General features: G+C 46.0%; 4 protein-coding genes across 7 annotated transcripts; 3 read left to right on the plus strand and 1 right to left on the minus strand.

Annotated features, from left to right (window-relative positions):
• Positions 1 to 19,325: 19,325 nt before the first annotated feature.
• LOC112562413 (potassium channel subfamily K member 18-like) lies at positions 19,326 to 68,355 on the plus strand. Its single transcript, XM_025235670.1, has 2 exons — positions 19,326 to 19,548; positions 62,376 to 68,355. Exons 1-2 carry the CDS (start codon positions 19,347 to 19,349, stop codon positions 62,984 to 62,986), a joined length of 813 nt encoding a protein of 270 aa, XP_025091455.1. The 5' UTR covers positions 19,326 to 19,346; the 3' UTR covers positions 62,987 to 68,355.
• A 15,172-nt stretch (positions 68,356 to 83,527) lies between these two features.
• LOC112563150 lies at positions 83,528 to 93,545 on the plus strand. Its single transcript, XM_025236911.1, has 4 exons — positions 83,528 to 83,912; positions 89,126 to 89,720; positions 90,027 to 90,237; positions 90,543 to 93,545. Exons 2-4 carry the CDS (start codon positions 89,196 to 89,198, stop codon positions 91,625 to 91,627), a joined length of 1,821 nt encoding a protein of 606 aa, XP_025092696.1. The 5' UTR covers positions 83,528 to 83,912; positions 89,126 to 89,195; the 3' UTR covers positions 91,628 to 93,545.
• Positions 93,546 to 97,011: 3,466 nt separating this feature from the next.
• On the minus strand, positions 97,012 to 103,583 carry LOC112563055 (protein unc-93 homolog A-like). 4 transcript variants are annotated; one of them, XM_025236759.1, is made up of 7 exons: positions 103,278 to 103,583; positions 102,902 to 103,052; positions 102,625 to 102,808; positions 102,057 to 102,160; positions 99,454 to 100,350; positions 98,938 to 99,205; positions 97,012 to 97,706 (listed from the first exon to the last, which is right to left on the minus strand). In XM_025236759.1, exons 5-7 carry the CDS (start codon positions 100,327 to 100,329, stop codon positions 97,330 to 97,332), a joined length of 1,521 nt encoding a protein of 506 aa, XP_025092544.1. In that variant the 5' UTR covers positions 100,330 to 100,350; positions 102,057 to 102,160; positions 102,625 to 102,808; positions 102,902 to 103,052; positions 103,278 to 103,583; the 3' UTR covers positions 97,012 to 97,329. The 4 variants fall into 4 exon arrangements, with proteins under 4 accessions (XP_025092544.1, XP_025092543.1, XP_025092541.1 ...); XM_025236758.1 differs by having other exon boundaries at positions 102,053 to 102,160; XM_025236756.1 differs by lacking the exons at positions 102,057 to 102,160; positions 102,625 to 102,808; positions 102,902 to 103,052; positions 103,278 to 103,583 and adding an exon at positions 101,351 to 101,426.
• Positions 103,584 to 107,033: 3,450 nt separating this feature from the next.
• Positions 107,034 to 110,209, plus strand: LOC112561427 (ankyrin-3-like). Its single transcript, XM_025233923.1, has 4 exons — positions 107,034 to 107,128; positions 108,376 to 108,446; positions 108,949 to 109,550; positions 109,883 to 110,209. The coding sequence occupies exons 1-4, from the start codon at positions 107,034 to 107,036 to the stop codon at positions 110,207 to 110,209; spliced, it is 1,095 nt and encodes a 364-aa protein (XP_025089708.1).
• Positions 110,210 to 110,719: the final 510 nt, after the last annotated feature.

Genomic DNA, 110,719 nt, shown 5'->3' on the forward strand with positions numbered 1-110,719 from the left:
CACACGAACACACCCTCACACACACTGATGCACGCTCATATAAGGGGAGGAAACTGGATCTTCTACCCGACAGGTGGAGCCCGAGGAGCACGAGGGAGACATGGCGGAGGCGCCTGACTTACGACTGGAGGAGCACGTGCTGTTGCCATCCCACGGGAGGCTGAGGAGGGAGGAGGATACAATCTGACGACCGGAGTACATTCCACGGCTCAACGCTCCAACCGTTTGCACGTGCCGTACAAGACATCACGTGAATAAAGGACCATTATGCAAATGAACCATCGTGCTGCAAGAAGGGCTTCGGTGCTAATTAGAGTCGACAGGTCTCACCTGGCTCACACTCAGCACGTGTAGTCTGCTCTTGTGCATGCAGTGACCTGTCGTGAGAAGGAGGGAGGGAAAAAGGAAAAATCGGGAAGTGTAATGTGTAACACGGGTTAGCATAGAGAAGAGAATGTCACAAGTAATGTGTGTGAGAGAGAGAGGAGAGAGAAGAGAGTGCAGTGCGCGTTTGTCTAATGCACGTGCGAGTAATACAGGTGAGTATCACACAGGTGAACACAATGCAGATGGGATTACCAGGTAACTGCAATGCGTGTTTGTGTAGCCGAGGTGAGTGTAACATAAGTCAGTGCAATGCACGAGCAGGTAATACGGCCAGCATCCTGGGCTTGATTATCTCTTATCGGACAGGTCCTTCTCGTGCCAACATCAACGTGTGCACGCGCGCGCACACACACATGAACACAGATAAACATACACACATGGACAGAAAGAAAGATACTTAGATACATAAATACTCTCACACATATCCCCTCCCCCATACACGTGCTTGTGGACACACACACACAGAAGCAAACACAGAAGCGCATCTAACACAGACACACAAACACATTAAAAGCATTCGATTCCCTTCCTTTCCTCTCTTTCTTTCTCCATCTCTCTCTCAAAACACTTCTAACAGCGCAGGTAAATGTTACACAAAGACTGACAGTAGAAGGAAGACTTCCAGACCATCCACCCACCCCACTCCACCCGACATATTTCTCGCCTGCGCAGCGCAACATGACGGGTCACGTGACTGCACGTTCCACGCGCATGTCCAACCTGCTACACCCCGTTGCAATCGCCGAGAATCTCGTTCCTCTCGGAAACGTGTCGATGCGATAAGCTGTATTCTACAAGGGCACCCGACGGCGTGCTGGGGTGGAGAGGTTGTGGGAGGAGGGAAGCAGGATGCCCTAGTGGGGGGAGCGGGCACGTGAGTAGCACGCAGTGAATGTCACCAGCCCGTCGGCGTCATCAGCAGGTGAGCGAGGGAAGAATGGCAAATATCACAAAGAAATATTTTTTATAAATCTGAGAAAAAAAAAAACAAACAACTGAATGTGGTGAGTTTTGAGAGAAGAAGGCCTAGTGCATAGTGCATAGTTTATTGTGCTTCGTTTCGGATGTGAAATCCTCAGCCAATGGGAACGCTGGGAAGATATTGTGACGTCACGATTTGTACGCGGGTATCTCGAGAACAGAATAGGGGTGCTCACCCACGTTTGTAAAAACATTTTGCACTGATATTTATTCGATCATTAGAAAACATGTTCACCCCACTTCGCCTTTCCAAGTCACACAGCATCGTTCCAACATGGCGGTTGTGAGGCTCTGCTGATGTCTAAAAGAAGATAATTTACACTTTCTCACAATTTCTAACATTTTCGTCTGTTTTACTAACAAGCAGGCTCCATAGCGATATACCTATATATCTATCATCAGGATAAATTGAGGATTTGTTTCTTGTAAGTTTAGAAAGAGCGACACGTGTTCTCCAAGTGTGATATTGTGTCTTAGTGTATGACCTTTCGTCTGACCTCAGCATAAGCCTCGTGCTCCAATGAAAACAAACGTTATATTCACACTCGCTCTACCCAGATTATAACATATTAAATTATTTAAATTATTTAAAATATTCCTGCCTGATATTAGTATTTGGAATCCGAGTAAGCATCCAAATCTTTGATATAAAATTCAGAAAAGATACTTCTCCACTTGTGAACCAATCAGCTACTAGCTGCTTGACAGTGAGTTTGCCACTTTTTGCTCTTACTGATATAAGTCTATTTTTAATCTCTGTAATAACAAGCTTTCATCACCAACATCCTAATTAACCCCTGCAATCCCAAACCTGATCTGAATGTCTTTCATCTTGGAAACGTTAAAGGTTTGGCCCTGACTTCTTGTCCTGTGAGCGTTGGGTATGTCTGACCCCTGTCCTGAGGCTGGTTATGGTCTTACTTCATCCTGCATCCAACACATTCGACAGAAACACAGCAAAATATTGGATACAGCCTGACATCTTGTCATCTTGGGGACTCCGAAGTGTGATTAAAGGGCTAAAGTAAGGGTTCACGTTTACTGACTTACATCACAGACATTGTTCGGACGTATGTCGGGTGTGTCAGAACAGGTTTGATATGTAAATCACAGAAAAAATGTCAGAACAGTTTGATATGTGCTTCACATAGAATCAAAAATATATTCCGGTCAAAAGAGAAAAGGACAGATAGGAAGGGAAAGAGAAGGGGAGAGAGAGTGAGAAATGAGAGAAGAGAAGAAGGGAGGGGCGTGTCAGGAAATACACACATACACATAATGTTATACCGAGAAAGAGATGAGAGAAAGAAAAATGATATATATATATCGAGAGAGAGAGATAAGATTTATATATATCGAGAGAGATAAGACTTGTCTGATCCTCACCAAACCAGCCAGAAATAGCCCTGTCCTCTATTGTTAGGCGATGGACTTCGGGTGGTTCGCGTGCAAAGCCCAGAGCATGTTTATTCTTCTTGTTATTTTCTTGATTCTGAGATGTTGCTGGTGGCTCCACCTGATAAACTTCTACGCAGAAAGTTCCATACACGCCTGCTACACAGATTTGAATAACGTACTTTGAGAGAGAAACATATAAGATAAAGAGAGGGAGGAGGAGGAAGAGGTAAGGGCAAGCGAGGGAGTAGATGGCGGCTGGCACCACCCCACTTTGTATCTCCCCCTTCCCTTGAAACTCCGGTTACCGAGCATATGTCCTCTGTCAAGTTGGGACACAGACACGGAGAGTACAAACATTTCACTATTTACCTACACCCGCGGTACCCATACATAAGCCTGACTCTAATTAAAGATTAAGCAATGGATAATATAAAATCACATCTGAAAGAGTTGGAGAAATCCACCCGGGAGGAAGCCGAGTACATCGGGTAGTATAAATGGAGCCAGAGAGTGGGACGTTGAGAGAGGGCCAGGTAGGTGAAGGAGGGCAAGAAGGAGATAGATGAAGGGGAGGGGGATCTCACTACACCTTGCGCAGGTGCGTGGGCTCACGGCAGCAGGTCGCTGATAAGGCTTTATTTTCCTTGAGTCTGAGTAGAGACCTCACCTCCGATAGAAGCCACGGAGGCTGGCAGGTGTCCCGACAGGGGCCGCCTATCTGCCAGAATCACGGCGAGGCTGACGCCAAAGGTCAGTTTGCAACACCATATCTACAGTCTCTACCTCCAAGGCCCGGGAGTCGTCTCCAGGGAGGGCAGCTTGTATTTTTGGTGATGCCAGCTGCGGCAGTGGCCGTGTGCAGCCCCCACAATGGAGGGGCAGACCGTGGGGCGAGTGAGGGCCGGCCACGATGCTTGTTACATTTAGTCGAGGTAGAGGAGTTGTTTGGGTGGAGTCACGCTTGCTTCTTCTTCAAGAAATATTTTTTAAATTCATGAGATGCTCTAATTCTTTATACAGCAACGTGACACCCGTCCATTTACAGCCAAGAGAAATCAGTTAAGTTTAATGGATACAAAGTTTGTTGGAATCTTAAAAAAAAAATGCTGCAGAAAAAGTTCAACATAAAACAGAGCTGGAATGCAGAAAGTACTGGAAGGACAGGAGGTGGTAGAGGAATAATCAACACTAAAAGACAGAGCGAGGGAGAAGACTGAAGCATCATCAATCTTCAGCCAACACTCAGTCCAAACACAGCCTCGTCTTACAATAAACCAAAATACGAAAGGTCACAATAAGGTTCCTCTTGTCATACTGTTTATTAGGTCTTTGTTTATAGCTGACTCATGCACAGACATAAACACACACACAGGGGAGCGCGAGACAGAGAGAGAGAGAGAGAGGGGGAAGAGAGTGAGAAAGAGAGAGAGAATGGGAAGAAGAGAGAGAATGTAGCGATGACGGCGATGTGAGGGAGGAGCAGACACCTGTACACACTGACAGTGGTCACGAAATTCTTTACCATCAGGAGGAAAAGTTACAGAACCGCACATCCGGGCAGTCAAGGTAAGTGGTTCATCGTGTGCAAAGCACGGCACGCTTCTGTGTGGGGAACGATGCTCTCAATCCGCCACCATGATACCTCTTTAAAGCGTCAAGTACCCGTTTCTCCTGAGCGGTCCTCGAACCGACAACCTTCACTGTGCAGCCTCATACCCACAGGTATGTGTGAAACTAGACAGGGTAGCCACCCGGACACCCGGACACAGACTTGCTGTCCACCCAGAAAACACTGAAGCTGCCTACAGGGGTTTCCATGGTGAGCTGTGAGCAAGCATCAGGAGCCGCGGTGTGACCGTGCACCCGAGCACCCACACTCGGATTGTGCACCCGCCGCGTGCAGCCGTTGACCACAGGTGCACCTGGCGTGTACGGGACTTTGTTTAATCACACCTGTGATTAACAGACGATCGCATCCCTCCCCCTGCTTCAAGCGGCGCCTGGCTGGGTGTGGGGTGGCTGATGTATGACCAAGCGGTGACGCACAAGCACGGGTAGGTTTGGGGGAGGGTTGAACACGGGGACTCGGGCTTTAACATCTGAAGCTGGCGTTTTATCCAACTCATTGCTCATGATGTCCCGTCTGTCTGATTTCTGAACGTGACGTAGTAAACGTTAGAAGAGACTGTAGAGGCAGGCAACGGCTGTAAAGGCAGACAGAAGTGTATGTAGAGAAAACAAGCGAAAGTAGATGAAAAGTACAGAAAAAAGTGACCACAAAATGCTAATGGAAGCGGTGAGGCAAAGTTTCTCATCAGTGACACCGAGATGGGAGAAGACACACCTGTGACGGCAGGTGTGGTCAGGCGAGAAATGATGTTGCTGTATCAGTGGTTGGAATGTACAGGTGAGGACAGGTAATGCACTTTCGTGACAGAATGTGACTAAACCATGTGGTGACATCGTGTTATACATCCTGTCTCTGTAGCCCACGTGACTGAAGTCTTAAGGACAGTTGGAGCGCCACAAAAAATATGCTCACCGCGCGGCGATACGATTTCCCCAAGCGCAGCCAGGCATGAAATGACTTTCGAGATGTGGAACTAAAAAACTGGGGATAGTCCCGACTGTTCTACTTTTCTCCTCTAAATACTTGTCATGTGATACACTCAGGGCGGCAGCGCAGTTATAAAACTCGTTCTTTATCTCTGCAGTGAGGATTCTAGTTTCTGGTTCACATCTCACGTCGGGCTTTAACTCTGACGCATCGCTCTTTTTTCTTTTTCACGGTGCTCAGCTTACAAGAACTGCGGACGAACCTCCCCATCCTCCAGCCAGTGGAAGCCGCCACAGCAAGCGCACGCGCCCACCTGTGGAAGGTGTGTGGAGAGGCCCGACAACCAGCACCGAGCTGTGAGCGAAGTGAACGCAGTGAGTGACGTCGTCTAAACACTCGGCAGCTGGCGGCCCTCACCTGGCGGCACGCGCGCGGCAACACTCCGCAGATCAAAAGGTGCCATGCTTGTTGTATCAGCAACCTTCGCCCTCCATACCCGCTATCTCGGCCGCAGAGTGGGTCTGTGCAGCCAACCGCCCAGCGACGACGTCATCGAATTTACGTCATAAGCATTAGTCATTACACGCGCACGGGCGCGCGCTCTCTGCACGCGCGTGAGTGTATTTTGAGTTCGTAACACATACACGCGCTTTTTTCTTTTCTTTTTGCTGTTGGAGAGGCAGACGGATGCACCGCCGTCAGTTAAAAATGTGACAAGGCGTCGTCTTTGTTATCGCCATTCATCTTTTTCATCGTTTGCTTCAGTCTCGACTGTAACATCATCATTGTGAAGCAGCGATCACCAGGGTTGAGGCTGCAGCCAAGGTATCCTCCACCGACTCCAGACACGGCATCGCCAGCGCTGTTGGCTGCAACAACCGAGCGGACTATTTTTTTAGCTCCGCTACTGCAGGCGGATAAATCTTTGGGTAAAGGAGAACTATTTCTGCTCCGACGATGGAAGACGTTTTACGAACTTTTTTGTTTTGCACATGTTGTGGAGTACATCGCGCGTGATTGCCTAGGACAATACAACAGTTAAAACCAACACAAACAAACAGGAAAAAAAAGAATAAAACCGAGTTTTTGGTAGAAATGTCCTGAAATAGTTGTTTCTCCACCTTGAAGTTAGAAAGAAGGTTTAAAGCAAGGAAGACTTATCTCAGCAGTTATGTTTACCGACACAAGGTTTTAACGGCTCTAAAGCTGATTCTTTAGTATTAAAACACACCGAGTTCAAACAAATCAAACTTTATTGTCTGTCCGAGGAAGTCCAAGACACAAATTTTATTTTGCTCACGAACCCAACAACATATACAAACATAGTATGAGCATCAGGGCAGGAGGGGCAGGCAGGGCATCACAGACCTAATAGGGTCAAGCAAGGGGTCAGCTCAAGTCTTCGCAGGTTGACAGCCTCACTGTGAAACCCTCTTGTCACATCACAGTCCTCTGTGTGCACCTGTGCGACACCGGGTAGCACTGGATACCTTGTGTAAAAACCACTGAGCTGCACTCAGCATGCCACAGAAGTAAACGGATTTCACTTTCTATTGTCTCCACCATCCCCACCACCACAAACGCTCGCATCAATCAAGTGCAGTGGCGATTTCTGCCCGTGATATTTTAAAGGGAGGGAATAAACTGATTTTGCTGGATTATTGGAGGGACTGGATGACTCAGGCTGTAAATGAGTAATTTCGCTAAACGCACCTCGCGCGAGTGAACCGTTATGAGCTTTTCATCCGCCTTTCCTCAATTCAAAAAATATTTTCTCTTTCAACACGAAGAGAGAAGTGGAGAGCAGAGCACAGCGCCCTTACCTGCTCATGTTCGCCTCCCCTGCTGAGTCCCTCTCCTCCTCCTCCCCCCGAAATAGCCGTTAGACATAAATAAGATGGCGGCGCTGCTGTCACAGAGCTAAACCTGCAACATGCAAGTGATAGACAGAATGCACATGCGCTTGGATCATTTTTCAAAGCCCTCGGAAATTCATTTGGCGTAAGTGCCATCAATCGCAGTCACACTCCATCCAGCACTTTCCCCCAGAGTTACTTCCCTTGCCTCTGACGTCACGACAGCGCTTTAACTTAATGGAGGGAAGCTTTAAAAGCCGACATAAAGAGCCGTTCGGGGGCAAAAAAATCGTTTTCAGACGGAAACTTCTGCCAAAGTGAAAATTATCTTTCTTTCCTTTAATTGAAAACTTTGTTACCTTGTGGACCGCTTGAGTTTCTCTCAGATAATGAGAAAGGTAAGTCCGAGAATAGAGTGAGCAGACTGCAGACAATTTAAAAACAAACATGACACCTCTTGCAATTTTAATTCTATTTTAAGACATTCAGCTACAGCAGTGGAGCTCGTAGGAAATACGTTCTTGAAATGAAATGGTAAATATAATTGCGAAATTGTCTTCGCTGAGTGTTTAAACAACACGAGGGCGAGCATAAAGACTGGAAATATTCCACCCTGGAGGAAAAGTTATTTTTGAGCACAAAATACATCAAACATCGGGAGGGACGACAAATCTGTATTTTGCTCGATGTTATCTTAATCTCGAATGTTCTTTATTCATGGTGGCTTTTCAACTTTCCTGAAAACATGTCTGTCTGTGACGCAACTGGCATGGAGGGAGATCAAGGTGGTCTACAGCAGGTAAGAAAAAATCCACCCGGGGTTTATCAGTAATTTATTGTTGGACCCTACCTCTGACGTAAGCAGTCATCGTCTGCTAACTGTGATGTACAACGACATCGTTTGCGACTACAAATCACGTGATCCTATGTCACCTCGTCACTCCCCATTGACCAGTCGTGAGTTACTCTCTGTTACAGTGTAACACTCGTTTCTTCTTTCGTCTGTTCCCATGCACGGTGCAGGGGAAATATAAAACACGGGGCATCCCATCATCAACACAAAGATCAGCTCACCAACATGTTCACAAGGATTTAGGTGTAGAGATGACCACCACCTCCCTACAAGCGATGAACTTTGTGGAAGCTCCCACCCCTGTAGACGCGGTGTGTGAACACCCACTCACCCCTCCCACCCTGTAATGAGTCACGTGATGCAGGCGGCATGGACTGACGACTGACACCAAAGGTCACAGGGTGGTCTGCAATCAGTCGCAGTATCGGCGGAGGGACTTGAAAGGTGTATGAAGAGATTAACTGCACCCTACACGTGCCACCCAGATAGCCTCCCCTTAGGCTGCAGGTGGCGCTACTAGCTATAAATAATCAAGTTTTGCCCTCGTGACTTAACATGCTTAATTATTTGACTTATTAACCCGAACATAAACTAGAATTTTGAAGACAATAAAAATTCGGAATTTGCCAAATCCCATCATCCCATCGTTTGTACGTCCAGGAAACTTGCTTATTTGCTTTTTGATGACTGAACGACGAAACCGAGGCCAGACAAACCGAGGCAAGGCTGTAAACTGTTTAGTACAGCGAGTACACACCTTCCTCTTGTTGAAGTACTTGTTTAAGCTCAGTCTCCACAAAGCCAGCGGCAGCGACTGCTATTGTTTCGCCTTATTTACAGCATCCTGCTCACGACACTTAGACCCTCGGTCACGTGCAAGCCAGAGCAAAGGTCGTCCTGTGAGTGACGTCATGCTAGTACGTCTGCACGCGCATGCTCGTGTCTCACCTACGGCGGGCGGAGGTAGGGTTTGATGAAAACCTTTAGATGAAGCGAACATCGGCGACAGATGCAACAGCGAATAGAGTTGAAAGAGTAAGTAGGCGGTGGTGGCGGTGGTAGTGGTGGCTGTGGTGTGGTGGTGGCGGTGGTGGCGGTGGTGGAGATGGTGGCGGAGGAAGATTCAGTCGCTCACTTGGCTCAGCCTCAACCAGACGCTGGCTTGTGACGCATGTGTTGAGTGGTAAAACAAAACAGTTCGACGGAAACGTCAGCAGCTGATTGGTTTGTTTTCAAATGAGGTGTGGAGCCGAAACGACAGCTTCCGTTTCTCAATGCCTTCAACACGTTTCACAGTCAACACCTCCGAAACGTTTGTTCTCTCATAAGAAGAACTAAGATGGATCACGTGACACACGGAGAACTACATAGTCATGTCGGGTGAAGAACTCTAGGGGCTGATGTGAGATGTACAGGGGCTGAACAGGGTCACATGACATGGAGGACAACGACCACATGTCAGGTGAGGACGACTGCGGCGGTTGGTGTAAGCTTGAGACAGACTACAGAGACTTGTAATGGACTACAAAGGTTCATATCAGTGACGGACTACTTATCACCGGCAGAGGAAACATTTGTAAGATCATCAAAAGAAACATCCTAACATTGACCCTTACATCTTTGACAAACTCGTCCTCCCTCGCTCTCGGTTTCTCTGTTTATGTAATCTCTAGTACAACTTTGTGATATTTTTCTAAGCCTAACGGAACTGACAGATGCTACACGTTTAACGGTTACCACGAAGATGCTGATATATATATATAGAGAGAGATTGAAGATAAAATGTTTGCTGATATCCGCGCCTGTAAAAACTTCATGCTAGAGAACGACTCAGCAGGAAACATTCTCAACTTTCATCAAGTCCGTGTAAAAACACTGTAATGTCCAGAAAATTATGGGTAAAGGCGAGGCTCTGAGATCCTGTGCCAGAGAGGCAGCAATGAGAGAAAGGCAAACAAGAAGGACGACAAAAATGAGTGAATCAACTTCCCCTACAGCAGGGAACCACCCCGATTCTACCCCTAAAATTTGACATAAAATCTTGGCAGTCCTCGGTGCTCCTCCTCCACCAAACTTTCAAACATTTCTCACGTGATGTTTGAGGTTTGGGACTGCCGTTGCCCAACTTTCGCTCCGACTGTTCATCGCCAAGACCACAATAAGCGTTGACTACCCTCGGGTTAACGGCTTCTTCCCGATGGTTGCTTGGCAACCGTGTAGCTTTCCCCAGATAATAAACGCATATTTTTGTCATAACAGCGATAAACGACCGCAAGGAATTCTGCGAGAGGTTTTATCCCTGGAATAAACAGCAATAAACTGCCACATAAACCGGCACTGAGACGATCCGCCTCACTCTCGTGGTGAGAAACTCCCGACTGGCCCTGCGTGTGACGTCACGGGCTCACTGTGTCCGCCATGCTTGACTGCGCAAGGTCACAGGGTGTGTTAAAGGGTGGCATAGCAACTGGGTGGAACTACAGAATGCTCTTGGAATCCTGATTGTTACCTGCCGTCCAATCATACAGCAGCCCGGACATGACGTCAGAGTAGGTGTCTCAAGCTTGTCCCGCTTGGTGGCTCTGCCTGGGTGTACATACGTGTAAAATATCCATGAGTAAATGCGTTTATAAATTATTTATTTATAATTTATTATTTAAGTTATTTACAAATATAAAAAGGAAAACATTTTTCAATTTTTAAATTATAAAGACTTTTAAAAATAAACATTTGATTGCTCCCCACAGACAGCTCTTGTCTCCCCTGTCTTTTGTACTCGGAGCAGGTCTTTACATACCCGGCCTTTACTTACAACACGAAAAACTTCCTGAAGTCTTGTTTGTACCATGGTGCGATCTTCCAGAACTACTGAAACAAGTTTACAGCAATAAACATAGTCATAAACACACAACAACACGAATATCGACAGTAAGAACAATATGATCAACACCGGTTCATAAAACTCTATGTCATATTTTAAAAATAAACCCAGAATGCACTAGAGTTCTGAGGTGAGATCCTCTGACGGCTGTTGCCAAGGCAATAGCAATAGCGGAGAGTTCCAATCACAAAATGCAAATTGGCAGAAAATTCTCGCCAGCAGTTTGGAAACAGATGGCCGGCAACATGTACCCGAGCTTAGGTGCGAGCAGACACAAAGTTTCAATGGTTGATGCAGACACGAGTTGTCGGGCAGTCACGTGTCTGAGAGCAGCAGCAATATAGTCCGTGGACAATTATTAAAATTATTTACTTAATTAATTCTTGTGACAGTAGCACGCGATCTGCCGGACCACCAGTCCTGTTGGCATGGAGATGGTGATAAGAGTTGATACAACAGTCGACTGGACTGAACTGTAACATGGGGTCCTCGCAGGTTACAATACCTTAGGTGTTAAAATATTTCAGGAATTTATTTTCAAACGAGTATTGACGGACGCCATGTTGACTGCTTGTGTAGGTGTGGATGTACTTGTATAGCAGACATTTCACATACACATCGCCTAGTATCGGGTGCTTGGTTCTCTCCTCTAGCATCAGTTAATGCTCATTTTGCATCTCTTACCTGAGCGACAACCTCCCCTGTTTTTTAAAACAAGAAAAAGCCCAGCCTCTTAGAGAAAAGAATCCTTCCCAGCAGGCAGCTCACCTCAATGTACCTCAGAACAAGCCAGGTATCCCGCAGTCGCACAAGATGAAGGGCTGATGCGAGTGTTTCTGGTGGTGCAGGGAGGGACAGTCGCAAGTGACACAAGAGAGAGAGAAGGAGGAATTTCCAGACCAGATGAAGGGAGAGGCCGGGAGGGAGGGCAGGGAACTGGTTACAGATGAGCAGGGGAGGTAAATCATTCTGGATTCTTGGCAGTAAGTGGGTGGGTAGGGAGGTGAGGGTCTAGAAAGATGCCGAAAGCCGTTCATGAGCACAACTGGTAGGACATGGGGAGGAGCTAGGAGCCAGAGTGCAGAACCAGGATGTAGGAGGATGCTCCACACTCCTGGCACCGGATACTGGATCATACACTGGTCAGTAGAGACTAGGATCCGTCTGTTGCAATAGTCGCAAGCTAGGATCCTTATGATCCTGGATAACAGTTTATTAGCAGTAGAATATTACTGTAGTCAGTAGAATATTCCAGCCAAGAGGATCGTCTGTGATTACACTGTGTAGCTAGCTTTCACATTCACACGGCCTGTCACACTAACACACCTGTGACCAGCTAACATACACACCTACAGGTTGACTGTATACAGACTACATCAAACATGAACTCATCTTGCAGTACAGAATGCGATTTACAACCGGGGGAGAGAGGCAGAAGGTAGGTTACACACCTAACCCTCCCATGATTTACAGACAGTTGCAGACTCCGACTGAGAGCACATGCCAGAGAGTCCAAGACCGGGGATGGAGGCGACAAAACGAGGTGAGCAGGAGGAAGGAGGGAAGAGCAGACTGGGAGGAGGTGGCCACCAGATACAGGACAGTCTATCCGCTCAACATTCATTTCTGCTAAACAAACACAAAGACTGACGCACGGACCCGATCATCCTCGGGTATTTACGAGCATTTTAATGTGTGGAAACATTTTCTGCTCCAGGAAGCTGATCACAAGGCTGTTATGGCTTCAGTTGAACAAAGTGGGAGAGCGTTTATAAATATGTCCTGTGCAAGCTACCTGTGCACGGCACACACGGAACAGGTGTTAAACAAATGCATAAATAACCGACCCCGCCAAACCTCCACCTGAGACTCGAACTGGAGCGACACTGAACACAAACTGAACACAAGCGTGGATACTGAGAGATTGTGAATGTAGGAGGGACACACAAACAGCAAACACTAAGGCTAAAGCTTACACGGTTAGCATATTGATAGATAAACAACCAGCAGAATTAACTGACTTTGAACTTTATGGAATGTGTAAAAAACTTAACAATAAATTGGATTCCATTAGAAGAAAAAAAAACCAACAGATGCCGGCATCCATTGGACACAAGAACTCAACTTTATGATTCCTTTATTAGGAGACAGATCGTAAAATACAAGGTGTGTAACTTAAATGGGAGACGAAAACCGTCGGGGACTAAAGAATTCAATTGAAATAGTTCGAAAAACAATAAAAACAACACACAACAACAATAATTTGAGCTAAAAATGAACTGTGGACTGCTGGCCAGTGCTGAGGATCAAGAGTTCGGAGGCTGGACAAATTTTGGTCGTCAAGCTTTGTCGGACATAATTTAATCATGTAACCTAACCTACTCCATCACTTAAACACGGGTAGTCATGGAGACTAGATGGTACCCTGCGTGGGTAATCAAGAAATACAACAAAAAGACAAAAATGTGACAATGACACGCCCCCGCCCCCACAGGACGTGAAGACCAATAAACAAAGGACACTGGAGGGACGTACCCGGGGTATGACAAGTGCCACAAGTCGCTATGGTAAGTACTGGCATCACTAACATCTTTTTTTCGCAGTTTGTGTTTGTGGTGTGCAGGGGGAAGTGTGAGGGAGACTGGTGAGCGTGCAGTCAGTTATTTTTGGCAGCGGCTGGTGAGCTTGCTACCTGAGTGCTCACGGGGCGTGCGAGACGATGGAACTGGGAGAGAGAGAGAGAGGGAGAGAGGGGAAAGAGGAAGATAGAGACGAGAGACGCGGTCTGCTCTCCTTTCCTGTCTTACCTTTGCTGGCGGCGGCGCCAGAGTCGCGAGTGCAGCGCGAGGGCTGTAGCGGTACCTGCCTCTCACGTCTTACCTGGAGGCCACAGTGGGGCTGGCGGCAGACGCGGGGAGGAGAATGTACGACACGAAGGCCAGCAGATGAAAGAAAGAACATGCGTGTGGCACAACGGAGCGAGGACGACGACGACGCCACCTAGAGAAGAAACGACGTAACTCTACGTGATGCCCGGTGGTGCCGTAGTTTTCACGTAGCGATTGATGTAGTTCACGGATTATTCCCCCCTTTACCGTCTGATAGTAACTATGTGCGGTCGTCACAGATAACATGGACCGTATTCTGCAGGTAAGGATGTGTTGGTTGTGACCTCCAGTCCTGGGAGAGGTACTGTGTGTGTTTGTGTGTGCGACACCCCGACAGTCGGCGTTCGTTTCTCCGAGTGGACTAACACGTGTCAGGTATCTGTGCCAACCGCTGGGATTTAAAGTGATTTAAAGTGATTTAAAGTGATTTAAAGTGATTGGATACTTTCAAGACACCGATGATAACCCGTCATTGATTGTTGTCCAAGGGTGTCACTCGTTCAGGGGTAGCCTACCACCTGTCGGGTTCTTCCTTCGTACAGAATATTCCAGAAAGAAGCGTGTGCACCGAAGAATAAATGTACTGTTCCAGTCCACTTCCCATCATCCTCCAGGTAATTCCAGCAGCTTTCATTATCTTTATTGTCTGCGTGTGCTGTGGTGTAAGGGCGGACATCATCATCAGTGTTTGAGCCACACTTGGTGCAAGTGATTCGCTTCTGTCCTCAAACATTTTGTTCGTTGGAGAAAGGTGTTTGGAGTCTACCCGAGTCTACCCGAGTGCGCGTGTGGATGGCTTATCGTTGGCAGACTGGTGTGAAGATGCCCCAGATTGTGCTGCTCTAGAGCGATTTCCCACCTTCAGGAGTGAAAAGGTGACCATTGTGAGGTTTGTAAATGAGTTCCCACACCATGTGTAAAGCCGCAACATGTTGAGATTTGAAAGCGACTGACCGTTTGAGAGAAATAACTGACTGACCGACTTAATTACCAGTTTGAATGTATTTGTCAGTTTACCCCTTTGAGACAAGTTTGAGGTTAGACGTTGGGAGTCCAATCAAAGGAACCGACTCCAAACACGAGGGTCAGTGAACTGTGACCTCTGGGGCCGTACCTAGTGGATTGAAATACTTTTGGTAAATTTCAACAGTTATTTTCAGGAAAATTTTCACATTAAATAGCACAAAAGCTCCAAGTGGGGTTAGCAAGAAAAAAGCTTTTTGACAAAAAGGTTTAATGCAAAAAAATCTTCGTTGTTGATCAGGTTGGTTTGTGACAACATAAGAAAAATAAATTTTTTTTTTGTCAGGCGATGTGACAGAGAGGAAAAATTTGCTCGTGATTGTATTCTTAAAAAAGGTCAGTGTACCTTCTTCATAGTCGCCAATCCTACAACCTGTTCATTCGCCTTTTTTTTTTTAATCCGCAATTTTTATCGGATACCGATCTTCAAATTAGAAACACTATTCTGGAAAAAGCTGGCTGTACTACAGGATCCGAGATGATTAATTGATGGAGCACGAGGTAGGATGTGAGAGTGTCTTTATTTTAGTTAATGTTTGTCTCGCATGTGAAATTGTGAAATAACAAGCGACTAATAAAACTGACGAAGTGTGAAAACTTTGTAAGCTGCACAGTTTCATGGGAGATCGGCTGTAAAAAGTTTTGATGTAAACTAAGGTTTTCCCAGAACTTGGTGATTTGAAGGAATATGTGCGCTGCGCTGTCTACAAGAGGATCTCGTGCATGTCGTGATTACACGAGATCGCAGTGGTCTCCAGTGTCCATCTCGTTATGACGAGGCTTCGTAACTCCAGTTCTTTTGCCGAGCGAGGACAGGAAGGTTTATTACCGTTAGACTTCTGAAGCAAGTGACGTCATGGAAAGAAATACCAACGTCACTTCCGGAACTGCCGTTCCATCAGAAGGTCCTTCTGAACGAGATCGAAACCCGAGGAAAGGAGGGAGGTTTGCCAAAAAGAAAGAGAAAAGCAAGAATAAGGAAAAAAATAAATCGAAGAACGCGAAGAAGAATGAGTCGACGCCGGGTGCCGACGATGGAACGCCCGCGGCTGTTGTCAACAGTCGTGAGTATCCGGACGGTGACTTTCGTGGCGCCATTGCCTTGCCAGGGGGCGCTTCAGAGCCGCGAACTGACACAGAGGCTCGCAGGGACAGTGGGATCGAAGACGACCCCAGCCGATCGACGGGGTCAACCCCAGGCGTGGAAGAAACCGTCGACGGCGGAAGTGAGGGCGCAAAGGCGGGACTCTCCTGACCCAGAGGAACCCTCGTCAACCATTCCGCGGTCCAAGTCTCGCTCAAGGAGCGGATCGAGAAAGCGGTTCTCCTCCCTCTTCAGACGGCGAGGTCGCTCCAACCGTAGCAAGTCAGAGACGGACATCAGCAAGGTGGAGCGGCGGGATGGTGCACGCCGGCACGAGAGCGCTGATGACGTCAAGGGTCGAAGGTCGGAGGAGGAGAATCAGGTCAACCGCTTGCGGCAGTCGGCGTCGCTGGATCGCGACGCTTACCGCCGCTACCATCCGGCCAAACAGCCGCGCGACCGCCTGATGCACATGACGGTGAAGGACGTCATCATCGAGGACCGGCGACGACGCGACGTGTCGCTGAGCACGCTGGCCTCGTTACGGCGCGACACGGCGCTGCAGCGGCCAGGCCTGTCCTCCTCCGTACCCGATGTCTCCAACGCCCCCGCCACCGCCTCGCCGACCACCGGGGCATCGCCAGCACCGCTCTGGACGGCGATGTCTTTGAGGACGCGGTAGACGAAAGACTTCTAGTGAAAGCTGGGGCGACGCTACCTCGACATAGTCGTCCAGGAGCAGGTGCGATGCCCCCTTTGAACCGCGTCCACCCGGAACAGTCTGGCAGCGCGGGTACACCCGACGCTCACTCCACTCAGTGCGGGAATACAGCACAAGCTGAAGGTCCAGGTGATGGTTCAGTCAAACACGTGCTCACAGACGCAGAAGAGACAAAAGAAAGAAAGTCAGTTGTGAACAGTTCCAGTCCACCAAACTGTGATAAACCTAACTCTACTTTCCAGTCGTCAGGTGGCCGCCGGCGTTCTCGAAATTTCGACAACTCCGGACTGGTCATCTTCATAAACCCGAAAGACATTATTAAGGCCGCGGCTCCAGTCGAGGTGCCGGTGTCTGACACGGAGCAAGCTGTGAACTGGACAGAAAACGGTTCTCCTTCATCTCAGCAGGATGACCAGCATCAGAGAAGGATGAATACCTTGTCTCAGTTCCTGGAGCTGAGCAAGACGATGCCAGCCTTTTCAAACTCGTCCATAGCGCGCGAGCGACGGATCGGCCACCCAGGTGACACTGGGGTCAAATCCCCTGATTTGTCTCCAGCACCGAAGTCTTCTCGTGATTCGTCGCCTATAAACATTCCATCTGTAGGGGCACGTGACCAGACTGAGAATTTTTCAGCAAGCGAAGGAAGTTCCCCATCTTGCCCTCTTAGTTCTCCGGAAATCGCTGTCAGCCTCCTGCCCTGCAAAGAACCCATTCCCCAAGACATGCTTTCCAGCTTTGCAAGTTCCAAACGGAGCTCCGACCAAGGATTCTTCTCTGAACCTAAGAGCAGTGACACCGAGAGTGAGGAGGAGACATCAGGATTCTCTACGCCTCCGGAAGAACCGGAAGGGACGCCAAAGGTCAAACCTTCTGCCTTGTCTCCAGCGACCCTGGTGGCAGAAGTTAAAAACCGTTTAGAAGTACCTGGAACCTCAGGCGTCCACAAGTCTGCCAGCAGCTTAACGGTTGGCGAAATCACAAGTCATCGCCTCCTGCACCAACAAGTGCCAGCAAACACGAGCCCTCGGGCGACAGTCGTGAAGCTTCTCTCCCCAAGTCCCGCTGTTTCACGATCTGTCACGAGAACCGTGGAACCAGAGAGAGCAGAGAGGACAGCAGGCATGACAAGCGACCCAAGTCTGCTGACGATGTGGGAAAGCCATGCCTAGAGAAAGTGGACAGACGGCCATGTCTGCAGACAGACAGCAGAAGGCTGTATCTGAACGAAGTGAACAGAAGACCATGCCTGCGATGGGGACGAGCGTGCAACAGAAATACCGGCGGACCTTCCAGAGATGCACGAACAAGGAGCCGGTGAAGGAAAACAAATTAGAACTCCCTCACGAGGGGCCGCAGGAAAGGACTTGTCTGTCTCGTAGCCCTTCGCCAATCAGCATCATCGTACAGGAAGCAGAAACCAACTCCATAGTTGAGGAGCCGCATCCCGATGGTCCACTTGAGGACCTCGTCAAGAGAGGGCGGGATTCACAGCGAAGACGAGGCTACGTGAGCATCAGGTCCTTCCGAAAGAAAAAAGAACAGGAAATAAAAGAAGACACAAAGGCAGAAGTGAAAGAGGACACAAAGGTGGAAGTGAAAGAAGAAAAGACGGTAGAGAAAAAAAACACAAAGATGAAAGTAAAAGAAGTCACTAAGGTCGACGTGAAGGAAGAATCAAACCTGAAGAAGAAGGAGGACCATAAGCCACCTCAGTCTGCACAGAAACAACAGAAGGAAGCAGAGAATAGTGAGGAAGAACTGAGACACAGACTGGCTTTCCTTGACAAGTCCACCCAAACATCGGAGACTCTTCTCTATGAACTGCTCAAGACCACCAAGGCCAAACGCAAGGGAGGACTGTTTTCCTCCACGGCAAAAAGGTCTAAGAATGCGCAGGAACCGGAAATGCACCTTCCTCCCCCTCCCCAGTACGAGGAAGAGCGAAAAGCAGCCCAGGCTCACGATGAAGAAGACAAATTTGTTGATGCCAGAAGCCGTCCTCCAACACCAACTAAAGAAATCCAAGCTGCACCTTCTGGCGAGGGCGAAGATGCAGACCTGCACCGTGCAATGATGGCGAGACGAGCACAACAGTAAGACTGAAAACGAGGTTCACAAAGCAGCCAAACCGAGGCGACTACCTTTGAGGTCAATCGTTCTGCTGAAGCAGAAGTTGGGGAAAAATCGGAAAAAGCGGAGACAAAGCAAGCCGAACTGCAATAATCAAGAAGACGAGACAGAAAAGCAGGAGGACAGTCTGGCCAGCGACACCCTCTTCACCATCGAGAACGAAATCAACCTCAGCAAGCTGGCCGAGATCAAAGAGACCGACATTTTGGACGACGAGATCATCGGGCCCGACTTCGGGCCCGCTCTGCCCAAGAAGCAGCTGAGGTTCGAACCCATCGCATCGGACGAGCCTATTCAGGGGGAGGAACCCTTGCCCCCGTTGCCACCTCGCGACGCCTCACCACCCGGAGGAACAGCACGCGAGCCAGGGAACGGCGGAAGAAGTGTCTGCACTGCTGCAAGAAGTTCATCGCCTTTCTCTTCTCTCACATCGGACTCTGCTCACTCGTCGTCGGCTACACCATCCTGGGTGGTTTCGTTTTCCAGGCTCTCGAGGCCCCCAACGAGAAGAAAATCAAGAACGACATCACGCTGGAGAGAGTGAAGGTGGTGAACCGCATCGAGAGCCTGGCCACGGGCTTCACATGAACGAGTTGGGGCGCGAGAACCTGACGGAGGCCATCCAGCGCGAGCTGATCGCGTACCAAAAGTTCATTCACACGGAGACCAAAGACAGGGGCTGGGACGGCAAGGAGATAGATAACAGCAAGCAGGACGGCGACGAGGACAGCCAGTGGTCGTTCGCCAGCGCATTGCTGTACGCCATCACCGTCATGACGACGATCGGTGAGTCCGTGCAAACCATCGCGCGCCAGCGCGTGCACACACTTACACACACACTGACACACACACTTACACACACACAGATGAGAGATGAGAGAGAAGCACAGTGTGAAAGCGGGTGTAAGAATATAAGATGATTATAAGATGATTACACGAAGTTTTTTGTAAACCTTGATGTTGAGTAGACAAACATATGTAACACGTATACGAATACCATAATTTCTCTTTATTGTGATCCTTTGACCTCTGGCCTCCGTGCGGGTCATGTGGATTGTAGTCGGGGTCGCGATTGTCATGCTTGAAGTTGCGGATTGTTTGGTTTCTGTGCACGACACACCTCGCGAGTGTCTCCATCCTGTTTTGGTTTTCCGTAGTTTGGCGAGATGGTCACATGACTGTATACACGGAATATTTGTTTGTTGTTACAGCCTGTCTGCATCCCATAATGCTCCGTGTTTCGTCTGGTGTAGATCTTTATCTCACCTGGGAAAGGCAGTAGTAATAGTTTTATGTCGGGTGTGTGTTTCTGTATGTCTTTACCACAGCTGGAGAGGACAGTGGCTGGAGAGCTGACAGGTTGGGTATATGCCTCTAACGTGTAGTAGCTCCATTGGGCAGGTTGGTGGAGGACGTCTTCATGGCCTCGTCTACAATCTCAAGCAAACACTTGAACGGACACTTTTGATTGGCTGATGTCGGTTGTAATGGCGAGCACTAAAAATACTAAAAAGCGTGTTGCGGATAATATAACTGCGATGTCTAGTTGAGGGCGCTGATGAGGATTCGTCATCCTTCACATGACACACTACAGACGGTTTGTTGTTTATGTGTTTATGCTAATTATTTAGCGGCTGTTTCTCCTCTTCTTTGGCACTTTACCTTGTGTCGTCTTCACTGACAGTTCCTGTTGACCTCGTGAGGTGTCCTAGACATCTACTTTGCTTATAAGGTGTACTAGACAGTTAGTTTCCTCAAAGTACGTTTATCTCACAACTCACACCTTTACCCGAGTTTTAAAGTCTTCGCGCTCGATTTTTAATTTTTCAGCCGTCGACAACCCAGTTCGACAGAATGAATCTCGCCATAGCCAGCAAAACAAAAATCAAGCAAAAAAAAAAAAAAAAAAAAAACAAACAAAAAAACAACAACAGCAACAAAACAACAACAACAAACAAACAAAAAAGCAAAACAAAACAAAACAAAAACAAAAAAAGTAACTAAACCAACACAATAAGCAAAACAATTCAAATAAAAAGCAAAAAATAAAAAAATGACAAAAGACTCAAAATCAAGCAACAAAGAAGGATGAAAGGATGCGAGAGGACAAGCTCAATCAGTTTCCTTTCAAGCGGTGATGAGGTCAAGAGGTTGTTGTGTCTCGAGCCTCCTGGCCTTCAGTTTGTGTTTGGTTGATTGTTTGCGTTTGAGGAATTCTGTCATTTGCAATTAGCCATCGGCTGAGATCAGGAACACGTCAGTGGGTGATTGAGCTCTGCCGGAGGCTCACCCTGGCATGACTGAGAGAGAGACAGAGAGAGGGAAATACACATTTCACTTCATACTATTAAATAAAGTGCTTGGATGTGGAAGTCCTGCTCTAGCTCCATCCACTGCTTGCGACAAGCTTTGCTCAGCGAGACGACAACTACACCCGACCTCAGCCATCTTGTGTCACGTGACAGTTCCCTCAAGGCAGGGGTGTCCACAGGATGTTTGTGGACAGGTTGAGAGACTCGACAGAACAACAACAATTTCCGTTAAGTCCACCGTCTGGTGGCAGCCGACGGGTACTCAATATGTTTGTCAATACGTCTCGGCCGTTACCTGACTTGCTTATCTTCCTAAACTGATTCCAAGACAGAGAAAAAATAGTTTTATCAGCGGAGGAAACTGTGGAGTTAAATTGCCAGTCAAGATAGCTGAGGATGCTAATTCATCACAGAATGCGAGCTGTGCACGCACGTTTACACAGGGCGGGAGGGTTCAGGGGAGGGAGAGTGAAGGGGGAGGGACAGAGGGATGTTGGCAGGTACCGCTGGCAGCGGAATTAAACACCCAAGCATCCATAATAACAAACAACGACGACGACTGGGTGCTGTTTGTAAACAATTACTACGCCTCTGTGTGGGTACTAACTCAAGTGAGAGCAGAACTTGATGAGGCAACAGTGAGCCACTTCCGCATCTTCCACACAAGCTGATTGGATGGAAAGTCCTGACAGGACAGTTGGCGGAGGAAGATAAGGACACGAGGGTTTGTTTGTAGCTTGTTCTGGTTTCACATCGTCAGCAGCTAGACATCACAAGGACAGAGATAAAGTCAGAAAGAAAGAGAAAAAGAGGGAAGGTAGAATCTTTGCTGATGCAGATACTAGTTTCCTAAAAAAGTAAATGGCTGAAAGTTGTTATGTAATGTTTATATCCAGTGTACAATAATGTATGGATGCATGCATGTCTGATATAACTGCCAACATACCAATGTATACCTTTGTCCGTTGAAGTACAGTCAGCACTCGTCAATCGTAGGAGTAGTCTTAGCATTTCTGCTGACAGACCGATCAGTATGATGTTTATCAACGAACTTTAAGTCAGGCGCCATTATACTCGAGCATCGGTTGTTTCGAGGACTGCTTGACCGACAAACCCAACAACAACAACATTAATTAGTAGTCTTGACCAACATCGATAATAATCCCAGTGAAAACTCGCAAAACGAACCAAGACACATCCAAAAGTAGTCCACCAAGAGAAGAGTCTGCCACACCATCTGTTTCAATGATCTAAAAGTTTATCAAAACTCTTTTCCAATTCGTATGAACAAGTAGTTAGAGGCTTACATCAGACGTTGTCATTGTGATACATGTACAAACATTAATATTATGTCGACACCAAACTGTTCGTTAAAACGTTTTTAGCCTCTAGACAGGCTCCTACGCGAGCTCTTGCCGTTGACCGCCGACGTCTGTCGTTACGGATGCGACTACGCGAGCGCTACGAACTCCGCCTAGATCGTTCTCTTAAGCGTTGTCGTTCGGAAATAACTGCAGTTCCGTTAGTTTTAGTCACAACGTCCGTCAGGAACATCTTCAGCTTCCGCAATCAAATCATAAACAGGAATCGAAGTTTTTATTTTCTCTCCTGGCTACAAGCAGGGGGAGAGAACTTTGTTTGAACACGGCGCACAGCGGCATGGCGACACGCAAACATCGTACAGTTGTTGTCGTCATCGGTCAGCTGACTGCGCGTGCGTGTTTACATCTGTGCACACGGCGAGCATTTCGTGCAGGAGCCAGGCTGATGCTGAGATACTCCCCATCCCACCCGCCACCCTCGCCACACCCTCCCGCCGCAATCCACCCGGCGCTATCCACCCGCCACCCTCCCCGTCTATCCACCCCATCGTACGCCGGCCGTGGAGCAGTCGTGGCTCGCTACTATCACATCCAAAGGCCGACATTATTTATAGGCCACACCAACAGCTCCGCGTGTTGCTCCCCTTTGCGTCATGACGTCATTTCCTTTCCTTCTGGAAGCTCGGTTCGTTCAGAAGGAGGCTGGAGCTGATAGGATTCATACACAACAGCAGATTGAAGGTCTTCTGTGTATCAGAGGGTTTCTCCTATTTCCTAGAGCAGTCTGCAGTCCACAGAGATAAATTAAAATTGATGAACAACAACAACAACAACAACAGCAGCAGCAGCAGCAGCAACAACAACACAGAACCAAGAACACTGACGAGGGTAGTGAAAAGCCCACAATCAGCGGTCTCCATCCTGCAGTACAGAGAACCCCAGTCTAGAACTTTCCGCCAGCTGCGGCTGAGTCATCGCCCAGCCCAGGCCCAGTGGGAGGGGGGAGAGCGGCCGATCGTCTGCTTAATGTTTGTTGCAAACGACACAGAGAGATAGACAAATTACGTAAGCAGAATGAGTAAAAAGTTGTTAGGTCAGTAGGTCAAGAACTACCTTACCCCCCCGACTCCTCCGTTTGCACTGGCTGCCATGTCTTGAGGACTGCGATAGGCTGTTTTGTCTGGATGGGTAGTTTTTGCCCTGTTTGTTTGTAAATCTCCTCGTTTTTGAGGGTAATATCTCTTTTCCCTTCGAGCCTCACCTCTTCCCACTTCACATGTTTTTGTCGTTGTTTCCAGGACTTTTATTGTCGCCATCTTGTGTTTTTTTGTACTGACTCGAATTTGAGAGACTGGCTTGTTCCTGCGATGGTAATCAAATCCTGAAAACGAATTTTAAAGTAAACCAATGTCTGATGCTTCACATTATTTTCTGATGTTTGTGGTTTGGTCAGTGGTAAGGTCTTTACTTTTGACTCCTTAGTTGCTGCCATTGATATTTGTGATATTATTCGTTGAAACAATTTTAAATTTCTCTGTTTGTTGATGTGTCCGAGTGGTTACATTAATTTCTAGTGTTCTCTAAACTTCGAATTCTGTGATTGATGATGTCTGATGCCAGTAATTCTGACGTGCCCCTTGGTCCACTTATTTTCCTCGAACGTCTGACGTCCCAGTTGTGATTCCATTGATGTCTGATTTCCTTCTTGTAATGACAGGTCATCCATCATTTCATGTCGGGGAAAGAAAATATCATAATCCGAGCACTTGCCCCTGAAACTCCTCCAACATCAATTAGTTAAAACAGATTATTTACATCATAGATGTTTTACAAGTGGTACAAAGTTCACGCGATGTTTACGCCGACAATATTGACAGGCCATCATTACAATTGACAATAAACATGTTTACAGTTTACAGTGTTTACAGCTCCAGTCAAATTTGCAGTCGGTTTTAGCGAATCAAGGAAGAAAAAAAAACCACTTTCAGAGAAGTAGTAAGCGAAGTCGAACCTTGGCGAGCATTTTGTCGTATTTTGCGACCTCTGACCTCCGCCATTGTCGCTAAGTGCCGCATGTTGGAGGGCAGGTGCGGAATGTCATGGCGGAACTTGCACACCCGACACAGTGTCAGAGGGTGCAAGACGGGGTGCAGCTGACGCCAGACGTGCAGCAACTGCATGCAGCTCCAAGGATCGTCCTCTGCTACATCTTCATCGTCTTCATGTGCTGCATGCAGCAAGCGCCGTGCTGTAGGAGGCCGCGCGCAGCACGCACCTGCCAGGTGTCTTCTCGGCGGCTTGTCGGAGTTACAGAGCTGAGACGAGGCTAAGAAGTCTCCTTTGTTGTGGAGGGCCTGGGAGATGGGGGGCCTGTCGCAGGGAGAGAGCTTATCGTCGGAACAGCTCCTGGCGAGGGATGCATCAACACCGCGGAGCTGCAGATGGTGGGAGGGTGGTGGTGGTGGTGGTGGGAGGCTACAGATGCTATCGGAGATTATGGGCCTTTGTCGTCGTGAAAGAAAGCATTTTTTGAAATAAAAAAAGGAGATACAAAGTGGAGTGGCGAATGATGGGATCGTGAAATCTGGTAACATGGAAACAAACTGTCGGCGATAAGGACTCAGCGTGCGCGCGATCTCAGTGACAAGGTTCGTAGCGGTCGGCTGATGGCGAGCTCTGACAAATTAATCGCGCAATCGCTGGAGTGAAAGAGATTGTGAGAGAGAGAGAGTAAAAAAGAGAAGAAAAGAAAGGCTGAGTGAAAGAGACAAGACGACACACGAGAAAGTAAGTCTGAATCATCACATTTTTCTCTCCCCTCCAAATGAGTACAGCGGATTAATTTCTCTTAAGCGAGGAAAAAATGTGGAGAAAAAATCTTTGGATGACGTCATTCGACAAAAGAAAAGTCTGGATGACGCTGACCAAAAAAATCTTTGGATGATGTCATTTGACAGGAATATGTCATTCGGCAGACAACAGTAATAACATTGACGTCATCAGGCTGGTTTTGTTCTTCAGGCTTTGACTTGAATATTATTTTACACGCTTAAATATGAAAAATCCCAAGGATTGAATGACTGCAGGTTGTGACCCTGTCCTGAATCCTGAAACATTTATTTAAAAGTCGACTACGCTAGCGAGGGGATAAAATAATGTTCGCCCCCTGGTGGTCAGGAGAAAGCTTGCCAGCACTTGAGCAACTGAGACCTACTGAGATAAATTAGTTCCACAAATGTTTTTACCGCCGTCTTCGTGCTGCGGAAGTTTTATCAGATTTCTAGAAAGTCGAGCTGCGATCTGTTTCTTTTTTCTCTGAGAAAACGCGAATTATTTCTAGCCGCGAAGATGGCGAAGCACTCAAGAAATGCAGACTTCATCTCGGGATGCCAGACGTCGCCATCTTGCGGCGTGATTGATGGCGTGACGTCGTCTCGGTGCGCTCTGGTCACGTGACTGCAATGAGCGAGTGTCAGTCTCTGGTAATGACTCTTCATCTCACACTCACTAGCGCAGCACGCGACCCAGTTCCACGGCAAGAATCTGGGTCAACTTCTTTCTGACAAAGTGCAAAGGTGAAGGTTCATGGTTGTGTAACGTGACTGCTAGAGTAGCCTGTCTTGACAGAGTTGAAATAAATTAGTGTTGTATCAATATTATAAAGCTTAAAATTAACATCTGCCGTAAGTACTACGTCGAGAATAAAATAACACATGCGATTAATAATTATTAGTGATGCTTCATAATAATTTTAAATATTAATAATGTCTGTTTTGTGGAGTTAGGTGCCGTTTATTACCGTTATTGTCGTTGTGTACTAATTTCTTGCAAAAAATAAATTATAAATATGTACACAAATTAAAATAAAATAAACAATTGTTTATACCCACATAAGATTTAGTACCCATTCCGTTCTCTCATTCTGTTTATTTCCCGTATTTCAGCGCCACGTGTATTCTACTGTACCGCTTGTTTATCAAAGAATAATTTAACATTACCAGAATTTTCTGTTTTTGCATATAATTTTATTGCCTAAACGCCACACCATTTTAAATATCAGTATGTGTTCTAAGGTGTTGGAAAAAGCCATGACATATACTAAACACAAATACAGTGGTACCTTCCCTAAGACGAAAACCTCCCTACATCGAATTAATTGTTAGTTGCCGGCCAAATACCTAGCTGTGCCTTTACGACATTCTCCCTCACTCGAAAACTCTGTAAGTCTAATGTTTTTCGGGTCCCTTTGAGTTCGACTTATCGAGGTGCGACTGTATGTCACACATTTGTATATACTCAAGTGTCACACACTTATTTAAATTTGGACCACTATGTGTTAGTATTCAACCATACTTCCACATTTTAAAACTTAAATCACGGCATGAAAAAGGTTTAGAAAGGGGATCTGTTGTGGTAGACTGAAAATTCAAGGAGAGGAGCACTCCTGGACGGGCTAAGTCTACCTGCTTATCTTCTTAACGTCATGTGACTTCAATCTTTCGTCAGAGCTTGAATTGGTGGTTTACTGAAGTAGACATATTGGTGATTTAGACTGACTGGTAGAACTAAGCCATGGAGAAGACTTGTTGGTGAGACAGATTTATTATTAAGGTAGGCCGAAGGTGACCTGTCGGTGAGCTAGATTTACTGACATCTTCGGTAAGATGGACATCTGTAAACGTATTGAATAAGCCGGACTCACTGGTACATTGAATATATTTGGTAAGTGAGATTCACTGGAGCCATGGATGTATTTGTAAGTTATACTCTTTACAGTCCAAAATTACCGCAAAACATTATCGGGACAAAGGGTTGCTACAAAGGGAATTGTCATTGCACTGTCTAGAGAACTAGACACACGTAGTGAGGAAGACTTGCTGGAGAAACGAGAGGACCCACGTAGGGCTGACGGCACTCAGACCAAATATTCACCCGGGGTAAGTATGCGAAAACAACAACACATCGCCATCGAAACACTTTCCAGAACCAAGGTAGGTCCCAGGACCCGCGTGCGCGAGGAATTACAGCATTGGGATTCCATTTCCCTCACTGTGGGTAGTCGTTCTTTGCGCCACAAAAAGCTGTTTGTCTGCTTGGCATTGTCTCCTCTTGGAACGGTAACACCAAGCACTCGGTGCACAGGACGGCGATGTTTTCACACAAACTGTCAGATGCCGGTGCCTCGGGACAACAACACCACCAGCAGGGCATGCGACAGCCGATGCTGCTTTTCACCGAGACATGCAGCAAAACAAGATGACTGGCACTAATGGCGCCTCCCGCATCCCCCAACCCTTCCATCCGACACCCGCACGGCAACGAAACAATAGCGTGGCAGTCACGTGCCGGCCTTGGAATGTTCCAGAAGATGTGATGGACAGCATGGCGAGTGAAGAGCTGAGACAGATGATGCAAACCCTGGAGGTGGGATGTTGAGGTATGAGTCCGTCTCCTGTCAGTGCCACGCCGGCCTCAACAACAGATCGTAGCTGCAGCCCAGCACGTCACGCCAGAACGTCACTGGAGCGCAACGTCACTACACGACTATGGCGTATTGTTATTACAATGTAACGTTATTACAGCATATCGTTGCATTTTAACGTCATTACAGTATATATTCCTTGCAATGTTACGTCATTATGTCATATTCCTTGCACTGTAACGTCATCATGACGTATAATTACAACGCGACCTCCACTGCAGTTCGTATCTGATCTTATTTGGCGGTGAGTGGGGGATACGACAAGTCTCACGCCGGACCAGCCAGGGGACCATGAACAAAATGTCGGTGGCTTTCAGCGAGTGTTGTCTTTGTCGGGAACACTCCTGGTCTGTGGAATTCCGGAATTCCATCTCGTGCCAAACAGAGCAGAAAGCCACAGGACCGCACGCAGTCACAGCAACTCCTGCAGGATGTCGCGGTTCAGCGCTGGAAGTGATACAGGGTCTGAGAGCGTTGCTAATGAACGAGACCCTTACCTCCGGGAATAGCTTCTTCTTCCTCTCTCTCTCCCTGTCTGGATGTGATGAGCTGGGGGCTTAGAGAGTGGGGGGAGAGGAGAGGGAGGGTATAGACTATAGCTGATTACATAACTGTAACTGATACGTCACAATCTACATGCCTCCGACACACATGGAGGGAGAAAATAAAAGAGAAAATCTCGCACTTGACGGTCCGACAGTTGTGTGGCGTCAGCTGTTGGCGAGCGTCTGACAGACATGTTATCGAACTCTTGTCAGAGTTCATTTTTTTTTCCTAGTTTTCGCCCGAACCCACCTTCCAATTCTCAGGAGCTTAAGCTGATGACGGTTTTTGAACAGTTAACCAGTGCGAGCTCCTGCTGAGATGCGGGCATCGTTGAAGCGTGGCCATGTTGAAGGTGAACCGGAGGTGAGTAGGCAAGGGAAGTAAGCGGGTGGAGGAAGCGAGATAAAAACGGAGAGAGAGCGAGCATCTGTTTTCGCTACATTCTTTGCTGTACAGGTAAAAAAATCTGTATTTGAAAAGAGGAATAACAGTGGGAGAAAGAAAGCAAGCGGAATAAAGAAAAAAGCACGACCTGAGGAGAAAAGCAGGGCAACGACTAACGACACCTATCGTCTGGTTGGCCCGGGTGAGCGTAGCAGCAAGCAGCCGCGTGGTCACGTGACTTCACCCGGGGCCTCTGGGCATTCATTCAAGTCTGTGCATACCTGCCATGCCGCCCTCCTCGGCGGGTGGCGGCTAGGAATCCCGGGTGGTGGAGCATCTTCCTGAGAGGTTGTCATACGAGGATTACGGCGGGACGCTTCCAACGCCAGCAGTAGCCTGTGGTCACGGGTCGATTCCCCGCCAGTCCGTAGCTTCCTGAAAATGAGTCGACAGCGTACGCATCGGTGCCTTCCACCGATAAATACAAAGGTAACGCATTACCACAGAGGACGAACGTCACGTGGCATTACTGAAACATTACCACAGAGAACATACGTCACTGGCCTTTCTAGAACGTCACTACGGTTGCCGCGGAGGCTGACGTCATGGGCACCACTGACAACTAGCGTTACTAGTCTCATCTACGTCAATGGCACCACAGCGCGCGGATGTGCGTCACACCCTTCAGCGAGAAGGTCAACTTGTCAGTCAGATAAAACAATATCCAAACAATACAACGCGCCGCCGCCTGGCCAGCTTGCCGGCAGATTCTCAGCCCCGCCAAACAGACACAGGGCATGCTGGGATCTTGCGCGCATGCGTCACTTCCCCGCCCCTCCTTCATCCCTCCTCCACCCCTTTCTCCACCCGCTTTTCCATCCCCTCCACCCCAAAAAACGTCCGTAAAGACAAACGCCCCGCTTGATAAACGCTGTCTGATCTTCAGCCACGGAACCTGATGTCAACGGGTGCAGGTTCGTCACGTGACTGCCTGTTGGAATGTAATCGTAACCGTCAAGTGTAGAGCGTTGTAATGTTAGTGACAGTCATGGCAGGGACAGCGCGGTCACGTGACAACTCTAGTGACAGCAAGTGCTCGGATAGCGTGACGTTAGTAACAGTTAGTAAACGTCACTGACAACGTCACGTTCACGTGACAACGAGGACCGAACTGAAGATCGTATTTGTCCTGTTGTCCAGAAAGTAGGTACCTGACAGGTAACATTACGTTTCGTGTAACAACAGATTTTTATGCAATGTGCTGACATTCATGATCATGTCTGATTTTTACAAACATTTCTCGCGATGTGCGCATTGGGACAAATCCTGTCTCACGCATGTGTGACATGGAGACCAGGTCAACTAGTGCTGCGGGGTTTAGAGGTCACGTGATCACTGAAGGTATTAAGAAAGTAAAGATGACAGCAGAGTAACAAAGGTGACAAGCTATTAAAGTCTTTTTTCTGTAAGATTTTTTATGAATGTTTGTGTATCGTCCAACTCGTCTGTGTGATCAATCTTTTCCGTGAACACGAGGAGCCTTTAGGGCAAAAAGAAACCTACAGTAACAGGTATGTATATACAGTCAGTGTGTATAGATTCATATTTTGGTCACACTAGTGACAACCAATCAGTCCTGTCTGTGCCGTGTGCCACGTGAGGTGACACCAAGGACCTCCATCTGGTTGTCTACTGTTGTGGGTGCTGCCTCTACTCTTGAGGTCCTTCTCCAAGGTTTGCCTCCATGTCTCTTTGGGCCGACCTCTGTTCCTCTTTCTCTGGGTGAACATCGCAGGGCTGTTCTGGTGATGGAACCTGGAGACATGGGGCACGTGACCTCGCCATCCCTAGCGCCGCAGACTGCTTCAGCCAAGGTTCGCATCCTGCCATGTCTCGCAGCTCTTTGTTCGAGATGGTGTTGGGCCAGGAGATCTTTTGTACGCCACAGACACTTCGTTTGGAACACTTTCAGCTTTTTCTCAACGGAGGCGGTGGTCTTGCAGCACTCTGACCCATACAGGAGGACACCAAGGATTGTCATTGAAGATCCTGAAATTTTAAAACTGTCCCACTAAAAGAAATAATTTTCCCACCCCTGGTCTCCATCCTCCAAGACTGTGGTTAGAGTCCAGTGTAGTCCAGAGTGTCGACTTCCCGGGACAATAAACAACGAGAAAACTCTTCAGTTCTACTATGAACATGGTTTGACAATCAAGCAAAGACTTTTGAGAAAGAAGAATACATTCTAAACACAGTCTGCGACTTCTCAACACACATTACTAGACAATGGAGGTTAGTTCATCTGTGTACTAGTGATTGCGATGTTTAGAGTTTACACATATCAACAAAGTGTGACACTAATGAGCTGTGCCAGTCTGGCTGAACCAATTATCGACACTTGATTGAAGTCTGGACACGAATCCTTCTGTAGTTCCTCCCATCCTCCATTCCACAGGCTCAACTAAAGCCCGGTGTACACTGCGCGAGATGAGAGGAAATACTCAATTTATTCTGTCAGACTTGTGATGTAAGTACAACACCTCCCACCATCTCACCCACACCTGTGTTTGGCAGCAGGTAATAAGTCATAACAGCCTGTAATGAAGACGGGTAATGGATGTGCGCGAGTGTCTTGTCAGAAAAAGCAACAGAAAATAATAAGTAAACATGAAAGTAAGAAAGGAAGTTAAAGGAAGAAAGAAAATGTCTGAGAGAGAGAAAAGCAGGAGAAAGAGAGAGAAAAAAGAAACCAAGAAGGAAGAAAGAAAGAAGGAAGGAGTGTGTGAGGTCTTGAAGGGCCAGTGAGGCAGACGATCATTTTTCCATCTTCAGCTGAAATTGCCGGGACTATTTTTTGCCGACATTATCAACATGTGCAAGCAAGATTGCAGGCTGTGCACCGCCAGCACATCGGCAGCTGTGATGAAAAGTGATAATGAAAGTCTGTCAGGGAGGCTGCCAGAACCTTCGCCTCTCCCCCAGCACCTCAGCCCCTGGTGGATTCTCCACACAGTGTTTTTGGCGGATGAACGCGCGGAACAATAACTTGTCACTCACTTGTATTGCAGTTTGTATGAAACAACCGTTACTGACAGGTGCCTCGGTGTTGGGTTTGTGTGAATATATACAGGCCTTTACTGACAGGTGCCTCGGTGTTGAGCTTGTGTGAATATATACAGGCCTTTACTGACAGGTGCCTCGGTGTTGAGTTTGTGTGAATATGTATATATACAAGTTTACATTCACACGGCAAGGCAATATTCAACTTACTGCAGAACTGAACGAAACTCACAAAACGCGGATTGGTAAATTAAAAAAAAAAATAGTCCAAGGAGTGAGTGAGTGTGGAATAGAGAGTATGTGATGAGAAGATGAGAGGAGTGTAAGAAAGAGGTGAGAGTGACTGAGTGGAGAAAAAATAGATATAAAAGCTATATAAAATGGACATAAAAATGACTGAGCGCACAATCCGGGTATCAGAGCATAACTACAGGGTGCCTCCATCATCAGATGAAAGTGCCACATGCCGGGCACCTCTAGGGTATGCCCTTGATGTTGTCCTCATTAACAGTTGAGAGATGAAGCAGAAATTATCCGAGCATCACAAAGCATTCCTGACATGCGTGTACACAGGGCCGAGATAGGTTTATCAACTGCACAGAATGTTTATGTATCATGTACGAGGTTTATCAGGGTATCTGGAAAAAAATTGTGTTTGAGACTTTGTTTTTACTTGATGTTGCACAGTTAACACTTCTCTTTCTCTCCTGTCATTGTTCCTGTCCTGAAAATATTTGTGGAGTTAGAAGCTCGTAGGACCTCTTGCAGAAGTATGTTCATCGACATTTCTTATCCCATCGTCTACTCCATCGACATTTCTTATCCTCTTGTACTACATTGACATTCCTTATCCTCTTGTACTACATCGACATTTCTTATCCTCTTGTACTACATCGACATTCCTTATCCTCTTGTACTACATCGACATTCCTTATCCTCTTGTACTACATCGACATTCCTTATCCCATCGGCTACTTGCCACGTTTCCTCCCTTCCTCTACTAGAGGAATCCCCAGTCCTCTGTTTCCAGGGAAACTCATGGACGTCCACTCATGTCCGCAGACAGAATAAAGGAAAAACAGATGTGCCGTGTGCTTCTCTTTTAACATCGAGACATCATGTGCTTTAGAAAGCAAGAAAGTTTATATTTATATATTCATATTTTGGTTACATTTAAAAGTCTAGCTTTACATTTGAATAAATCAGCGGGTACTTGCCTGACAAACATCGTGTACCCATCATCCCAACACTACATTCTGGTTCAGCCGACACAATTGTGTTTACTTGCGTGTATTTAAAACATTTCATTAAAAAATATAGTTTCCTCAATAGTCTCTAATTTTACTGTATATTCCAATGTGCATTCATGTTGGTCTTCGAACCGCCAAGTCCTCCATCTCATCGCGATCACCTTCATCGTCAATCGTTGTCAGTTCGCTGTCACAAATGAAACGACAGTCGTTGATAATTATGTGAATATTAAACTTTACATGCTCAGAAATAATAATCTTCATCTCGAAAAAACAATTTCACGTTTGACAGACACCACGTGGCACCACACCATAGATCCTCACAGAATATATCTGTATACAGAGTATATTTGTACAAGATAATACACAGGCAATGTATTTATACAACTACAAATACTGAACTGTAAGTAATAATGATGGCGGCTTGTGGTCCTCCAGTGGCGGTTGTATTAATTTTAATGTTTCTACACTCGGTGCCTCCCTACATTCCTGTGAAGTCTGATTGCTGCTGCCATGGTGACGCCAATGAAAGACTGGTTCCTAGTGCTTCTGGCATGCACAGAGAGAGAGAGAGAGAAAAAAGAAAAGATACGATATTCTTTATTAATGTACGCTCCTGGCACATAATCAAAGAACAGGTGGAGGAGTAAAAACTGTGGGTACAGAATTGACAGCTTTTGAAGACTCATTCAGCAGGGTACATAAAACATAACGGGTATGCTGCTGGTATTAATAATTAAAAAATACCCGTACACACAGGGACAACCATCACCAGGTTATACTGAATTCTTGGAGGGACACAACCCTTTAGTCGTCCATCGGATCAACAAGAGATAGAAGAGAATGTGTGTGTGTGTGTGAGAGAGAGAGAGAGAGAGAGTGTGCACGTGCATAAAATATTGCCTCATACAAAATAAGAGTGCATATTATCGTTTCTAATAATAATCAGGTTGTAATCAGGGTGACAACTGATGCTAACGCCGGCTCCAGACGAGGTGGTCATCATCTCCATGGTGATGAAGACGACCACAACAACATGTCGCCGTGATAACACGTGACTCGCACATTCCATCCCAGTGAACACAGCTCACGGGAGGATACAGTGCCACCCTTTGTGCCGGTCCTCCCTGCCCGCAGGTCACGTGGTGCTGGCTGCCGACACCAGAGCGGAGAGGAAGTTATCTGGGAACACAAGCGCCTCTTACACTCGCTTGAAAAAACAACAAAAACAAAACAAAAGCACCTTTGCCAGAGAGTCTGCGTTTTGTCTCTCCTTCTTGTAGCTTACACAAATATACAACAGACACACACACACAGACACACACACAGACACACTCACAGACACACACACACACACAGACACAAACACACGACTCGATATGCTTTCATTTGTAGGTGAGATGGGAGGGTCATGGGAGGAAAGCAGGTGGGTTAAGGCGTGGGAAGAGTAGTTGCCGAGAATATCTTGACAGTGAAGCGTTTCATCAGATGAGAGCATCTACCCTCGCCGCGGCTTTCAACGTCTGTCAGTCCGACAGGTAATGACCGGCACCTCGCAGATGCTCCTTCGCTCCCACATCACCTGCAGCAGCGCTGCGCATGCGCGCGGGGTCGACAGATGGAGCTGACATGACAGATGAAGTGGCTGACGTGGCAGATGAAGAGACAGGCGAAGCGCGGTAATTTAACTGATGGAGAAATATATTAAAGAAACAAATTTAAAACCCGTTGACGCCAAAAACAGGGGGAGGCTACTCTGTCCAACATCCTTCTCAACATTTTACGGTATTTACGTCTGGAAATGACGGTTGAAGTTTAGACACAGATGCATGAACGTATGAAAAATTACCCTTCATACTTTTTTTTCTTCCCACTCTCTCGCACACACAGACACAGACACATACACACAGATACAGACTCACGTTCGCAGGGTTCCCCGTGTCCATGTCGGGTAGCTTCATCTCCAGATGCTGGTGAACGACAGATGGAGGCAGCATGATGGCCGGAGAGAAGACGACAGCGATGAAAGGTCATCTTTCCGCCTCGCGTCCGCCGGCGCCCGTGACGTAACAATGCGCGCGCCATCTGTCGGTCTGCGTGCTCGGTTTCTGTCTCTCCATCAGCGCCACGTGACATCGGGTACGAGCTCACAATACGATAAACACGACACGTGCACCCGACTAAACACGCAGCACCTGCATCCACCCGAAGCACGGACCGGACACACCCAGTGACACAGACATTGTTTGCAGGTGCGCGGCAGGCGTTACACCTGCCACAGGTGTGGTGAGCAGATCAGTAGCAGAGTGGCAGATGCCGCGTTTTGTTTCGTCCCCAGACTGGGGTTTCTTGTTGTTCAGTTCGGTCTTCTGTTTTCTTGTTTATATTTATGTTGATCTTCGTGGTTTTCAACATTTGCTTGTTTCCCGAGGCAATGGAGGATTTTTGTTGACGAAATTAAAGAAATGAGGATTTCAAGTAATTCATTTCTCTTTGCTCCGCTGATGACATGATATGGTTGGACATCTTGACTGTTATCATTAATATATATATCACTAATCCCAACTAATAACAGACCGCCGATCGCTTGAGTTCAAATCCTAACAACGACCGACACTTCCTGTCCCTCGCTGACGTCACACAGCCTGTGCTCTACCTGTAAACATGGCAGACAGGTAAACAAGGCGAAGTGAAAGGTATTTAAAATCAAAATAAAACATCAGGGTGCACGTTTACTACCCGTGTTAATTTTTCAGATATGTCCATCTTCTATTGCAAGCGACCTTCTGTGGTGTCAGTGCACTGCGCATCCAGTCTGCGTCTCCATCCACCCAGCGTTTGGTCATTTAAACTTGCGGTAAATGAATCCACAGCCACAACCACAACTGCCATCTAAATCCATCATTCCGCACATCAGCGGCGTTTATCTCAGAGCTAAGATGTCGCCCTCGCCGTGTGTGAAATCCTCGACTGAATGGACATAAACAACAACAACAACAGTTTAACTGGATTACAAAGTCCCGCGGGATGTGCAGCTTGTAAGATGTGGTTGTGTGGCTGAAGTGTTCTGATGACCGGAGCTCACATTTCAAAACATGTTTACCCACCCAGCCACCTACCCTATCCGTCGGGTAGATCGCCTCCCACCCTGGGTACAATGTTATCGTGGTCATAAACCGGTTTAGTTCAACTGAAGTGACACTGAATTTTTCTAGATAAGAAAAGTGGACAGAAAAAAATTTTTTTTTCCTCTAATACTTTCTCGGAAAAAACATCATTTGGCGAGAACAAATAAATTCAGCCTCTGTAGCTTGTTTTTGTGTGCTTTACTGTAATTTCATGCCTCGCCCTCAGAAGCCAAGATGCACGTGCGATGGAGAAAAATAAAAACTTTTCTCGGTTATCGTCGCTGTGGCGATCGGTGAGGCAACTTTTTCTGTGGCTTATCAATCGGCAGTTTTTTACCTGTTGGGGTAGCTTTTACCACTTGGCTGTTCACCCATAAACGGGTAATTCTACCCTCCTCATCATGTTTTAGCTGATGTTTTCATACAACATCTATCACGGACACTGCCGCCTCTCTCCTGATGTTGGTTTGTCAGACTGTCATGTTTCGACATGTGCTGTTACCGTTTGTTGTTATTTAACCTGACTTTAACATCTGATACAAACTTACAGCAAACAAGTTTTCTCTGTCACAGTCTGTAGCAAAGTATTTTTGTGCTACAAACACTCGCCCGACAGACGACGGGTTCGGAATGTCAGCAGCAAAAGACAAAAACTCATTCATCTACAGCGAATGCAGAAACGTGCCAAATGACTTCCCCCTCCACACTTCCTCCATCTCAACTTCATCATCTCACAAAAAAAAAAAAAGAAAACCACTGTAGGAAAAGTGCAGACTTTGCAGTTTAGCGTTCTCACCTGTCTACGTCACGGTCGAGGGCTTTGGCACGGTTCACTGCACACAGCTCGAGGTCTCAATCCTCCAATGTCCTTCTTTCTGTCTTTCTTGCCTTCTGTCTTTTACCTCTGACTCTAGTCTCTAGATATCTGTCTCTGTCTCTCTGTATATGTCGGTCTGAGATGTCAGGTAGGTTCTAAAGCTGTTTAGCACGAGAGAAGCATCTTGATATTTTAAAGCACGACATCAGACAGGTGAACACACATGTGAAAGTAGGAGTAGGAGAGATAAATAGGCAAAGGAACCGTTTGGTAGAATCAGTTGCTGATTACTGTCTCTACTGCCAAGGTATGACAGGGTGAAGTGCAGGTGTTATGTATATCTCCTGGATACACAAATCTGAGACAAAATATTGGAAGACATTGAAGGAAGGATGTTATTTTCTCATTCTCATACAGATTCTTTGGTACTACTACTTGACTCCTACCCACCCTCCACCACAGTTACTATCCTCCATTTCCTCCAACGTCAGGTAACTGTTCTCCTGACTGCAGCTACTTGCTGGCTGCGCGGCCCCGGCGCCCTACGTCGTCATCACGTGACACGGACGCACGTGCACGGCAGTTGCGGAGTGTCGGCCACTTCATCATTCTCGCCTCACTCGCAGCCTGGTGAGCCATCAACAGCTTGAGTTACATCACTGGCGCTGCAGTTGTGCCTTGTACTCACCTAACTCAACAGGTCACGTAGTCACGTGGTCACACGAAACGTAGCAACTGACGCCGTGAACACGTGACTGTGTTGGTATTCATGCGCGCCTGTTCTCTGTGGTGGGTTTATCAGCTACCCGAAGACAGAAACAAAAACTCAGTTTACGTAGCTTTTTCTCTCGCCTTTCCCATTAACAAGGTTTGTCATCAGTTGAAGTTTGTCCTCTTCACCTTTTGACCCGCCCGGCCCCAGCTTCTCCCCTCGAATTCCGACGTAGAGGTAGAAACATAAATAACAGATGCACAAACATACAGACATACACTAAGACAGGTAGACACACACACACAGACACAAGTCAAGACACAGATTCTCATCAACGTGCCTAGACACACAGACACACCGACAACCACAAACACAGACACACAGAAGCACAGACATACAGACACACAGACAGCCAGAAACACACACTCCAGTGCACACAGACACGTGCACACCATTTCCGTTAATGAGGAGCGGCTGATTGTAGCCAAAGTAATGAGAAATTCCTGAAGGAGACATTCTCATCTAGATGTTTCATCACTCGCTACCTCGCTAGTGTCGTCAGGCTGCCAAGTCTCGCAGCATTGCCGAGCAACTCTCGTGTCTGTTCTCGTTTCGCGAGACACGTGATGCAGGTCGTTGGTTCACTCACCTCGTGAGATCCTCCGTCTAGAGTGCGACTCACCTGTTTGTTTTCAGATCACGAAGACAACAAGAGAACTTTATTTTGCCCCAGGGGGCTAGAGTAGTGTAGAGGCAACACTCGGGGTAGGAATCAGAGGGTTTAAAAGTAACATCAGGTGTGGGAGACTCAAGAAACAGAAACCAAAGACAAGTTGGTTTCATTAGTGGTAACCACCCACACACACACAGACACAAACAAACAAAGTACAGTACAGTTTGAAGTTGTAGTTGTTGCTGTTGTTCATGTCGTTCCGAGGATGTAAATGTAAATGGTGGCGGAGGTCAAGACTGTTGGTTAGACTGAAATCTTTAGATACTAACAAACATCGGCATCATGTGATACAACTAACAATGAGCGGAGCTCGTGGTTGTGGTTGCTGTCGCCACGTGTTTACGGCTGTCGAGCTCATCACAACATTCTCAGTTCCTTCAAGAATAAAAGAGGAAGACAAGTAACACGCACAACAGACGTGGCAGGTGCTTGAGCAATCTAATTAGCAAAAAATCTTAAACTCAGAAGGCGTTGAAGTAGTCGGATAAACATCCACATCAACAACCTGCAGCGATCGTCACCGGCGATAAGAAGGAAAAAACTCACTCATCACTAAGACCACCCAGTGATAATTTTTTACCACAAGTAACTGAATTTTCTCCGACACAACTACAAGTACAAAATGCACAATTATAAATGAAACAGTGAAGTATTCATGCCACATCAATAACATCCTCATGTTGCTAAGGTTACAGCCAATGGCAAAGCTGCAAGTGTTTGCTAGTCAAACATCGCCATGTCCTCGTCATTAATATTCAAAATGAAATAAAGAGCTTTATTGGAGTTGGTCCACAAGTAAAAGGAACAGTTTCAGGACTCAGCCATCCGACTTCACGCCTGATTGCATCCTGCTAGTCCTGCAGAAACATTTGAGGTCAGTGACCTCCCCTTGCATGATAACTGCTCACGCGCTCAGCTGTTCGTTTTCTCTACACTCACTTCTTTCACACAGAAAATGGCCAACAAACAGAGATGGGAGATGAAGTGTAAGTACAACAAACCCTTTCATACCCGTGTTCTACTGAGCTCCAGTCACAAACACCGGTCTGATGGCTGGCCCTGTCCAAGGCCGCGCATGCGTAACTGGGTTTCGGATGTACGAGAAAGCTCTTCTTCATGGCGAGCAAAAGTTGCTCGACACAAAAATAGAAAAAAACCCAAAACACAGGAAATGACGCATGATGGCCGTCTACGAAAGACCTTTGAGAACAGAAGCAAGAAAGTTCCTGCTTGTGAAATATCGAGAACTTTCCTAGTGTCGGAAGTTACGTGATGTCACGTCACGTCTTGTCCCCTGGTCACGTGCGTGTTTTCGGCACGTGACGTAACACACGTGAGCGCCGTCTCTCCTATACGTGGTTACACTGTAATCAATTCTTCTTGACAGTCAGCTTGTACCTTAATTAAACAATTAACTAATTAACGCGGTTTTCTGTGACTCTAATCTTCCATCAGTCACCGGCCCCGTGCTCTCGTGTGGCGTCAACGTGTCACGTGACCTGAACTTGCCTCCCCCCCCCCTCCATTGTCCCGAGACGGTTTCGTCTGCCAAGCCAATGAACAGGTGAGGAAAGGTGTTCTAAGTAAAATGATTTGCCAGGTGATGGCGGCCAGGCGCTCAGTCTGCAATGAACGGAGAGAAGATGAAAGGCACATCCGGGGCTCTAGCTGCTCGCCCTGCCTCGCTCTCAACACAGGTTTGCTGTCTCGCTCCAATGTTAGACAACAGGGCTACGAGTGTACAAGCAACACGGTTGGCATCCTTTGAGTTACTTCAGATAAAGAGGTTTCGAAAGAGAAATCGAGGGAGATCCACACTTACTCTGCCTCAGTCTTGGTCCTCCTGCTCCCCACGTTACATTAGTAGCTTTGAAAAGAAAGAAGATAAAGACAAAAAAGACGAAAGGGGGAATTCTTAAAGAAAAAAATGTGAGAGATAATAAAAACGGAGAGAGAGAGAGAGAGAAACGCAAAGGAAGGAAAAAAATATGTTAAGAAGGAAAGAAACGAAGACACAGAAAAGAAAATGGAGAAAAAAAAAACCAAATAATGAAGAAGGAAAGGGAAGGTTTAAAAAATTAAGGAAAAAAAAAAGACGAAAGTTAAAGTAAAGAAAGAAAAAAATAAAGAGCGATAAAAAATAGAGAGAAAGAAAGGACAAATAGAAGAAAGAAATAAAGAAGTGAAGAATAAGTCCGACAGAACAGAAGGATGAAGAGAGAGAGAGGTGGAGACAGTAGGGAGGTAGGGAAGGGAAGAAATAAGAGACACAAAGAAAGAACTGTAGGAAGCAAAAGAAGAAGAAAGAGAATGATCCCCACCGTCTCGCTCTGTCTTTAGCCAGAAGGCGAGGGCGTGGAAGCTGCGCAACAGCCGCCATCCCTCCTCCCAAATGTCGGGCAAAGGTCACGCTGCCAAAGGTAAAAAACGACAGCAGCGCCAGGCCAGGAATGTTGCGAAATGACCTGGTGTACATAGCAAACACACATAATGATGTTTACCTTCAGGGAACACCTTTAAATATGTGGAAATTCATTGAAGGTATATTTTGAAATCTGTTTCATCTACCCGGGTAAACTGTGGGTAAACGTTATGAACGCCTCGGGTACCTGGGGACTGGATTACAGCAACAAGGGTGCCAAGCTGGGAGTCAGCGAGAGGGCAGGCAGACAGGAGGGTGGCAGTCGTCTGCTGGGGGGTGGCGGAGGTGGGGCTGTGAAGTCTCATTGCAGAACTCACAGTTTTTTTGATAAAATCTCTTAAAACACAAAACTTGCTCCCGGGTTCGGTTCTAGGGCTGGTCCCACCTTGTACCCGCTCAGTCCCGCCCGAGCTCCTTCGATCCTGTTTGTTTTTCAAGCAACACATGAAGAGAGCTGATGCATACTCCTGTGTTTTATCAAAAAGCAATCGTTACCTTATGGCCATGTTGTGTTTGGGCCTGCCCGAGCCAAGTTTTGGCTAGCCTGCTGGAAGACAAGACGCACCTTGAGCTTAAGCAAGCTAATAGCTTTCACGGCCTGAAATAGAAATAGGTGTGTCACTCTAAGCAGGTACACTCTGGCCATTTTGGGCCACTCTGTGATCCCGTTGTGGACCATTGTGGACCATTGTGTGTCACGTGGCAAAGTACGTTGTGAAGACTACAAACTAATCCATGAGATAAATATTTATTGACGAAGTAAATTACATTTTATTAATTTATTCACATTAATTATTTAAATTTCATTTCGACTTTGCCAGATGAAGAGAGCGATGCTAATACGCTCACTCACTGTGCACGATGACGTCACTAGCGCTCACTCCATGACGTCATCAAGCAGCGCGGCGCACGAGCGACACCACGTGTTTGATGTCAAAGGCGAAGCTCACCGGCAGAGGGCGCGCATGGCGTGCAGACAGGAGGCGCACAACGTAGTTACTGCACCTGTCGGCCCCAGGTGAGCGCCGCTTGATGGCGCTGAGCGGCGGCTTTCATGTTCAGTCATCCGACAGGTAAAAGCACAAGTGAGGCTGAGCGGAAGTGCTGCACTCTGCGAGCGGCCACAGTCAAAACCGGAACTTGAGGGAGTGGGGAAGCGGTTGTTCGATCTGGTGTTGAGAAGATTGTCGGTTTGGTGTAGACACGTCAAACAATCTGTTGAGTTTATCTTGTTGTAGTTGTGATGCTCGCTGCGCTTGATTGCTTCTTTCTCCTTCTCTCTCTCTGTCTGCTCGCTTGTAGGCCTGCTTGTTGGCCTGGCTAACCACTGGTTAGCGACTGGGTAAACCGTTGACGGCCATAACTACCCGCCGGTAAGATGCTGGACCACATAGACGGAGTGATGTGCAGTTATCTCATAAAAGTGTCACGTGGTGTGACATCAAGCTATAAATATCCTGTAATCACACCAACAGCATGGCCTGAATTTAATTATGATGAAATGTGAGCAGGAGACAACAACTCTACTGCCGTCTGCGCCACCAATCACAAAGGGCGATAAGCATGAGAACGGTTCTCCCGTAAACTTCTGAAATAAATGCGAACTTTCCTTCCACATCTAGATGAATCACAGTTTCTCAGCGGGTCGCGCTCTCTACTTTTACATCAACTTGATACCAAAAAAAAAAACATAACATTCACTCACTCATACTGCGCATGCGCAGTACAATGGGTGGCCCTCGCGCATGCGCAGTACAATGGGTGGCCCTCGCGCATGCGCAGTACAATGGGTGGCCCTAGAATGTGAAGGGGACACAACCTGTAAAGAGGAAACATCACAACACGAATCCATCCTCCGCACCGCTCGGCCCTCCTCACAGCTGTAGCGAGGGTCTTGGCAATGTCGCGGTGCAGTCTGGGTGAAAAAAGTCGACTACAGCTAACTCCTGAAATAATTGCTTTTACCTGCAAAGATTTATCACCTGCCTGTCGCTAATGGACTGACGACTTTTTACTGTGGTTGCCAATCCTCGCTGCAGTTTTCCAGCAATATTGTTACACAGGTTAAATAAGAAAAAAAAACAACAACTTAGGATGTACAGATGGAGGAATACAACTTGAGGCCATAGCTATGACTCGGAGTTTCTTGATCCTTACCCACAGGGTCACTACACAAGAGGTTATAGGTAAAGTATGTGACGCGCTGTGTGACGTCAGCGAGGGACAGGAAGTGTCGGTCATTGTTAGGATTTGAACTCAAGTGATCGGTGGTGAGTGGTTAGTTGGATTAGTGTGTGTCCCTCAGGCAACTCTATGATGCTGCCTACTTTCAGAAAGTTTTGGTCCGTTCGGTCCACACCCTTGTGCCTCACCCCGTCCACCCGTATTCTGTTACACCCGTCTGTCTACATTTCTGTTACAGCAATCGTTGGTAGCATCGCTGGCCTCAACCTTTTGGTATTTCTGTGGTATTTATGGATTTCCCTCCACAGTTCGTACAGTTTATTTGCCTTGAAGATTGTCTGCTGCTGGTAGATCAACTCAAGACAACACTTTGCTTGACAGGACCTTGTGCCAGGCCCTCGGCAAACTTCTCAGTCGTTTACACATCAGTTAGAGAGAGAATGTATGTGTGTGTATATATATATGTGCGTGTGTGTGTGTGTGTGTGTGTGTCTATGTATGTGTATGTGTGTGAGTGTATGTGTGTGTGTAAAAGACAGCGAGACAGAGAGGCCTGGCAAACATAACGATCTACCCTAGACAAGGACAGACCCAGGTATAGAGATGATCCTATCTTTGTTTCTCCTCACAGACCTCGTCCAGTCTCTCTCTCTCTCTCTCACACACCCGACATTTTACAGTCAAAGCGCAGTCCTCTCCTTGGCTACCCACTGAGTGTTTTAATTAAATCCCATTTCGCTCCTGAAGGTAAGCATAGAACATGCAAGATGGCATTTTCCTGTGTTTTTCAAATTTACCCTTTGAACCCTGAAATATTATTAAATTCCTTCAAAAATGTTCGACTAAAGGAGCACGGGTCATCCATCTCTGTAGAAATTTAAACTAAGAGGTCGTTAAACAGTCGTCCAAACATTTAAACCCTTATGATAATATTTAGTGTTTTTATAGTAAATTGAAAAACTCAGAAACTACTAGTCGGCAAGCGAAATGCTAACCCTGTTGTATCCACTGGATTGTTCAGTCACGTGACAGCCTCTACCTCACACGACCATCACTACCTCACTTCCAGCCACCAAAGGACACGTGGCAGTCGTTTCTGGCAGCCAGACACCGGAGGTTTGTGGTTTCCGAGGGAAGAGTGAAGTCTGTCCGAGTGTTGATGTGGTGTGGAGGACTTTGATGTCAGCGCCGGCCCTCAGGTGTGCAGTGTTCACAGGTGTTCACTGTCGAGACGACTAGGGCTGAGGGTGAGTCACGGGTCACGTGTGAGACATGAACTGCCCCCAGGTGTGGAGTCTGCCACCAAACACTCTCAATGGGAATCAGAGCCTCAGTAAAAAGACTTTTGCCAGGGTGAGCAGTGACTGTGGAACTACTTTACAGAATTCATCCGCTTCTAACTGACAGCCGCGCGCTGCCTGACAGGACAAGACGAGGGCTCAGTGACAATCGGTGGAAGTGGAGCGAAAAATATCATAAAAACCTATTCCGGTGGTATCTTGTAACGAAGATGCTCGTGAAATATTGCATAAATGTTTTTTTCGTACTCACACCGGGATTGGTCGAGACAACAGGAAGTGATGAAAAGGTCGTGTTTCTAAAAATAGCCTCGTGTGCATGAGGCGAATAGGAAGAGGAAGGATGCCATCGTCGGTAAAGAAAACACACGAGGACACGATGTGCTGCTGCTGGATGTTCTCTTCCACACTCGGAGTTAGTTTGCACTCAGTCAGGAAATCCTGAAGACACTGACTACACACGCCAGCCGCCATCAGCAGCATCATCATCATCAGCATCAGCAGCACTCACTATAAAATAACACTGTAGCCATCAATGCTGGAAATTAACTATCTATTAAAAAAATTACAGAAGTTTATCTTACCCAAATGCATATTACAAATATTTTATTAACAATAAACACATGAAAAAATAAGTCCAATGCACCCGCTTAGTACAGACAACCATTAATAACACAAGGTGGACTCAAAGTCTGTGATTGTTGCTCATTACATGTTCAGCTTGAGAAGATATATTTACCAGTCTGCCGAGTGAATTCAGTTTAGACCTTTTATTTTTTTTAACTTCGGGCGAATCTTCTAAATAAAGCAAACTGTGTAGGGCTGCATTACAAAGTCAGCGTTTCATTTCGTGGTCAAAATTAGTGGCGGGTGAGAAAGCCGGTCTTTAAAGATTTAAATCTTAAAAATTAAACATAATTATGTACTCCTAGTTTTTGGAATTATTATTTAAAAACGAACTTAACCTAATATGAATAGAATGATACACAGGTTGAGTGATTCAGCAAAAGATAATTACTTATGGTGCCTGAGTACAAATGGAGACTGATGATTGACGCTTGGTTCATGTTCCACCCGTTACAACAGTCAGTCTACCCGTCTACTTGAGGTCTGCATTAGAAGGTTTTTCTAAGGACTGGGGTGAGCTGAGTGCTCAATAACAATTCCTCAGCTGTGAGTAAATAACTAATTCTCATCCTCGTCTCTACACACAAGCTCACTGATGCCTGGCGAAGTCTCGCGGAAACTTGCGATAACAATAAATGTCAGTTAGGGTTAGAGAAGGGTTAGAAACAGAAAACCACAGCATTTTTTCACAATTTTCACAGCTTCACCGAACTTACTTACATCCCAGCTCGCCCTTAACCGTAAGAAAGCAACACAGTACACATCTTCATACAAATTTGCGATGTCATCCGTGGTGTGAGTGTAATTGTCTGTAAAGAGACACGTGTTCACCTGCAGATGGCTTCTTCATCACGTGACCTGTCAACGTGTCACCAGTCGTGTATACCTCCCTGTGGTTTCATGTCCACCTCTTGGTGCACTGTCGTACCTCCGGGTGTAAATGATCTATTGCCTCTCATCCTGCCCGTTACCTTGGTGATGTGTCACGGTGAACTGCACACCTCCCTCTCCCCCCGCCATCATCTCATTCTCGGCTGATGCTCACCTGTGCACATCTGTAAATCCTGCGTGCAGGTGTATTGCTGCTGAGGGCCAGTGCACACCCGCTTGTCTGCACGCCCATGTACCTACATACCCACCTACCTACATTCACCCGCTTGTTTGCCTACATGCCAGCCTCCTGTTGATGCGACCTTCACTCTGTCACGTGAGCTCATGCACGTGGGCACCACAGCAAGAAAAAAATGTTTTCTTGCGTAACATAGAGCTCGTGCTTAGGTCATCATCATCATCATCATCATCATCATCTGACAATCTGTTAATTAACTGGTTCAAGGTGTGACATCAGCAGTTCGTTGGCGTTTTGACTTCCAAGCTGGCGGCACCTGCTAGAGAATCGAACCCTCGAGTAAAGAAAATCTCTCCCTTCTGCGTTCGAAACCCAAGGTGGGAATGTGCCAGAAGATATTTCACCATATTTACACCAGCTGACTGGTTGGGGCGACGGAGAACTTGATTCCATGTGCTGACCGCGGTGTGTCACCAACCATTTGTACCTCGGGTGTATACCTTGTGGCCGATGACAGGTAGTTGAGGTCCACCTGTCGGTGAAAGGTTCCCCCTTCCTATTTGGACAGTTCCTTGATGGATCCTCTACACGCCACCCCACACTTTCCTACCCGACAGGTGGCCACGACACGTGTGTGTGTGTTAGTGCGAGTGTGTGTGCGTGTGTGTGTGTGTGCGTGTTTTTGTGGGGGAAGGTGGTGATGGAGTTGGACGGGTGAGTGGGTGAAGTATGAGGCCCCGCCCTCTCCTGTGTGATGCTTGGCAGCCGTTGACGACATCATCAACATCAGTTGTCCGCTGGACGTCGGGGTGTGTGCTTACACCCAACACAACATCCTCCTCGCACCTTCACCGACACCAGGCGGCGTGCTTTGATGGAGGCTTGCAGCAAACAGCCGCAGGTGCTGACGTCATTATTAGCCCTCGCCCCCTGCAAGTCTCGACCTACCCGCGGGGAAACAGCTGGCAGGGTGCAGAGGGCAAGGGGCAAAGGGTAAGGGCTCGGAAAAGCATGTACGAGCTCCATGGGAGCGTTTCGTGAGAAACCTCGTTAACAAAAATAAACCGTTCTTATAAGGCGATGTTCTAGTCGAAAAACCAAGTCTACAAAATATAAATACAAAATGTACATAGCAGAGATACATATCGAGCAACGCATCTCAAAATACGAATACGCATAAAGCACATCTTGCTATGTACTCAGTTATATATATAGATATATATATATTTTTGTGTACTTGACGACTGGACTGACCATGACACATGATAATATTCATCTGACCATGACAAGCTCCATAGTGACTGATTCCAGTTTGTTTGTGGAGAGAAACCATAAACAAACAAGTTCCTTTCATCCTCGGCTCCCGACTTCTGGCAGCGAAGCAGTTGCTGCTGTTATTGAAAGAAGCCATTGTTGGGAGGGTTCCTGGGTCTGAGCAACATAATGGAGGTTATCACAGTGTTATCGCAGCTTTGACAATGAGCATCCTCTACCTGAGTGGAACAAAGACCTCCGATAAAGTTGTTTACTGTGTAATCGGAAATCTACATGGTCATCTTCGGTAAACATCTTGCACGCACACACAGACACACACACAGACAGACACACACACAGACACACACACAGACAGACACACACACACAGACAGACAGACACGTCAGTAGCTGGTCTGTACCTTTATTCTTTGTCTTCTTTTTTCTTTCATATTTCATCGTCTGTCAGTGATTCAAAGGGAAATAACCATCATTGAAGAATCATCAGTATCTTAGCAACAGAGTCTTTGAAGCATTAAATTCCCTTCACCATGAGAAAGTAGCTTGTAACCTGTAACAACTTCAAATATGATTCGGTAGGTTTTTAAAAAAACATCTTTAGCTGAAGTGACAGTCATCAGAGACGAGCACACTGACCACACAACCGACACGAGTTCAAAAGAGTGCATAGAATGGTTCAAAGTTCGGGAAAGGTCAGTAGGTCAAAACGTCAGAGAAAAGACCTCAGCACGTTAACATGGTTTTGTAAGAGAACGCACGTGTTTGTATTCATGCGCGCATACAGACGTGCCGGCGTTAGGTCTTGGTGACGTCAGCAGATGATGTGTACACGTGTACGAGTAGATGGCGCTGCTGACGTAAGTGAAATGACGTCACGCCCTGCCAGCAGCACGTGCAGCTGTGTCTTCCCTGCGGCACAGGCTCAGCGTCCAATGAAAACATCCCTTGCTTCAGGCATGCGCCGAGCGAGAGGGAGAACGTGTCACAGGTGGTGTGACGAAGACGGGAACAGAGAACGAAGGAAGGTTTTTTTGGTCTTGAAAATGTGGCGAGAAAAATAAAGATTATCAAAGACTCCGTATTCTCCATTATCCGCGCCATCTTGTTGCCAGGTCGATAGAAGCAACGAACGTTGATGTCATCCCCATCCCATGGCTTCTCCCTTCACTCCAGTTCCTCTGGATGGTCACGTGGTGTCGGTCTTCAGAGTTTAATCATACCTACAGGGTGTTTGAGGTGTGGTGTGACACAGCCCTCGCCTGGGCAGGTAATCAGAGCTGAACACAGGTAACATCCAGTCCAGAAGCTTGGAGCATTTGACTCACGTTGACATCAGAGCAGCATGAGGTCACGTGTGTAGAGTAGCCTGTAGAACTCACGGGCTGCGAGTAGAGGAGCGAGTGCACTAAGACTCTTTACAACATGTGTTTACATTACAACACCAAGACACGTGCAGACCACGTGTCGTATTGTACCAAACCAAAACACTTCCTCCCGGCTACAGCAACACAACACGTGAAGTCGTTTTTGAGAAAATAAACCCGCAGCAACCCAAGGGGACTGAACCGCTTTGTGTTTCGCACACGACAGCAGCCTGACATTTGCAGAACCATGGCTTGGCACGGCGAGCCACTCTGACACGGCGCCTCATTCAGCCACTCACTTCGAGAACGAGGCTGGGAGAGCAGGCTGCCGGCTGCTGGCACTGTCACAGGTCATAGGTCACAGGTCACCGGTGTGTCCGACACTGAGGTGGCGAGTGTCACTGGCGGCGAGATGAAAGCCTGGCAGCGAGTATTTCCAGCATCAAGGTGTTTGCGATGCGCAGGTGAGAATCACTGCCGACGAGGCTTGGCGAGTCCGGAGGGCGATGGAGAAAGCGAATTTGTGTGTCGGTACCCTTGGGGTCTGGGTGATGCTGTTTTCTTTCCTGGCCTGGCAGGTCCTGCGCTTGGCAAACATGAGCGGCGCTCACAGCTCGGCCTTCCAAAAACTTGGGCGAAGTATTGAAGGTATCTGTGTTCTCGTCTCTCACTCCTACCAACATACGCGCGCGTGTACACACACATACATATATATATATACACACATACACACATATACACACATACACCGCGGGAGTTTAGGATGAGTCACAGGCGGTCACGTGCTCAACCAGAAGGTATGACCCATAGCAGTCGAGCATGACAGTGTGATGAAGCGTGACCAGAGACCAAGACAGTGTCGGTTGTGCAGTGACATCACATGACAAACAGCAGCTCGTGACGTAACGAGGACCCATCGTGCCATCCGCTATTTAACAAAACGATTTGGAGTCTAGTGACGTAAGCAGAGAACTGGTTGGGTTGGCCAATGGGCAGCGGGTGGCTAGATAATTTGTTTATATATACAGATGTCCACAGGACTTTCCCTCCTGCCTTTCTTTCGACTTTACACTCCGTACACAAACGCATGCAATCCATCCTCTTTCTTTTGTTTTTATTTCTGAATTATTCCGTCAGACACTCCACATAACCAAGTGTCTTCCTCACTCAGCGCATCCCCCAGAATACACTCGTGCAAAGAGCTTTCATGGCAAAAACCGGACATGCGCACACGTGGTCGCGAACTTACCACCCGGGGTCAACGAGTGTTTATGTCGTTTTCCGACAGTGACGTATACGGGAGTTAAAAAAAGAAGACAAGTCATACTGTCAGACTGTAAGTGATGTGTTTCTACCCTCCCTTGTCTCCCCTGGTGTTGTAGAATTTCCCTAGGAGTGACTGGCTGGCGTTGTTTACACTCGGAGGTCGGTAAGCTGGCAGCTGTGACGTCAACACTGACAGCTGCCACGAGAAAAACTGTCCAAGATGCTGGCCTCGGGTATCTAAAGGGTGGAGGGACACTACCCTGCCCCTCCCCCTCACTTTCTGACATTTTACATCTCCTCACCAACCTGCTGCCAAGGGTTTAAAAATCTCAGTCTGGGGCCAGTCGCACGACACACTTCCAACTTTTAGCCTTAAATCAGTTTTATACAAATGGCGGAGGAGCGATTTTTGATGAAAGTATTTTTAAATTCGTCTCTTTAAAACAGTTTTAAGTTTTAAGTCTGTTGTGCAACAAGTCTCTGATCTCTAAACACAAGTTTATCGTTCCTCGCAATCAGTGTGCCATAAAAATATGTTGTTTATGGGGGGACGAGGAGAAGTCATGAAATCCCCCAAAAGGCAAACAACAAAATTAGAAAACTCGAAGCAACACCCACGTCCTCACCCTCCACAATGTACACACTTCTCGCCAGGCAAAAATGGAAGTATAGAAAGAAAAGAAAATTGAGTGAGACATCAAAACGCTGACAAACAGCAGGAAACATTTGTTTATTTCCAATTCGTTGAGAGAATTCTCATTTCAAAGTCGGCTTGAGAGATAATAACCTCGGGTGTGGGGAAACGACTTCCTCTTCCACAGGTACACCTGCACTACAGGTGAGAAAAGTAGGACAGATTGCACCTACAGCGATGAGATTTCAAAAACCTGAGGTATATTCTAAATAAAAGTATTTGGAGATAAACAAGCAACAAAAGTGAGACAAGTCCGAGCCACTTCTGGGTTTTCGTTTGAACCAAGATGGCATGTTTATAAACACATATTTCAGGTGGGGTCCTGCAGAGGGTGAGCACCGCTTCACCGATTAAAACAGAATCGTACGAAATATAGTCTCTTGTATTCGGCTTTGTAAACCAGTTTGGAGTGGCTATAAAAGAACTCAGATTATCGTGATGGAGGAGAAGACGCCAGCATCCAGAGGAAGCCGAGGCGGTCCTGTCGAAATCTCGCCATCGGGAAGTCGCATCCACAGCTTCGGATGCTGTCCATTAGTGTGTGGAATGGAATGAAAATGTCGGTGGATGTTTTTACAGACCTTTTGCACCAGATTTGTACTAAATATTTGTAAACAAAAGTAAGGAGACTCAAAGAGAGTATGGCTGGGTGGACATTTCCTTTTAGAACTGAATTATTTGTATCGGATGATGCTTTTCGTTCTGTCATCGCCGGGACTCCAGCCACTTGTTCAGGAGAAGCCGCTGACACTGCACGTGCGACCTTTCTTTGCACACGTGACGTATTTAAAATGCAAACTAATGGCATTGCCTTATGACCTGTGACTAAGACTGTTATTTGTAAACTTCCTTCTGACCACAAGCGTCACTTACTCTCCTCCGTCTTTCAGCAGACGATCGGAAGACCCGCACACCCACACTCAGATGTCTCCACTTGAGAGAAAGAAATGCTAACGAGAAGCAGATAACAAAATAACCTGTACTCGTCGTCAGGATGCGGTCTGACATTTATCTCACTCGCCAGAGCTCAAGCACTCGACTTGCATTTAAAATCTTTGTAGCAGATATTTTTTTTGGGGGATTTAAAGTATAGCAGCACCGGATTCAATTAACCAGAAATGTCTTCTCTAGAAATCGCAATGATTAAATGACAAATGGGAGAAAGACGAGAAGCTATTGACGGCAAAACTTCATTATTTTCTGCCATCTTCGACGGAAGCACCATACACACCCGATACACACCACCCGGCTTCCTGTCCTTCCTGTTGCTGATAACAAAGAGGAAGATGAGTAAAACATGGAGAATAAAGTAGTGTGTGCAAATATTAAAGTAGTCATTGTGTTAAGAGTGGTTATTAGCTGTGGAGAATAAAGGTGAAACATTGAGAATGAAGTATTTACACCTGACCGGACAGGTGTGCAAACTGACTGCAATACCTTGGGTATCATTGTACTATCTCTGTAGTGTGTGTGAGACAGAGAGTGAGACCATTTTCAATTCTTTCATCTCCACGGCCTGTAGCCACTCAGTGGCAGTCCCCTACCCTGCACCCGTAGCACCTGTGCACGCACCTGTCGGATTGAGTCCAACATCAGGTGCAGGTCAAGATGGCGTCCACCAGCCTCAACACCGACATTGTAAAGAACAAAACGATGATTGTGGCGAAGATCTCGTCGTTAATGTAGAGGATGTTTATGTCCCTCTCTGTCTGAGAGCGCGTCAGCAGAGCGGAATTTGACAGCACTTCCGGTAGCTGGGTCTGCGCGCATGCGCAATGCTACCTACACCTTATTTCCACCCTCATGTCCCGCCCCCTCCCACACTTTAACCTACTTTAACGAGCGTAGGAGGGCGAGTAGGAGGGAAAGGCCTGCCTCGCCATCAGCAGCTATTTCTCCATGATCAGTGTCAAACCTGTGAGAGGATGGAAGTTGTTAACTATTCTCTGCCTGAGCAAACGCAGGCTCGCAGCTTCGCCATAAACTAATTATTTCGGATAATTACGACCACAGTGAACTTGTACTTACCTGCCAAAGGCTTTGGGAATAAACTCACAAGCTCCTTCCACAAGTTCTCCTCGGTTCCCAGGGTTCACCTCGTTACCTCCATTCTTCTTTGTTTGCCTTACAGTCATTCACTCGCAGGCTTTTTCCCACACAAACTCTTATTTAACATTAAAATATACTTGAACCCAGTTTGTGAAAGAACAGCTACCTGTGTGCATCAGCTGTGTGCAGTCAATGCTGTTCATTCTGCAGTTTTTTATTATTAAGGAGGCTGGTTCAGGTACAAAGACCTCCTTGCGCGAGTTAAAATAAAATAAATGTCCGCCATGTCGGTGTTGAGAACCTACAGGGATAGAGAGAAAAGTGCATCAAGGGTCAAATTTATTCGCAAATAACAACAAAGTTAAATATTCAAACAGACCTGAGTGAATTAGCACTGGTTTAATTGTCAGATAAGGTTTTTAATGAATTTGATATAATCTATATATATTTTTCATATATCTAAAATTAACTTCTCTGCCAATTAAATTCCAGCGGACAAGATGGAGCCACTATACCTTCACCTTCACACATACATAGATAAACATAAACCATCGTTTTTACACAGTAAATAGGATTATTATTATTATTATTATTATTATTATTATTATTATTATTATTAAAAAACAGAGTTCTGACTGCAATGGTTATGAAAGAAAAGTGTCGAATCAGCAGAAATGAACTGCTGCCCTCAAAGCAGACAGTGCGCCGTTAAAGTAGAGAGAAGATGGAGGGATGGTGGAGGTGTGGTCTGACCGTGTTTACATTCATCTCTCACCAGTTCTCTGAGCTGCTTTGTCTTATCGTCAGACAGGATTATCTGTCTGTCACAGTTGCTTGCAGCGCTGGCTTATCGCTAGCATCGTGTTTGAGTCTGTGGATGATGTTCACAGTCGTCTTTACTCACCAGACCCTCTCCTCCCAGCTGATTATTTCAGTTCTCATCCTCCAAACACTTGTCGTTCATCTGCCGTTATTTTAAATACAAAACAACTTATTAATCCCTGAGGGCAGTTACAGGTAAGAGTTGTAGGTGTCCAATGGCCAATGGCATCAAGTGGAGGAACGTTGTGGTGACCTTTGACTCTGTAGACTGACATAGTGAAAGCTCACGTGGCAAGACATGATCAGACAGCGAAGACACTGGATGCCTTCTGAATGATTTGCTGGACTTCTCCCAAATGATTTACTGATTGCTAAGACAGCTCAGTCCTTTGCTGGGGTCTGGTGATCTTGGAACAGATGTTAACAAGGGAGACAAGCCTGTTCTTGTTGCCAGGGAGAGGTTGTGAAACCTGAAATAAAACATGAAGAGATTTAAATGAAGGATGACAGAACCAGTGAGGATGACAGCTGACTGACAAAATCTGAGTTTCTGTCGGAGATACACAGGTTGTTGGCTCTGACATCATGTCGGTGTTGATGTCCCATGTTAGCTGGTTGTTGAAGATGATGTCTAGATATTTGTGAGTTGACTAGTTTGATGGACTCGCCATAAATAGCGCGGTGACGACATCAACGTGTTCATCCTCAAGTCAAATATAATCTCCTTCGAAGCTTTCGTCAATGAAATGATCGTCACACCAGACTAAGCATGTTCACTATCATACAATATTCAAAACGAGGCAGGAGACTACAAAGCTCATGCTACTTCAAAGTTTCCGGTTTAGTCACGGTCTTTGTTGAGGCTCGCCGAGACTAACAGCGGCAAGAGGCTAAGCGTTGGTCTCGGCAGACAGACAGCAGTCCACCTACACACGTCCACGCTCCATGTCAAGAAACACACAGAGTACAGTCGTCTAAGGCTAGAGATGTGCACAACAGCATTATTGATATTTGTATAATTATTTATGTGATCATTAATGATCAATATATTTATGTTTATTTCACTATTCATCTGATGACTCGCGTGGTGCTGGCTGTTGACCGCTCGCCCACTTTCCCCAGAAGGATGGAAGAACAGGTAACAAGGACGGGCAGTCATCTCACAGAAAAAGCTGGCTTTGAGATAACCGAGGGCTCGAACACCCCACTTACCTACGACCGGCAGGTCACGTGACGACCTCTGCCTATTTTTAACCTCTATGGGCCGTGGATGACGTATATCCGGCGCGGGTTTCGCTTCACATCCAGGTCTTCTACAAAAGTATTCCAGAGAGATGAGAATTAAAAAAAAAAAAAAAGCCTAAGTAAAAAGGAAGAGGAGAAGGAAGAATAGGAAATCCCTCTGAGCCCTCCGAGTTCAAGCCGCCCTCCAACCCCCCCAACTCGAACTGTGGCGCGTGAGGAGGCAGTCAAACCCACTTTCACAGCAAAGCACTTACTTTGTTGTGATGAGTGTTTCCGGACTCTCGAGCTGCTCGCTGATCTCCAAACACAAACAAAGGATTTTCACTGGAAACAATGGTTTTGCCATGAATGGGCGGCGCGCACGATGGAGTCTCAGATTTCCCTTTATTGCTTTCCAAGACACAGCGTGCCCTTTGACCCGCCCACGTCTACCTGTCGGCAAAAGCCCCAAACCTGTGTCTGCAGGAAGTTGCAGGTGAATCACCAAGAATCAGTCATCAGATATTCTTCCCGAACAAGAGGTTGGTCTGTCTGTCTTCCCTGACCCTCGGCTGTTCTGGCTCTGGTGACGTCAGCGTTACCGTTGGGCACAAACTCACACCTGATGCTACCGGAAGCTGCCCTCTGACCTCGACCAACCGGCAGCTTCTCTCCCTCTCTCCATTCACGAGAAGAGAGTAGCAGTGTGAACGGCTACAACACAGAACTGAACACAGTCTCACTTGATCGTGAATGAAAAGCTTTTGTGAGAATAAACACCGAGGGGGAGATAACTTACTGTAGGTGGCGCTGTCACGTGAGTAATGCCTGCCCCTCACCTCTGTCTACTGGTTTGCTTACTGGATGTTTCTTGTGATGTTTGGTGACATGGCGGCCAAATATTTGCTGCTATGAATAACATTTTGGTATATCTAGTATACGTCTAGTCAATGTCTAGGAAACATGATGGCGACCACAGGTAACATCACTGGTGATTTATCTCAATATATATATATGTAGAGAGAAACTTACACAATCTCAGATGAGAGACAAAAAAGATCGTTAGCTGTAAACTGTCCTGAAGTTAAAACAAATATCAAAGACAAATTATTCATTTATTCCGTACTTTTTCCTTCTCTTGTTCTACCGTGGTTCTGAGTTATTATGAGTACAAACTATATATATTTTATTTTTATTTCGAGACGAAACTGTTTTATTTCGGGAGGAAACTGTCAGACACAATACAACTTGGACATGAATATTATTTTTGTGTGAGTTGATGGAGCTCACACTTGCTGTAGGTGGACACCATGTCGGGTACAATCAGACTAACAACGGAGGCGAGCAGCAGACAGGAGGGAAAATGCCGACCACCGAGGAGGAAAAGCAAGTCGTCCCTGTGTAAATTATTGTCTTGTTCCTCCACCTACACACCTGTCTTCTTGTTAATATGCTTCTAGTCTGTCTAGCAGCCTTATCATCGTATTTCTCACAGCATCGATGAACAGATTGAAGTCTGACAGCACACAGCGCATCCTTTGAAGACGGTGTGGAAGAATAAACATAAAGAAATGAGTTTTACAGAGGGACAAATATTTTTGTCAGTTTTCCCACTTTGTTAACACCGGGTCGGTCGACGGTTAAATTGAAAGTTCTGGAATACGCGCTAGGAACATTCTGTGTCCAGGTATAGATATACAGGTGTGCTACGCCAACTGCATCCTCGAGGAGAGAGAGAGAAAAAAAAAGAAACAAAAAAAGTTAATGAGAGTAAAAATTGTAAGACGGTGTTCTAAGAAAAAATACACCCCCCAAAAAACCCACCCCGCTGCTAACATTTAACGGTTTTCCGCTGCTCTTGAGACGGACAGCTTGGAGCGGGTCCGTACGCGCATGCGTGATGAGAAACGTGCATTTCCTTTGTAGCTGCAAACAGTAATTGACCTCAGATGTAAATTAGCGGCAGCGAGGCAGCGCGTGCTCTGCGCATGCTCAGATGCTATGCAGTCGACGCGCATGCGTTAGTGATAAGGGAGGACGTCACGTGGCGTACAGCGGCCAGGTAACACGTGTCTAGTGTACCCGAGTAACACATGTCATGTACCCGAGTAGCCTGCGCACCTACAGTACACAGCACACCCCGGGTATTTACACCTGTGAGATGGCGCTACCTGGCGGTTCGTTAGTAGACTGCGATACATAGGTGACGAACGCGTGACGAGCACGTGACGGCCTGCTAGACGTCACACGCTGTGCGCGTGCTGATGCCGCCCTGGTGAGGTGATGACGTCAGTGCTCACACAGCCCGTTGCCCACGTTTCCCCGCATCAGCAGCGTCTGTAGGTCTCTGTGCCTCGCGCACGACCTTACCCAACCTGCACCATTTCGGGTGGAGTATATCCCTTCCTCCCTCTCCCCCTACCCCTACCTCCCCTGCGCCTTTTCCATGCCACCCCGTATTGTCTTGTTGACCCGGAAGAGCACATCGATGTTTTTCTTAATGTCAGCTCGGAGTTCGTTTTTATTTTGGCGAGTGAGTCATGATAGCAGGTGAGAGAGAGAGGGAGGGAGAGAGAGGGTGGGGAGAGAAAGTGGGGTCGTCAGTGATGATATCTTCTAAGAGAAGAGCAAGGAAAGCACAGACGTACCCTTGTCTCAGGCAGTGAATTGCTTTCACGCCCCGCAGGGCGGTTGGTGTGCGGGCCACAGACTTCAAAAACATTTTTGTCTTTCACTCCGGGCTCGCTGGCTCGTCAGGTGTGTTGGTCTTGTGAGGGTAGAGTATCCAGAATACCCACAAGCTGGCGATACAAAGCTCACCCATGTACCCGACTTACCAATCAATTCATCGTGTACACAGACACACCCGAGGAAGTGTTGCAGCTCAGAAATCAAATTCACTCCATCGATGAAGATGAAAAAAAAAAGAAGAAAGGAAAGGATGTGACGAGACTATCTACCCACCATTGAGTTGATGGGTGAGTGATTCAGCAGTCGCTACCCTGGAGGTAGATGTAGGGGAGCATACAGGTGCTAGGGGCAGACTCCAGTCTCAACTGTACACTTAAACTGCTGAGCTGTACTCACCTCAACAGTTTTTTCTTTCTCTCTCTCTGTGGATAGAAACACAGAAAGAGTTGCTTGCGTGAAGGCGGTTACCGGGTGTAACGACCCCGTGCGTGGAGCCAGGAGGCTGGCAGCAAAGGATGCTGGGAAGAAGCTCATCAGACTGTCAAGAGGCGAAGCTCTCCGACACAAGTGGCGGCACGTGCACAGTTCCACTTCCGGTGAACGTTCATCACAAACGTTGTCCACAGGCAGTTCCTAGGGTGGCCATGTCCAGCAACTCGGTCCTCGCTAATTGTCGGCACTGCTTTACGGGTGTTTGTTCTTCATTTTGCTTCATTCACACCTGCGGTCACCAATTCACTGAGTAGTGTTCTGTCAATCAGTTAACTGGCGAGTGTGCGACTAATTGGGGGTTTAATTAGCCTCCACAGGGAGCAGAGCAAGGCTCTCCTCGTTTTCACCTTTCTGTAACTGTGGTTCTAAACCCAAGCAGGGTGGATGGACTGGCAAGTAGCACAAAAACTGGTTGGGTAAGGATTTGGGGCAAAATTTTTAAAAATTCATGCAGTTCAGGCTACAGTCGACTATGTTGCCAGTCATCTGACTTTTCTCGTGTACAGTTCTGTGTTTTTAATGTGAAGTCCTACTGGGAGTTCAAACCTCGTGCTCCGTGTCTAAGCTTCTTGTATTCTGAGTCACAAGTCCTCGTTTTGTGAGTGTACAGCCGACATTTAGAGGGAACTCGACAGGAACATCAACAACACTTCGTCAACAGACATTTCAGAGAAGAACTCAGAGGTTACCTGCTGGTTTCCACCTGTCGCCATTTCCAAGTCTGATGAGTTTTTGTCCCGACAGCTCTCTAGCTGTTTAAAATTTGTGTGACATCTGAACATCTATGTCCAGTACCTGCAGGTATTAACTGGGAATTAACTGGATAAATTTCCGGAAAAGGAGCAACTTTGATGTTTTGAAAAACCAATCAAGAAATGAGATGACAAGAATTTTCCACCTGGCCGTTAAACCACCACAAGGCCTCCGTCTCTCTTGCTTCTCCCTCCGAGCATCAAAGGTCTCAGACTCCTGTCTGTCAAGTTTTTCCCGCTCTCGCTTCATCAGACTTGGTTTTCTTTCCTCGTTGTGCGTTGTCATGGTAACTGTAGTACACACCCTCTCTCTCTTGCATATCTCCTTCCGCTCTCTCTTTCTCCTGCGCGCGCAAACAAATATCTACACAACACACCTACAGATACAGTTTATAGTTTGTCCAGCTCAGACACACTCTCAGTCTCGTTCACACACACAGACACACACACACAGACACACACACACAGACACACACACACGCACAGTGTTCAGTTGCCAAGTTCTATCACTCAGTCCCTGTATCAAGCTGTAGCCAGGTAATCTCAGGTAAGAAAGAGCGCTGAAATGGTTTTGGAGATGAATAATAGGCGAGGGCACCAGACAGGTTTCTCGACATTTTTTTTGTGTGCGTTTACATCTAAATATTGCAATAATGAAAAAATATTGACAAAGCATAATTATTCCAACCAATCAATCATTCAATCAATCAATCAATCACACGTATGACGAGCCAGAGATGGAGAAGACAATTCGAGAGGTCAGCGACCTTTGAGATTGCAGATGACCAGACCTCAACAAACATGATCAGCCCTGACAGCAGCATCACCACTGACACTGACAGCGAGGCTGAGGCGGCGACAAACAACGAAAAGCAGAGGAGGAGCGAGAGGTCAGGGGTCGACACAGGGCGGGGTTGTGTGTAAGGTGGGTCACGAGACAACATTCCCCCCAACGTGGCGCTGCAGCGACACGAGCTCCCCCCACACCCGCCCTGCGCAAGTGTTTACTGGCTTGTGGAGCAGGGGGAGGCCACTTCTCTCGCAATATTTACGTGTACCTGCCAGGCGCGCGCTTACCTCCCCTTTCATGCACATCCTGCGCGGGAGAGATTATAGTGTTGTCTGTCTGGACGTTGTTTGTTCCTCGAACCCTCCGACGGTTGGAGGGAAGGGGGGCCACAGATGAGCATTCAGTGCAGTCACACTCCGACAGTCGGGGCCGCTCAGCTCCCTGCTAGGGGTCTGCTCCTTCTGTGTAAACCGTCTGGACCACGTGGGTGATTTACTGTGGGATCTGACGTAATCTGACGTAATTGTCTGCGTAAACCCTGAAGACAATGTAGGTGATTTACATGTGGGATCTGACGTAGTCGTCTGTGTAAACCTTCTGGGCGAAGTGGAGGATTTACATGTGGGAGCTGACGTAATCTGACGTGATTGTGTGTGTAAACCTCCATAACCAAGCGGGGGATTCACGAGGGCGGGTGACGGGATATCTACGTCCTACACTCCTACTGTACGTCCAACTGTACAACCGTCGTTCGCGGTACAACCCCGCTTTGAGCTACCCGTATATGAGATTGAAATTTTAGGGTGGAATAGTTTTTAAGGTGGTAGTTATACCTTCCTGCTCCTTTTCTTTTTTCCGCTTTGATGTATTCGTCTCCATTTATTTTTCCCTTCTGACATTTTCTTTGATAGCGCTTGTGGCTTTTCCCTGGAAATTAATTTGTTCTTCACTTTGCGAACCTTTGTGCGCGTGCTTTCTACTGTTTGAGCGCGCATGACTACACTTCCCCAACGTTTTTAAATGAAAGTCTAACAGTCTGTCCCAAGACCACACAAATAGGAAATGGTTGAACTAAGTGTAAAGTTATCTCTGAGTGTCAGACACAAACAAGTTGAATGACTTACCAGTTAACGATTCATCCTCAGACATGAAGGTTATCATGATGACAGGCTTTTGTTGGTTAGACACAAAGTAGAAAATAAACTAATTTATATCGTTAAATGCTATGACCTCTGACCTATATTGTCAGTTTTTGTTGGTGTTAAGCCAGAGCTGCTACACTCGTACATCGAGTGAGAACTGTACACAGCATTCTTGTACCGGGACAGTTCATGGATGATGTCATCGGTGGACTTTCATCATTTGTAAATGTTTGGATGACTTTCGTCAGCTTGTCTAGGTTTGCACACTGATGGATTCGTTTCCTGCTGAAGCATGTGTCTGGTTAAAAAATAGTTTGATGAGGATGCTGTGGTGTCTTGTTGAAGACAGTTCCGCTTTGAGGAACAAGTGATTGTGTAATCTGGCTTGTGAGTCATCTGTTTACCTCAGTTGTAGTCAATAACTTTTAAAATTAATTTACAAAGTTTGCTAGATAGAAGCATTAACAGCTTCATTGAAACTCTGGGCTATCCTTCGTAATTTTATCTCTTGTTTCCAGTTCGTTGGACTTTACAGCATCGCCCCCTGTAATCACTGCTCGCGAGGAAGGTTTAGTGATGTCACCTGACCACACAACATGGCGGACTACTCGAACTGTGGTTTAGATGCGAGTAAACGAGAGAGATGAGAGTTTTGCAACTAGAAACTTGTATCAGACATGATTCAGACATCAGAGTCTCTCCTTTAAGCCTGTTTGAACTCCGACTTGAACTTTCCTTTAAATTTGTGACGACTCCTCCCGATCTGTTTAACGTGTACAAACCACTCGTGGCCGAGATATGTAGAGAACAAGATTCACGACAAGGGCAGTAATCACAGGCACGATGCCAGCTTGGTTGTTGCTGACTGGCACCGTTGCATCCCCCGTCAATAACAGTCGCGAGTCTCATTTGTCTGACGCACGTTAGGCGTGACGTAGGCGTTGTACCGCGCCGTCAACTGCGGCATGTCGGGAAGTGGCATGACAAGTTGTCTCCCCCGCTGAGAGTCTTTACACTTTTTGTTTCCGCAACGGGCACTGGAAAATTCTCTGGATTCCAGCTTCCATCTTATCGTGGAAATCTCCATTGGTGAACTAATAATATCTTAGCGGGGAGGCACGTTAGGACTGCGAGACATTGGCCGTTGTGGTCATGACAACATGACTTGGCTGTGGATGATGTATCTTCCTGTGGCTGGCACTTAAGTGATGCTCTGTTCCATAATGAACCTTCCTTTACTGGCGCAGGTCTTTTCAGAGGTGTAAGAGTATATATATTATGAACGCCACTTACCTCAGTAAGTTTTATTGACAATGCTCTATAATTGAAAGTTTTGAAGCAAATTCTTTGTGGTTCATTCTCTGTTCGATGTAGACTTTGTAGGCTTTGCACGGACAATGTGTATTCATCTGTTCATGTCTCAGTAATTCTCAAGTTGGTGTGCATGCGCATTCACGGCTTAGCGAGGTTACAGGTGAGACACGACGCTGTTCTTACCTGGTGACGGAATTCATACACGATGACATCCTCCTCATTCCCCAAACTGACATTTTCATGATTGTAGAGCATGTTAGTGATGCCAGCAAATAGTTACCTCTGTCTTGCTCTCACACACGCACACACACACACGCACTCACGCACGCAAAATGACAAGAAACATCGAATGTCTTCGTTCACTGAATGCTTTCCCTTTCTTTCTTTCTGCAGGCTACGGTCACGTGGCTCCCAAGACGTCCTCGGGGCGGATAGTGACCATCGGGTACGCCGTGCTGGGGATACCCTTGACCCTGCTGTGCCTGACCAACATCGGTGACGTCATGGCCACCGGCTTCCGGCTGCTGTACGGCAAAGTCTGCTGCGGTCTGTGCTGCAAGCTCTTCAAGCCCAGCCGCCGGCGCCGCCGCGTTCCCGACGCCGAGAAAGGAATGGCGCGACAAGTGATGACGTCAGAGGAACCGGAAGTGGACAAGCCGAAGGAAGTGATCCAGGTGCCGACGTCGCTGTGTTTGCTGCTCATCGCCGGATACATCTTCGCCGGCGCTTTGCTCTTTTCGCTGTGGGAGCAGTGGGACTACTTGACTGGCTCTTATTTCTGCTTCATCACCCTCTCCACCATCGGTTTCGGGGACATTGTACCCGGGATGGACATCAACGCCTGGTCCAAGGAGGAGAAGCTGGTCCTGAGCGCCCTCTATCTCATCTTCGGCCTGTCTCTCATCGCCATGTGCTTCAACCTCGTGCAGGAGGACGTGAAGGCCAAGTGTCGCTGGCTGGGGATGAAGATCGGCATCATCGACAAACCCGAGCCACCCGTATAGCGACACCCGAGCTTTTACCTGTTGGTGCCATTCGGTCAAATCTGTCGACTCAGCAACATTGTGAGAAGCTGAGCCACGACCTGCATCCGGGCAGCAGGGGACGTCACTTCATGTCCCAATATCCACTAAGGAAAGGTAATTTTGCCAGTAAACATGGAAGAAGTAGTTTGGGCAAGTCACCCAGGACAGGTGGGTGACACAAAGAGGTCACTTTACGTAGGTCAAGGACGAGTCCAAAGCTCCGCCGCTGATAGGCTGTCCGTGGTGGGCGGGGCTACAGGAGGACTCTGCAGGTGCTTGTCTCACAGTGACAGGTGACGCAACCTGAGTGAAGGATGCAAACCCCAGAGGGCTCCAGACTGCCCAGACTTCCCTCCCCTGCCGCCTTTTACCTGACGTTAAATAACCCTTGACCTGCCCTCTCTTCGGGCCAAGGTCACTTAAGCTAGCCAACCTTGAAGTAAGCCGACGGAGGTCAAGGGCATTCCGAGAAAAACAAAAATTCTGGAATGTGATGACCGTGTGAGAGGTCAAAGTGCAGAAAACGCTGCCTTGACGATTTCACACCGACTATTGCTTGTAGCCACAAACATGTTTATACAGTACAGGACACGAGAAGAAATTTAGGATTAATGACAGAGAGAAGAAGGAAAGGAAACGGGTTCCCGAGGTGGAGCAGCGTGTACCATCCGGGAACGTGGAGAGGAGAAGTCGGGAAAAAAATGGCGACAAAACAACCCGACAACATAGAATCCACTAGTGACAGAGGTGACACAGACTAGCCTGCTAGTGCCTGAGGTGACACAGCATAGCCTACTAGTGCCAGAGGTGACACAGAATAGCCTACTAGTACCAGAGGTGACACAGCATAGCCTACTAGTGACAGAGGTGACACAGCATAGCCTACTAGTGCCAGAGGTGACACAGCATAGCCTACTAGTGCCAGAGGTGACAGAATAGCCTACTAGTGACAGAGGTGACACAGCATAGCCTACTAGTGCCAGAGGTGACACAGCATAGCCTACTAGTGCCAGAGGTGACACACAATAGCCTGCTAGTGCCAGAGGGTGGACTACCATTGGTGCACGAGCAGACACCACAGAGGGAGATGACGACTGGTGTCTCCGAGGCACTGAAACTGGAGTGAAATGACTGTTACGTGGATGTCAACAGAAGGTACACTGACTGTTTATCAGTAGATGACAGTGAGCTAACAGTAACTCATCAACTCGACAACAACTACGGTGATAAACTGATTTACCTGCAATCGGCGGAGGACATGACAGTCGCAATCAGTCTTTTGTTTCTTTACGCAGTGAGGATGTTTTGTTTTCTTCTTTTATTTACCTGTTTCTAAATAAATAAGGGAGCTTAATTACAGCTTAAAATGAATGATGATCGTTTTCAAGATGACCCGAGGTCAGCTAGCGCCAATCAGTTAAACTACTTTAAGTGTTTCCGTGTCACATGACGTGTCACGTGACTGCTTGTTGTGTTTGTCTCGATGACAACCTTGCTCTGTTAGCTGCCAACTGTTTGTTTGACCACGTGTTCACCTGGGTAGTCACTGAAAGATTTCAAACCCTCCTTTTCTTGAGCAGAAGATATCATTACATTTATAATTATCTTGTCTGTTGAAGATTATAAGCAGGTCACCCAGTCGGTAATGATGTAAACAAAGTCGTCAACACTTGTACTTGTGTGTATGTGTACTTGTCTACCTGTCAGGCGAAGAGCTCAAGTATAGAAGCATCTTTGTTTTGTTGCTAGTCTCCACGAGCGCCCGAGTTTAACAAATGTCCCACAATAAGACGAAGAACATACACAGTTGGAAAAACTTTCTACAACGGAAATGTTGGAGAAGTCACGTGATGATGTTATGTCTGACAGCCACTGAGACCTTCAGCTGGACACGCGCTGCATGGAACCGTGGAGAAGCTCTGAGACAAAATGAAAAAAAAGAAACATTATTGTGGGGTCAGTTTAGACTTAGAGGAAGAAAACAAATACAGAACAATTGTAACAAAACTGTAAACATTTCACAGATCACACTGGTGTTTGTGAAATGAACCGAGTGACATGTGGACATCGCCATTGTCTTCTTCCCGTCGTCTTCAATGTTATTTATGCTTTGAATTCTTGTGCATTTTGTCCGCATGTATTATTTTATTTTGATTTGTACTTCTGTCAAAGCCCATTTCTGCATTTAGGGTATCATACAGGTACTTCACTCACGGCCTACTGTCTACATTTTACTTAGCATATATCAAAGTTCACACATGATTTCTTTCAGCCCGCTCTCTGAGTAATACTCATTAGTAACAGCAAGCACGTGTTCAGTAAGACATCAAAGCGAGGCCATCTGTCATCCTCCATGAGACATCAGTTCCCCAGTCCTCCGTCTGTAGTTTCCGTTGCTATCCAAGCAAATTGTACACAGACATCAACACAGACATCAACAACTCTTAGGGACAGAGTTGTGAACGACCGTTACCCGTCACAGTCGTCATACAGAAATACTGACAACCATGGACATTGCAATGAGAGCTTTAATCTCATGTTCACTTCTATAACATGGCTTCCACTCTCTCCTTATCGCCGCTCAACGAGCCTGTTACCAGTACAGAGAGGAGTAGTTGTCCTGGGTTCAGATCTCGCCTTGGGCACACTCTTATTTTCTCTGCATGTTACATATATTTACAAGTCCGTGTTTACGTGATTTCACCTTGGTTACTGGCTCCTTGTGTAACACCAACTGCCAGATTCTCCAAAAGTATGTAGCACTCAAACAAACAAAACAAAGTTCGCCCGCACACACATACAGCAAGATGGTGGAGATGAGGGTAAAGATAGCCGGCGTTTGTCGGTCAAGTGTAGTCGCCTCTTTATCAAAAGTTTCAGGCGTCCCACTTGTCACATTCTTTAACCTTTAACCCTTTGCCTCATTGTCACATCATTGGCTTTCTCCTCCAGACAGATCACATTCCTCACACCACATCCGGTCACACCAGCCAATCACAAAGTGATGCCACAGCAACTTCCGCTCCTCCCTGCGCATGGCTGCCCCACCGTCACCTTGGTTACAATTATTCCCACATTCCTCTAATGAAGGAGTGAACGAAACAGCGCGAGCGCCGAGGATGTACAAACAAATTAATTAGACAAGATTTCTGACAGAATTTCTCGTCTCCGAGTGCAGTCACGTGGTGCGTGCTGCGGGAGCTGTTTGGAAGTCTGGCGAAAGCTTGCAGTTGTTGATGATAAACACATCAAAACAGGACAAAGCCAGACATTCCCAGCTTGCCTTGCTTCCCAACCTCGAGCTGCGAGAAACTTGTTATCTCACGAAACCATTTCCTTCCTCCACCCGAGCGAAGTGAGGAGAATGTTTGTTTTCAAATGTCTACAGAGGGAATCTCTGTCTTTGTACTTCCGACATCAACACAGCAAGATGGCGGCTCGCTCTCCGTTGTACTTTCAAGTTTCCGGCAATGGAATCTCAGAACTGAACGATAACTGATTTATCAGAGACTTCAACGGCATGAAGGAACTTTCCTGAATAATTGACTTATTTCTTGATACATGGATATTCAGTGGGGAAAATAGGTGGAGGGAGAAAGGGAAGAAAGCGCGTGTGGTTGCCATGGAAACACAAGTTCAGTGATGCTAGAGGTTGATTCAAACAAAATATAATGGAAGAAAAAGGTTGTAGTCAGTGGACCATCCACACTGACAAAGAACTGTTGACACACAACCACGAGTATACTCTGTACTCGTGTAAGAACAACAACAACAACAACAACAACAACAACAACAACAACAACAGTTGCTATGGAAATAAATGAAGCAGAACTTGCAAGTCCCATGACGTCAGCACATGAACTCCACACGCATCTCCGCAGCCGTCTGTTAGAAGCAAACACCTGTCAACAATCAACAATACCTGTTGACATCAGACATCAGGCATGTTTATTCATTTGCTCACCCAGGATGTGACATGTGACACCCAGGGTCCTCCGATAGTCGTCCCTCTTCCCCATCCACCCTTGCCATCTCTCCATCCGTCTTTCGTTGTCGTCAGCAGCTCTACATCACGTGGACACGTGGACATGTTCACTTCATCCATTGTTTATGTCTGCATCGATGTTGACAACACAATTGGAGATTCAAACGAAATAGCGACCCCCACTGACTGGCAGACACGATGACAAGTCAACTGAAAGTCACAAACCCTCGATGACAGTCCAAACAAGAATTCGATGATAAAGGAAGGAAGAGAGGGAATAAATGATATTTGTGTTACTTATCGCCATTTCTGGCTTAGATAGATAATGTCTGTGACTGTCTCACAACATCTGCCATCTGCCGAGCTGTCGCCTCCGTTATTTACACACTCTCGACCAACAGTCATCGCCTCATACACACGCGTCAGACAGTCTGTACCCGGGACTGGAGTCCGAGGTACAAAACCACCCCGTCTGTCCCTAGACATAACCATGGGTACATAGTCTCATTTCGGGTATTGTCTAGCTTCCCGTGGTCCTTCTCGAAAGTGACGTGAGTGAGTGAGTGAGTGAGTGAGTGAGTGAGTGAGTGAGTGAGTGAGTGAGTGAGTGAGTGAGTGAGTGAGTGAGTGAGTGAGTGAGTGAGTGAGTGAGTGTGTGTGCGCGCGTGCACGACATTTTGTGGACACACCCGTATGTACCTGTAAGCGCGGTTATCCTCCATTGCTGTATACCCCATTAACATGTGATGTCATATGTTAAATGCTCTATTTATTCGCAATGTGAGTTTTGTGATTACAGTTAGGAGCGACTAATCACCCAGTAATTACTATTTATAGTAGAGACTCTCAACTGTACAAACAGTAATTATAAATAATAATAATTTACATTAAGCGACAGCAATGCAAAGTGCAATTAGTTTAAGGTTGTGTTTTCTACGATGACATTTGAAACAGGAGAGTGAGAGAAAGGGAAAGAATGAATGATTGGAATCTTTACCAGAAGCTAATTAATTAACTAAGATCCTGTCGACAGGACAGGAGAACATATCATGAGTCAGTGCGATCCTGTGTGGAGGCGTGAGTAGTCATCACCATCACTGTATGCGCGTGGACTGTGTGACACGTGGTTCACCTTACAAAATGCTGTCCCCACCCCACCAGTAGAGGATTATGTTGATGTTGATGTTGACAAAGACTCATCACGGACGACGTTGTTATCAACGACAGCTGACGTCATCAGCGGTTTACCTGTTGTGCGTGTGTTGTAACGAGAACCTCAACGAACCCTCCGCGCGTCGTGCGACACCTGTCGTTTGTCTTGTACTGAATGTGACTGCTGGAACAATATACAATTCGACTACTAGGGTGTTTATTTATTTATTTATTGTCACTGAGCACGTGGCTGAGTAGATGATGAGTGACTGTTGATGTGTGCAGTGGGCGAGGGTGGAAAGATTCCTTCACACGTGTCCTTGTGCGACATGAAAAAATAATTACCAAAAAATAAACCAAACAAACAAATCCTACAAAAACCAATGATGTAAAAACAAAACACAACAAAATAAAAACAAAGCAACCTCCAAAACATTAAAGCAAAGTTAAAAACAAAGTAATCAAAACAACAAAATAAAAACTACAAAAAAAAACCCAACAAAATTAATGAACCAAAACAAAAATCCAACAAAACAAAAACAAACTCAAGTAAAGCAAAATAAAACAAAAAATAAAAGGAAGGACTAACAAAATTAGTTTAGCACACAAATATCAAGGATGCCGTGATGCCAGCTGAGAGATTTTCCACGGTCGTCACAGCTGCCAGGTCGGTGTAACGAGTCTGCAATGGCGCCCTGCTGCTGCCGACTTTATGAACCACGTGCACCACAACTTCAAAGTCAAAAACACTCAAGTGATTCCACAGTCTGACAAATATTTACACACACACACACACACAGGCACACACACACACACACACAAAATGCTGTTGAGTGACAGGAGACATTTTCTAACGCCCTCGTCTCTCAATCAAGTCTGTAAACTAATCTGTTGTTGTCAGCTGTTGTCTACCTGCTGTTGTTGTCAGGTTACTGATGTAGCTTCACCTGCACTCGACTATTTCTTCACATTCTTTACAAATCCATCAAAAGAAAATACATTTTAAATCTTCTGCGATAAAATGATCGACATAATCTACCTTTTCCCTACCCAGATAAATCTCACAATCACAAGTATTGAACTATTTAAAATCATACAAATTACACCTGTGAGTGTAAACACACCTGTGAGTGTAAACACACCTGTAAGTGTAAACACACCTGTAAGTGTAAACACACCTGTAAGTGTAAACACACCAACACAGGTTCAGTCGCCTTTGTCCGTTTTTGCGTGAACAGCTAATAGCTAATGAAGGTGCCAGATACCCCGGGTGCACATCTGTGTACCTGTGTGAGTGAGACTACGTGAGGTGAACTAGCGTCCCGCCATCGGTCCGCCCGCTGTGCAGCTGAAGGGAAGGCAGCCGGTCGCACGGTAATTGGCTGGCACCTCCGCCAGGCGGCGCGCAGGTAGAAATGTCAGCAAGTCATGGTAGGCCAGGTGAGCCCCGCCTCTCGTAGATAAGGCAGACTGTGGGTATCACAGGTACCCGAGCATGGAACTGCCCCTTGTTGCTGCTTTGGCAAGTCGCACCCGACAGGAAGCGGGTACTGAGCTGGAAGTCGACACGTGGTGCTGGAGGGTTCGGGGGGCGTGTGGGAGGTGGGGGCAGGTCTGCTAGTAGTGATCTGACACATCGTCTGTGGATAGGATGGTTGTAGAGGGTTTGATCGGTTTGATTCTCAAAGTTGTGAACATCAAGTCGTTTATTACTGAATGTAGGATCTTTCCCCACCCCACCGTCTTTCCCCCCAGACTCCACGTCCCAAGCTTCTGCTTATCAGAGTGACTTGGGTGTCCCTCCCACAAAGTCCGCCTCTCGTTAAAGCTCATTCATGCCACTCCTCCAAGCTTCTCTTTGATGATCAAATCTTCCAATCGCCGGTCGGGAACAGTTGATGATCACTTCAGCAGGCAGCGATGTGAAACAGTTCACCATCACCCATACTTCACCAGTGCCTCTGACATTGCGATCATAGACCGAAATGAATCCCTTCTGTCCATCTCACAAATAAGTCAGTGGGTGTCGTCAGTCCTTGTCTCTGAGTTCATCAGTCGATGTGTCTATCAGGATTTCATCAGATAACATGAACTCCATAACTTCGTCAGTTTATATGACCTGATGTACCCTGATGTTGTTGAAGACATTGACTGATGTTGTTAGATGAAGATTACACCTTGTCCTCTGCAGCTGATGCTTTTCAACATAAGTATCAAGGTCTCCTGTCTAACGACCTTACTCTTATTCCGTTGCCAACAACAACAACAACTTGCCACACCACAAAAACGAATTCGGTTGAAGTCTTCTCGCGAACACGGCTCTTGGGAGAGATTAGAATTCTGGCCACCCGAACTCCTCCTCTTCACCCGCCGACACGTTCTCTCAAAGCGAAACACCCGAGTGGTGAGGATGATGGGTGTGCACCGAGTTAGCAACAACGACATCTGGAAGCGCTTGCTGTAAACCACAACCACCATCAGCAACAGGCGCAGCAGACAAAACCAAGCAAAGCACTAATTACCACAGCTCGTTTCCTGTCTGGCATCTTAAGTTGTGCGCCATGCACCCGGCCTCGGCCCGCCAGCCGCCAGCAGCAGCCGCCATTGTGGTCCGTCATGCAGCGCGCCACCTGCCGACACGAGTGGTTCAACCTGCCTACTGCCCTTCGATGAGCGGCGGTGATCAAAGTGAGTCACCTGCAACCCCCGTCGGAGGGTTTTTTTAGCTTCTTTTTCGCTCGCGCCTGACTTCCGTTGGCGAACAGGTGATTTAGGAAACAAAGGATGTGTTTGCACCCGACTGATTGCCCCGCTGGCAAAGCGGCAGAGATAGGCATCAGGGACAAACCGAGACACTTGAAGGTGGCGCTGACTTGGAGTGGTGGCGAGAATGTGATGGAGGGAAGAGAAATGGTGGGAGGAGGAAGGATGGTGGATGAAAGAGAAAATGATTTTTGAAGTGTTCCGGAGTGATACGCTCCCAGAATTTATCTATCACCTGCTTTTTGCAGTGCCAGCTATTTGCCTTCCATCACGGGCCACATGCATCCGGAATATTTACTGAGCCGTGAGGTGTGATCGTGTTTCTTTTTTTTTTTTTTCTTTTTTTGGCTACTCGAGATCTTGCTGGTCTGCCCTGCCTGCCTTGCTTTTATATAACAAAAAAAAAAAAAACCCAAACTTTTAATGACAATCCAAAGGGATGCCGTTGAAACCAGAAACTTGTGAACTGGTGTCCCACAGCGGCACCGCTTCAATATTTGTTCATATTAATTCATCGCATTCTTGTTTATCATTCCCTCCTTCATACTTTTTTTTTCTTCTGTTTCTGCTATGTTGTCCATGTCTTGTTCGGGTTACGAGCTTTCTTTACGAGTGTGAGCATGCGCTACACAAATCTTGCTTTAATAATATTACTATTAATGCCAGCAAGAGAGGATTTATTGTTCACTAGGATACAACGCTCCTGACAAAGAGAGAATGAATGGGGGAGACTGGGTCATTGTGGGGAGCACTGTTGAGTTTTTATTACTTTCTGATGGCTTCTTAGGAATAAAAGATGTAAGCAGCACGGTATGGAGGCTGTGAGAAAAATAAAAGACCAAAATCTTAGCAGAGCGTCCGTGAGCAAGCTCAGGTTGCAGTCATGGGAGGTCCCTGTGCTGACCTCTGACCCCTGGACACAAATGCTGGATGGAGGAACGGATGTGTACATAACGATCACAGAAGTTCTGGCGGTTACCTAGTAACTGTGTACTGTGCACAGGAAAGCAGGCTGAAGATGCTGAGTGTCGATGACTGTGGATGGAGGATGCGTAGGGCATTCAAAGAAAGACAACTCTACTTTCTCTCGTCCTTATGTCTCGCTAGGATTAGCTCCCTTGATTTATGTGCTCTTCCTATTTAGGGGACCGACAGTTTGTTTGTGGCGGCGGGGGAAGGGTAGGGAATGAAGCAAGCAAGCATATTTTTCTCCTATCCATTAGTTTCATATCAGTAATCTCACAAGATTTGCTGGCACAACAAAAATGCTGGCCACACAATAAAAAAAAGTATTGTGACAAAGAAAATGTCTCCATGAAGCGTGCCTGTGAAGTAAAAAAGTTTCGGCGGCGCAGTGGATTAAACGCGATATCACCAGGACGGTAAGAATTGGATTCGTGGGTTCGGATCTCGGATCCGACACACATTTCTTTACAGACTTTGATGCCTTCGTCTATATTCATATATAAATATTAAGCGCTTTGAGTCAAACTTTAGTGGCTGTAAAGGAGCTTTATACAAATTATTGTTATTATAATAATTATTATCAATAGATCCTTAATCGCTGGCTTGGCTTCAAAACCTCTTTCTCTCCCCTCCCCCTCTTCTTCAGCATCCCCCATCCCGTCCTCGTGCCAGCACTTCGATGTTGTGGAGTGTACGTGTCGCTAGAGAGGAACATCAGACATCACATCCACTCATTGAATGCTATTATTCATGTAGGTGACACTCCCCCTCCCACCACTCTGTTTATTGTTTCCAAAATCAGAAAAATTAGGACATGCAAAATTAATATTTGATTATTGCTTTTATTATTCCTTGTTTCTGGTGCGAGGGGGAAGAATAAATCACCCGCCTACAGTGTGGGCGCCACCTCTGGGTATCGCAGGCTAGACAGGGTAGCGCCACCTGACAACGCTGGCAGGGAGGTCACTCATAAATTAAATAACTAGTTTCAGGACTTGCGAGGGTCATCAATGTTGTATCATCTGTCCCACCAAATGGCTGAAGCATCTCGCCAGTCACGTGCTCTGCCAGTCTTTGCATGTGTCACGTGCAGTTTGCCCGGCGGCCCCGGGGTAGAAATGAAGCACTTGCCATGCACATGCAAACAAATGTTGGGTAATGGGTAAGATTATCTGACGAGTCCTAAAGTGAGTTTAAAAGTGTATAGTTGATCAAAGCCGCGAGCTAATGGCAAAGTTTGGTATTGTATCCCCCAGAGTCACTCTGGGAATGTGTCGTCCATGTTTGCCCCGATGTTCTCCGCCGCTGCTTCTTATTTTGTCTGCCATTCCATGTCTTCACACCCAAACCTTTCCGTGCAAACTCGTGGATTTTATGGTCCCCCGGGGTACTTGTAGGTTCCCTTTAATTAGTCCAACTCCAGATGACTTCGATTGTCGCCACACTGTGGATGTGCGCCCTCGGTGGTGTAAGAAATGTCTGAGTCTTGTAAGGTGGATGTGTATTTGTCAGTTGAAGATGTTTAGACACCTGGAGCTAACAGTGGGTGGTGGAGTGAGTGATAGTCACCCAGAGACACCCACAACTCACTGGGTGTATTCTGGGTGTAGTACCCGGTACTTTAGTTGTGATATCCGTCGGTTGAGGGTTCAGGTCTTCCACATCACTTCTTTCCCACTATTTACACTTGTTGTGATGGAGCAACACTATGATTTTGATGAATTTACGATGAACTCATATCTTGGTTTTCCACAATTAATAAAACATTTACATTCTGGTTTGCACTCAGAATGTGGACACTTTCCATCCTTTTATTAAAAATAAAATTAATGTATATATTCCTTCTTCAAACTATATACTTAATTATATCTTTCCAACAAAAATGTTTCATTCACGATGCTACAATAATGTTTAGGACCAAAACGTTTCTGTTCTTGAAATAAAAATAAATGTCTACTGAGAAGTGTTTCCCAGATTCTCATGAAACTTTTCCTCTCTCTGATCAGATTGATATGGAAATCCTGTATATAGGATAGATTATCCACTCATTCAGAAGTACAGTCCTTTTCTTCGAGTACACAATTAGCCACTAGTCCGATTGAAAGGACAAATTACTTTTCCATGTTAACACCAGGAGCCATATTGATCTGCTGAAAGCTGGAAAGTAGGAGACGGAGACATAAAGCCATGTCCTCAAGTCGCCTCACATCATTCCAGTCGGTAACCTCACCGCCAAACACAGATTTATTGTTTAGTAACCTTTGTTTATTCTTGTTTTCTCCCCACTTCAGTGATTTCTTGATTACCACCTCTTGGTACTGAACATTGAAGACTGCCATCTTCTGTGTGCATACTTTACATTTTCTTCTTACTTTCTTTCTGGTTACCCTGTTGTTTTCATGATTATTGTTCGCCATGGTATTGTTGATTGCCACTTGATTGTTGTCATTGTGTATGCTGGATTCCCAGTTTGGTTATCACAGTAGCCTGATGTTTACTCTCTTGTCCTGACTGCCAGTCCCTTGTTGTTTGTGTCTTTACCACACCAACACTCACATAAAGCTCTGTACACAGTCTGTTTATCTGTTTACGTTTGTCGCCATTGCAGACACGCACCTTGGGGTTTGAGGATCAATACAGGTGTTACAAAGACAAGGTGTTACTGCCTGGCTGTTTTTATTGTTATGTCTTTCAAGCCATCAACATTTATTGTCAGGTTTTATGTGAAACCATTTCTGTACTTGCTACAGGCCAGGAGCCATCCACACACAGAACTGTTAAATTCAAGTTTTGTGTGAACTCAGTTCATCCTAACCGTTCTCTCTCTCTCGCTGACTTCATTAAGTGTCAACCAAACAATTAGCTGTGACAAGACTCAAATGTCACAGACGGCAGTTGTCCTGTGGAGCGTTGGCGGCGTCCACAATGTAGTCGTGTCCCTAACGATGTCCACCTGACTTTAACGCCCATGACTATCGTCTGGACACCTTTGGAGTCCGATTTCTGGTGTGTGGCTTGGCGATTGTGTTTCTGTGTGACAACCATGACAACGAGGTGTGAAGCCTGCACGTCTCGCCTCGCTGGGCAGTTTATGGTCCGTGCTCCCCGCCGGGTGCAACAACGACAGAGAAGCAACGGCGTCCATGTCCACTGCGGGTGCAGCTATCGGGTGGCCGATGTGTCGACAGAAATCGACTGGTTGGAGCAGCTCCCTGGCCTGACTGCAACACAGAAGACTGTAAAGAAATAGAAGACCGTGTCTTACACTGGAGGGCTATCTGGACCACATTCAAGCTGTGTAGTAGAGTAGACTTATCTACAAAGTATAAACTTTCCAAGTACTCACACTTTCCAAACACTCATGGAGATTGTTGCCTGTGAGGTAGATTGTGTACAGAAGTGCTAAATACTAGCTAAAGACCTTGTGGGAGAGAGGGAGCAAAGCCACCCAAGGCCCCACACTACTTGTATCCCGAAGTTTCGACTCCATGATGTGACGTGGAGGTCAAAGTGCAATTTGTTGTGGAGGACAGATCCTGGACCCTTGAAGTACCCGCTGCCAACAGTCAGGTCTCATCATAAGCAAGTGTTTAGCCTGGTAATCTGACACTGTCTTTCGCCTTTCCTCTGCAGGAAGGACAACAGGTAAACAAGATTCCCAGGCATCAACAGGTAGGTGGCTGCCATTGCTACACTTTGTAATCAAATGACAAACACACGTGGCGCGGGTTGTCAATAGAAAGAAGACCTACTCTGGATGGATTACATTTGCGTTGCAGGAAGAAGAGGATAAGCTTCACATTTTCCTAGATACGATGAGTTTATTAATGTTTCTAGAGTCAGTAAACAATGAACTCTCTAACTTATTCTAATTAAGGCAAATATCATTTCAAACACTTGTTGTTTTATTTCTACATCGCCTAGTTTCCCGATTGATAATCTAGTCAAGCTTTTTTTAAATTTTAGTGTAAAAGGAAAGATTATAAATTTTTGATTGGTGACAACAGTTGATTTTATTTGTCTGAGTGCTTTGGCGACACACACAGCAACTGCAGTGCATCAGTCTCAAATACACTGTCGACGGTCTCTCAGGAACATAGCAAAAGGAAATGTCGAAATGAAGGATTTTCTTCGTGAAGAACGGGACTTGAGGCAAAAAACATGAATTGTCTCTACAAGTCACCTGCCACAAGCATGTCAGGCATGCACACATGTTATAGATAGTCCCTGATAGTAGTGTGCCTCTTCTGGCAGTATCATGTGTATGTAGGTCTCATGTCGGTTTCTGGCAGTATTGGATATATCCGTCTGTCGCTGACGTATCCGTTGTACTGCCGTCTTTCTCGTTTTACACGAAGAAGAGCACTTCATTGACCCCGACTGACTGACCTACTCAAATGTCGTCTAATTATCCGGAAGGTCAGCTGTCGCACCGGAAGCTGTAATAGCAGGCTTGATGGGAAAGACCTTTTTCTATCCTGATATTTATCTCAGAGACGACTATGAAATTCACGGCAGTTGGTGGGAAGATGGGGGGCGAGTGTAGCCGGGAGGAGCAGTGGATGGTCCTGTGAGGACGTGTGGTCTGGGGCTGTACACTTTCATTGTGAAGTCTTCTGTTTAATGAAGAGTTTGATTGCGTTCAAGGAAGAAGTTGATCACAATATACAAACGGCACGATAGCAAAAAAAAAAATAAATAAAAAAATAAAAAAAACAACAACAACAACAAACAAACAAACAAACAAACAAAACAACAAACCCCCCCAAAAAAAAACAAACCAATGAAATAAATGTTTACACTTAGTTGATACTCGCTCAGTAAGTCGCGGGACAACTGTGTTGAGAGACTAAAGACTTACTTTGGTCACAGCTTTCACTGGAGGGAAAGTTGTTTACACCTTTACACTCAACACTTACAGAACTACGATAAGCTATTCAACAAAATAATGCACGGTCAATACACATTAACTTAACTAAGCCAGCAAATTCAGTTATTCTTTCCAGAATGTGAGAAAGTTCCTGAATATCAGTAGCAGGCTGGAACTGGCGAGAAATGCAATAAACGATATTATATACTAGAACACAACAATGAAACAGATAGAGAATAAACAGTTTTGAGAGAAATGGAGGGAACAGTCGCAGTTCTCAAGCGGGATTTGACCTTTGCGGGTTTGGCGTGCGGCTGAATGTCAGCCTTTGTCCAGCGGCGGTGGCGCCCTCGCTGGGATTGCCTCCAGATTACCGCCGCCGCCACCAGGAAGACAGAAAAACTGGATAAAATGCATGAAACCCTCTCGGATATGATGTGGTGGCTTTCAATCAAATATTTTCCCGCAGAAATTGCAAAAGAGCAAAATTGAGTGCATTCGAGCGTTTACCGTCCCCGGAAACGGGTAGGTGTTAGGGTGGGGTGGGTAGGTGTCAGGGTGAGGTGGGCAGGTCTAGCGAGAACCGAGACAAGCAACTGTAATACAGACCCGGGTATACTCACACAGAGAAATGTTGAGAGAATAATCACATGCAGTTATCTGAAAATTCAAACATCAGAAAAAGACAGAAGAGGAAGGTGTGTCTGTCAGTGAGTACTGAGCGTTTGTCAGATTGCACGAGTTCTAAACATCCTGAATATTGTATCATGTATTCTTTGTGTTCGCCTGCTTGATTGTGCATGTGTCCATATGCATACGTGTGTAAGTGTGTGTATATGCGTTTATGTGTATGTGCGCGCGCGTGTGCTTATGCTAGTGTGTTTATGTGTATGTGCGCGCGTCCGTACACCCATGGTGACCACTTGTCACACTCTCTGTATGCTAAACGCGGTGGTCACCGAGGACCTGCCGTCGTCACCGAGTCCACAACTAATGAAATATCAATGAAGTGGCTCATGAGCCGGCTGAGACATCCCCGCCCTCTGTAAGTCTCATCCACGGCCATCTTTTGCAGGTCAGTGATGACAGACTTCAGTCAAGGCGAAGACATGTTGACCAACATCAGTCAGTGCGAGGCTTCTGTTTGCACACTGTGACCCTCTGACCTCCGGGAGGATTTGAGAGATATTTTAGGCTTTGCTCAGGGAAATATTTGGAAATGTTTAAAGGGATGTACGAGACAAAAACAAGAGGTTAAAGGGTTAGTAGGGCACACTATTTTTAATTACTCGGTAAGGGTTATATTAAAGCGAAGTAAATACTTCTTCCCGCTCTCGAAATATGCACTTTATATACGCTTTGGGGAACTCCTCCTCCTCCTCCTCCTCCTCCTCATCATCATCATCATCATCATCATCATCATCATCATCATCATCATCATCAGTGAAGTCCCACAATTCTGAAGGGTCAGCAGCCCTACTTCTACTCAGGAGACCTGTCGCCGAGTGTTATGCAGTGTCACGTGACTAAGTGTTTGTTCAGCGTAGTTGTTATGCCGTGTCACGTGACTGTGTCACAAGACTAAATATTTGCTGGTTGTAGTTACGTTCTCACCTCAGTAAAGTAACCTTTCGGGTATCCTAGCAACAACCTCAGCAGCTGCTGAAAGTGGAGACAGCGGTTCTCACGATCATCTGTCGGGTGGTCTTATCAGCACATTGTGTGCGATGACCGCCAGCACTTTGTGCACCATGCTGCTTCACACCAAAACGTATCGAAAGCAGCAATGTTTACATGCAAAGTAACCTGAAAGTCTATTTATATGTAAATTTAATCATTTTTGTTTATTTGTTCTTATTTATATGTAGGCGACAAAATGTTTGTGCACCAGTATGATTTGGTCTCTTGAACATTTTATCAGCTTCATATCAGTCTCGTTCACATTATATCTATCGACATACTGTGGACTGAATCCTAATGAGACCAACTGTTACTTGATCCTGTGTCACTTCCGGTGACCATCTTTGACCAAATCGCTTTCATCTTCATCGCCAATGTCGTCAGACTCGCCAGTGGACCTGCGCCCAAAACTCGAAGGTTGTCCATGATGGTCTGCTTGATGATGAGGCCGCTCTGCTGCTTCCTCAGATGAACCACTCGTCTTCCTGTTTTCTGATTCATCAGTTTTCTTGTCTTCTGCTCTGTTCCTGAGAGACCGTCGGCTTCTTGGATGTCAGAGGAGATGAAAGCAGTCAAGCAATAGAGAGCAAACACGGTTAGAGGTGTCATCGCCAGTTTTTCAGACACAGCAAACAGATGTTTTGAATGCTCTCCCCTTGCCCCTCCGCCAGGTTTCAAGCGGCATACTCAGACCCACGTCCTTCAAAAGACAAACACTTCCCAGCGTTCTGTGCGCTCGACAGATTTCTACATTCAAACTTCTCTACAGTCGAAATAAGTCTTCGTATAAAAACATTTCAAACAAAACCTGGAATAACCCATCATCTTTGTAAAATGTCAACAAAATAATTAATAAGAGCGGTAAGAAAAAAATTCGATTCAGAGATCCCCGGGAGAAAGCCTCATCCGGGTATTTCAACGAGTGGTTCGTCCTTCCTCGTGCACAGCGCCGCCTAGGGAGGCACATAAAGCTCGCCGCCATGTTGCTGGCAGTTATTGCCCTCGTGACTCGGGTCGTATCATCGCTTCTTCATTAATGGATTCCTTTTGATCTGCACCGGACGCAAACGCCTGTTTATGAATAACAATGTCGTGGGATGGAGCCCTTACAGGGTCTGCCCGGCCCGTGTCCCGGATGTAATCCTCCATCATGGTGGCGCGCGGCTCTGCCCTTCTGCCGGGCCTGACGTTTTGTTCCGGGTCTCGCAGGGACGCCCTCGCTGCCCCTGTGATGTCACTTCCTCATTGGGACACGTCACATGAGAGGTGAACCTTGCGGGGGCTTCCGCTGAGTGCTGATAGGTCGAGGTGCGTTTGGGATGAGGGGTCATTATGCTTTGATGACGGGCATGGGTCAGAGGCCAAAGGTCGTTCTCTGCTAGACGATGTCTACGACAGTCCTGGGGAAATTTTACACCGGTAAATTCTTTGTCTTCAAGATACAAAAACTGTCAGCTAGGCTGTGTGTTTGTGTGTTTGTGTGTTTGTGTGTGTGTTTGTCAGTGTGTGTGTGGATGGATGCATGTGCCTGTCTTTGTATGGAAGTGTGCATTGTGTCCACATGAAGTCCAGCTGAAGCTCAATGCACAATACATTCCAACCTACGGTTCTTACCATCCCAGGTATGCTGAGTCTCATAGGACATCGAGGGAAGCTCGAGATGTCTGTCAGGGTCTGGAGATTGCTGCTGTCAGTCCACACACCCAGGGACCTGCAGCTCAATGGCGTTGGCCACCATCATCTGGTGCAGGACTCGGGTACTTACAACTCCACCAAAAGCCACCCAGCGATCGACGAGTAATTCTGACGGCACTTAACCGACAATGTTGATTGGGGTTTGATGGACTATTGACAGAGAATCTCCAACAGTTACCTGCTGGACGCCATTGCTGGCGCCAAGTGAAAGCTTTTGTAGCTGGACGGAGGAAAGTGGACATTCAAGTTAGATAATTACACAGACACGCCGACCAAAGGCAGACAACTCAAGAGGAATGCTAACTTGAGAATTGCTGATTTGTGCTAACCTCTTGGCGAGGATAACTACAGGTCATCGTAGATTGCTGTTCTTTCGTTTTGATGACTGACCCTCTGGTCCTCAGTCGATGATGGCAGCCTTGTTATCTCCCTTGTCCTTGCAAATGTCGGTGAGCTAAAAGTAAGTTAGTGTAAACATGATGAACACGCGGAATACGGGATTTCTGTCTAATGTCCATTCACATTTGAAAACACACCGTCTGCCCGCTTCCCGATGTCAATGGATGACATTCTGTCCACACTATCAGACCGCGTGACATTCACAACATCCACAGGAAACCTTTCAACGTGTGAATTGTTAAACCTCTGTCTGACTGACAACAAGAGAACAAAAAATCAAATACAGGTTACATCAGCACCAAATATTATTTCTAGAAATGTAGAAATGTAACATTACAACACGTGACACAGTAACAGTACCACACATGACATAGATGACACAGTGACAGTACAACACGTGACACAGTAACAGTACCACACAGGATATAGATGACACAGTGTGACAGCACAGCACGTGACACAGATGACACAGTAACAGTACCACAGGCCAGTACAGACTGTCAGTCCCCATGTCCTGCTGTTCATGAATAATGCTAATGTCCCACAGGGGACAGCGGCCTTCCTCCATGGTGAAGTCATTCCGACCTTTAGTAACTTTCTACCAGGTGTCTGCTAGGGATCCCACCTCTGGCGTGTGTGTGTGTGTGCGTGTGTGTGTGTACGTGTGCGTGTGTACAGAATGTTGTTTCTGCTATTGTTTGGCTTGTTACACACGTTTGTCATCCACTCCTGTGACCAAATGTCATCGTCAGCAACATCGTCAGACACCTCCACTCACCAACTCTGACTGTAACACAGTTGTAATGCATTGTGTAATGTTTGTGTGCGAGACTCCCAAGCTACATTCAGTGTCATCACAGGCGACGAATATCGTTTATTGTCACTGGCAAAGGAGCAGTTAACATGAATCATGAATATTTTCCCCTCTCTTCTATTTTTGTCTCCCTCCTCATTTTATTCATCTCTTTCTTTCTCTCTCAGTGGCGTAGATGCTCTGTGATTTGTCTGGCAATCACCGGCGTAGTTCTTCATCAGTATCAGAGTCTGTGTGGCTGGACCACCTCAGTCGCCGCCAACGATCCTATCGCTCGTCCCTCGGACCATCCAGCTTCTCGTGACTGCGGTTCGTGACCGCCGTGGTTATCCCCGTAAACATAGTCTCCCCCTGTCTGATGGCAGTGCTCGGGGAAACGCTCGGTATTAACTGTGTATTAACTCGGAATTAACTCTTTATTAACTCACACTCACCACTTTACTGCATGGACGCTCTGGCGGCCATTTCATCTGATAGATCATCTTCCCCTCCACCCACACAACTCCATACTTCTTTTCTCTTCTTTTCTCTGATCTCCTCTTGAAGCCCTCGCCAAATACTTGCTCCATCATCATCATCACCACCACCGCCACTTCCACCACCACCACCACCACCACCACACCACCACCACCACCACCACCACCACCACTTCCACCACCACCACCACCACCACCACCATCAACATCATCAACAGCAGCAACAACAACAAAACTCTCATGACAGCTACAGTATCCCCATATTCAAAGATCTGCAAGGCTGATGGCCTGGCCGAGGGTGACCAGTGATGATCCGGGTTACGAGTTGGGTATGCAGACAACTACCACAAATGATGAATGTCGTAAATTCCCAGTCATCATACGAATTACCGCAAATATATTATTTTATTTCTCCTATCTTCTATCCTTCTCAGCCTGTTATCCTGCGAACTGATGAGCGACTGAAATGTTTAGCACACAAACAGCGAAAAACAAAACTCCAAATACAATACTGCTCAGTACAGCGCAATACCACGATAAACAGACATTTATTCATCCCTTCAGAGAGATGGTTATGGAAAGCACGAGTGATAATATCTGTAACACGTGCATAAACAAGCCAAGGTGTCAGCAGCTCCCATGATGCTCTCGTCGGCGATGTGATTGGTGTGAGCATCTCCACACATTATTCCATGTTTGACACGTGACAGGACATTTGCACGGGAGGAGGAGTGAGTGAGTGGCGAAGTGAGGGATCCCAACAGTCACTCATGGCTGCCTAAACGAACTGTGTTTGGAATAAGGGATGTGGTGTGGAGGGGACGGGGTCTGATGGGGTCTGATGGGGGTCAGCTGCTGAGGAAAAGGATGCGAAGTGTGGGTGTGATGGCGACTGATAACAATCAGGTTTCCTGCAGTTTCTCTTGGCAGTAACATCTGTAGAACTGTTGTAGAACTTTGTCTAACGAACAGCATTGTCATAGTAACCATTTGTGTGATTGAAAGGGGGTAAAGGCAAATGTTGTCAGTTGTCTCCTCGTTTCTTTGTCTATATGGTCATTCTTTTTTTTTCATTCGTCCTTCAATTGTCTATACTTACAAAAAACAACAACAACAACAACAACAACAACAAACAACAACAACAACAACAACAACAAAGAACCCCAGAAAACAAAAAATAAACTAACTCTCTGTTCGGTTTCACAACGGCTCCTCCGTTACCAAAATAATACTCGACAAGATAACCGGACAAATGTAGACGAAGGTTAGACCGTTTCTGGCGAGGTTTTTATATGGCCGTTACACGTCAGACCATTTTGAGGACAGTTCTATACAGTCGTCATGTCAAAGGTTTGTTCTCTGTATGAGGACATACAACCAACACATTTGCACGAAACAAGATGGCCACACTAGTTGGAAACCAGAAACCTCTACTTTCAACAGTCAAGCGTCTTCTTTGGTCACGTGACCCGGTAGGACACCCTGCCGAAGACTGTCCTTACGACACCCTGGAGGGTGAGACAGAACTGGCTTACAAAGGTGAAAGGCTAGACTGGTCGTCCTGTAGACAATGTTGCTGAATGTGACAGTACATATTGAATAAACAGGTCTTTAATAATCAACTGTCGTGCTCTCCCCCTGACGCGCAGTCTATTTACACGCACTCTGCACAAACACCGCTCTGTCCGAGCTCTGAAGAGGGGACTAACCGAAAGCAGGAGGCAATAAAAGAAAATGGACGAAGCGTAACAACGACGTCAACAACATAAAAACACAGGCAACTACAGAGGGCGGAGATGACGAGAGAAGAGAGGATTGTGTGATGAGATGCCGTGATCTCTACATTATAGATGAGATATGATCAGCCGCGCACGTCACTGGCACGAGCACCAAGAACGTCACCGACACGCCACATAAAGGAGGGAGGAGAGCGCGCGCTGCTAACTGCCATCCTCCTCCCTGCACCGTCCGCCGCCATGTGCACACGTCGTCGCTGTACTTGTTGCAGTCGCCTCCACAGTCGTCTGCTCGCCACTAGAGTTGTGTCCGCGGCTTTGTAGCGACTGAGGACAGTTGGAACATAGAGGCTACAGGTGCTTCACCTTGTAAGTTCCAGTTTATTTTAAATTTGACAGTTATACAGGCTGAGGGTTTATTTACTTCTTCTTACATTTACTTATGACCTGATATTTTGTTTATCAAGTTAAAAATGTCTCGTCATCGTGGAATGCTTCAAAACTAGTTATCGCTCATCCAAACATTAACATCAGGCGGTTAGTGACACAAGACCAAGCAGCGGGTGGTTGTCGTCCTCTGATGTTGTCCACAACATCAGGTGTGTAGCGGGTCAAGAGAAGAAACGAATGCATGTACAGTAATGGAAAGAAAGATCACATCTTCAAGCGCGTGTAAGACTCGTGCATCATGTACCTCCCTGTTTGACCTTTACCTTGACACCAGCAACGGAACGCCTTTGACGTGTGGTTGACCCTTGACCCTCGAGTTGCCGCGGAGTGTAACTGATGAATAGAGGAGCGAGATGCTGGTGACCGATGAAGTGAAATAAAGAAGTTTTAAGAACAATTGCCATCTAGAAGTAAAGTAAAACTAGCATGTAATCGCTGACAAACATGCAAAGAGGAATCAGCCGTTGGTAGTAAACACTGGTCACTACATTGCCATGACAACAGGTGAGCTGTTCATTGCTCAGAATCCGTGTTCACTCGGGTAGTCTGCTGTGCTTTGCTTGCTAACGATGTTTATATCGCTCTAATATCACGATATGCTTGTATCATGCAGAAAAGAAAATTATGATGCCGGACCCTGTGTCAGAAGCTGTTTTTTTATATCACTTTTGAATGTATTGAGGCTTGCTTTTTGAAGTCTCTTAATTACACGCAGTCACAACAAATTCATTTTATCGACAAAAAGAAAACAAAACAAAAACAAAAAGAAAAAACAAACAAACAAACAAGCAGAAAGACTGACGTCCTCAATACCCGAGATACCAACCATATTTCGGCGAAGCAGCTTTTCTAGCGGCTGTGAATAACATCAAAGACCTCGCCAAGATTGCAGTGGGACAGGGAGGGGGAGCCACCCACCCTCGGGTTGAAACACCCGGGTAGAGAACGGCAACAGGAAACTGTTAGAGGTTCACGGCAAGGTGAAAATCGATGACATTAATCATGTACCCGATGTTCTACCAGTCACGTGCAGTGAGGACTACAAGCGTCTGTCGGTCAGTCTGGTCGTCTGTCGTCTGCCTCGTCTGTGGCACAGGTGTTGGTGTGGGTATCACTGGGTGTACACGGGTGGGTAAAGTACCATCAGTCATCTGTATCAGGACCACTGGCTCGTTTTAAATATTTTTAGTTTTGTTGGACACCTGCTGTAAAGGTAGCTCTACTGGCCATCTATTAACCATCAGAACCACGTGATATGTATTTCAAGCCCTCAGTCTCAAGCTATAGAGATTACACGTTTTGTGAGATTTTCTAGTTCTACTGACAACCAGACCGACAAGTCTTGTGTGGATATTTCTAGTCGACCTCACACCTCGTCTTAAAATGTCATTCAACGCTCGGACAAGTTTGAAAAAGTTGAGTGCAAAGGTCACAGAAACCACGGCTGAAGCGAGAGAGAGAGAGAGTGTGTGGAATAATTTTCATCATCGTGCTGATTGAAGTCCAGACTTGTGTGACAAGAAATCACAAGGACATGTCAACATAACGAGAATTTGAGGCAGTTTGCTGAGTTGACTGACATTTTGCCTGGTTAACGGCCTTTGACGATGATCGCTGTGGTCCTGAAGCAGGCTTCTGATGATGGGAAAGGGAGACAAATCCCTAGTGACGAACTCTCTAGCATCGCGCCGATATCCGATTATTTGTCCAACTAAAAAGGTCAACAAATGTTCACAGACATGAGCACTTAGAAAGCAAATATAAGAGATAATAATTATAATTTCACAGTCTCACAACTAGCATTAACAAGTGTGTTACTCTCCTGCATTTAATGAGGGGTAGGTTAAGTTACAGTTGTGTCCCTTGTCCTGAGTCCCTGTGGTGGCCGTCAGTCCATGGCACTGGGCTGTTCAGATCTTTAGCAACTATTATCACAAAGAACAAGCAAACAATATTCGAGATGTGTCAAAGTTTGCGAAGAACGCTGTAAAAACTATAAACTTAGTAAGGAAATTTTAAAATAGCACACAAACTAAAAAAAAAAAACGAAATTTAAGATGGCATTAAAATATAAAATTTGTGTGCGCTCTTTTTATTTATTCATTCATTAGTTCTTTCGTCCCTTCTTTTCTTTCATGCATTCTTTCTTGTGTATTACTTGCATTGTATAACATAAAATAGTATGCTTATTATAGTCTATCTTATACCATGTAGATCATGTGCTCCGAGTAGACAATATTTACTATCATGGCGCATTGTGTGTGGCCGGCTGTCGCTACAACAGATGTGCAGACACTGTGAAGGTGAGAAATAATTTACGAACTAGAACGCGAGGTTTCTGACCACCAAGTGGACAAAAGAAATAATAAGGGGAAACTATTCAGCTCTTTGGGTGATTGCCAAGGGAGATAATTTCTAGTGGCAAAGGCAGGGAATGGCTGTGTCAGCTGTGTGTGGGTTGAGATGAATAGAAGGACAATTTTTACTGGCGGCGCAAGCGACTGGGCAAGTGCAAATAAAGTGGACAGAACGAAAAAATGAGAGTATGAAAAAAAAGAATATTCTTTGTGAAAAGCTGTTTGCCAACTCATTGTCCGAACAGTTTCACTTCTCCAGCAAGGGCAGACAACTTCTTGAAGAGAACGCCCTTGGTGTGTTGATGCCGGTGGAATTGTCTTCCCCTGTCTGCTGTGGAATTATCAGGAATCACTCAGTCGCCGTAGAAAGTGGCAGTTAGGTCTACAGTGCACATAGTGGGTGTAAACATCTCTCGAGTGCAGGTAAACACGCTGATGTAGATTTTATGAGGGGGACACAATACCTGCAGGTGATGTATCGAGCAGCCTGCCACCTTCGCCGCCATTGTCCTGGACTGTAGCTTAGTCTCTAGGTGTGGACCTTGCTTTGAGTTCGAAACTCGCAGTGTCGGAGAGACAAAACAAAATTGGTAAACAAGTGTTTTAGGGGAAGATGGCCGTCTATGTACAATCCTGACCTCTCACCTCTCTCTGTACATGGTGGGGACTGTGTACATGGTGAAGTTTGTGTTCATTGTGGTGTTTGTAACTACGACAACCACAACACCAGCCTCAGTGGAGCATGACGTCAGCAAGGGACACAACACCAGCATGGACGCCTCATTAGCTCAGGAGTTTATACAGTTGTCATACAGCACGACTACAACAACAAACAGCTTTGCACACGGCGGGTGTCCTGAATGTTATCTCTTCTTGCCTTCTCCAGGAGCTCGCGCCACCTATGAAAATTGTCGCCCTTTGCCCGCTCTGACAAATGATCGGTTAGTGTAACAGCACTGCTCATGCCTTTTCATTACCTTGGAGATTATCTCCCTTTCCCATCAGCACAAGAGCTCATTACCACTGGAATAATTGAATTTCTCTGACGTCACGCCTGGTGTAGAACCGGAAACTGTTTGCACTCCACCATCATCTCTGAGTGGATTCTAGAAGCTGTCAGTCCTTTCATGTGTTGATATCCTAGACATTTGCTTATCGCCCCTTGACATTCATCTCCACGTGGTGTTTGTCGTCCTTTTCATCCTCCTCCTGATCATCGTCATAGAGGTTAAGGTCAGGCAAACCGAGTCCCTAACCCTCTATTTGGTTACATATGAAGGAATAATAATAATAATAATAATAATAATAATAATAATAATAATAATAATTGTCCACCTGCTCCCACCAACCCTGCCCCTCAGGGTCGATGTCGTTCTCAAATCTCATTAAGGAAAATAATGTCATATTTATATATTTTATTTTACCTCAAAATGTGAAAAAAATTACGGAGTAAATCATTCAGCAGAGGAAACAAACACACAGACACACAGTAAGAAAACAAAATCAAAAAGAATAAAACTAATGTCACGTGGCAGGAGCTGACAGCTTTATGACGAGGGCGACGGATGCAGTGCTGAGGCGTTGATGGCTCAATTATAAAATTAATTTCACAGTTAATGACATATTAAAATATACAACTGTGAATAGTTCCTTAAAACACGTGTGTAAATGTGTAATCTGATTAAAAGTAGCAGCCATTGTGAGATCTTCAAACTCCGGATACTGAGGCAATGACAACTATGACAACGAGTATAATTTGAATGAATTGGAGAATTGCGAGGCTGAAATGTTTGCCTCCTTCAAACAAATAATAATCTTTCGTAATGAACGTGGCCGTGGCACTCGCAGAATGAGCCTCGGTGCAGAGTGTCATTATCTATAGATTATGTAATAAAAATGACTTTTAACACAGGGTATCATTCTGGGTGGATGTAATGTGAGCCTGCTTTATCTTGAAACAAATGGACGGCAACGAAATGCACAAAGTAGGATGAAACTGTTGTTATTGTATTATTATTATTATTATTATTATTATTATTATTATTATTATTTATTATTATTATTATTATTATTATTATTGAGCTCTTTCAAAACCAATTTTCCTGCCAAACGGACGAAGATAATGACACTCGACTAATGCCAATACTTTGGATGGCGCATTCCATCATCCTCAATTGTAATTATCTATCATTACTCTCCCACAATTGTTGCCTTTATGTTGAGAAGTGGCAGAGCCCTGGTTCGGGTCTCGGTGTGGCACCCGTCAGCTCCGGACGAGAGGTGGACTGTTGAGTAAATGTGATAAAGTGATGATGTGTGTGTGAAAATGTGATTGTGTGATGTCCGCCATGATTCTGGTGTCAGTGATTACGTCACCAGAAGCACTTAACGGCCTTGTGGCTGAAAGTGAACACTGAACGATGGTGGTCCCCGATGGCTTAGCTGGCAACACTTGCGTCACACAAACACTTGGTGGTCAGCAGCTCGGCCATCGCAGTTGTCGGCTTCTCCAATGTTCTCGTTTCACAAAATTCCTGCAGGGCGGCCGGAAACGAAGCAAGAATCTGGCCGGCGACAATCCTCAAGATTTATACATCGATTTCTCTCGATCTCTCGCTTCACATCAACACTTGATTCTTCATCGACCGCAATCTGTAAACATGGTTTGCGTGTGTGTGTGTGTGTGTGATTCTCTTCATTTGTTTTCACGCTACTTTGTATATTTTGTAAGTCTGGTTCACACACTTTACGAACCTCTCCACGTCTTTGTTTCAGCTCGTGATTATGTAACGCACCCCGCGAGGACACGTGACATGTAAGGCTGCTCTGGGTGGAATCACAGACCATGGATGACACGGACTCGCCCACCGAGAGACTGAACGCCTCCGACACTGCTCCGAAGGAGGAGGCCACAGAGATAGAAGTCATCATAGAACCGGAAGTCATCGATGCCCACGCTGACGCCGAGGACGAGGCTGACGACTACAAAGACTCTGGCGACACCAAAGCTGAGACCGAGTCGACGAAACTCAGCCATGCCAAGTCATGTGATCAGAAACCTTCATCCAAGAAGAAGCCGAAGACATCCAAGAAGAGCGCGAGAATGTCTGAGGATCCAGCGAGTCGAGCGAGGAGCGCTTCCAGAAGGTTCGGCCGCCTGGCCTGGACCCCGGAGAGACAGCAGGCGGTGAAGAAAAACCTGACGAGGGCGGGCAAGAAGTTCCTCGTCTTCATGATCTCACACGTCGGCCTCACCTGCCTCGTCATCAGCTACTCCATCATTGGCGGCTTCATCTTCCAACTCCTAGAGGCGACCAACGAGAAACAAGAACGAGTCGCCATTACGGGTATCCGCGAGCGCCATGTTCAGGTAGTGCTGGGTACAATACATCCGGATGTCTAGCTTTGCATTTAAACATGTGGTGGTGGTGGGGATGATGATGATTGATGAGAAAATTGTCACGTGGTAACATTAAAAGGGAAGTAACAATCGTCGCAGTTAGGTTCTAGGGTGACTTATTATTTTGTTTTTATTTATTTTTTCTTTTTGTTAAATAAATCTGTCATTTTTATTTCCGTTATATGTTTGTTTTTGTTTTGGGATACATATCGGGTGCCCAGCACTTTATTGTTATAATGTCATCGAAATGGTCTCGTGATGGTGGCCATGTTGCAGCGGCTGTGGAACATGACTGAGTCGCTCAACATCCTGTTTCCCAAGAAGTGGATGAACGAGTGCAGCGCTGTGCTGCGCGAGTTCCAGCGCGACATCTACGAGGCCGTGAAGGACAAGGGCTGGGACGGCAGCGACGAGGTCAACGAGACCAACCTGCAGTGGACCTACGCCGGCTCCCTCCTCTACTCCGTTACTGTCATCACCACCATAGGTCAGCACGTGCCGTACACTGCACCGTCATCACTGTCCAACGCAAGTTGAAAAATAAGGATGGACGAGAAATATTAACTTTTCTTTCACTCTCTTTCTTCTCTCACACATGTCATGAAGCGGAAACTAAAGTAAGTAAACATGTAAATAAGTCACGTGGGTTACATTCTGTCGGTACCGACTACGATCTGGTCAATGAGCCGGTCCAGGCTGTACTGTCATTGTACAGATATAGTCTGATATTACAGAATTATTGCAGTCGATGTGTTGCTGGAGGTGTTGATGTAGTTGTCGTCTCTGTGGCAGGCTACGGTCACCTGACGCCGAAGACGATGTGGGGACGAATGGTGACGATGCTGTACGCCCTCGTCGGCATTCCCATGACACTGCAGTGCCTGTCCAACATCGGCAGCTTCATGGCGCACTGCTTCCGGCTCATGTGGAAGCAGATCACGTGCGCCCCCTGTCGGACGCGTATTCGACGCCGCTCCATGTACCTGGCTGCCAGGCAACGGGCTGCCATGCAGCACAACTCCAGACTCCCTTTCGTGGTCGCCGCAGAGAGGCGCTCTTTCGACGGCCTCTTGAACGGGTCCAGGGGCAAGGTCAATGGCTGTTGCCATGGAGACGGCCAAGGAGTGGACGCCTGCCCCAGCTCTAAACCTGGTGTAGAAGGGTTTCCGACAGTCTGTGACGAGTCTCATCTTCTGGAACAAAAGCACGACCAGGAGCACTTGACCAGGCTGTCGGTTAGCGGGACAGTCGCTGGCGACCGCAACGAGCAAAGCCCTCGTCCTGTCGGTCACGTGAGTTCGGAGGAGCTGGACCGGTCAATGACCCCGGCCGAAATCAGGAAGGGCTACGCAGAACTTTCCATTGCGGGGTATGACCAGACCGGCAAGCCCTCGACCCTGCACCTCCTGCCCGGCACAGAATTCCCGATGTCCAGCAGGGTTCTCGGCTATCCCGGCAGCCTCGATCCTGAACTTAGCTTCCTCCCCAAGTACCAGGACGCCATGTTGAAAAAACCCGGTCAGGCGGCCAACCCTCCAGAGATCGTGCGTGTGCCCATCACGGTGTGTCTAGTCATCGCGGCTGTCTACATCTTCCTGGGCGCCATGCTCTTCACTCTGTGGGAGGACAGCTGGAGCTACTTCGACAGCTCCTACTTCTGCTTCGTCACGCTTTCCACCATCGGCTTCGGCGACATCGTGCCGGGCTACGACACCGACTCGTGGGACAACCAGGCCAAGCGGGTGTCGTGCACCCTGTACCTGCTCTTCGGCCTGGCGCTGCTGGCCATGTGCTTCGAGCTCATTCAGTCCGAGTGTCGCCAGATCTTCGCCTCCTTCGCACGAGCCATCGGCTTCACCAATGAAAACGGGGTCTGATGGTGTCTAAGGACCTGAAAACAAGTATGGAGTCGCTCGACAAGACTTCTCTGGGGTCATCTTGGGAGATGTTTCTTACTTCTTTTGAACCGAGCTCTGTACGTGTAAGTAAAGCACGTGGACGAACATAAATATGAACATGAACAGATGAACATGAGTTAGAGACACAATGAATTTGCAAATGGTTCCAGCTTGGAACACTTTCATTTGGGATGCCAAAGAAATTGTTCTGGACACTTCTGCTAAAGTTTGTTTTTCCACTTGAACGAGATTTTCCAAACATTGTCGGCACTGACATGAGATTACTGAGTTCGTTACAGTTTGAACACTCGTGTTGCTGCTACTCTCGGACTTTCACTTGGTGATCTCTTCCTACCGTCATCATTGTCAGTTCCACTTCATGCAAGTATTAATTTTTATCATCAAGTCTTGAGAATTATTCCACCATTGATAACCGTTTAAAGTCGGGTACTTTTATCTGTAAACCTTCTGTCAATACCCGCGGGGTTACAGACTGTCGAACAAACTGCACAGATGCTCGTGTTAGACGAACTCTCGTGAGTTCACGAAGCACGCGGGACGAGATCACAAACCTGTCAGCTCTCGACGAAAATGTCAACTGTGGTGACAATGAACCCAGGGTTCGTAAGGTCAGCGTGAAATAGTCAAAGGTTCACTCGTTCTTCAAAAGACTACAGACAGACCTACTCAGTTTCCGGTTTCACTCCTAATTGAGGTTTCGTCAGTCGCAAGCTTGGAGCACAATCATCAAACCTCAGGATCGTTGCCATGGACACGACACACCTTCCATAACATATTCAACACATTCGTTAGATTACAATGTTTGCTGGGACTGACCACAACTGTCCTACTCCCTGTTGTGTGCTGATGGCGATGGCGAATGTACGGAGTTTGCTGATGGTAATGACTGTCAGATGTCTGTGGGCTTATCAACCTGACACGGTCTTCACCACTTAGGATGACCTTTGCCCTATTTCACCTGTATCGGCGACTCTGCCATACACTATTAGTGTCAACAGAGCTTTTGTGCCTGACAGGAGTGTTTGGTTAGTATTTTATTATCTTCATTTAGTCTTTCCATCCCCAAAAAATCTGTCAGTCAGTCTCAGGGTCTTGAATTAAAAAAGAAATGTAACAAAAAATCCTGTCAACAGCCAAGTCGTATTTCATGGTCGTTAATGCATTTATTCCTGTTGACTGGCCAGACAACTTGAAATGTGGTCTGTGAGAATGTTTATAAGCAGAAACATACAAACACACTCATGATTACACAATAATGCCTCCTACTGGTTGTCCTCCCCTGCCCTCCCCAAGAAGTCAAAATACTTTTCTTCTCATTCCTCGAAATAGTTTTCTCCCCTGAATAACTAAATCCTGTTGTACACTATTATGTGCACTCAAAGCATTTTAACGGATTGAATAGAGCAGAGTGGTTCACCGGTGGAGTTTGTCGCTATACCTACGTGCTGCACCATTTCCGGTCACGAGACTCATTGCTGACGTAATCAGATTTGTTGGTCACGCGTCGTTAGACAACACACACAACTGGTGGAGTCAACATCAACATCAACATCAACCGAGCAGGTAAACAAGTCTTGGGCTGTAGCCGCCCATCTTGACCCTCGTCTTCCTCTCGCCAAAGACCAACGCTCGCTGCCAGAAGGCGACTTGGGGTGTTCTACCCGTTGGCTTTCTCTCCGCGAGCTTTAACGAGATCCCCCGTGGCTTGACGCATGAGGGAGCATTGTAAGGCACCGGGGTTCCTAGAATATTTCCATGTTGGCGCTTGCACGCACTCACTGCGGCCAACGCTTGTGAATACGGACAAGGAGGGGGGGGGGAGAGGGAGGGAGAGATGGAGGGGAGGTAGTAAGGGAGCCTTGCAAGAAACGGGCTGGTGGCAATGGGTGGGTGGGTGGATGGGTGGGTGGATGGGTGGGTTGGTGGGTGGTTGGATGGGTGGGTGGGTAGGTAGAGGGGTAGGAGGCCGGTCTGGTATTGACAGGACCAGCCACAAGGTATGAGCCACTCGGTCAATCAATGAGGCAATGATTTTTGCACTCGAGTTATTCGCGCCCAGCAATTGTGTCATTTTAATGGTCGTTCGTGATATTCAAAATAAATTCTTCCTTTTTTCTTCGCGTTTCATCACCGTTGATTGAATCCTTCAATCTTCGTCGCGTGTGTGAGAGAGAGAGTGTGTGTGAGCGAGAGAGAGAGTGTGTGTGTGTGTGTGAGTGTGTGTGAGTGTGTTGGGGGGAAGGGAGGGAACTACACAAAACACGTATCTATCTTCTTAACCACCTTCATTCATCAACTAAATCATCACTCTTCCGACTCAGCGAGTATTGAAAAAATTAACAAAGGTTTTAATATAGTTTAAAAGTAGCGTGTATCTACATTGTAAACAGTTTACACCATGTTTATGTAATCTACATCCACTCAGATGTACATAGTCGCACGGATCTTAATCAGGTTTTCTCATTTCGACCTTCTGGGAAGAACTTCCTGGGGTTGGGGGATGCGGTGGCGGGCTTGATTTCGGATTGCGGGGGCGAAGGTTCGGTGTCATCAGTCATCAGATGCTCCGCAGGTCATCAGACAGGATGTCGTCCAGGGTCTAACCGTCAGTGAACAGGAGCCTGGCAGTCGGTGTGATCTCCTCCCGACACCTGCAAGTACTTGCCACCAGGTAGCAGGTTAGCTGATTAAGGTAAAGCCCAGTGTGTTGCAGAACTTGCTGTCGCTCAACCCGCACAATTTCCGCCCTTCCACCCCATTGTTTGGTCGGGTGGACCAGTCAATACCCTGACGTCACTTTGCCGAGTGTTTCTTTGTCGTGTAGTTGCTGCAGCCGAGCGTTTAAAACAGAAAGATAACAGTGGAGATGTCTGTGATAATTGAGGGATTCTTCTGACATTCTGGTAACGGTTGACCTCAAACGCATTTATTTCGCGAGGTGAGAGTAGGGCTGGGTGGGGCGCCGACAGGAAGTGACGTGTGTAACAGTCGCCATGTTTGTGTATGTGTAGCAGTTACAGTCATGTGTACTCTGTAATACTGATTTATTACCATGTACGTTGATACTAAAAAAGTTTCTCTTGTGCACATACATTCTTCAACACTTGTTAAGTACAGTCAGTTGGTGACAAATACTACCTACATAGACATACGTGCAGTTTTATGTACATGGATTCTGTAGCAATTATAAGTGCATTAATTTTGTATGTTAAGTAAATAAAATGTTATCATTATTATGTAAATAATTATGTAAGTTATTATGTGAAACGAACATTTAGCAGTTATGACACAATTATGTAACCGTTATTATGAGAAGGTATTGTGTTGTTACACTGCAGACTGGTCACGTGACCCAGCCCGGAGCTGCAAAGAAAGGGTTAACCAGCGGCTGGTATTGTGAGCTGCTGGAAGGTGTTAACTACCTAGACTAGAGGAACCGTGTTCTGTCCAACAGAATTTTTGTTTAAATTATGTAGGAGGTGGGTGTTAGTGCAGGTTGTTGTCGAGTAAATCAAACGCAAACACTACGTCACGTGATGTGACTCGATGTTGATGGTCGTCGTCGTCGCAACCAGCTGCAGGTCACGTGTGCATCATGCCTTCAGTCTCACACCGATTGTTCTGGAACAGTTATTCTTTGTGCAGATGATCGGCTCGCGACCTTTTATTAATAAAAATGATAATAACACACCCTCGTTATCTTTCTTCTTGTCTTTGTCAAACACCTGTGAACGTGAGCTGACACTCCGACAGGTATGAGCTTGTTCTCTGTGAGAGTCCCGGGCAATTTCCTATTATTTTCTCTGTTAAGATTCAGCTTATTGTGCAGGTGAACTAACGGGCGGTCCTAATCCTATTCTCCACTTTCATCACAATGCAGCCTCCATGCAATTATCCTACCTGGCAATCTTCAACCGTCAGTTTTGTTTGTTGTTTGACTGCTTAATGTGTACAAACATTCCTTTATTTTCGTTTTATTACAAACTTGTTTGTTTGACTGCTTAATGAGTACAAACATTCCCTTATTTTAGTTTTATCACAAACTTGTTCGGACCTATAAACATGATTGCAGCTAGTTTTTCTCACCTCAACGATTGAACTGTTTCTTTTCTGCACTACGAAGTTTACACCTTAAATACATTTTCCAGTAGTCGATGTAGAGACAGCCAGACAAACCAACCTGTTGACACCTTAATATTCCAGTAATCGATGTAGAGACAGCCAGACCGAGTCAGGGTTTATCTCACATCATTTTGCCACCTCACGTGCTTTCCCTGTAAAGCTGTGGGGATTAGGCTGGCAGTTTTACTGACCTCACTTGCTGTCAGATTTGTAGACATCAGTTTCTGACACGGAGATAATTCCTAAGGTCTTTATCCTTAACTGTTAATCGATTTCAAGTTGTTTATAACTTCATCTTAGGCAAAAATCAATTTATGATTTTGTTACAAAGACTGCTACAACACTAACTTCTAAAAGCTCATTTAATGAAAAGAATCAAATTACAGTGGAACCTCGGTTAGCGAACGCCTCGGATAACGAATATTTCGGTTAACGAACAAAAATTTCGTTAAAAATTTGTCTCGGATAGCGAACAAAATTTCGGATAACGAACAGCCACGTGAACCACACGTGACCGACCAGCATGTCATCATTCGCGCTCGAGACACAGTTACCATCGGTCGTTCCTTATCTATGCGCATTCTTCTTATTTAGTGATTTTTGTGCTTGATTTTAATAAGACAATCCTCAATCATGGCTCCAAAGAAGTTTAAGAGCAATTAATAGTAGTGAGGTAATGACAAGGAAGAGGCCAACAAATGAATTGAAAAAGGAAATGATTTCAAAGTATGAAGGTGGCATGCGTCTGTCGGATCTGTGATGTCGTATTACCGAAGTGTTTTACAAAAAAGGCAGAAGCAACAGACACTGGACAAGTTTTTTTCCTTTAACCTCAAAGCTACAGAAAAGGGAAGTCACCCCGATTTTACAATGTCACGTGTGCTCATGGAGGGGGAATCAAAGCAGTAATTCCACTCCTTCCTCCCCACACCTGCTTCCAACAACGCCGTCAAAACGGAAAGTTTCCTGATGTTTAAATGCTTTCGTTAATGTTTTTATGTTTATTTAACTCCATTTATATTGCATTATAACTGTTCTCATTAAAACAAATACCTTTATAGCCTGTAACTTTCAAATATTAGCAAGTCAACAGGGGCTGGGAACCAATTAAATCTATTTCCTTTATTTCTTATGGAAAAAATTGTTTCGGATAACGAACATTTCGGATAACGAACAGCTTTCCAGAACGGATTAAGTTCGTTAACCGAGGTTCCACTGTATAATGTTCCTCAGAAATTTATTTGTTCACAGGATTTAAATTGAAGGTAAAGAATATAGATATAGAATAATGAAATCTTTTAAAATAACAAACACCGTATACAATTTAACAACCGCTTAATCACACACAAGCTTCTTTACAACAATCACATACACAAAACCCTCGGTAAAAGTCACAACATTGGAATGTTGACATCCAGATATGGAAGAAATGTGAAAAAAGATTAGCTTTTCCTCTCTGAAATTGGTGCATTTAAATATCTATACTTCTTTATCATAAATGTCATGGATAATACCCTTATTAAAACATACAAGGTGCTTTACGTGGTTGTTTTAAACAGAACCCTTTCAGTTAAACTGTCGGTATTGAACTCTGTCTCTTCTTGTTCTGCCCCCTCCATATCAGGACCCCTGTTCTCTTGTTCTTTGCTTGACAGCTCCATGTCTTCTGTAATATTCAACAGAGCATATTCATGGTCTTCTCGACGAAACATCCTTAAACTTCGGCGATGTATAATTTCTGCAGCCAGGTAACTTAGATAGCCAGTTCCCAGAATGCCCATGCCTATAACGATGCGAGTTCCTGGGCACACGAACTTGGAGACGACAAAGGAGGCTGCCACTGTCAGGCTGTGCCATGTTGATTTGGCTGGGAAGACAGAATCCACTATGGCTGGAAACATGACTGCTATCATGGCTGAAAAATAGGTAAATAGGTGTGAAACACTAATAACTTCTTCACTTATTGACATGCACATCCTATTTTTTATAATTTATGTAAGAACACAACAGAATATAACAGTCAGAGTGATGGCTTGAAAAAAAAAAAAAGATAAAGAGAGAGATTGTAAATCCTGAAAGCGAGGCCCAATATTTTTTGTTTTTTGTTTTAAAGGCTTATCAGCAAAAATTACTATTTCCAAAAATCTGGGTGGAAACTTCCTGCCTGTTCTTGAGATATAAGAATACAAACATTACTTTGCACAGAAATGGGCCATGCTGTTGATGTTATGCTTGTCCACACAAACACCTAATTAACCTATAATCCCACTGGTAGTAACAGGGATAACATCCATATACAAGCTTGATGTCTGTGCATACTTCTTACTTATTCATTCAAGCAAAAACTACAGATCACGAGACCTTTAAGCATGGATAAGGACTGAAAATGCCAGGGTTTTTTTCACACAGAGATCCTTGCAAACCAAGTCTGTCCTCTAGAATATTTACAGGCAGTTATTGGTCTCTAACAAGTTTCCTTTATAATTTGTGTGACAAAGTGAGGCAACAAAATTGTCCCAACAACGAAACGGATTCTATCAAGAATTTTGCAGTTTTGCAACAGTTCTTACTCTGTAGCACTAGAAATGTAAGTGACTGTCTTGCAGAATCTTAACCCATTGCACTAGCCTGCGCTCACTGCTATGAACACTGGAATGTTTGGAACTCACGATGAGATAATTCTAATCACACACTCTTCTGCATTTTATCTAGTCAGCTAACACTGTAAACACTCATCAACAAGAACAAAAAGAATTCTGCAAATTATGTTTACACTTTATGACTTGCCATCTGTTATTTACCACTGTATGACCACTAGCGCCACAGCAACCCCACACCAGCAAGACTAACAGTAACACTGAATACCTAAACACAAACTTTGTCCAACCCTCTCCCAGTCAAACTAGCATCACTTCCACCATTTACTGCTGAGTGTTTAAATGCAGTCACACGTCCTCTCTAGCCAAGGAAGAAAAAGAACAGACAGAAGAGTAGTGGACAGAGTAATACCAGAAAGAACACAGAGAGAATATTGCTTACTTAAAAAAGAAGCAAGGTTGACCGATAGAAACATCATAGAGGGACTGCTGAAATTATACATGTCATTAGAGATAAGAAGGGATGTAACTCTAGCTGAATCATCTTACCATTCATCTGAACCATCCACACACCATCCACAAGCCCCATTAGTGCTGCAAGAGCGAAGAAGGCAGGAAGACGACTCCCATGAGGTTTCCATAACAACAGGGTAAGCATTATGGTCATGTCCACCACTGCAGCAAACGTACACAGCAGTGGTCTTCCAGTGTAGCGTGCTGCAAACCCCAGCAACACTGACGACAACATTGTTGTCAGACCCCACACGGCCATGACATAGCCAACCATGTGAAGACCCAGTGTGCAGCTGATAAAAGCCTGTTAATTATGCATTAAAAGAATTATGTGAAATGGTAAAAGAGGTAAACACCATCTTGTTAAGCGCAAAGGAAAAAACTTATCTTCACTTAAATTCAAATGCAAATTCTAAAATGTATTTTTCATTAAAAATTGTACAGAGCACATAGTACATTTGACATTATTTAGAACTGGTCTTCACTGATATTAAGACTGAGCAAACCTAAATTTTATAATAAATCAAGAATCTGTTATTTTACTCCCCTCACCTCTGTGAACATTCCAATGTGCAGGGTAAAGATGTAGCCGTGGGCAGCAAACAGAGGAACAAGAAGCAGCAATTTAGGCTGGGTGAATCCATGCCAGTATGACTTTAGCTTTCTGCACACCTCACGTCCTGTGTATTGTGGTTGATGTAGTCTAGGTATTCCCAGAATCCCAACAGTCAATCCTATCACATCACACACCAGGAACACACCAAGGAGAACATAAATGATGTGTGGTTCTGGTCGTGGAATGCGATGCCCCTCACCTGCGCTTGGACAGTAGCCAGACCCACAGATGACTCCATCATCCTTTGCTGCTATTGGCTTGTGTGTGGAGAAGAAAAGAACAGCTGAGGAAATCAGATTTCCTGCAACCTGGCTGCCAACAAAAATGGAATGAAAGATGCCATTTATGCGGCTGAAGGCTGCATGCAAAGTGTTCATGCCTTTTTTCTTCTGTTTCTCATGAAGCTCCACATCTACACATGCTAACGTCGAGAGATAAGTCTCCAAGGAGCCCCACATTGGGGATGTAATTAGCCCCACAACAATGGAACCAGGAACCAAAGTCATCCATGCTGGATAAAAATTGCACATGACATACAGAGTGTGGCCAATCCAAGATGCTACCATGCATGGCTTGATTCCAGCATTGTACATGATGGCTGGTGTCACAAAACTGATAAGAAATGAGGCGCCATACACACAGGCCAGTGACAAGATTCCCAGACTTTCATGTTGGTTGAGACTGCTTTGCAGATTCTGAAGGGCTTGGAATGGAGTGAAGATGAAGAAGAAGGTTACAGCCAGTAAAAGAGTTTCCTTCAGTGGCTGCTTGGAGGTGGAGCGATATTCAGGGGTTCCTGAAAATGCATCCATCCTGTCAAGTAGGTAGGATCCCTACAAGTAAGAATGGAAAAATCTGTCCATTATTTTTATGTTATTTTAGTCAAAGATTAAGAATAAGAACAAGTTTATTGGCCTAATGAAACTGCACTCGAAATATGACCTAATGATGGGAGAGAGAAAACAAAAGAAAGAATAATCAGGCCTATCCTATCGCATATGCACATACATACACAGCCATCTATCCCTAAAGAAAACAATAAAACAGGTCAATTATTTTTGACATATAGCTCTGCAAACATAATACACAAAATAGTTAAACTGATTTTAAAGAGCAGTTCAAGAGATGATATACAGTTTGGAACAACAGATTTCCATGGCACATAGTAGTACAAATACATTTACCTACCAGCCCTCCCTTTCACCATACTTATACTGTCGGTGAAGGATGTAGAGGAGTAGAAGTACATAATTATGAATTAAAGATAAAAAACCAACGAATTACAAAAATATTTCACTATCATCATAAAAAACAAATTAACCCTATAATTAAGTGTGTGTGTATACTATAGATATGAATTTTTTTAACATCAAGATCCATAAAAATAATAATGACAATAAATAAAAAATATTTAACGATTTATGTTTGTAAGAACGCACGTGGCAGCACAGCAATGAATCAACACGGGTCAGCAAGTGTCACCAGACCTGTATTGATCAGTCACAACTAAAATACTGCACTTCTACCGCTCGCTGTTCTCTCTTGCTCACGCCTTATGGAAGAGATCTGCCTATTAGATAAAGGTCAGAGTCGCCAGGAAAAGGTCTGTTTCTTTAAAAACAAACGCAATTGGTGTCACCCACGCTTACTGACACTAGTCTGCAGGAAATGTTATTAGCGATTAATCATAATGAGCTCCATGGAATCGTCGTACTCCATATGACTACTGTAATGTCCACTAACTCATTATTGTACCATTTTATACACTGCACTGCTGTTTAGAATAGTCAAAACACATACACCCGACTACAGATCCTAATTAATCAAGCTTACCTACCAACTTCGTGTCATTGACACAACAGGTAAATCAACGGAAGCAACTTTCGCGCATTAGTGTACGGGAGGTAACTCTAGTCACCGACCATCCACCACTCAGCAGGAGTTACGCACCTTTGACAAAGCTATTACAATCAATTGTGGAGTTGTTAATGAGACACGTGGAACATACACAATCTGCTCAGTTGATCGATTTAGAACAGAGCTACGAATACGATAAACCATTCTCAGCAAATTTTACTTTCAGTTTGCGGCATCCTCATTCCCGATAAAGTTTTCCACGTGTTTCACTAGCTCTAACCAACTTGGAGAAGGACTATCAGACCGATTAACAGACATTACGGAGCATAGGCGCAGAAGAGTAAATGAAACTAAGTCAGCCATATTTTACTCTTTATGCAGGTAAGCAGGCCTTTTCACCGCAAAGAATTAACACTATAATAAGAAAGACTGTTGGCCTGCAGGATTTAGTTTGTAACAGCCCCATGCTATCATACCACGGACGTGTATATATTGAACTACTGAAGTAACTTTTGTTTATAGAGATTGGATTACGGGAAGGTCGAGAGTCGTTTATGACAACGATGTGTTATTTATGGTCTATAGTCATTTACATGTCTTGATTTGAGTTTGGTGGACTTTACTGCTCTCGCCTACAATCAACACAAACTCCCGACTAAGAGAGAATTGTAAGCCCACCTACTGGTCTTTGTCATCCGTTGTAAGAAAGGACACGTGTGGGACGCAGTCTGGTGACTTGTGTGCCATCCCCAACAATGAACCAGTTCTTCCAGTCTCTGAAATCACCTAGAACGAAAAACAAATTAATTGGATTTTTTTCTTTTTGTGTTAATCCCCTTAACTCTTATCCTTCCTCTACTTCCCTCACATCTGTCTGTAGCAGTCTGGAATAGCTCCGTGCGCCTTGTAAGGCTGGGCTATTGATACAAGTCTGGAATAACTGTGTATTGTATATCTATAAGTTTCGGATAACATTTTCCTACATTTCTAATGAACTACTGAACGGATAACTCTGTCACATGATTATGTGATTACTGACAGTGTCGCTAAAATTTTCACTATAAATTTCTTTATAACTTAAAATATTCTTTAGTTTAAAACAAAATTTATTTTCTTAAATTCTATAGGCAATAGAAAATCCACAAATCCCTAATGGACACCTGTACCCTCTACAAAGGTAGAAATGTGTGGATCTCGAGTCTAGTGTTAATTTAAAACACAAACATCCTTGGCTCATTATCACTAAGCACCTTTCCTGTAGAAGCCTGGTGCGTTTTCCTTCCATATTTTTCTTTTCATCTCACTCGGCATATGCGCTTCTTTGACCGCCTTCATGTTAGAGAACTTGCAAGCTTCCGCGATGCGCTCACACAGTTCTCTGCCCCTGTTGAGACCCAGGAACCTGTCCAACTTCTGTATCTGCCCCAAGGGGTCCTTCAACCAAACCAAGCAGCTTACATCGCTTTAAGAAAAAATTACTAAAAACACTTTAAAAATTACTTTAAATTTTAATTATTTCTTACTTACCGGACATGAGTGAAAAGTACACGGGGATGGTCAGGGGGCAGTAACTCGTCCTTCGGAGAAAAGTCCAGGAACTCTTTAGCCTCTGATTTACGGACAAACTCCGGCGATCCGGCCAGTAGCCTGTGCAGGATCTCTTGGTGCCAGTGAGATCCTGCGAGACGCAAACAGGAAGGTGATAAAGTGTGACGTCACTGGAGTTCACGAACTTTGCACTCACTCGAGTTTCGCCCTAACTTCTGGCTTTCTTAGTCTCTCTCGAAGTACGTGGTCTGTCGAGTTCAGTGAAATGTTAGTAGACTGCCGGCTTTGAGTAAAATCTTTCTTCTGTTCGTTCAAAGATTAATCTGTGGTGAAGACAGGAGAAGGCGACACCTACCTGTCTTGGGAAAACCCTCCACACTGACATCGTTTGTCATCGTAACGGAGTTCCAGGTTACGCAGGTCTTTGATGTGTTGCCGGTAATCTTTGATCATAGGGAAGGGAGGAAACCAAATGTCGCCTCCATTTTCAAACCTCATGTCAATGCCGAGCTTGTCTCTCACCTCGAGGTAAACAGGCATGTTTACTGTTTATCTGGAAAAAGGAAACTAATTTTTTTAGGCAGACGAGATTAAATATGTACTGAGCATGCACAAACACATCCCACACTAAAAATATCACTATATCTCCACTCTTCTCTCATCCACACCATAGAGACTTGACACTACTTTTTTTATAACATTAAATAGACTCTTTTCTTTGTAATTGTCGAAATAAATTTTATGTTTAAGAAACGCAATGTTTCCAAATAAAGAATTAATTATTGTATTTATAAAAACCGGATTCTGCTGGTTGTAAAAGTGAATACACAAAATTTATTAAGATGCAGTATATTAAGTATTATAGTAAAATGTAGATCGTCTGGCAAGGGTGTCTGTGGTTCTCGAACCAAGTTCTGTGTATTCCAGCCTGGGCGAGCTGCTGGGACTGTCTCGTAGTCTTGTGACAATTCTCTTCCTGTCAAACAAACTGTGAAAATTTGTTCTTGAGTTTAGAACATCACTAGATGAGCAAAAAAACATTGTTTCGTCTTTTAAATAGTGTGATTTGTTTGTGACTGGATATTCACAGTCGGTCATTGCTGTAGTTAGTCGCTGCTTCACTTTCACATTTCATTTCACTGCGTGAGAGTAGATGATCTAAAAATAGCCAGTGTCATTATCTAGGAGAGAGAAGAAGGTCTAATTTGATTAAAGAACCCCGCGACCTTTGATACAAAGGTACACTAAAATCGAATGTTGAAAATTTGAATAGCTCCGGCGCCAAGCTAAACCTGACAAAAACCAAGGCATGCTCGTAGGGAAATGGAGGAGGGACAGAGACTAGCCCTAGACATTACATGGAGAGACAAACTAACAATTTTCGGTGTGCCTTTCGGTGAGGTCTCACAGGACGACATATGGCATCGACTCCTGACAAAAATAATTTTTCCAGACCCCAAGTTCATCCTGAACTCAGACACAAAAGCAAAGGCCCTATATCAAGCACTTGTAACCAAAGGCATGAATCCCCCAAGAGGACTCCGGACCTTGCCACAAATAAACTTCGCACACACCTTCAAACAACTCAATGGCAAAGACGTGGACTCAAGCACCCTTGACTCTCCTTCAACACAGCACACCACGTGCTCCCAGTGGTTTACACCCTTCACCTCAGAAACACAACTGATCACAAGATGTTTGCTTTCTGCCAAAACGAAGACAACAGAGCACATCCTCCTCCACTCCACACACACACACACACAACGAACACGCAAGCAACTGTCCACACTGACGAACAAGCTGGCAAACACAACCCCCACACTAGACTTCCACACCCTCCCATCCACCCTATCAACCGTCGTCTTCACAGAACACAAGCAGGCAAGATGGACACTGAGAAACAAGCCACACCTCTACAGACATTGTAGCATCATCAGACAGCAGAAGTCTTCACCTCCAGGATGAGCCTCAGACCGAGGAAAGACACACACCTTGCCAGAGGACACTACCACGAGTTTGGGGGTAACCTCATGTGAACTACAGCGGCAACAGGGCCAGAAAATCCCCTTCGCACCCCATGCACTCCACGCACCTCGAAAGGAAACAACGCGCCCCTCCATCCCCCGTCGAGAAACCAGACCCAAAGGAAAAGGAACAGAGACCTGCGGCGACATTTTCGTCCGTTTGATGTTGTCAAACAAACTATTTTTGAATACTTTCATTGTCAATATCTGTAAATATTTTGAATATCTTTGTTTTTACTTAATAAACAAATATATAACAAGAAAAAAATGCACAAACATGCATTCACTCTCGCACACGCACACACACACACACAGATCTCTCTTCAGAAGATATTAAGAAAAGAGGGTAGACTGTACCTGTCTGCACGTGTCATCTCTCTTTGGTCGCCCACGTGATATAAATGGTTAGCTCATTACTAAATAATTAGTATAATCACCACAGCACACACACGCACACACACTAACACTCGAATACACACACGCACGCACATATTTGAACACATTTTTTTACAATGATACACAATATATAATGCTTATAAAGGAAACTCACTGTTTGTCGAGCTGTCGACACACACTTACTGACCTACAGCACGCACCACAGTTTGTTATGTCTGCTGACGTCATTCACAGGGCGACACGTGGTGTCCTCGTCACACGGCACTAAACCTCGAACTCCGAGCTCTTGCCCTTGTTTGTTCCCCGATATGACAACAGACTGTAGGAAACAACACAGCTCTCCAGACTGTTGACTGTCGGATGGTAAATAAACCTCTGTATACACACTGTAGTACACTCTATACACTCTGTACTCTAGTGTAGTGGTTAAAGCACTCGCTTGTGACACCTGTCCGTAGGGCTGGGCGACGGTGGTTGTCTCTGGGTACTGAGGCTTGCTCTCCCCTTCTTCCCCCCCCCCCCTGTACTGTGAAATCATCTCAGGGTAGAAGCACTTATCTACTAAATCAACCAGCTGGACAGACAGAAAAGGACAGACGTACTGCGGATACGAAGTTGAGAAAAGACATTCTTGGGGTTTAACCATCTCTGACGACGAACTCGCTGTGACAGGATGCAGGGTGGCCGTTGTTCACACCCGTTCATTAGAAACCAGTCGCTGACTATTTCTGGCATCGGTCTGAGTGTGTGGGAAACAGTTTGCTGACACACCACACCCTCATCACTCGGTTACATACACCACGAGCTGCTCCTACCGTCTGTGTCATGTGTAGTAATGTGCGGCACCGCCATACGATCTCGAGTTTTTACATTGTTTGTATACATGACCAGAAATTGTGTTTAACCAACCACCGTTCACTGTCCACATGTGACAAGCCTTTGGCGGCCTTTATCTTGCTTCTGTCACTCTTAACTTTATGCATCCCTTTATAGTTTTGAACTCAGCGCCAGAACAAGTCTCACACCTGGCAAAGTTTGAAACCGAGGCTTGCTGAGCGCTGACGTCACGCTTCCCAACTTTTTTTTTTCCTTCACTGAGACCTTTGACCTTTACACAAAATATCAGCGACCGGCCACCCGTGGACAGGCGACTAATCTCTCCCTCGTGTCCTACTGATAGGTATGAGAGAATTATTCGATGTAACTCTCCTCCCTGCTGTTGACACGCTTGGTCGCGCTTGGCTGGCTGTCTGCTCCACATGACCTCTGACCTGGCACCAGCGCTCCCTTTCATTGCGTAATCGGTCCGTCGCTTGTCCACGACCCACAGGTATAAACCCTAAGTGTCGGCACTTTCGCAGTCCTTGTAAGGTTACTACATAATAACGAGAAAATAATCCCATTCATTGAGAACTACACAACACACGGTGAGAGACAAACAGTGTCATCAGGTCATGCAGGGCATTGTCATGTCCAGCTTTCTCAGACTCTAACTGTCGCTATGGACACAGGCAAATCAACAGTTAAAACTAGAGACAGAAGTCTGTTGTGTCCTATAATCAGGGCTGGTGATAAAGGTCTTCCACGTTCTTCAAAGAGATGTTTACCTGTCCTGCTTTAGTCACCTGCAACTCTGACGCGAAGCTGTGACTACACTGAAGCATGACCTTTAACTTGTGACCTAATAAAAGATGGAAAAGAAAGTCAGTGGAAGAGAAATTGCGAGATATACCCAGAAGATAGCATTCTCCTCACCCACCTCATTTCTTTCCACCCTTACACGCCAGTAAGTTACTTTTGGCAGGTGCGACCTTTGACTCAATGACTTATGTCCTGTAGACAGCCTGGCGACTTTGGGAACAGAAAGGAAAGTATGACAGGTGCAGGATTTTGGTTTTAATGCAGACGGTACCTGTTTCATATTTAAATCTTGGCTGTGTTTTGCGCCAATACGCGTGTTACCACCAATCCCACTACTTGATATTGTTTTTTACCTGTGAGGTGGTCAACTTCCACAGACCATTCTTAGCGCCTCACAGGCCTTCAGGGCAGGTCCTCCTCGCTCTTCATATTGAGTAATCTCCCACATATTGAGTAATCGCCGTAAGGTGGCAGCACTACTGAACAAACCAACCAATCAGCAAACATAAGTCACGTGACAGTTTAGGTTCAAGGGTCAAACCGCGCTTTGCCGCGTTGCGGATTGGTCGCAACAGTCAACTAGACTTTTCTGTACAGAAGGCCCACGTGGGACAGTCGCTACAGAGGAAAGGAAGAACAGTCAAGAGAAAGGTCTAGAACAAGGGCAAGTAATTTCAAGTAATTTCAAGGTAGAAATGTATTTATAGCTAACTGCTTTTCAATATTAGGATCCTCATGACAACTGTGACAACAAATCGTTTTGTCTATTTTTGCAGAGCAGGTCCTCCCTCTCACACGAATAGCCCCGTCACTAACTTTAAGTGAGGTGTTAGCTGACAGGTGGAGGCACGTGCGAGCACAGACCTCTTCAACTTTGTGGATTGTGCAAAGAGAGAAAAGCTCATTTAGCAACAGAGAGTGTGTCCGTGTGATGGAGGTCCTCCCTCTGACATGAATATTTGAAATCGCATTTTGCAGCACACTGGTCAACCGTCAGTTATGTGTGGTCTCACTAAAGGTGGAGGTGGCATAAAAAGAAGAAATAATATAATGTCGCGTGTCGGCGATGGTGTTGTAGTCCATGTTGCGCTTCCCGTCCTGTGCAGGTCTGTCGGTGGGTGTGTGCGCGCGGTTGAGGAGGATCAAGGGACAGTTCACGCGGCCATTGTGTAACCCTATCCGAGCCCAAGAACCCTGACCCTCGGCGCTGTCGTCGCGCGTCAGTTGCTCGGAGGACCTTCACAGGTCTCTTCTCTTCGGGACCGGACATCCCTTTGACTTGTCTCCCCTCTTCTTCACCTTTTTTGCCTTTCTCTCGCGCGGGGTCCTTGGCGCGTTTTTCTGCGCATGTAGGACAAAAACATTTTGCTTTTATTCTGATGTTTGTTTCAGATCCGGGCAGTTCCACGTTGTGCTGTCAACCCCGAGAGTAGCAGCCGCCATGTTGTACCGCTTTTACAACGGTATGTATTGGCTGTTACTTGGTTTTTAACTTCATTTCTTTAAAATTTGAAAAAGTGAATGGTTAATGAATTGCAGAAATATCAACATCACATCTGCTGCACACGTGACTAATATCATGTCACAGTAAGTCACAGCAAAATATTCTTGTTGGTGGTTGTTTTGTTTTGCTTTGGCAGTTTTGTGACAGGTTTGTGTTTCAAGTTTTTGGTATGGCTGTTTTGTTAAGTTTTTTTGTTTGTTTGTGTTTTTTTTTTTCTTTTGTAGGGTTTGATTTGTTATGTATTTTTTATGTTTAATGTTGGTCGAGGTTATTATGTCTTGTGGTTTTTGAAGAATCCTTTTTGACGAGTCTTCTGTTTCCGGCTTTTTTCTCGGTAGGTTAGATGTAGTGTTTAGTTAGGCTACATGTATTCGTAGCTTTAAACACATTAGTTACTGTGGACTATATATTATGCTGTATGATGCGAATAGCACGACTCTTTCACTGCCGTTTGTTTTCAGACTGGTCTTTCCTAGAAACCCTCGATCCACACTCCCAGATACCCGTTCAGCTGGATAAGATACCCTCGTCGTTAGTGGCCCAGGTGACTCACATCCCTTGGTGCTGCACAGAGCCTTACACCTGCTACCCGATACACCTGGCCTGTCTCTTTGGCCAGAAGGACCTGGCCACAATGATGTTGGAGAAGGAGTCAGCTGACATTCACGCCAGGGACAGCCGAGACAACACCACCCTCATACTGGCCGCTGCCTCGGGCTCTGCCAGGACCATGGTTGCCCTCCTTTTGTTGATGTGTCAGGACGAAGAAGACCGCAAGAAGTTAGTGACGGCCAGTAACAAAGATGGACTCACGGCCCTGCACCTCGCGGCTGTGAGCGATGACCCGCAGGTCGTGGAGCTGTTGCTGGATGAGGGCTCTGAGGTCAATGCCGGGCAGTTCACCACGTTGCACAACCGACACTTCGCCTTGACTCCTTTACACGTTGCCCTCGTCAGGGCCACGCGCCGTGCCGCCACCATTGCAAACATGTTGGTGAAGTCCGGAGCCGACCTCAACCTGGAGGCAGCCACAGTCGACAGCAGGAGAGAGTGTTTCTGCGGGGTCGGCTTGCGTTGGGCGATCACCTCCTACAGCATCTCCTGCTTCCCTCGTACGGAGCTCGGTATGACGGGGAGATCAACAGCCAGGGACTGCTTTGCACCTGGCAGTTAAACGCAGCGTTGACCTGTCTGAAATCCTCTCGGAAAGTCAACACAGACTGCTGTTGGACGTACCCGACGGTCAGGCTACCTGCCTCTTCATACCGCAGTCAAGAAATGTGACCAGAAAGCTATGAAGGTCCTCCTTAGTTGGGTGCTGACGTCAACGGCAGGGTGACTGAACGTTGTCACGAGCTGGGTAGAACGGCTCTTCACATCCTCTTTAATTTGCAGTTAGACACGCCGCCATCCCTTCGCATCCGCTGCTTTAACACACTGAATCATGACAACGGCTTTAAAAGCTGCGTGTCCCTCCTGCTGCAGCAACCTTCGGTGAATGTGGACGCAAGAGATTGGATGGGGAAAAGCCCGCTGCATGCTGCCTGCGAGTCCGGGTACTATGCCTTCATTGAGCAGCTGGTCACGTGCGGGGCCAACGTCCTGGTGGAGGACAACAGGGGCAATACGCCGCTGACCTTAGCCTCGTGGCCCGAAGACAGGGCGGCCCGTGAAAAGCTCGTGGACGTTCTGCTGAGATGTGGAGCTGCCCCTCGTGTCTGAATCCGCCCTTTAACCTTTCTCCAGTGGCGACGTTTCGCTGGAATAATGACGTGGCCATCCTTTTGAAGCTGTACCGCCTCGGGGCCATGACCACCAAACATCTGAATACAACTCTTGATAGGATTGCAATGGGAAGGAGTCGCTTTACTGGAGGACAGGAACTCGAGGAGCACTTGCAGCGGCGAGGGCAGCGTGCAGACGGGAGGGACTGACTCCACACTCACTGTATGCCCAAAGCATCCTCTGTGTGTCGAGATATATAAAGGCCGGGTCGCCCACAAAGCAGGAGGGAGGCGTTCATGAGTTTGGGACTGGACCACTTCACGCTGGCGACCATGAAGATCTCTGCCTGATGTAACTGTCAGGTGTGGCGAGGAGCGGAGAGGTGACACATTAACGGTATTTTTGAAATCAGACAACGAAATAAATCGCTCCAACCTAGACGAGGTAAACTTTAAAACCGAGGAAAAGAAAGAAGATGGTATCATACTTTTATACATTCTCTTGCAA

Source organism: Pomacea canaliculata, linkage group LG4, assembly GCF_003073045.1.
Source record: "Pomacea canaliculata isolate SZHN2017 linkage group LG4, ASM307304v1, whole genome shotgun sequence".
NCBI classification, from domain to species: Eukaryota; Metazoa; Mollusca; class Gastropoda; order Architaenioglossa; family Ampullariidae; genus Pomacea; species Pomacea canaliculata.

Excerpts from the sequence above, each read along its gene's own strand:
- LOC112563055 (XM_025236759.1), bottom strand. The coding sequence starts at position 100,329 with ATGGATGCATTTTCAGGAACCCCTGAATATCGCTCCACCTCCAAGCAG. Across the intron at positions 99,206-99,453 it reads ACATTGGAATGTTCACAGAG|GCTTTTATCAGCTGCACACT; the intron begins GTGAGGGGAGTA and ends CATAATTAACAG. Across the intron at positions 97,707-98,937 it reads GTGGATGGTTCAGATGAATG|CCATGATAGCAGTCATGTTT; the intron begins GTAAGATGATTC and ends CCTATTTTTCAG.
- LOC112561427 (XM_025233923.1), top strand. The coding sequence starts at position 107,034 with ATGGAAAAGAAAGTCAGTGGAAGAGAAATTGCGAGATATACCCAGAAG. Across the intron at positions 107,129-108,375 it reads CTTTCCACCCTTACACGCCA|ATCCGGGCAGTTCCACGTTG; the intron begins GTAAGTTACTTT and ends TGTTTGTTTCAG. Across the intron at positions 109,551-109,882 it reads GGAGAGAGTGTTTCTGCGGG|TTAGACACGCCGCCATCCCT; the intron begins GTCGGCTTGCGT and ends TTTAATTTGCAG.
- LOC112562413 (XM_025235670.1), top strand. The coding sequence starts at position 19,347 with ATGAACGAGTTGGGGCGCGAGAACCTGACGGAGGCCATCCAGCGCGAG. Across the intron at positions 19,549-62,375 it reads CACCGTCATGACGACGATCG|GCTACGGTCACGTGGCTCCC; the intron begins GTGAGTCCGTGC and ends TTCTTTCTGCAG.
- LOC112563150 (XM_025236911.1), top strand. The coding sequence starts at position 89,196 with ATGGATGACACGGACTCGCCCACCGAGAGACTGAACGCCTCCGACACT. Across the intron at positions 89,721-90,026 it reads TCCGCGAGCGCCATGTTCAG|CGGCTGTGGAACATGACTGA; the intron begins GTAGTGCTGGGT and ends GCCATGTTGCAG. Across the intron at positions 90,238-90,542 it reads TACTGTCATCACCACCATAG|GCTACGGTCACCTGACGCCG; the intron begins GTCAGCACGTGC and ends TCTCTGTGGCAG.